The 139,804-nt window shown below is 46.6% G+C and overlaps 11 protein-coding genes, 1 long non-coding RNA gene, 2 other non-coding genes and 1 pseudogene across 18 annotated transcripts; 10 read left to right on the top strand and 5 right to left on the bottom strand.

Moving 5' to 3' along the window:
* Positions 1–20,948: 20,948 nt before the first annotated feature.
* On the top strand, positions 20,949–25,834 carry LOC136543710 (probable polyamine transporter At3g13620). Its single transcript, XM_066536087.1, has 2 exons — positions 20,949–21,995; positions 25,189–25,834. Exons 1-2 carry the CDS (start codon positions 21,032–21,034, stop codon positions 25,758–25,760), a joined length of 1,536 nt encoding a protein of 511 aa, XP_066392184.1. The 5' UTR covers positions 20,949–21,031; the 3' UTR covers positions 25,761–25,834.
* A 127-nt stretch (positions 25,835–25,961) lies between these two features.
* LOC136543718 (glucan endo-1,3-beta-glucosidase 4-like) lies at positions 25,962–30,125 on the bottom strand. Of its 2 annotated transcripts, none has more exons than XM_066536100.1 (5): positions 29,856–30,125; positions 28,170–28,366; positions 26,708–27,631; positions 26,595–26,622; positions 25,962–26,460 (listed from the first exon to the last, which is right to left on the bottom strand). In XM_066536100.1, exons 2-5 carry the CDS (start codon positions 28,237–28,239, stop codon positions 26,127–26,129), a joined length of 1,356 nt encoding a protein of 451 aa, XP_066392197.1. In that variant the 5' UTR covers positions 28,240–28,366; positions 29,856–30,125; the 3' UTR covers positions 25,962–26,126. The 2 variants fall into 2 exon arrangements, with proteins under 2 accessions (XP_066392197.1, XP_066392191.1); XM_066536094.1 differs by having other exon boundaries at positions 28,170–28,301; positions 29,856–30,122.
* Positions 30,126–34,078: 3,953 nt separating this feature from the next.
* Positions 34,079–35,736, top strand: LOC136497579 (uncharacterized). Its single transcript, XR_010769347.1, has 3 exons — positions 34,079–34,443; positions 34,551–34,619; positions 35,313–35,736. It is a non-coding gene; the product is annotated as an uncharacterized lncRNA (long non-coding RNA).
* A 50-nt stretch (positions 35,737–35,786) lies between these two features.
* LOC136465191 (uncharacterized) lies at positions 35,787–36,386 on the top strand. Its single transcript, XM_066464029.1, has 2 exons — positions 35,787–35,981; positions 36,075–36,386. Exons 1-2 carry the CDS (start codon positions 35,787–35,789, stop codon positions 36,384–36,386), a joined length of 507 nt encoding a protein of 168 aa, XP_066320126.1.
* A 5,294-nt stretch (positions 36,387–41,680) lies between these two features.
* Positions 41,681–44,909, top strand: LOC136497571 (serine/arginine-rich SC35-like splicing factor SCL33). 2 transcript variants are annotated; one of them, XM_066493411.1, is made up of 6 exons: positions 41,681–41,823; positions 42,699–42,850; positions 43,358–43,435; positions 43,996–44,160; positions 44,281–44,409; positions 44,508–44,909. In XM_066493411.1, exons 2-6 carry the CDS (start codon positions 42,705–42,707, stop codon positions 44,632–44,634), a joined length of 645 nt encoding a protein of 214 aa, XP_066349508.1. In that variant the 5' UTR covers positions 41,681–41,823; positions 42,699–42,704; the 3' UTR covers positions 44,635–44,909. The 2 variants fall into 2 exon arrangements, with proteins under 2 accessions (XP_066349508.1, XP_066349519.1); XM_066493422.1 differs by lacking the exons at positions 41,681–41,823; positions 42,699–42,850 and adding an exon at positions 43,694–43,801 and having other exon boundaries at positions 43,405–43,435.
* A 17,687-nt stretch (positions 44,910–62,596) lies between these two features.
* On the top strand, positions 62,597–65,403 carry LOC136497562 (IQ domain-containing protein IQM2-like). Its single transcript, XM_066493402.1, has 8 exons — positions 62,597–62,714; positions 62,871–63,489; positions 63,629–63,717; positions 63,812–63,902; positions 63,987–64,133; positions 64,235–64,327; positions 64,438–64,539; positions 64,637–65,403. Exons 2-8 carry the CDS (start codon positions 62,911–62,913, stop codon positions 65,204–65,206), a joined length of 1,671 nt encoding a protein of 556 aa, XP_066349499.1. The 5' UTR covers positions 62,597–62,714; positions 62,871–62,910; the 3' UTR covers positions 65,207–65,403.
* A 731-nt stretch (positions 65,404–66,134) lies between these two features.
* LOC136512490 (U5 spliceosomal RNA) lies at positions 66,135–66,254 on the bottom strand. The gene has a single exon (XR_010773103.1). It is a non-coding gene; the product is annotated as a U5 spliceosomal RNA (small nuclear RNA).
* A 10,943-nt stretch (positions 66,255–77,197) lies between these two features.
* Positions 77,198–79,021, top strand: LOC136465180 (protein phosphatase 2C 32-like). Its single transcript, XM_066464023.1, has 4 exons — positions 77,198–77,209; positions 77,491–77,625; positions 78,317–78,581; positions 78,720–79,021. The coding sequence occupies exons 1-4, from the start codon at positions 77,198–77,200 to the stop codon at positions 78,833–78,835; spliced, it is 528 nt and encodes a 175-aa protein (XP_066320120.1). The 3' UTR covers positions 78,836–79,021.
* Positions 79,022–80,918: 1,897 nt separating this feature from the next.
* Positions 80,919–96,606, top strand: LOC136465171 (uncharacterized). The gene is made up of 4 exons (XM_066464019.1): positions 80,919–80,976; positions 81,142–81,272; positions 82,221–82,228; positions 96,066–96,606. The coding sequence occupies exons 1-4, from the start codon at positions 80,919–80,921 to the stop codon at positions 96,604–96,606; spliced, it is 738 nt and encodes a 245-aa protein (XP_066320116.1).
* Positions 96,607–97,099: 493 nt separating this feature from the next.
* On the top strand, positions 97,100–98,406 carry LOC136465163 (protein ALP1-like; annotated as a pseudogene).
* A 654-nt stretch (positions 98,407–99,060) lies between these two features.
* Positions 99,061–99,180, bottom strand: LOC136512513 (U5 spliceosomal RNA). The gene has a single exon (XR_010773109.1). It is a non-coding gene; the product is annotated as a U5 spliceosomal RNA (small nuclear RNA).
* A 548-nt stretch (positions 99,181–99,728) lies between these two features.
* Positions 99,729–103,750, bottom strand: LOC136497546 (uncharacterized). Of its 2 annotated transcripts, XM_066493385.1 has the most exons (6): positions 103,557–103,750; positions 103,374–103,397; positions 102,162–102,435; positions 101,261–101,497; positions 100,928–101,145; positions 99,729–100,518 (listed from the first exon to the last, which is right to left on the bottom strand). In XM_066493385.1, exons 1-6 carry the CDS (start codon positions 103,601–103,603, stop codon positions 100,254–100,256), a joined length of 1,065 nt encoding a protein of 354 aa, XP_066349482.1. In that variant the 5' UTR covers positions 103,604–103,750; the 3' UTR covers positions 99,729–100,253. The 2 variants fall into 2 exon arrangements, with proteins under 2 accessions (XP_066349482.1, XP_066349490.1); XM_066493393.1 differs by lacking the exon at positions 103,374–103,397 and having other exon boundaries at positions 99,731–100,518.
* Positions 103,751–111,263: 7,513 nt separating this feature from the next.
* LOC136465155 (uncharacterized) lies at positions 111,264–111,923 on the top strand. The gene is made up of 2 exons (XM_066464010.1): positions 111,264–111,304; positions 111,389–111,923. The coding sequence occupies exons 1-2, from the start codon at positions 111,264–111,266 to the stop codon at positions 111,921–111,923; spliced, it is 576 nt and encodes a 191-aa protein (XP_066320107.1).
* Positions 111,924–127,128: 15,205 nt separating this feature from the next.
* On the top strand, positions 127,129–132,107 carry LOC136497538 (protein COP1 SUPPRESSOR 2-like). The gene is made up of 6 exons (XM_066493377.1): positions 127,129–127,350; positions 127,480–127,692; positions 127,777–127,891; positions 127,984–128,057; positions 128,549–128,706; positions 131,537–132,107. Exons 1-6 carry the CDS (start codon positions 127,277–127,279, stop codon positions 131,710–131,712), a joined length of 810 nt encoding a protein of 269 aa, XP_066349474.1. The 5' UTR covers positions 127,129–127,276; the 3' UTR covers positions 131,713–132,107.
* Positions 132,108–134,140: 2,033 nt separating this feature from the next.
* Positions 134,141–138,266, bottom strand: LOC136497522 (uncharacterized). Of its 2 annotated transcripts, XM_066493359.1 has the most exons (5): positions 137,811–138,266; positions 137,361–137,723; positions 135,849–136,448; positions 134,742–134,869; positions 134,141–134,436 (listed from the first exon to the last, which is right to left on the bottom strand). In XM_066493359.1, exons 1-5 carry the CDS (start codon positions 138,192–138,194, stop codon positions 134,433–134,435), a joined length of 1,479 nt encoding a protein of 492 aa, XP_066349456.1. In that variant the 5' UTR covers positions 138,195–138,266; the 3' UTR covers positions 134,141–134,432. The 2 variants fall into 2 exon arrangements, with proteins under 2 accessions (XP_066349456.1, XP_066349464.1); XM_066493367.1 differs by lacking the exon at positions 134,141–134,436 and having other exon boundaries at positions 134,738–134,869.
* Between the last annotated feature and the right edge of the window lie 1,538 nt (positions 138,267–139,804).

Below are 139,804 nucleotides of genomic sequence, written 5' to 3'. Positions count from 1 at the left end.
GAGTGGCAATTCTGTAAATTCGGTGAACAGTACCACGGAAGCCACGCCAAGTCCACCTATCGGTGTGGCCGAGTCTGGCGATGATCTTGCGCCATCTCTACTGCCTTGATCGGCCGGCAACATCGCCGCCGTGTTTCCTTGCGCCGCTCGGCTCGGGGAGGAAGACGATCGAACTGTGGTGGATGTTGAATGAAAAGTCAATGATTATTTTAAATAGTGCTATGATTTGTTATTTTTGTGTAGAATTAAATAGAGCTCCAAAAATTATAAAATTTTTTGTGTGACCTCTCTGAGATGTAAACTATTTATGAAAAATATGAAACCATGAAAATCAATAGTTTTGGATGCTTAAAAATTAGCTCTTTTAATTAATAAATGCTTGTTGTGTGATTTTTATAGGCCAAAATAAATATCCAGTAACCATGAAACTTTTATTGTATCTGTTTATTGTTAAAGCCTGCCTCCACAAAAAGTTTGGGATTAATTTGATGATGTTTAATTATACTCTTATTTATATGCCTTAATTATTAGTTAATAAGTGTCAAAATGATAAACATAGATCATGAGATGTCCTGAATGATTTTTGAAGTTGATTATAGATCATGAAACACCCCACCCCTACTGTGTCATGGCCAAGTGATTACCTTCTTGATATGCTTATGTTCACCCTTTAGTTAATAATTCTAAATGACTTAATTAAGAATTTCATTAGTAAATGCATGTTAATAAACTTGATTGCTTCTTAGATGCAACCTCTTGGGTAAAAAGTAAAAGTTATACATTTCCTTGTATATTGTTTATACATGTCTTTTCATGATGAGACTTTAGTTGGTAAGCATGTATGATAAGTGAACCTTTGACTTGTTAGAAGAACGACTAAAAATGCTTTATGATAATGGTTTGTAACTATACCGCGAAGGAAAGTTGTATTCAAGTTAATAATTTTTGTATCCGTCATCAAGCATCATGTTTTATATCTCGCATCAATTTAAACATGGCATTGTTATTACGTGTAGTGAACGAAAGTGAAAGCGTGGTAGTCAATCAAGTTGTGGAGGAAGTTAATCCGTCTGTTGAGGTCGGGTTGGATAATTGTGGTGCGACTCCTGAACCGGACTTTTCCGTCAACGAAGTCAAGCCCCAGATGCATACAACCCTACCTTGTGTTTTACTAATTGATTTCGCTTTTGCTTTTCTTTACTGCATTAAGTGATTAGGAGTTAAGTAAAAACCTAATTGATGCATTACCAACCTTGTTTTTCCATATCTACCTCATTACCAGTTAAATTCGTATATGCCTAGTTATGCTTAGCTATGCTTAGATCGATGAAAGTCAGGTGATTACCTATCACCTGCAAGTTTTAAATGGAACTTTGGTTACTTATGTTATCATGTGATATGGAAATGTGGAGTAATAAATCTAGACCAGGCGGACTCAGTGTGTGCGAGCCACAAGACATGGATGTCTTGTGAGGGGGTTCTTCCCGCCTGTGTCGATTAAGGTCCGTATCGTTGTTGAACTGTGTGCGGTGAGACTTTGTAGTACTAACCACATACTCCGGTAAGCCTTAACTTGGTGATTCTATTACGAGAATGGCTACTCGCGCACTAGGAGTGGAGAGATGGCGGGAATAGCATGTACCCACGTGGCAATGGGCTGGATTGGTGGAGTACTGTATTCTCGAGTGGAGCGGACCTGTTCTTGTTTTATAGGATCTGAGGGTAGGTTGGTATATGTAGGTCGGGGACCTACATATGTCGTGTGGTCTAGAATCCCCAGCTGGGTTATAATCGGTTCGAATCGTCGTTGCTCCTCGGTTATGGAGACTCACTTCTCTGTTCATCATCATAGTTTAATAACTGGAACTCAAATAAGGTTTGTGAAGGTGTTGGATATGAAGTTTCATCATCTCATTACGGATCGTGTCAGCTTTGTAAATGATCTTATGAAATTTTTAAATGTTGATATAAGTAATTTTGTTAAAGAGCTTTTACGCAAAAGAACTTTGATTATTGCTAAAGCCATACCTTGAATCCCTGAGCCTGCATTCCTGAGTATTCTCAGTTTTAATTTCGGTTAAGTCTTGTTGAGTACTTTTGTACTTAGGGTTCGTTGACCCTTGTTGCAGGTGAGCCTCATGAGCAGGTCTGCTTTGGACCGTGCTGCATGACTATTGTTCAGGTCGATGACGATAATTAAATGTGTGATCCTTGGGCAGGATACTTATCTTGTGTGTTTTTATTATCTTATAATGCCACTCCACTACTACTATAGTTTGTAATAACTATCGAACTTAGTTTGTAAGGTTTGAAACAACTAGTTTGTAAATTAAGTTATCATAAGACTTCCGCTATTTTACTCTGATGTATATATTTGAATAAATGTTGTAATACTGCAATGACTCTGTAATGTGATCCTGCTCAGAAATCGTGGATGATTCGGGGTTCCCTGAGGACACCCGACAGACTTCTTAAGTTACCAGGAATATATGCATAGTTGTCAAAGGTCGTTGGAAAGTGACAAGTGCATGTGGGTCCTATAATTTAGGAGGTTCTACCACACTGTCGTAGCATCCGCCATGATGAGGGTGATAGACGTAGCTAGCTCCCTCTCTTGGGTCATCATGGGTACGTCTGTGGGCATCAAGGGTGTCACGTGCATCATGGTTGCGGCCGAGACGCTGATGCACCGGGACAGCGGTGCGCTGCCTACCGCCTTGTGGCGCCTGGTGGTCTGACGCATCCTTGTCGAGGCACTCTGAGGGCATGCATTGGCTGGCGTCGAGCTTGCTTCACCGAGACAATGAGCTCTTGGCCTGCTGCATCGCCACACGCTCGAGTAGCGTGCGAATCTCATGGTGGGCCCAATGATCCTTGGGTGTCGTGGGCCCTGGAAGCCCATGGAGCAAAGTCACCATAGCAACGATGTTCTGGCTCACCTGGGCGAAGTGTGGGAGGGCTTCATCATCCACGATGATCCTTCGGTTCACATCACAATCCATGGCGCGCGCGCCCACCGTCTTTGTGGAGCTCGATCTCCCGATCGATCTCCGCGCATTCCTGCTCGAGCTAGAGTCATGCTTCCTCGAGCTCTTGGTGCTGGGCCTTCAACTGCTCCACCCACAGGTGGGGTGGGGCCCTTGTCTCCCCCTCGACCTCATCATTGAGGTCGTTAGTCGGGGTAGCCTCCTCCTTGTGGATGCTTTCGACGTGTCCTTCGGGGTTACCTGTCATAAAACACTCATGAGAAGGGTGATGGCTCCCCCTGCTAGAGTCAGAGGTGGAGGGCGACTCTGTTTCCTCCATGAGGAGGTTGTGGAGATACTCCATGACATGTTCGGTCATCCCCATGAACTCGTCATTCACGGGGGATGAAGGCGTGCATTGCGCCATAGGGTGGCCATCAGTCTCCATGGCATTGTGGAGAATAAATGGGAGCACTGTCGGGATGCTCCAAACAAGGTATGCCAGAGAGAGTGGCTCCCCTCTGGCAAGCTACGCCATGATCTTCCATTGACTCGTGCGTCTCCTGGCTATTATTTTGACCTTTGTACACTTTGCCGAGCAAGTAGGAAATACTGATGTGTTGGATCATCAGAATTTTCTAGATCGGCTGGAAGTCGCTGGATGCTATGTGTCGACGATGACATGGCCTACAGTTCTTTCAACAATTGATGCGGACACAGCTGTAATCAGTGCTCTAGTTTCCTAGGCCCACACGAATAGAGGATGATGACGAAACTGTAGCCCCATGTTCCCTTGGTGATGGCGAGGCAACACCTGGTGTCCTCAGTGCCGTCGTGGCAGCAACTGCATAACACAAACCATCATGCGTCGGCAACATGTCAACTTCTGCTATATCATTAGGACATGCTAACACGTATGTGACAGGAACCGAATTTCCCAAAAACGGCAATCTGGTGTACCAGCCGGCTTATTATGTTGGTATCATGCAAATTTTCATCCGTACTTGCTCCAACTCCTCCATGTTCCTTCATTGGCTCGATGGCCTAGCCGATCAGCTGCAAAGTCCATTGATTTTTAAACAATTTTCACCGATCATTCTATCTATCCTACCATGGGTTACATGTGTAACTTTCAGAGTCATCGGCTACCCACGCTAATTGTTGTTTGCTAGGATTTTTTAGTAACTCGCTGAGCCATGTCTCTTAGCCTTATAGCATACGTATTTGGGCACCTCCTACTGATCAATCTGGCTCCTTCTTGCTTCACAATAAGCTAACTTCATCAGATCTATTGGTCCATCGCTTTCCAACTCATCATTAGCTTCTAATAAAATCAGTCGATTTAACTTCAAGAGCTCCATCGGCTTGCCATCACAATGGAAAAAATAGACCCAGCATGCAGCTACTTGTCGCGTCATAATCTAGACTCTTCCATGTCCTTTGCTTGTCTATCGGCTATGCCTCACATTGAAAAGAAAATCGAGGACCGATGAACCAAGGGTCAATGAAGAAATTCAACTTTGTTCACGTGATGACTCTGGAAACCTTTCCTTATTTAGTTTCAGCAACAAATTTAGCCGATTGTGGTTGCATCGGCTGTACATAGTCGATTGTGCATTCAGAACACCATCGGTATATCTAGGCTCTCCATGTTGCACACGGTCGTCCACTGCTGAAGCACCTTTGTTAGCGGCAGCTCTACATGAACCGGCCACGTCGTGTTTGCTAGGCCAAATGGCTCCATCACCTGATGCATCAGCTGAAGTGGAAACTAAGCCAGTACTGGCCTCCCCAACCGATCTTTGTATATCTGTTCTTGGAGACGATGAAGGTGAGCAACAGATGGAGTTCAATTCAACGTGATGCATCTAGACTCTTGATTCCTCTTGAACATGTGCAGCTCCCTGAACCTGATTACCTCAGTGTACTTTGCAACCTGCATGGCAAGTTCTGATAGTTCATGGCAGTCCTGGTTGTCACCAAAGAAATCGGAATTGGCGGTGGCCTGGTTGGGGCCATGCAGCATCATCCTTTGCACCGTGGCCAGCGCTTCTCGCTCACCCTCGCCGTAGCCAGTGTTGTTGGCTATCACGGTGCCTATGATCACGCTCAGTCTGGGTTCATCAGTACGATGATGGACGCACTCTGGTGAAAGGTCCTTATGTAGTTTTGGTAATTGAGTGACAACCTAGGTGGACTAATTGTGTTTATGTGAGATACACAGGTGATTAGTCCATAGGTACATGTGTGTGAGCAACATATGCCATAAAGGTGAAAATGGCACGGAGATGTTGCAAAGCTCACACATGTGATGATGAAGGAGCTCATTGCACATGAGACATGACATTGAGTCATGTGATCAAGGTGGAGAAAATCAAGACAAGACTTGGCTTGATGGACCGGTTGCAAGCGTGAATGGCAAGTTGGAGGCTTTGGAGCGATGGACTGCGTGGCGGTGAAGCTTGAGCAAGACTTGGCGTCGATGGACGATGGCAACGGTGAAAAGCAAGTGAAGTCAAGATCGATGAACCAATATGATCACATGATGATATGAAGTGGATCATATCATTATTGATCGTGTTGGTGCATGTGTTGCATCGACATTGGAGGAGATGGAATGGAATGCGCAAGGCAAAGGTATAACCTAGAACATTTCATTTCACCGGTCATAGGCGTGTAGAGAAGTAGATGATCGGGTTTAGGATAGATGGTCGTACTATCAAGAGGGGCAAACTTGTTTGCATATCAGTCATCTAGTGCCACTGGAGTGATTTAACTTTGCATCGTCGCTAGGATTGAGTGGCATGGCAAGTTGAGTGGCTAATCCTTTGGAAAATATTTGTGAAAAGCTAACACACATACACATGGTGGTGTACACTTGGTGGAGTTGGCACATTTGCAAAGGAGAAGAAGTTGGTGAAGAAAAGGAGTTAGTCGCGCTGGTCACAGAGTGACCGGACACGTCCGGTGTGGATACCGGACGTGTCCGATATTCTATCTAAACTTCGGTTTTAGATGGACATGACCGGACACGTCCGGTATGTCGACCAGACACGTCCGATATTTCAACCCGAGGTGAGCGACTAGGTGTAAGCGACTAGATGCATCCGGTCGCCATACCGAACACATCCGGTATGAATCAGCGAGTGTCGATGTTTAGTGAAATAGTTGATCGAACGCTGGGAGCGTCTGGTCCGAAGTGACTGGATGTGTCTGGTCGAGCCTAGGTGCTTACTGGACTCGATCGAACGCTGAGGCTCAGCGTCCGGTCATTTTCTAGCGACGTGTCCGGTCAGCCCTGGGAGCTTACTAGACTCGACCGGACATTGCGGCTCAGCATCCGGTCATTTTCTAATAGTGCGTCAGATCAGACATGTCAAAGAGCCATTGGAGGCAACGGCTAGTTTGAATGGGACATGTGATGGTCAGGCAGATACCAGACGTGTCCAGTATGGCGACCGAACACGTCCGGTATACACGAACGGTGCGTCCGGTGCTGCGTCCAGTGCAAATGACCTTGGCGTCTGGTCATCCCAAAATTTGCCTAGTGAAGGGGTAATGGCTAGTTTAGCCCATGGGGCTATAAATAGAAGGGTGTCTCAGGCATGGCTGGTGTTGAGCACCTCGGGGGACTTTGTGTCCATGCTTGAGAGTGCTTGGGAGCCCTCTAACTCACATATGCTTGATAGTGATCATTCAATTGTGTTAGAGAGCGGTTCTAGTGCAATTGCATCGTGAGGTTGCATCGAGTGGCACTAGGTGGTCGTCTTGCAAGGCAGTGGTGCTTGTTACTCTTGGATGTTGCCACCTCCTAGATGGCTTGGTGGTGGTCTCCATCGAAGCCCGCAAGAAGCTTGTGCGGTTCTCCAGAGAAGAGCTTTGTGAGGGGCATTGTGCTCGCCCCGTGGGAGCCACGAAGAGCAACTTTAGTAAAGCGTGTCATTGAGATGCCCTCACTTTTGGGGTAGGTTCTTGCAGTGCCCGACGTGCGTGCTTGGTGAGTGATGCCAATTAGCCGCCGAACCACCAAGTGAGCGGTCGACACAATGGGGACTAGCGTGTTGGCAAGCACGTGAAGCTTGGGAGAAAAATCACCATGTCAACCCTGTTCTTCCTGTTGGTTTGCATCCTCGTTACACAAGCTTGTAATTACTTTCATATACATTGTGCTTGTGTAGTTGCTCTTGTAATTAGTTAGCTTGTGTAGCTCACTAGTTACCTTCTTGCTGGTGTAGCATAGAAGTAGCTCATTTGCGTGGCTAATTTGGTTTGTGTAACCTTGTTAGTCACATTGCTTAGTTTGTGTAGCTAAGTATTTGTGCTCTCTAATTTGGCATTGGTTGCCTTGTTATTGAGCATTGCTAGTGAGCTTAGTTGGCTTTGTGCTTTTGCTTACTAGCATGTCTAGGAGCTCCCCGTTGCTTAAAGTACTAGTGGCATATATTTGTGTGACCTTGCTTCTAGAATTAATTAGGTGAGCTCTAGCTAGCCCGGCACCTTTGTTGCTTAATTATAATCTTTGGAAGGTGCTAGAGAACATAGAAAGAGGGGTGTAGTCTTGGCTAGACCTATAGTTTTAATTCCGCACTTATTTCAGTTAGCCGATGCAATTAAGTTTTAGAAACAACTATTCACCCCCCCCCCCCCTCTAGTCACCATCTCGACCTTAAAAGTGGTATCAGAGCCAGGTCTCTTATTTGTGGTCTTCACTGACCCGAGAGGATGGCGTCTAATGGGCTAGATGTTTGTGAGACACATTTTTTATGGCACAAACTTTGCACTTTGGAAAAATCGCATGCTTAATCATTTTCGTGCAAAGGGATCTAAATTTTGGTGGGTTGTCACTAGTGGTCTCACCCATGTTTTGGATCATAGAAATCTCACCAAAGCTCAAAGAGTTCTCTATGAACTTGATGCACATGCTTGTTGTTTTCTAATGGATGATTTGAGTTTTGATTTGATGAAACAAGTAAACATCATGGGAACCGCTCGTGAGATATGGGAGTCCATCAAGCGCACCTTCGGTGATTCCTCCACATGGGATGATGGCAAGTTCAAGGAGGATGAGCCCAAGAAAGTGGCGCATGAGGATGTTGAGCATGACCACAACTTGGTGATTGTGGAAGATTGCTCCACATCATGGTCAAGTGATGATGATGATCGATCTACTACAAGTTCACTTGACAAGATTGATGGTGATGGCTCAAGTGATGTACATGATGATCCTACCCCATGCACACTTGATGGTGATGATGGTTCATGCTCAAGCCATGATTGTGATGCTACTACAAGCCCATCCACTACACCGCATTGCTTCATGTCATAAGGTGACACCAAGGTATCAAATGATAATGTGGTTGATCATGTTGAATCATATGATGAGCTTGTGAGTAGACTTGCTAGCATGACCATGTCTTTAGAAAATAAGAAAGCTAAAACATTGAAATTGGAAAATGAAAACTCATTTCTAAAGAACTCTTGTGAAGAACATAAGAAATTACTTGATGCTTTTAAATCTTCACATGATGAGCTAAAATTGAATTATGAGACACTACTTGCATCTCATGATGAATTACTAGAACAACATGCTTCTCTCATTAAAGTGTTTACAAAGAAACTTAAAAATAATGAGAGCTCATCACATGGATCAAATGATAAATTGCAAAATGTTGCTAACCCTTGTGATGTAGGCAAGAAGCATGTATCCACCTCTTGTGATGATTTATTAGATATGCCATGCTCTTCACATATAGATGCTTGTTCTACTTCTATGTCTTGTGAGACTAACCTTTTAAAGGAGAACAATGAGCTCAAAAATAAAGTGAAGAATTTGAGCAACAAGTTAGAGAGGTGCTACAACTCAAAAGTCACCTTTGAGCACCTGTTGAAGACTCAAAGAAACTATGGTGACAAGTGTGGCCTTGGCTTCAAGAAGAAGATGACAAAGGATGAAATAAAGAGAAAGAAAGATGAAGAAACTACAACAAAGAAAGCTCTCTCATACCATGTGCTACCGATGTCATAAAGCGGGACACCTTGCAAATGGTTGCCCTAACATTGAGAAGCTCAAGAAGATAAAAGAAGAAGAGAGGCTCAAGCATGTGAAGTGCTTCAAGTGCCGCACTTGGGGTCACCTTACCTCAACGTGCCCAACCAAGCAATTGGTGAAGCAACTAGAAGAGTCTCAACCAAAGCCACAAGTTGAGCAAGAGAATACACCCCAAGAGCAAATCAAGATCAACCATGAAGATGGTGGTGATTTGATGATAAAGAAGAAGAAAACAAGAAGGGGTGGAAAGGCAAGGCATCTAATGCAAACTCAAGATGCTAAGATGATGAGCAAGAATAAAGATGAGAAGAAAGATTATGCTCACATCAAGTGCTTCAAGTGTGGAAGTACGGGACACTTTGCCTCTAAGTGTCCTACCAAGCTTGAGAAGAAAGCTCAAGCAATCCATGAGAGGCAAGGCAATGAGAAGCAACACATGAGCAAGGAAGAGAAGGCTCAATTAAAGAGAGTTTGTTACTCATGCCGGGAAAGGGGACACATGGCACATTCATGTCCCCTAGGTAACACTTCTAAGCCTATTTCAATTGATGATGATTCTATGCTTAGGAAGGATGGTAATGGTACCTCTATGATTACTATTGCAATACACCCTGCTACTCATACTAAGGCTATGCCTAAGTATGTTGCTCCTAACTTGAGAGGACCCAAAATTATTTGGGTGCCATTAAAAAGTGAATGATTGTTTATAGGTACCATCGGCATTGGAGGCTTGATTCAATTGATTTCATATTGATCATCATATGTTGAATCAAGATATGAAGCCTAGTGCATATCCAAACCCAATGTCATGATAATTGAGTGAAGTCCAAATATGCTACATCATACAAGTGCTATAATTCAAGTTGTTGGTAATTCATTGGATAAATTAGATGGCTTGCAAAATATTTGAGTTGAAGCTTGCTAGTTAGATGATCATGAGCTAACCAAGGTATATCTCTTGTTGGTCATTTTATTTGGGTGCATATGAGTTGATTGAATTGGATAAATATGCAATGTTGCTTGCTATAAGTGGATTGAATGGATTTATGTCTTATAAAAGTATTCAAACAAGTTGGTTTCAAGTTTGATTCATATTTGATGAAGTATAGCTCAAGTGAATGAAATATGTCCTATATTGAAAAATCTGAGCTAGCTGTTATCTTAGCCATGTTTGAGTAACCAAAACTTATTTGATTGCATAAAAATTGGAGCACATGCTCTAAACTTATGGTATAAGTTTCTGTACAAATTTCATGAGAATTGGATAAGAAATGCTTTGGTTTTGGAGTGGATCTTGTCAGCTATAGTGCAACAGTTTTCAGCATGTAGTAGTGGTGGAATGATTGAAATCTGGTAGCAATCTAGAAGTCAAATGAAGCTCAAATTTTTACAGCTGTAAGATAACTTAGTGAAGCACATCTCCACCAAATTTTGTAGTATTTGGATTTGTACTTTGGGAGATATTCATTTTTCTTTGAAGAGTACAAAATCTGCCAGAAAAATGATAAATGTTGGATTGATCTAGAGTCACTTTGATTGAAAGATCCTCAAGTTGGAAACATGTTTATAAGTAATTGAGGCACCCAAGTTTGGTTTTGAGATAATCTAAAAGCTTGACAAGCAAAGAGTATAAGGCCATTTGATTGTGGAGTGTACCTTGCACACTTTTGGTACTCAAGATGAAGATCAAGATCAAACTCAAGAATGGTTCTTGGAGAGAGGTCACTTCTCCCTAGTGTAGGGGCTTGCCGCCTATGTGTTGGTAAACCAAGTGTGGTACTTGGAAGGCTAACATGGAAGTGGTGATGCAAGGGACATTTGAGATGCTTAGTTGAAGCTATCAAAAGGATTAATCAAGAAAACCAAGCAACACCCAAAAGAGAGCTATTTATGATATTTCAAGTGGTATTCTCACATTAATGATCTCATGCAAGCATTGATCAAAATATAAAACAAACCAACTACAACATGAAAGTGCACTTGATCATAAGTGGTATTTATTTCATATGGGTGAAGAATGGAATTAAAAATTGTATCTATTGGTCTTCACCAAGCTTATAATTGGACTTCACATTGCTATTGGAGTAATAAATTGGAATCTATGTGACTATCCTCTACTCCAACATAGCAAAGGTATCATTGTAATGTGCATGATCATTTCATCCCTTACTAGTATGCGGTTAGTGCATATAGTTCATACTTCATAGGATCATGCATAACAAATTAAATGTTTAAATTCATAGCCTACCACTATTGCTTGAATGATTAATTGATCTAGTGGTTAGTACATGAATTTGTTCATGAGCTAAGTAAATCCAAGTACTTGATTTAATTTAGATTGCCAACAAGTGACAAGTACAATATTGGTAAGATAACCCTTGCAAGAGGTGTGAAGAAGCTTGTCATTGGTTCAAACCGGACTTGGAAGCTTAGGCAAATCAATTTAGTTCAAGTCAACTATAGAAGCTCATGATAGTGATAAGAGTACAAGCACAAGACAATAATGCAAATGGATATCTAGTTTGTTTGTTTCAAGTGGTATCTAGACTCAAGTATTTCATCAAGAATTCACAAGTGATGTCTAGATCAACTCACAACTGATATCCTATAAGTGGTACTCATAAAGATAACAAAGGTTCAAGAAATGGTTTTTATTGATAAATCCAACAAGTGGTTCCATAACTAGAAAATTCTTTCAAGTGGTATCACATCTACATGTGGTATCAATCATACAAGACGATAGTTCCACAAGTGATCCTCAACTTTAAGTGATCATCAAATGAAGAATGCATCCCTCACCTACAAGAGCTCAAGTGTATCAAATGGATAACCCATGCTATCACATAGGGGGAGGTGTCCCACAAATTGATATCAAGATCAAAGATCCTATGTGTGGTATCTCAAGAAGCCCTACACAAGATACAAGTGGTATCTACAAGTGGTGTCATTCCAACAATCAAGTGATGTCCATAAAAAATGCAAGATTCAAGCATCAACCATCTACCCCAAATGCATACCTTTGCATCAATGAGAAGCACACCTTTTATGGAAATTGATTACAAAGGGGGAGAAATTTTACAAATATATGAAAGCTTTGAGATTAAGATTGTACAAGAGGGAGAGATAAGATATGAAAACTTTGGGAGATATTGAGACAAAGAAGTAGAAGTTGGACATGGACATGGATCAAGAGGGAGCAACATTGAAGAAAAGAGATGGATCAAAATTCTTGGACAAGAGAAGCACACAAGTAGGGGGAGCAAGCTCATGAACTTTGATTGATTGCATTTGATATGTGCATATTCATGTGCTTGCTTGCATTGCATAAGTTCTTAAATTCAATATGCATGCTTGTGTGATGTATGCTAGTTGTAGAATTTGATTGATGAAATGAAAACTAGCATGCAAATGATGATAGCTAGACACTTGGTATGCTTTTCAAGTAATGCTAGTACCTTGCTTTTAATGTTGATCTCATGAGGTATCTAGTGCTTTTCATTTCTAAGTGTTATCTAGCTAACCATGGTGCTAAGGATGAACTTAAAGGTGCAACTCCGATTGGTATCACACTTCAAAGGTTTGCTCTATACACCTTAGCATCATTTGGTAGTAATTAATTACTCTCCCACATTTCCAATCTATGCATATGTGTGAACTTCAAACCAAACACTCTAGCACATATGTAGGGGGAGCTAATACTACCATTTTAGGTCTGTGGTACTTGTCCAAAATCATTTACATATGGTAAAATTGCTTGGGCAAGCAACATGAATCCAAAAGAGCATAATTTCCATATCTTTGCAGAGTTGTCATCAATTACCAAAAAGGGGGAGATTGAAAGGTCCTTGTATAGTTTTGATAATTGAGTGACAACCTAGGTGGACTAATTATGTTTATGTGAGATACACAGGTGATTAGTCCACAGGTACATGTGTGTGAACAACATATGCCATAAAGGTGAAAATAGCACGGAGATGTTGCAAAGCTCACACATGTGATGATGAAGGAGCTCATTGCACATGAGACATGACATTGAGCCATGTGATCAAGGTGGAGAAGATCAAGACAAGACTTGGCTTGATGGACTGGTTGTAAGCGTGAAGGGCAAGTCAGAGGCTTTGGAGCGATGGACCGCGTGGCGGTGAAGCTTGAGCAAGACTTGGCGCCGATGGATGATGGCAACGGTGAAAAGCAAGTGAAGTCAAGATCGATGAACCAATATGATCATGTGATGATATGAAGTGGATCATATCATTGTTGATCGTGTTGGTGCATGTGTTGCATCGACATTGGAGGAGATGAAATAGAATGCGCAAGGCAAAGGAATAACCTAGGGCATTTCATTTCACCGGTCATAGGCGTGTAGAGAAGTTGATGACCGGGTTTAGGATAGATGTCCGTACTATCAAGAGGGGCAAACTTGTTTGCATATCAGTCATCTAGTGCCACCCGAGTGATCTAACTTTGCATCATCGCTAGGATTGAGTGGTGTGGCAAGTTGAGTGGCTAATCCTTTGGAAAATATTTGTGAAAAGCTAACACACATACACATGGTGGTGTACACTTGGTGGTGTTGGCACATTTGCAAAGGAGAAGTTGGTGAAGAAAAGGAGTTAGTCGCACCGGTCACAGAGTGACCGGACACGTCTGGTGTGGATACCGGACGTGTCCAGTATTCTATCTTGACTTTGGTTTTAGACGAAAGTGACCGGACACGTTGGTATGTCGAACGGATGCGTCTGATATTTGAACCCGAGGTGAGCGACTAAGTGTAAGCGACCGGACGGTCGCCATATCAGACGCGTCCGGTATGAATCAGTGAGTGTCGATGTTCAGTGAAACAGTTGATCGGACGCGTTCGGTCGAGCCTAGGTGCTTACTGAAGTCAACCGGACGCTGAGGCTCAGCGTCTGGTCATTTTCTAGTGACACGTTCGATCGGCCCTAGGAGCTTACTGGACTCGACCGGACACTGCGGCTCAGCGTCCGGTTGTTTTCTAACAGTGCATTTGATCAGACATGTCAGAGAGTCGTTGGAGACAACGGCTAGTTTGAATGGGATACGTGGCGGTCAGGCAGATACCGGACTCGTCCGGTATGGTGACTGGACACGTCCGGTATACACGAACGGTGTGTCCGGTGCTACGTCCGGTGCAAACGACCTACGCGTCTAGTCGTCTCGAAATTTGCCCAGTGAAGGGGTAATGGCTAGTTTAGCCCATGGGGCTATAAATAGAAGGGTGTCTCGGCCATGGTTGGTGTTGAGCACCTCGAGGGACTTTGTGTCCATGCTTGAGAGTGCTTGGGAGCCCTCTAACTCACATATGCTTGATATTGATCATTCGATTATGTGAGAGAGTGATTCTAGTGCTATTGTATCGTGAGGTTGTATCGAGTGGCACTAGGTGGTCGTCTTGCAAGCCAATGGTGCTTATTACTCTTGGAGGTTGCCATCTCCTAGACGGCTTGGTGGTGCTCTCCATCGAAGCCTGCAAGAAGCTTGTGCGGTTCTCCGGAGAAGAGCTTTGTGAGGAGCATTGTGCTCGCCCCGTGGGAGCCACGAAGAGCAACTCTAGTAAAGTGTGTCATTGAGCTACCCTCACTTTTGGGGTAGGTTCTTGCGGTGCCCGACGTGCGGGCTTGACGGGTGATGCCAATTAGCCGCCGAACCACCAAGTGAGCGGTCAACACAACGGGGACTATCGTGTTGGCAAGCACATGAACCTCAGGAGAAAAATCACCGTGTCAACCTTGTTCTTCCCGTTGGTTTGCATCCTTGTTACACAAGCTTGTAATTACTTTCATATATATTGTGCTTGTGTAGTTGCTCTCGTAATTAGTTAGCTTGTGTAGCTCACTAGTTACCTTCTTGCTTGTGTAGCATAGAAGTAGCTCCTTTGCGTGGCTAATTTGGTTTGTGTAACCTTGTTAGTCACATTGCTTAGTTTGTGTAGCTAAGTATTTGCGCTCTCTAATTTGGCATTGGTTGCCTTGTTATTGAGCATTGCTAGTGAGCTTAGTTGGCTTTGTGCTTTTGCTTACTAGCATGTGTAGGAGCTCCCCGTTGCTTAAAGTACTAGTGGCATAGGTTTGTGTGACCTTGCTTCTAGAATTGGTTAGGTGAGCTCTAGCTAGCCCGGCACCTTTGTTGCTTAATTAGTATCTTTGGAAGGTGCTAGAGAACATAGAAAGAGGGGTGTAGTCTTGGCTAGACTGGTAGTTTTAATTCCGCACTTGTTTCGGTTAGCCGATACGATTAAGTTTTAGAAACGACTATTCACCCCCCCCCCCCCCCTCCCCTCTAGTCGCCATCTCGACCTTAAATCTGGGTAGTATCCATCGTATCGTTTACTGTGATGTCGATGTCCGTCTTCTTCAGTGCCGACCTTTTGTTCACGCCATCGCCGGCATGCCGTAGATGTGTCTAGCCACTTCTCGTACTTGCACTCTAGGAACATCCCAGCGGATACGCCCACCTTGTTGATCGGACCGTCCATCGTCGGCCTTGTTTTCCATGTTGTCGTGTCGCAGTGGATCGAACAGCGGCAGGAGGCCGATGAATTGCCATGGTTCGTCGACGCTTTCCTTTTCTCAGGGACCTGTTGGTATGATATGCCCAGAGAGTGAAAGTCGCAGTTGGTGTAGCTTGCCGATCAGTGTGTGGATTTTTCTTGGCACCCTTGCTCTCCCGGCAGAGCTGATGATCTGTTCGGGGTCCACATCATCCTTCTTTCGAACTTGTTCTTCATTACGTGATCATGCTCCACCGGCTATTAGCTTCTCAATAAAATAACTCCATTAAACTAATACTCCATCAGCTATTAGCTTCTCAGTAAAATAACTCCATTCAACTAATACTCCATCGGCTATTTAGATTTTACAGCCGATGAGCTATATTTATTTTGGTAGGCAACCTGGAGGCCACTTAGGATTTCATGCAAGCTGATGAGTAGATAGAATTTATTCATGATCTTCCAAGCGGATATCATTATTTTGAAATATAATTATTGGCTGTTTAATCTTGTTACATGAACCTTCAAAAATATCTCTACTAAGGATGTGTTCATAGCCAATGAATATATTAATCTCATTAGTGTTTTCTTAGGCCAACCCGGCAGAGCCACCACCAATCAAGTGAGATTTTGCAAGCTTCTTCCGCATACAGTAGCCCTATCAATAGTATCTGATCATCTTGCCTTCGGCTGTACTTATTTATCTCAAAATCAAATTAGCCGATGGAAGGGAAGGATTAGCCGATACAGATGAAGGGAGCAGCCGATTCTTATTTATACATGAATACACTACGGTCTTTAACAATCTGAAACAGGAATCCTTTGTATGTGCATGACTTTCTTCTGAGCAACTAATCATCCTCATGTATTTTGAGAAGCATGCATGGACGTATACACACTTGCTATCTTCTTCCATTATATGTCAGAACGTGTATATATGCATGCATGACACTGTACCATGAAGAGATTTGCTAATTTCACAGCCAATCTTTTTTAGGAAGTGATCGGCTAGACATTTGTTGCGACTTGCATATGTACCTTAGCCGATTCGTGAATAACTCCAGTTGGCCCGTCAGTATCATTAGCCTAGTCTCCTGCTCAATAGGGCCAGCAATTGGCTCAGTAGCAGTAATAGTAGGAAAATTCAGGGTCGATGGAGATGACCTTCTTCTCTACTTATAGAAATCTTAGATTTGCACCTTCTTTAGTCAATAAGAAAGCCCGAGTGGATACCGACTCGGCTGTGGTTGCTCTCTAGATGATATATACTACATATTTTCCTTCTGTAGAAGCTAATCATGATGCACACTTTGGCAGTGCAGATGATGAGGTCTGATGAGACGATTACCAATGGCGTTGAAGTGGACCTCCTATACTAGTCAAGAATTTTTCTTTCTATTGTTTGGCCTGATTGCACTATGTCTAGTCAATAAGGATGCTCTGTTTGTATATTTCTTCTTGACATGTTGCCTTTTAGCCGAACACATATATGTTCAGCTGTATTATAAATTATGCTCAATAGATTTTTGATTTAGTGCAGCACGCAGCACTCTGGTAACATTCCATGGGATGCTTCTTGATCATTCGTCCAGCTATCTCTGTACTCCTTAGCCAAACAGCATAATAATTCTCCGAGCGGCGGGGTGCAGGAGCAGCAGAGTGTCAACGTGTTGACACATGCCACAACCAGCCCTACGCAGATGACACATACAGCAAGATTGGCTTCCAAGCTTCGTGCAGTGGTAAATCTTAGCGATATAGATGATGTCCTCAGAACAGTCCTTGAGATTCAGCATAATGATCAATTTCGGCCAACTTCTAATTAAACAATTGTGGTTCCATCGGGCGTGCTAAAAAGCGTGTTGACACAAAAATATGGCGATGTGATCAACACATAGTAAGCCAGAAGATCTGAGTGAAACAATACCAGAGATCTGCTTGGCTTCAACACAGAACCGGTCGATTCTGAAAACCCAACGACGTACCAGTCAATTTAACCTGCAATTGACAAGAAGAGAAAATCTTATGAGTAAATTAAGGTGGAACATGTCGGCGTTGCACCAGACAGTTCCAAATGTACGGCTACATAGCCGATTCAATAAGGCTATCGACTAAATAGTCGATATCCGGCGTATCCATAAGAAGCGATATAAGAAAACATCATCGGCTAAATGGAACATGATCAATATAAAGCGTGGAGCCGATAAGTTTGATGAAAAGAGTATAACATGCGAACAAATCAACTGTCTAATATAAATGAATCTACAAATAGTTTGGATCTAATCTATTATCATCAACAGTGAGGTTTGATCGGATCGATGCAGCTTTGATAATGATAACAAACTAAAGCCAAAGAATCTATAAAAACATCTATATGTTGACAAATTCATGAAAACATGCTATATGCGTGAGAGTATAGGCAAATCGGCTAAAATAGTCGATGCAATCATAGCACACAAACAGAGTACATATCTCAATCATGAACAAGACCACTAATCGATAATCTCTAATCTAAAGTCTTACCAGTGAGGTTCGACCGGATCCATGCAGCTTTGGTGATGTCATTAGATTAGATCTCATTAACTAGCGAGTTTATTAAAGATTGAAACATATCTTTGGATGCATACTATGTTTGATTGGAATAGAGATAAAACAACCGATCTAGCGTAATTAAGTCATCGATTTTAAGATTTAAAGTGTGACCAAATCAAAGGACGACCAATTAAGATGATATGACGACGATCTATCTATATCTCAATCAGATAATTTGTTATAATTAATAAAACATTAATTATAACAAGATCGATAACTGATGAATCAACCAAAAACAGCAAGAAAAATCTTATTAATCTTAGCAGATTCAATAACTGATGATATTGTATTAAACAACAAGTTATTTAACACAGGATCGACAACTGTGATCTATATTATGATTCGTAAGAGATCAATCAACTGATGCAGCCTTACAAACTACGATACAGATCGATAACTAACTTATATTATGGCTCATAAAAGATCAATCAGCTGATGCAACTTTACAAGCACAATACAAGTCGTGATGGTACTCACAAGCAAGCTAGAGGTCGATCAGTCGATGCAGACATGTTTGCTGAAGAACTCATCTAGATCTGCAGTGCTCCTGCTCCTAATACGATGGTGAAAACCGACAAGATTGTATTGATTGAGTGTCCGTTTCTTTTTTTACAATGGTGGGGGTTTATATTTATTCTTTGGGCAGATAAGAGTCCTGAAGGGACTTGCCTAAAAATATATATATAAATAAAGGAAAAAAAATTAAGATATAATGACTCCACATGCATGCACATTAATCCTCCGAACTCTATCTTGTTTGTAACCACGCCATGGTGCCATGTATTTTAACACAGGTCTGATTTGACTTCCCTTCCTTCCTCCTCACGTAAGTAAATATAATCATGTGGCATCTGACGTTGATAAAATAATATTCCTTTCGCCTCTACGTATATGTGTATATTTTCAATTGGACTTATCTTGCATCGTCATCACGTCAGCAGTTAGGAGTTAGGAAGCTTCGTGTCTCCATCCAAAGATATGTCGATTTATTTCCTTATGCAGCCCCGCCAAACAATATTAAAATATTCCTTCTTTATTAGTTGATCTGTTTAGTCTTGCACGTGAGTCTTACCATATATAACTGGCCAAATATATTAATTGGCCACACTTGCATGAATACGCATAATAGCCAAACATGCAAGTCTGATGGTCACGTATACATGTATATCTCCTCTGCTTTAATCTTGCTGGTATCCAAGTCAAGCATAGCTCGTATAGCACTTGGGCTTTCATCCTTTTCTATTTGCCTTGCCGGTTGCCCACTCCAATATGTACAGGTGACGCTAGCAGTTTGATATTTTGCTGAAATCCAACTTCCTGCCAATGATATCTCCTTCATTGCTTCACGTGAAGAGGTCTCGTACATGAGGCTTCTCCGAAAATGTACTAGAGAATATTTCTTGGCCGGCTCGTAAATATACATCAATTAGAAGATCTTTCTTGCTTTCAATATCATCGGCCGATCTCTTTCTTTCTAGAGAAAGCTTACCAAATTTTGGTGTAAACAGTTTAGCATTAGCGATTTAGTTTCTCCCTCTATATCCATTTCACATGTTGAATTATTTTAATCATTTACTTTCATATATTCATATTCCCAATCTCAGTTAGCATCTGGATAATATTTGACAAACTAGATCAAGCAAAGGATTATTGCCACCGGTTAAAATCCAGGCATGTGCTTGTAGTCTTAAATAACCACGTCTATGACTGTTGTTGCCCATTTTCAAAATTTCAAATAAACTATATGAAACTTGGAGATTCTGGAGTTTATATGAAAATTGTTTATATGACTAACACAATACCATGGAATTACCTTGCCTTTCTGCTGATTGTATACTCATGTTAATTTTTATTTGCAACATACGAAAGCTTTGCTAAATCATCACTTTCACTATATGCCGTCTCATGTTTTATTGGGTCACATTTGTATGTTCCTATAGTACTAATGCTGAGATCAATACTGTTGTGTTTCTCTAGAAGAATATCTTAAATTTCATCAAATTATGATGGTGTTTACATTTTTGTTATTTCCCAATTTTGACTATGCATGTAGTTCTGTTGATTGTTCCAGACTCCAGAGGCACAGTAAAATTAAAACTGGGTTTTGATGGCCTAAATTACAATATGACTACTACAATGATATTAATTATTAGAACACGGTACTGGCCCCGTTCGGCTTGCTGAAAATTGACTGAAAACACTGTTCTGGCTGAAATGTTGTGAGAGAAAAACACTGTTCCGACTGAAAAAAGAAGTCGAACAAGCCGAATTTAAGGTAAGCTGATCAGGCCTTTGCTGAATATATTCTCTAATTGTTAGAACATAGTAATATCTTTGCTCAATATATCCTCCTGCCTTTTTTTCCGTGATTTTTCTTGGGCCAATAGTTGTTTTACAAGGAGACTATGTTTCACATGTGATTTCTCATATTATAACTTCATGTTTTGTGGACCTTCTTTTGTTTGAATGATGATCTGTGAATGGCTAGCAACCTAGCTAAGGCCATAAGTTTGCTTTTACATAGAAATTACTCAGCGTTGATAATGGAAAATGATTTAACTATGCCTGAATATGAGTAATTAATGTAAATGAATCTTATATCTTCTTATTATTGAACAAACTGCTATCATACTTTCGATCTTGGTTTCATGTAAGTATGTGTCAAATAAGACATCGTCAACTTATTTCAAACGTGACAAATATCTATGGGTCAGTTTGCTCCAACTCGTTGAGGCACGAGGCTAGGCAACACACTGATCATCTTCGGATGGACTCACATATCACACGCTGGCATGACACAGGGAGGCGCGCGGCAACGCCACGCCTGTTTCCTAGTACGCCCTATGCCCGCATGAACGCTCAGCACACTTGCTCCGCTAGCTCTCTAGAGTACCGAGGCTCTCACCAGTCACCATGAACCAGGAGATCCAAATAACAAAGCTGCCGTCGCAACGCCAACAGCAACAAGAACTACCACTGCCACCAGAAGATGGCACCATCGTGAAAGATCACACGTCGCAAGACGAGCAGCAACAGGCGGCGCAAGGTCGCCACGGCGCCGTGCAAGGCGGCGGCCACCATCACCACCGCCACCGGAGCAGCAGCAAACTGACGGTGCTCCCGCTCATCTTCCTCATCTACTTCGAGGTGGCCGGCGGTCCGTACGGCTCCGAGCGGGCGTTCCGCGCAGCGGGCCCGCTCTTCACGCTCCTCGGCTTCCTCGTCTTCCCCTTCGCGTGGGGCGTCCCGGAGTCGCTCGTCACGGCCGAGCTCTCCGCCGCGCTCCCCGGCAACGGCGGCTTCGTCCGGTGGGCGGACCTCGCCTTCGGCCCGTTCGCCGGCTCGCTGCTCGGCACGTGGAAGTACCTCAGCTGCGTCATCAACATCGCCGCCTACCCGGCGCTCGTCGCCGACTACCTGGGCCGCGTCATCCCCGCCGTGGCCGCCGGCACGGGCGGCAGGACGCGCACGGGCACGGTGGTCGGCATGACCCTGTTCCTGTCCTTCGTCAACTACACCGGCCTGAGCATCGTTGGGTGGGGCGCCGTCGTGCTGGGGCTCGTGTCCCTGGCGCCGTTCGTGCTCATGACCGGGATAGCCGTGCCCAAGATGCAGCCGCGGCGGTGGACGGTGCAGGTGGAGGGCAGCAAGGACTGGCGCCTCTTCTTCAACACGCTCTTCTGGAACCTCAACTACTGGGACAGCGCCAGCACCATGGCCGGCGAGGTGGAGCGGCCGGAGCGCACGTTTCCCCGGGCGCTGGCCGTGGCAGTCGTGCTCATCGCTGCCAGCTACCTGCTGCCGCTCATGGCAGCGACCGGCGCCACGGACGCGCCGCCGGACACGTGGGCGAACGGCTACCTGGCCGATGCTGCCGGTACGTATAAACTGAAGGAGTTGATATACTTTGTGTGCCTAAATTTTTTGAAATTTTCAAGCAACAATCTTACACAATAAACTATTACAATTAAAAAGAAACAACTCACAAGGTACAACTTATAATTTTTTTTCTATAGCCAAACAATAACAAAATTGCATGTTCTCTGAACAATAAAAAAATCAGACATGCAAAATATAGGATAAGTGCTCATATATGTATGTGCAATCAGAGTCTTCGTATATACTCTCCTGTTTGGTCGTTTATTGGAGACAAAAAATGATTCCTTGTGTTCAGTTCTTGTTTGTTGTCAACTATGGATTGGACCAATGCAATTTGTTGGCTCTAGGTGACCTCATCGGTTCTTCGGATCAAATAATAATGGCCGTCGTTCCCTAATTTTTTACAATTTGGTACTTTTTTTAAGAAAATTTACGTTTGACCCCCTAGAGACGTAAACTCATCTTTGGACCCTGAGGGTCGGCGCCGAGGTAACACGTCTCGGCGTCACAGATCTTAGCTCCGAGGTGCCTGGCCGAGCACAGCAGGTGGCGTTGACGTGACCGGTACCTCGGCGCCAGAATACATGGCGCCGAGGTCGGCACCACATATCTTGGCACCGAGCTCGGCGCCACGCACTCTGGCGCCGAGTATGGATTCAAAATTCACAGCCAAGTTTCCCTTGCCGAGGCTGCTTTCATTTCTTCCTCCAATCTCTCGGGTTCTTCCTCTCCCTAACCCGTCCAATCTCTTGAATCGACGAATTTGACCTTGGATACTTGGATTTGATCCATACATCTTCGCGAGCAAGGTATCCTCTCTCTCCTTATCATTTTTACGCATTGATTTGGTATATATTACGTCTATTTTGCAACCCTAGATTAGGTAATAGGGTTATAAAATAGACGTAATATATACCAAATCAGTGCATAAAAATGATAAGGGGAGAGAGGATACCTTACTCGCGAAGATGTATGGATCAAATCCAAGTATCCAAGGTCAAATTCGTCGATTCAAGAGATTGGGCGGGTTAGGGAGAGGAAGAACCCGAGAGGTAGGAGAAAGAAATGAAAGCAGCCTCGGCAAGGGAAACTTGGCCATGGGTTTTGAATCCATGCTCGGCGCCATGTATTCTGGTGCCGAGGTACCAGCCACGTCAACGCCACCTAGGATGACCTGTTGTGCTCGGCCAGGCACCTCGGAGCCAAGATCTGTGGCGCCGAGACGTGTTACCTCGGCGCCATGAGTCCTGGCGCCGACCCCCATGATCAAAAGATGAGTTTACGTCTCCCAGGGAGCTAAACGTAAATTTTCTTCAAAAAAAAAGGATCAAATTGTAAAAAAATTGGGCCGGCGTTCAAACAACGTTGACACCATTTTATTAGAAATTACTACTAATCATTTCACTGTCAACGTGCATATAGCGTAACGGTAGTGGACCTGTTATGTCACGTGTGACCTACAGGTAGGAGTTTTGACTTCCCATTGTATAAGTTAAAAAAAAAGGTTCACTTTGTGTGTTGGTTCGTGAACTTTTTTCTTGACCATGTGGTTTAGATTTATTCTAATATAAAATATCTTGTGGGAGGCAAACGTAAGATCATGTTTTTATTCGTAACTAGATATAGGCCATGTTTGGTTCCGACCTCCTAAAACTTTAGTTCCTAAAAGTTTTAGGCAGCCTTCTAAAACTTCCTAAAAGAGTATTTGGTTGCATCTCCTAAAACTGACTAAAAGCAGTAAATGTTGTTGAACAAAGACACTTTTACCCTTCTTTAGGAGAGAGAGAGGGGGGGAGGGGGCAATAAATGAGGGGTAGTGGGGGTCCAGGAAGGACTTTAGGAGGTTTTAGGAGAGGGTGGAGCTTCTAAAGAAAAACCAACATCCTAAAACTTTTAGGAGGTTTTATGATGGGGTGTTTGGTTCTTTAGACAGATTCTATCCAGATTTTAGCTCCTAAAGCATTTAGGAGGGGGAACCAAACAGGGCCATATATATGCCCATGCGTTGTTAATGTGTACGGTGATGCATGTAGTTTGCGGCTTAGATAAACATATTAAAAAATCATTTTTGTGGTGTTGGTTCCTGAACTTTTTTCTTGGCCATGTGGTTGAGATTTCTTCTAATAAAATATCTTGTGGGAGGCAATGGTGGGATCTAGTTTTTACTTGTAATTGCATCGATAAATCATACTAGGTGCACGAATAAATTTCATAAAACTAGCACTACTTAGTCATAGTACCCTCAAACGTAACCTACAACTATTTTAACAAGTATCATAGAAGCACATCTATTTTTGACGCTTAGCTACAATACTGCTACAACTTTATCGCATAACTAGTTTTGCATCTACTCCGTTGAAAATTACATATCTAGATACATAGTAAAATTTATGAATTTAGAAAAGTCAAAACGACTTAGAACGGAGGGGATATATAGCAAAGTGGAGTTCTATTGTAATATAAGGCATTATACATGGATCTAATTGGAACGTGTCGAGTGACCCCAACCGGGAATATATGTGTACCCTGTATTTGAAAGGCGTTGGGCCGAGTAACTACAAAGGAAAGTATTAGTGGCCCCAGCTAATACTTATGAGTTACTAAAACATGTCTCCCGTGCTCTATACAAGGAAAACTTATTGGTCAACAATTTTGTACTACGGAATATTAAAGATACCTTTTAACTAAGGCCTTAAGGCCTTGTTTAGTTCACCAAAACTCCCAACTTTGGCACTATGCAAAAAGAAGATTCCCCGTCATATCAAACTTGCGGTACATGCATGGAGTACTAAATGTAGATGAAATCAAAAACTAATTGCACAGTTTGCTTTAACTTTATGAGACGAATCTTTTGAGCCTAATTAGTCAATGTTTGGACAATAATTCACAAATACAAACAAAATGCTACAGTGGGGAATCTTTTACTATGCAAAGTTTGGCCATCCAAAATTGGCCGAACTAATCGCACCCTAACTGAGACATCGAGATGATAGAGATTCTCCTGAAAAGCACTCAAAAAACAAACAGGGGAAAAAAAGAACGCAATGAACAGTGTATGACCTGTGACCGCTATTTCAATCAATCTGAAAATGTCGGCAAATCAAGAGTTGCATGACCGGCGATGGAGGCCCATGTAGTAGGCCCGCTATCATACACAAGGCCTGAAACTTGGGTGCGTGCGCGTGTTGCAGGCATCATCGGAGGCCCATGGCTCAAGTACTGGACCGAGGCCGGCGCTGTTCTATCGTCCGTGGGCATGTTCGAGGCCCAGCTGAGCAGCGGCCCGTTCCAGCTGCTGGGCATGGCGGAGCTGGGCCTGCTCCCGGCGGTGTTCGCGCGCCGCGCCACCCTGTCGCGCACCCCGTGGGTGGCCATCGCCGCCTCCACGGCCGTGACGCTCGCCGTCTCCTTCCTCAGCTTCGACGACGTGGTCTCCACGGCCAACTTCCTCTACAGCCTGGGCACGCTGCTGGAGTTCGCGGCGTTCCTCTGGCTGCGCGCCAGGCAGCCCGACCTGAAGCGCCCCTACCGCGTGCCGCTCCCGCTGCCCGCGCTGGCGGCCATGTGCGCGGTGCCGTCCGCGTTCCTGGCGTACGTGTGCGTCGTGGCCGGGTGGAGGGTGTTCGCGCTCGCCGGCGGGCTCACGGCGCTCGGCGTTGGCTTGCACGGCGCCATGAGGCTGTGCAGGGCCAAGAGGTGGCTCAGGTTTGAAGGCCAGCAGGGACAAGGAGATCATGCTGTCGCACCTGCACACACGGTTTGAATTTGAACTTTGAAGTTTGAACTGTCACGGGTAAGCAGATCGATGCGAAAAACAGGATGCTACATCCTACATTTCTGATTCCAAACCTGTAAAAATGTAATTCATCATTGTACTAAAGATTTGTGTCGTGTCATACATACATATATCCATGCGCTCATCTCATCAGAACCAAGGCACCCTGACTGTCCCAACTCACATACATACAGATATTCGCTTCATATTTACTTCTATACATAATAGAAATCTGATCTGACACAGGCATCTACATGACCAGTAGCTCAATAATCAAGAACATGTTGTGACACGAGAGAAAAGGGATGTCTAGTCTCTGCTAGAGGTAATAATCCAGGTATCTGCATCGGTAATTCACATCGCATCCAAGGACACAAGAAGAACGGCGACGGCAGCGGCGGACAGAGCCGTCAAGCCGGCGCGCGACAACCCACGGGACACGCCGTTGTAAGGGTTGAGCGTGCCGCTCGGCCCGAACGACCCGGTGCCATTGAAGGAACCCGGCGGGGTGCCGAATCCGGGTCCAAAGCCGCCTCCAGCTGGCGGGGTGAAGCCGGACGGAGGGGTGAACTCCGACGACGACGGGGGGGTAGAGCCGACTGGAGGCGTGAAGCCCGTCGGAGGGGAGAGGCTGGTCGGCGGGCTCGCGCCCACCGGCACGCTCGAGTTGGAGCCTCCCGCCGTGGAGCTGAAACAGCAACGCGTGCCAAGAAAACGAGATCACGTCAGACTGTCAGTCTAGCAAGCGTTCCGAGTGGTTGGCAGAACATAACAGAACTGGTGCGTGCAGAAATTGCAGTTTTTGAAATAAACCGTGCTCACCTTCCCGCGAAAACGCAAGAGCCTGAACCTGAAACGAGCAGTCACACGAAGGCGTTAATCAGTGCTCACGAACACTGCTCGATCTCTTGAGGTAAAAAGGAAAAGAAAAATACTTGGGTCATTGGTGGTGGTGGTGGCGGTGCCGTTGAAGGAGCAGGTGGCGCCGGTGCTGGCCATCTTCTGGTAGTAGTCGTTGTAGGCGTAGGACGCGAGCGCCGGCAGGTTGTTCTGCTGGTAGCAGGCGCCGCCGGGCTGGATGGCGGAGCAGTCGGCGTGGCCCGGCCCGCACGCAAAGTTGAGCCCGGCCTGCAGCGCCGCCGGGTCCGCGTTCTGCAGCGCCACGCAGAACGTCCCCGTCGCCAGCGACCGCCGCTGACCACCCGCACCCGGGTAGCCGTAGCCGTATCCGTAGTAGTAGTACGGCACCACCGCCACGCCGCCGGCGGCCGCGAGGTCCGCCGCGATCACGGGGACGCGCGAGACGCCCAGCGCGCGCATCGCGGCGTACGCGGAGTCGACCTTGGCGTCGCTGGCCTCCGACGGGCGCGACTTGAGGAACAGCGGCGAGCCGGACGACTCGAGGAAACGCAGGACGTGGGCCACGACGCCCGACCACGCCGGGTCGGCCAGCGCCTCGCCGGACAGCGCGCTGGACACCTTGACGCGGCCGCCGAGGCCCGCGGCGGCGAGGGCCGAACGGAGGTTGACCATCGCCGGAACCAGGAAGTAGGCGCTGCTGCCCGGGGAGCTCGCCAGCAGCACGTCGTCGCCCGCCAGGACGTGCGTGATCCTGGTCGCAGGGAGGAACCGCGCGACGTTGGCGGCGACCCAGAGGTCGGCCTCCTCCTGGAACTCGGCCACGTGCTCCAGCTGTTCGTTGGGGATGGTGACCATCACCTCTGCGTCGTCGATGCCTGCCAGGGAGCTCAGCAGCTGAGGGTCGGCTCCGCACACGCGAGCTTGCCTTGTCTGCTTAGACTGAACGATCTTGGCGAACTCCGACGGAGAGTTTTCTGAAGCCATCATCAGTACTACACCTGCGGGTTTGTGAAAAATAGAAATTTGTACTGTAATATAAGTAAATCCGGCTTTAGCCCAAATAGCAATGCATCCCAATACACTGTAATTCAGACTTCAGTATTTCAGAGCAGAATTTTAGACGAAATTAATTACTGGTTACACGTGCCAAACAGCATCATTGATTTTATAAAACGAGATAATAGTGAGAAGATCGTTCAGATAAACTTGGGCATGGCACAAGTGTCCTTACGCCTTTGTTGACTCGAGATAAGGCATGGAAAGGGTGTAAAAGGCACAAGCATATCCCTACCCCTTTGTAGCTTATGAAAAAAAAGGCCCCTTGCAATCCTCTACACTTTATTCAGTTATCGGCATACATGACATGCATGCATTTCTAGCGAAGTAAAGCATCTTTGGGGACACAAAAGAAAGTCGTTTTTAGGGATGACAGAAAAGGATAAAGAAAGAAAAGTGAGGAAGGAACTAGGAACCCGGTGCCACTGAAGACTCGGGGGGAAAAGGCGTGTAAACCTGCGTAGAACGTAACATACATACCTGATGCGTTGCAGAGAAGGAAGGCGAGGGAGAAGAAGAAGATGCATCCCTTCCATCTTTTCTGCAACATCCTCGCACCCCCCAAGATGTGCAAGCGAAGGCCTTGTGTTGTGCTAGCGACTCCTCCGATAACTGAAATTGTCAGCTCGACGGTTTTCAGAGTTCAATGCTGAGATAACTGAAAAATATATATTCCTCTGTTGAAGAATATACAATATTTTAATTTTAACTCAAAATTTAACCAAGTAATAAGAGAATACATCAATATCTATTACAGAATGAAATGAGTTTTGTTGAATTTAACATGAAACATGTACTAATAGTGTATATATTTCATATTGCAGATATTAATATATTTTTCTAAAAAATTGATCAAATTAGAAGAGTCTGACCTAAAACAAAATTAAAATGGCATGTACCTTGGAACTTAAGGAATAGTATTTACTTTCTGATGACAACCACATAAAAGCAGCCATTTGACTTACGTGTGTATCCTATGAAATTTTATACTTTCTCCGATTACAGTTTATTTTTTAGAATCAACTTATGTAAAAAATCTTGAAATCTTGTTAAAAATAAAAAAAAATTAACATCTACAAGTTCAAATACATGAACTTGGAAAACATATTTAATAGAGAATTTGATATTATCCGCAGTGATGTACGTTTGTAGACTGTTTCAAAAGCTAGGAAAGTTCTACTCCCTCCATCCAAGAAAAATGCAATTCTAGATTTGGAGCAAGTCAAAAAAAAAAAGTTTGTGAACAATTTTATAGAAAATAACTTCGACATTTATGGATTTGAATTTGAAACGAAGAGAGCAGGGCAGTTGTGTAGAGAGTCGTGTGACACCAAAACATGCTACTATTAAAGACTAATTAAGCTAGTGAGACAGCGCGTGTCAAGATCATAGGCAGGTTAGGTTGCAGATGTTTCGAGTTCCATGCTGAGGTGGAAGTGGAAGCAACCACAATCCAACAGCAACGTGTATGTATCACTGTCAGCGCACGGCGCAGTATGTGCGACGTCACAGGGGAAGCGAAAGAAGGAAGGAAATAATTGAGATGCGAATACGGACCGGAACTCGCTGCTGATATGCTATGCAGACTCTTCTGGTGTCAGTGTCTGGCCAAGAGCATCGCCCAAGTGTCAACAAACTGTGGGAGCGCAGTGTCACTCAGGCTGAGTGAAGGTGAGGACCCATGCGTCCGTCTATTCCAGATGGTTGGTGAACTAAAACACCTAATCGAAGTAGTTTGTGAGCAGTGACTGTTGCCTTGCCTATGGAATGAAGAAGATAAGTAAAGTGATGGAAGTAGCCTTGCCAGCATGGTGGTTGTTACCGGGCCAGAGAAGATCAGGAAAAATTCATCTGATTTGATTTGCGGTTCGGCAAGGCAGCAGCCAGTGTGGTGTGATCAGTGCTGGCAGTGCATGGATTGCAGCACCAGGAGATCGAACGATAAACGAAGAAGGCGCAGTGCAAGAACCTAAGAGCTGCTGAATGGAAACAGAGTAGGTTGCAAGCGAGGGGAAGGAAACATGCGGCATGCCCAGAACTAAACTAGAGAAGAGGAGGAGGAATTACACAGACGAGAAATAAATAAGAGAGGAAAGGAGAAGCTAGAAAGCAAATAGCAGGCAGGCGATGAGGATCGCAAGAAATGGGGGGAAGCCATGGGCGTACCTCGGGCTGAAGCTCCCGTTTCCCGATGGGCTCCGATCCTATCGCCTTCCTTTAGCTTGCTTCTCCCGGACGAAACGAAAGCCTCGATCGGAATGCTTATTAATTTGGTGAAGCGAGCAGGTGGCTGGCAACCGCGGAGAGGAGCAGGGGCGTGTGGGTATGTTGTGTGTACCAGCACTAGGGGCCGGGGAGGGAAGCTTGGAAGCTGAGGCTCCTCTGGCTTTATACGCACAGCAGCGCCAGGTGCAGGCAAATGAGCAGAGCAGGATCGAGCGCGCGATTAGGACGTTGGAGATGAGGCGGTGGGTGCAGCGGCCAAAGAAAACGAAAACGGCATTGGCTTTCTCTTGCGATACGATATGTTGGCGGTAGTCCTGCGGGTAGGATCACGGCGGCCACTCCTGGCACGCACATATCAACTGAGCCGCCGGTGTCGCCGAAAGATGGACGAGCCACAAATTCTTTTCAATTTCAATTCCTTGCGGGCTGCGGCAGAATGGAATGCCAGATGCAGAATCCCTTTTTAGGCAGCTTTCTTTACCGAGTAGGACTATTCAGCGTGTTCGTTGGTATAGTATTTTCCTTTCACAACGAACCAGTACTAGTCGGGCTTATCAGCCTAGAAACTTACTAGCGAACAGGCTAGTTGCGAGGAATCAATCCGGCTAGTGAAAGCTATACTATAAATTAAAGTAACGAGTCCGGCCGGAATTCTTGCTTGGCTTCATCCCGGAGAAACGAAACGGGGCCTAAGTGGGAAGCAAGAACTGGCTGATAGCTAACGGAAGCTCCCCGAGCTAAAGTCGACGATTACAGGCACGCGGCACAAACTGCTCCAAAGAAAGAATAGGGCGCGGCGGCCGTTCCGAGCAGGTGGCCATCCACGCATCAGCTTCCTTTCCTCTTCCAACCAAACTTCGTTTCCCCGTCTCACGAGCTACATACACATCGCCCTCCCGCTCTGCTTTTAGCTTCTGTCTGCTCCAGAGCGAAACAAAAGCAGCAACAGGCCAACAGCATCCACGCCAGATCATCCGCCCTTGTTTGCGTGCGTCCACTCAGGTGACGGCGCGCCGCTAGCCACGGATGGGATGTTCATCCACCCATCCATCATCCGGGCTAATAACTTTAGAATTGCATCAATCATCATAAGTGGAATCCAAAGGCTAGTTTTCCAATGAATTATGGATAAGTCTCAGCCTCAAGTAGAGCGCCACGAGTGCTTGCTGCGTCCTGCCTTTCGATTGCCGACGGGGTTCTCACATGCAGGCACACAGCAAAGATACACCCACTCTGTCGGCCCCTACTTTACATTAATACCATCCTTTGTTCTGTACTACATATACTGGCCCTGCTTCTCTTATAATTCGTCTTTGTCAGCTTGTTTTTTCAGCGAAAATCGTGTTTTCTCTCACAGCAAATCAGCCGAAACAATGTTTTAGCTTGTTTTTTCAACGAAGCAATAAAGGCCACTATCAGAGATAGATCCTACCGGCAACCTGCCTCTGTCTCCATATCCGCACCAAGCAAACCATCTTATCTTACTATTATAATTAATCTTACTATGATTACTTAGGGTCCTTGTTCATTAGAGCGTGATCTTACCTTAAACTATCCCAATCTTCACATCTCCACATCCATCTTAATTACTCCCTCCGTCCTATAATATAGTGCATTCTAGCATTCAAAATTTGTCCTCAGATATAATGTGTTCTAGAGGACAAAAACCAGTTTTACATTAAATACTTTTCATTTATCAACCCATCACCATTAATCAAGTTGATGATAGCATCTGATTAGGAAATAAAATGAGGGTACATGCTTCTTTTATGTTCTCTCTTAATCTGTCTTAAAATTCCTAAAATACACTATATTACATGACAGAGGGAGTATCTTACAGTTACTAATTGATGCTTTTCAACAGAAATCTCGCCTTAATCCTTATGAAACATGCTAGAAAAAGAAAAGAATGGTCGGAAACATTTGGCCATAAATTCAACTAGCTTTAATCCGCGTTGGATCTATTCTGTTTTCTAAAAAGTACCCACGTGTAAGCCTATAAACTAGCATCGAAACTACCCACCTATAGCTTTACGAATGATAATCTAAAGCAACCCCTTCGATTACTACGTATCTAATGTATCCACCTTTGCCATTATTAAAAGGCTTTAAGCAACCTTGTAAAGTTTGAAACCATATACACGGTTACTTAAGAGGTATTTTCCGTAATAGTAATTTTGAGTAATTTGAATATAAATTTAGAAGTTTATTTAAACTTTTAATAGCAATGACAAAGATGGATAATTAATGTAGATTAGAGAATTTTTAATTTACTTTTGTATTGATAGCATACGTGGATAACTTAGATGTGTATGTAGGGGGTTTAATTATTTTATGTATTTTTTATATAATGGAAGAGGTGAGTGGTTTAGAAGCAAATAAAATCACTTTCCTATTCTATGATCACTTACAGAGTGTTTGGTTTAGGGAATTAACCCATTTTAAATGGGATGATACATCATGAGGCAATTTCTAAATTCAATGAAATGATTATATTTCTCATACTAATACTAGTTAATAGCTTGTGAGGATTGAGATGGTAATGAATAAACCCATTATATTCCACAAACCAAACAGAAAAACTAGAGAACGAGATGATAGACTACTTCATTCCATAAACCAAACGAACCTTTTTTTAAGGGAAACCAAACGGACCATTAATTTACGAAACCCATGGTTCGACAAAGGAATTCTAACTTGACACGTAAACTCGTGAAAATTAACGAAGATGCTCAATTATCATTCAAAAACCATCTACTTATATACGAATAATATCTCTGCTATTGCAGTGTACAGGTATTTTCTAGTAAGAAAAGATATCTAACATCTCGCGGATGATCGACCAGCCTAACTTTTGTGGTACTAAAAAAAAGAGTATTCCTAATACTACGCGGTACGCATCCAGTCGCCGTCAAGGCATGCGTCGAAGACGTAAGAACATTGTCGTGCCAAACAAAAAGGCAGCGACGCAAGCCTTCGGGATCGCGAGATGCTTGCGATCAAAGGAAACTTTGCGCCTCCGAGAGCGGACAAGAGAGAAAAGAACCTTTGGTTCCTCCTCCTCCCATGCTCCCGCACACGTACACTATCGGCTTCGCAAATCGCAATGGCTGGTGACAAATTGGCAATCTGAACATGGTAGTCTCCTCTAGACTCTGGAACCTGCGTTGCTGTGCTGCACCTCCTCTTTTGTCGAACTTTATTTATGAAATGAACAGGTGTACGTAAGCATATGCGTTATGTTCGTTGGGCCTGATTTGGCTTATAAGCCATGGCTGAAAGTACTGTTGGCTGGTTTGGTATGAGAGAAAAATATTATTCATTGGTTGATAAGTCATAGTTTATAAGCCAAATACGACCAAGCGAACGTGCTGATGGCTTGAGCTCTTTTCAAGTTTTGTCTTCTTGCCCGGATACCAAACAGATTGCTTTTCATTCGTTCGCCTTTACAATATACTATATATATATACCAAACTTAATAAAAGGGAAAACAAGGATAAATCTGTTAAAAAAAGCAAGGATAAAAAATGAGAGAAACGGAGTTCGGACTATGCCACACCTCCTTTGTGGGGGAAACCCGTAGAAGAAATATATGAAAAACTCGCTGCCATGAGAAAAAAAATGTGGGAAAGATTTTGTCTAACCCTCTTTTAGGTTTTTGGTCCCGTTCTTCAGCACTACTTCAGCAGTGTTTTTAGCGAACAAACAGTATTTTTCGACGAAGCAGAATTTCAGCCAAACGAATTGTTTTGATGATTTGTAGCCGCCAGCTTATCTTCATCCTCTTCATATCGGGAGATGTTAAAACCCACTTGAGCCCGCTGCCACCAGAGAATTTGGGACTCCGTGGCTCGCTCCCGTGCTGGCACATACGCCTCTGACAGTTTTACAGAGAAGCCCTCTATTTGTTTGAAAACTAACCCGCCGTCCAGCTCATCATCCATAAACAGTATCCACGTTGAGATACTTTTCACGTAAACCCCTAATGTAAATTTTATTCTGACATGAAGAAGAGGAAATTCGAGACTTGTTCCTTTTTTGCAGAACCCCATGATGTTTTGCAGGAAGCCCCCAGCGCGCGCGCCGCGGCAGCCCTGGTCTCATCCGGCACCCCTGCGTTGTCCCTCTCTCTTCGTACTCTCCTCTCCCCGCCGCCATCGCTGCACCTCCGCCCCTCCCTGCCCTTCCTCCCGCCCACCCTCCACACCGCCGTCGCTCGAGCATTGAAACCGCACTACCTCTCCAGCATAGGGAAGCGCTGGCGCCATTTGAGATCTAGCGTCACGCAGATCGGGCGGACCTCGCCGGTTCCCACGGCGGCCATGGTCAGCGCCAGATAAGGAAGCACTAGCTCATCCCTGCCCTCTCCTCCCCGCGCCCTCTTCTTCCCGGCATGAGTGCCATCATGGCTCGAGCATGGGAAGCCATGCGGCCTCTGTGGCATGTGGGAGCTTGTGAGATCCGCCAGTGCGCAGATCAGGCGAAAGTCCCATTGCCATCCCCCTTCTCTCCCCCGAAGAGGCTCAAGGTGAGAAATGTGGGGGCTTTTAGGTCCTAGGGTTTGGTGGGGAGGGATTTGGACTTGATCTCATGGATTTTTTATGCTTTGGTGCTTCATGGCTGCCGACACGGCAGATCCGGCAGCTGGAGCCTGGCGTTGGGTCGGATCTAGCACCACGGCATGCTTGCCGCGGTTCTTGGCAGGTGAGCTCACGATTGGTTAGTTTGATTCGAATCCTGCCGAATGTTGATTGATTTACCTGTGAATTTGTGATGCATCTTCAAAGTCACGGTGTTGAGCTTCACAACGACCAAGCGGCCAGGGCACACTATTTCTAATCAACTTGCGTCTATCAAAAGTATAATCTAGATCTTTGGTTGTAGAAGAGCTTGAAACACATTTCACCAATGTACACTAACATAGGAGTACCATTTTGCCCTTATCTGCATTTGGTCAGGCTAATCTTTGGACTACCATTGAACATTTCATTTCTACAATCACTCTACAGGTGGAACTTCTGCATCTTTCTAATCTCTCTGGTAGTCTGGTCCAAATATGAATGTTAATGTTTCTTCTTTAGGGGTCAGGCATGCTTCTGCTAATTTTTTTCATATGCATATATAACTTTGGCTAGGTAATATTTATGATCTAAATCGTGTATCGTGTTGTACTGAAATTAGAAATTTCCTCTGTATAGTATTGGTTTAAAAGTTTAAAATCATATGCATTAATAAAACAAATAGTTCAAATGGCACAAAATGATTATGTACAAAGTAGCCACCTGTATTTTAAAGCTTCACACATTGAACAAGATATGATGGTATTGATATGAAGTGGTGATGAAGGATCCGCTTCTTGTCCTGACTTATGTGTTAATATTTTCGCATCGATTGCAGGATTTTTTTCCCCTCTAGGCTTACCTGAATTAGATGGCGGTGACGTGCTATCTGATGGTGCTTTCTGGTCGTTAGCTAAGACACTTGTGGAAGAAATGCTGACGAGTCCTGTTGTGATATTGTCAGCGGAAGCAGCTCTGCAACGGCTAAAGCCAGACCGGGTCGTTCGGATCACAACGCCCAGCGCACACTCGTCGCGTCTCCGCGCGCACTCGCCGCGCCCACAACTGGATCACCGCGTCCACGCGAGCCCGGTCTCCACGGCGCCCATGCTCTCGCTCTGTGCGCTCGCCCGCTCTTGCATGTAACGCTCTCGCATGTACAGGCTTGGCCAAAGGCCACGATTGTAATCTATATATGTACACGCCATATGATCAATAGAAGTTGTCCAGTTGATCAATACAACTCTACATTGTATCATCGTCCAAGGTTCTATCAGAGCATCCCTTCGCCGCATCTTCTTCCGCTGCTCCAATGGCGCCCTCCTCCCACCACTCCGACTCCTCTTCGGATGACGACCTCTTCGTCGCCCTCGCCGCCGCCTCTGTGATCCAGGGCATCTCCATCCGCCACCACGTCCCTGTCATCCTCGACATGGACGAGGGGAACTACGGGCAGTGGCGCCACTTCTTCGATCCCACCCTCGGCAAATTTGAGCTCGAGGGCCACGTTCGTTCCCCCACCCCGTCCTAGGAACGCGATGGCGAGTGGTGTAGGGTTGATTCCTGTGTCGTCAACTGGATCCTCGCCACCGTCTCCAAGGGTGTCTTCGACATCGTTCGCCGCGATCGCCACAACGCTTTCTTCCTATGGCACGCCGTCGAAGGTTTGTTCCAGGACAACAAGCTGCAGCGCGCCGTGTACCTAGAGATCGTGCTGCGCATCCTGCAGCAAGGCGACATGTCCATGAACGACTACTGCACCAAGCTGAAACGGATCGCGGATCAGCTGCGCGACATTGGCCATCCCGTCTCCGAGCCGAGTCAGGTGCTCAACCTCCTCCGCGGCCTCAATCCCCGGTACCGCTACGTCAAGCCGGTGATCACATCCAAGTACCTGTCGTACTCCTTCTAGAGCGCCCGCTCCTTCCTCATCCTCGAGGAGCTCAGCGCTCAGCACGACGCCAACGCCGAAGCTGGCCAGGCCGTCGCCGTGACTCACGGCGACAACTCCAGCGGCTCCTCCAACTCGGCGTCCACCGGCCACAAGGACAGGTCTTCTTCCTCCACCGCGCCCCGATCCAACAACGGCGGCAACAACCGTTCCAACAACCACCAAGATCGGCGCCGTGGCCGAGGTCGCGACAACGGTGGCGCGCCGTGATCCAACAACTCCACCGTGTAGTCCGCGCCATGGGCCGCAAGCTACAATCCCTGGCAAGGCATGGTGCAGGCCTGGCCCATGCCTTTTCGCTCCCCCGGAGCCGACGTTCTGGGACCCCGTCTGCCGTTCCAGCCACAGCAGGCCATGGCGGCCACGCATTCGTCCGCACCTCCGCCTGGCGGCCCCTTCAACACCAGCGCCCTCTACGCCACACTCCAGTCCGCCGGCGTCCCGCACCACCCACTGAGCATGTCTGAGTGGTATTTCGATACTGGTGCGTCGTCACACATGTCGTCATCTCCTGGTAACTTCTCTCCCTCCTCCCTCCAATCATCATCGTCTACTATCACAGTAGGCAATGGTGCTCGTATGCCGGTCACACATCAAGCACAAACATTCATTCCTACTGCCACCTCCCCCTCTCCGATTAAATGATGTTCTTATTTCTCCTAACCTCATTAAGAATTTGATCAGTGTTCGCCGCTTAACTCGTGACAACAATGTTTCTATCGAGTTTGACCCCTCTGGTTTCTCTATCAAGGATCTTCCTACCAGGGTGGAGATGCTCCGATGTGAAAGCAACAGCGACCTCTACCCCCTCCGCCTTCCACACCACCAAGCCCTCACTGCTTCATCGGCAACATCTCTGTGGCATCGGCGGCTGGGACACCCTGGACACCCCATCACTTCTCAAAATTTACATACTTTTCCTTTTCAATGTAATAAATCTGATGATCATTCATGTTCTTCTTGCCGGCTGGGGAAACATGTTCGTCTTCCCTTCGCTGAATCTGCATCACATACATTTTTTTCCTTTTCAACTAGTTCATTCAGACGTATGGACATCTCCAGTTCTTAGTCATTCTGGTTATAAGTACTATGTCGTTTTTTATGATTATAGTCATTACTTATGGACAATTCCACTTCGAAATAAATCCGATGTTCTTCCCACTATCTGTTCCTTTATTTCCTATGTCCACACTCAATCCCGTCTGCCCATCGTCGCCTTCCAGACAGACAATGGCCGAGAGTATGACTCTACCGCCATGCGTTTGCTCCTCTCCTCTCTCGTCACGCAACTGCGTCTATCCTGCCCCTATACTTCACAGCAGAACGGGAAGGCCGAGAGAATTCTACGAACTGTTAACGATTGTATTCGCACTATGTTAATTCACAGTGCAACACCACTGGTGTTCTGGGCCGAAGCGCTGGCCACGGCGACCTACCTGATCAACCGTCGTCCACGCCTACAGCGACGCCGACTGGGCCAGTTGTCTAGACACGTGACATTCGACTTTAGGGTTTTGCGTCTTCCTCGATAATTCACTCATCTCGTGGTCATCCAAGCGACAAACCACGGTGTCAAGGTCGAGCGTCGAAGCTGAGTACCGCGCCATCGCCAACGCTGTCTCCGAGTGCTCTTGGCTCCGACATCTTCTTGGCGAGCTCCTCTGCAAGGTTCCGTCAGCGGCTGTGGCTTTTCTGCGACAACATATCTTCAGTTTACATGTCCAGGAACCCTGTCCACCACCGGCGAACCAAGTACATTGAGCTAGACATCCACTTCGTCCGGGAAAAAGTGGCCATTGGAGAGCGTCGCATCACGCACGTTCCCAGTGCGCGGCAACTCGCTGATGTGTTCACCAAAGGGTTGCCTTCAGCGTTGTTCTTCGACTTCAGAGACAGCCTCTCCGTCACCGCGCCTGACGTCGAGACTGCGGGGGGGGGGGGGGGTCAGCGGAAGCAGCTCTGCAGGCTAAAGCCAGACCGGGTCGTTCGGATCACAATGCGCGCGCACTCGTCGCGTCTCCGCATGCACTCGCCGCGCCCACAATTGGATCACCGTGTCCACGCGAGCCCGGTCTCCACGGCGCCCACGCTTCCGCTCTGTGCGCTCGCCCGCTCTCGCATGTACAGGCTTGGCCAGAGGCCACGATTATAATCTATATATGTACACGCCATATGATCAATAGAAGCTGTCCAGTTGATCAATACAACTCTACAGATATGCTGTTAGTTCAAGAAGTAAGGAAACATATTGCTTCGTCTCTCAAAAAAGAGCAGGCACATGAAAGACCATTCTTTAAGGCAATCAATGTGAAGAAAGGTATTACTGATAACAGAAGGGGGAACACATCCTAAAGCACACCAGGGAAAAAATGATGCCTTTGATCATGTGAGTTCCCTTCATGGTCTACTAAATCAAAGTAGTTCTACATGCAGGCTATTTATGGTGGTTGCCCATGTCAATATTTTTGCAGGTACAAATTCATACGATGTGAAATAGAAATTTCTCTAGCAAGGATATTTTTTGTGTGCTTCGATTGCCTCTCTAGAATGTCAAACAACTTCAGCTCAGACTCGACAGGTAGAGTCTTCTAATTGAAAAGTTTTGTGACTGTAGCTCCCTCCTTCCTATATTCATGTAGATTTTCTGTTTGACAATATATGTGAAGGTGTCAGGAGGGATAAGTAGCGGTTCAGATACTGAAGGTGTGGACTTTAAACAATGTAAATAGTTCCTCTTGCATTGATTGATTATTGTGATTGTTTATTAGATTTGATAATTGCTGTACAATCTGCAGTGGCTAGAAAGCAAAGTACTGGTCTTTTGGAAAAAGATCTTGCTGCTACAACCAACAGGATCTGTCAAGGAACAATGTAGATTCGTGCTGAGCTGCTACAACTAACAGGACACTGCTGCTAACAAACTGACAAAAACAACTCTCTTACTTATCCTAATCTTAGGTGTTGACTCCACGCTGATATTGAGAGTTACTATATTAATGTCTGCTTAGATATTGACATTATCATTTAGTTATAAAGCAATGACTATCAAACTTTGATAATAGCTTTCATTCTTTAGGTCATTGTAGAGCTCCCGAAGGGCGCCTAATGTTCTAGTATACGTTTGAAGTGGCTAGCACTAGGAAAATCATAAACTCTCTCCATTTCTGAATGTAATTTTTTTTATAAGATAAGATTTTAGTTTGTCATTCTTTTTAACTTAACCTGTCAATATATACAACACAGACTGATAACCTATGGCTGACATTACTAGAGTAATAGTAGAAAAAGATTCCATAATACATAACTTTCACTATATGAAATAGTATAATTTTTTTTAAAAAAATTCAGGACAATCATATATTGAACACAATTCCAGAGACCTTGAACCTGTTTTGGGCCTAATCCCATGATCTATAGGCCCACGCCGAGTCCAAACGAGTATATAGCCCAACAATGTGGCCCTCCACATACGCAGCCCAACTGTTGTACCGACCCGAATCCAACAACTCCATGTCGTTTCCCCTTCTCTAATAAAAACCGCACGGCCCGAGGACTGAGACTCAGCTCGGATGGTGAGCTCTCCCGGTGTGGAAGCCACCGGTCCTCGGTTCGAGCCCTGATCAGCTCACTGATTTTTCACCGTGAGATTTATTTCCAAAAAAAAACTTGCAGGTTATGGACGCTCGCGTGGCGCTACCATGAAACTACGTGTGTGGTTCGTGTGACTTTGGTGATTTTTAAAAGAATGCTTGAGGTGTATAGGTTACACTTTCTAGAGGTGTACGTGTGTGGTGGTGTAAGGGTGTTGTGTTGAGTACAGATAATGCAGGAGTTTAGGCTAAAAAACGCACGGCCCGTCCACCCCACTCTCCTTGTCTTTCACACACCTGTCGCGGTCGCGTTCGGACCTCAAAAGCTTTAGTTTTATAATGGACACTCATCCGAATATCACTCTTAGAATGACACTTACAACTTTACCAGATGAGAGAAGTTTTAGTTTTAGATTTACCATATTTGCACATGTGGCATGCCACGCCAGCTCAACACGATGTCGTCTAGTCAACCTGAGCATGTGAAATGTCGTTGCTACCCCTGCCTTGCTCCTCTCTCTCCATCCCGACAGCTGGGTCCCGCGGCTCCTCTCACTTCCAGGTGGACCCCACTCGTCAGCTTCGTCTTCCAGCTCCCGCACCTGGATGGGAGCGCGCATTGTCGACCGCCGCCGCCAGGGCGCATCTCACCGGGGCACGACCACTGGGGGCGCGGCACGCCGGAGTCACGGCCGCCGGGGCGCGGCACGCCGGAGTCACGGCCGCCGGGGCGCGGCTCGCCGGGGCACGACCGCTGGGGCGCAGGCCACCGAGGCAAGCTCGCGGCCACCAGGGGATGCGTGGGGAGGACCGACGCGTGCGAGTGGTTCGCCGGGGCGCGGGCAGCGTGGCCGCCGACAGCTGTTGGGCGCGTCCGGGAGGCGCAGTCGTGGACGGAGGGGAAGGCGAGCCGTGGTCGTTGGAGCTCGCGAGCGCGGCCGGTGCCCGCGGTTACCAGTGTGGTCACCGCTCGAGCATGAGCTGTCGTGGTCGCGGGGGGCACGAGGCAAGCACGGCCACCGAGGAAGCTGTTGGCGCGGCTGCCGGGAGCGCTCGCAGGCGCTGTCCAGCAGGGCGACGTCAGCCTCGGGAGCGTCCCGCTCAGGCAGAACCTCTCCAACCTCCTCCGCCTCGAGCTGCTCTATAGGTACGGCGGCATCTACCTCGACGCTGACGTCGTCGTCCTCAGGCCGCTCTCCGACCTCCGCAACGCCATTGGAGCGTAGGCCGTGGACAACGCCACGGGCGACTGGAGGCGACTGAACAACGCCGTGATGGTGTTCGACAGGGCGCACCCATGCTACACGAGTTCATCACCGATTGGCTGTCTCCCATCTAGGTGCTGGAGCTGGAAGGCGAAACTGACAAGTGGGGTCCACCTGGAAGTGATGGGTGCCGTGGGACCCAGCTGTCGGGATGGAGAGAGAGGAGCAAGGCAGGGGTAGCAACGACATTTCACGTGGTCAAGCTGACTAGGCGACAGCGTGTCGAGCTGACGTGGCATGCCACATACATAAATGTGGTAAATCTAAAACTAAAACTTCCACATGCGTAAATGTGGTAAATCTAAAACTAAAATTTTTCTTATCCGGTAAAATTGCAAGTGTCATTATAATAGTGATATTTGGATGATTGTCCATCCTTGTACTGGTAAAAATGTAAAAGGCCAGGAAGCTTCCGGAGACAGGAGACCACCCGTGCCCTAGACAAAAAGAGGTACGCCTCCTATTCCAGAGGGGAGAGAGATTACGCCGCCCTGATTGCTGATAGTTTGCTGCCAGGAGCCCCGTCTGATTTGCTCCGCCGAGGTGAGCGCTGCCGTGCACTCCCCCGTGGTCTTCCCCGCTTCGAATCTGACGCGGCTGGATGATGTTCGGCGTGTAGTCGATTCGGTCGTTTTCCCTAGTCGAGGAACCCTAGTTCGTTATCGCGTTGCGGGAGGTGGAGCGTCGGCCTGTTGCCTTGGACTGAGGCCTGAGGGCGTGTTCCGCTCACAATTTTGAAAGTGGCGAGCGGATTGAGTGGTTTTATTGCGCAGAGAGGGAGGGGGAGCTCTTTAGATTCTTTTGGGATTGGTCGTTTGCGCCTTGGAGGAGGGCCGTGCGCGTGTTGAAGCTGTTATTTCCCCGGGGAGGGTGGGATGGACGGCAGTCGGCAGTAGATGCGTGCTGGTAGAATCCCCCAGTAGAATTGTGAGAAGAAAAAGATAGGAAAACTTCGTTTTCTTGGCTTCAATCAAACAAAATATGCACAACACTTAAAAGATATTATTAGTTGTATTTGGTCATACAGATCTACAGCTACCTGTTTCTTCCTATGTTTATGGTTTGTAATATTGCTTAAGTTTATGATAGATGACATGTACGCATGATCGCTTCTTAAGCAACAGTTTCTAAAACTGATTCTTTTGGTCAGATGATTCTAGATAGAGGATGGAGTTGGATTCCTTGCATATAATAAACAACTAAAGAACCAAGCTGTTTATAACATGTCTTTTGTTTCGGCGGTTGTCCAGAGTGAAGAACTTTATACTTTGGTGCCTGTTTGGGTAGATATATTTTCTTCATGGCCTCGATTCTTTTTGTTTGAAGATGGTCTGATATGTAAATGCATGATATTGTTGAAACGGAATTGCTATTGTGGCGTTTCTAATGAATCTTATTATTTTCTCTTGGTTTCTTAGAAAAACATGGGAAGAAGCTATGATTACAGTCCATCGCCGCCAAGAGGTTACAGGAGAAGAACTCGCAGCCCAAGTCCTCGTGGTCGTTATGGAGGCCGTGGTAGGGACCTCCCAACTAGTCTTTTGGTGAGGAATCTTCGTCGGGATTGTAGGTAAGATTCTCCCTGCTCCTGGATCAGTAGTAGATTGACTTTTCTTTGGTGCTGCTGTCAATAGTTATTGAATTGGTAAAGATAAAATAGGTAATTCGTTATAATATAATATTGGAATTTGTCAAAGGGAATAGAATTAGCAGGCTTGTGAGGACTGAATTCTTAATTTTGCTTAAGACTTCTAGTATATTTTTTTTGCAAATAAAAAAAGCATGTTGATCTTTTTTATTTTTCAAATTAGTCCCATGTAATATAGCTCCCGTGCAGGATAGATAGAAAAATTGTAAATATACAGTTCTGCTACTCTGAAGATTTATAATGCATTCTGCTTCGTAATTTATGTCTTAATGAAGCGTACCCCTCCCTTCCCTGATTTGACTGAGTTTTTGGTTGCAAAGTCCTTTTTGTTTTCTATGTTTATGAGGTGCTTCCTAATGCATATAACGATGAGAATGGATTATTCTTTGACATTACACAACTGTAACTTGGCTGTTATCACGACTGCAGGCCTGATGACCTTCGTAGACCATTTGGAAAATTTGGCCGCCTTAAAGACATATATCTGCCAAAGGATTACTACACTCGGTAAGGCACATTGTCTTAGTTATTGTGAGTGGGCGTTTGCCCATGGACTCCTAGGTGCAACTTGGCGATCTCTACCTGAGCTGTATATAATAAAGTATATTTGCTCCAGAACAGGCTTATGATTGGTGTTGCTTGTTTTTAACATATTAAATATGTTCTTTACAGATTTTTAAAATTATTATGCTCTGTTTCCTTTGGTTTACACTGGATTGCTTTACCCACCCCCTGAGATTAACAGTGAAAGTAACTTTTTTGAAGACGCAAGTCTTAAGAGTACTATTGAAGAAAAGGAAGAAATAGAGGTTTAAAGAGATATGCAAGTTATGAAGAGTTTCAAGTGTATCACTAAACACTGATGAGTGCAAGGTCAGCAGCTTAGTGCCTGCTTTACCTTTGAGATTGATTTGTGTATCAATTGAAATTGATTTGTGTGTATCACCATTCTTGGAAGGAAGAGTTCGCAGCATCTTAATTTGATTGTCTATGCAGGGGTTTTCTCCTTAATGGTTCTGAAGCATTGCTATTTTTGGTAAAATACTAAAATTTGCTTTCTGTTTTAGGGAACCTAAAGGATTTGGGTTCATCCAATACTTTGATCCTGAGGATGCTTCTGATGCAAAGTACCATATGGATGGGCAGATGCTGCTTGGAAGGGAAATTACTGTTGTTTTTGCAGAGGAAAACAGGAAGAAGCCTTCTGACATGAGGGCCAGGGAAAGAATGAGGTACTAGTCTTCCCTTATGGTACCATTATATAACTGTGCATTTGTGCATAAGCTATCTATCTGCCATAGCATTTTACGAGGTAAAAGTTAATTTACTCCTGCATTTTGTTACTTCTGTAGTGGCAGAGGCCGTTCTTATGATCGGAGGTTGCGCTCAAGGTCACCTGGTTACATCGATTCTCCTAGGGGTAGATCAAGGTCCCACAGCCCAAGCTACTCGCCAGCACCTAAGCGAAAGCACTATTCAAGGTACGACTTGCTTCCATCCCCCTCCTATGTGCTGATGAAAACTCCATGTGCTTGTAATGTCCCAGTTCAATTGATTGGCTCACCTGCCTTCTTGACAGATCCCCGTCTCCTCGACCTCGAGAGAGATCTGTGTCGCGTTCACCTGCTGACAGCAGATCAAGGAGTGCAAGCCCCAGTGTTAGCAGGTCTCGCAGCAGGCAGAGATCTCTCTCTGTTAGCGAGTGAGGTACCTCAGGGCTCTATGTGACTATCTAGTCACTGTTATGCTGAACCGCATATGTTCCAAGATTATTTTTGTCAGCACCCTCGTGTACTCTAGGAGTTTTGAACATGTATGATGTATTTTGTATTCTGAAATCTCTGATGAGTGAAGTGGATTGTGGAACCAACGAACCTTGATGTTCGACCTGTTGACCACTGCACAGGTGCCCATATGATATGAAGGGTTTTTTTTTTCTTTTCTGCAATTGATATGGCAGTGTTCAGGTATTCATGGTTCATCCAATCGCCTCTCTTTGGAGCAGGTGAGCTTCTCTGAGAATGTGTATTTGGTTCCTCATTTCCCTTTTCTGAATTGCAGTGAACTTATTACTCAAATGTCTCTATGAGGTTTGTAGTTGCATGTTAGCTTTTGTATGGTTTATTTATCCTTGTGATCTATTGTTACATGCGATGGTGCCAGCCCACTGAGCCCAGAAGTATGGAACGGAAGGCGCAGGGCTGAGAACCTATCACTGGGACTGACAACAACTTCATCACAGATACTAGTAGTTGAGACTTGAGAGCCACTTCGCAGATACTAGTAGTACGGTAGAAGTGCAATTCCGGGAGTATCTTGAGTTCCTCTCGTTTTTGCTATTTATTCAGTAGCAACTGTTTCTTTGAAAACATTTTTGCAGTTTACTCAGCGGCAACTGTTTCTTTGAAAACGTGAATATTATGTAGGTACTCCCACGGTTTTGGAATTGTAGCCGGACAAGTAGAGTCTTGAACTCATCTTCTCTCTATAGAGTCTGGGACAATGTGAAGAGCGGATTGTGTGATGAGAAAAAAAAATAGCCCGGCAATGACGGGGTGAATTGCTTCAACATGACGCGTCGTTGCCCTGCAGCCATGTCAGAGGGAGCAAAACTGAAGACGACTGCAAATTGGGCTTGCTTGGACGTCAAGAACCATGCGGTTTTTCGTTGTGGAAAATCGAACGACAGCTGCAAAAATTGTACTGGAGTATGTACTATATATGCAAAGAAATGCATGGGAAGAGTTTGGCCCGTCGTTAGTCTAGTTCAGACCAGACTCGTGGACTGTGAGTCACTTTGACCCTTTGGATAGGTATACAGAAGTAATTAAGGAAGCATTGGTTCCCCTTGTTAATCCAAGAGGAGAGGAGACCTGCTGGTGGAGGCATTGCTCTTGGATCGGGCCCTGCCCAGGTCTTCCGTCTTGTGAGGTCAAGGAGTAAATGTTATTTATACACCGCTGCACTGCATACAAACCGTGTTGACCTACATGTTTTATGGGTATGGGATCGAGAGCGAGGGAAATGCCACTACTACTGGTACTTGACAAAGAATGGAATTTTTTATGGTAGTTTGGCTGGTAGGACGACGAGTCTTGCTGTCTCACTGGCTGGTTAATTCTAGTCTGAGCTAGTAGCTTTGAACTCGTAAAGCAGCTTGAGTTAGCTGGGCCATCAGCATCTGCATCGATGTTTATCCAAAAGCTCAACTGCTCCAGCGTGTATGGAGTACTTTGTTTTTGGGTCTGTTTCATGTATGCTAGTTTGATTCTGATGAACGATGGAGGTCTGATATGAACATGCAGGCATTGTGCTAGGCACAGGAAAACAGATGCATCTGTTGCACACACACCCTGCCCTTTTGGTTTCAGTCAATCGAAAATCTCAATGTCAGCGGACAGAACAGGAACTGATCGATATAGTGATACGATTAGGACGGTGCATCGATCAGCCTATTCGGGAGGTCGTAAATGATCGTGGATTATTTACTGCTGGCTGGTTTGGTGTGAGAGAAAAGTACCGTTCCTGGCTGGAAATTTACGATCGAGCAAGCGAACCGCGGCGGGTCCCATGCATGGTTTATATCCATCTTACAACGTGGATCGCTCCATCCGGTCGGCGCACGGCGAGTGTGTCTGTGTGTGTGCCGTAGGAGCCGAGAACTGTACGTGTTAGGCAGGCGTAGGCCTACGGGAAGGCCCAGGGCCGGCCACGATTTGTTTTCAGTACGAGGTCACTATCAAATCTACCAGGTGTACATCGTCATCACGTCTATCGGAAGGCACTGGTCAGTGAAGTGGGGTCTGAAATAGTAGTAATGGTGTACTGGTACTGCAGTTCTTAGTATTAACGCGTTGTTCACTCTGCTTATAAACAGTATATTTTCAATTAATAAATAATATTTTTCTCTCGCAATAAATTAATCAATCATACTTTTAACCATGGAGCACAACGAACGGGGCATAGATCACGAGCATGCAGCTGGTTCATGCTCTCCGATGGACCGCTGGCCGCAGAGTCCTCCACGACAAGTCTAAGTTTACTTTCTTCGTATACCCTGTCATCCCAGAATACAAGGCGTATACCCTGTCAATATTACAAAACAATATAGGATGTGCACGAAATTTAAATTCATTTTTTAATGTAACTAACAACTAGTCTAACCATACGAAATTAGTTATATTAGATTTGTATTTAGAAATGTTTTCTAATAGCCAATTTTATGTTGCCATAAATAATTAGTTATATTAGATTCTTTTTTTATTGCAGACAAACGCATGAATGAACGCATGCGCATACTCCGTACCGTATATATAGAGTTGAAGTAGATGCGCAGCGCGACCAGTAGTCGCTCTTCCGAAAGTAGTAGATGGGCCCAACAAAACAAGGAGACCCGGCCTGCCGCCTGCCGGCCCGGAGGGACCTCGGATTGCTGACCGCACAGCCGGCCGGGTTCGGGCTTCCTCTACGTACTTCAACTGTATGGCAGTCAAACTTATAGTGTACGTTATATTTTTATACAGTATAGTACCTTAAGAAATGACGAAGCTGTATGGCAGCAGGTAAGAGACCGGAACATCAGTTCACACTCGGTCCAACTACCAGTCACGCTATGCTGACCATGTACTCCCTCCGTCCACGAAAAAATACAATTCTTATTTTTTTTTATAAGTTAAGCCATTTGAACTTTGACTAAGTTTATATAAAAAAATATTATCATTCATGATATAAAATAAGTATCGTTAGATTAATTATAGAATGTATTTTTATAATAAATTTATTTAAAGATATAAATATTAATACTATTTATTATAAATTTGATCTTGAACAAGTTTACCCCCACGATTGTATTCTTTTGTGGAATTATATATATGGAAACCTAATGCTAGTTGTCTGACTGGATATGAAAGTAGAGTAGTGGCGAAAACCAGGCGAGAACCACCGGCGGTCAACCAAAGGAGGGCCAAAAACCAGGCGAGAACCACCGGCGGTCAACCAAAGGAGGGCCACCTGAAATAGGAGAGGTAGTACTAGTAGTAGTAAGAGCATTTTCAAGAGTTTCCTAAACATCCTTCTAATCCTTATTTTTTAGAAAGATAGGAAAAAAATCATCTTCAACAACTCCTAATATTTACTCCTAATCTTTTAGGACTTAGAAATTTCTCCCCCTTTCGCATAACTTTACGCGGACGAAACCACGCACGGAGACGCCGTTCCCACGGAGTCCTTCTTCCCGCCGGCCTCTGATAGGGAAATGTAACACCCTCGGTGTTACATTGTATAGTTGTTGCTAAAACACTGCATGAGCATCATACTTGAGAGTAAATATGTGTTATAGAGTATAAATCGATATTCGAAAATTGAAACGTTCAGTTGAAACATGAAACGAAGGTTATATTTCGTGTCGCATATCATCACTTAGGCTTCTAAATGGATTTTTATCGGACGGAAATGCTACGGGACGCATTGGAGGAACGTAGTAAAGTTGGTAGCCCGAACTTCGTAGGCGACGATGAAATATGTGCGGTCGAGGACGAGGTTCGCTAGCTAGTATATCAAGTAGGTCGGAATTAGAATTCGACGCGAAACCATTTGAGGTTTAGCCATTCCGCGTAAGTCTGTAAATAGGTCGACGAAGCCATGTTTGACAATTTTTGTAGAGTGATCGGCTTAAGAAGTGGCGAGATGTCGTGGCTTAGGTCGATAGCCCTACGTACCCTCTTGAGTATATAAGAATTGATTTGGCGTTTGGACCATCGAGTAGGATTTTTCAACAGCTTTAAAAAGCGTGCAAGTCACAGTTTAAACAAAGCCAGCGCTGGTCGCGATCACCGCCTCTGCTCGGCCTGGCACCGCTACTTGCCGCCAGCGAGCACTGCCGCGCCGGCCGTGTCGCCACCGTCGCGCCGGCCGTGTCGCCACCGTCGCACCTGTGCAGCCATGTCCGCACGCGTGGCTCCCTGTGCTGCTGGCCACGGCCTCATGCCGCCACGCTCTGGCACAACTCGCGTACGCCACTGCCCGCCATTGTCGCAGCGCGCTGGCCATGCGGCCGTCACTGTCGCCGGGTCATCACCGCTGTGCGCTCCTAGCTCGCGACACGCGCACACACGCGTGCACTGGGACCCGATGGGCCTGGATGCTCTGCCCTCTAGCACGTCCGCCTACGCCACTGCTCGTCGTCGCGTCTGTCGTCGCGTTCGGCCATCCGAACTAGTGTTTATACAGGAACGCGTTTATACATTCGTAATATTTGTAGGGATATTTGTGGAAGATTGGTGATAGCTATAGATATGAAAATTTTGCAGTAGGCTCACTAGATTATTAGTTACTTGCTGTAAATTTTATAGCCCTAGAGTAAGTTGATAAGTAGAGTAGCTATTATCCTTGCTTTATCATATATAGCGTAAATTAGCAATTGGAGTAAGAATACCTGCTATAATAATGAATACCATACTTCACACTTGTTATGGATAACAATAGATAACTTAGTGTCGTGGTCGGTAGCACTAGCTTAGTAGTAAGCAGATGTACTTTTATTTTAAGAGTTGCTGTTGCTATATTACTAAGCATTGCATCATCATTTCATGCATAGATCATGAGCTGGTAGAATTCATAACCGTCGACAAATAGGAGTACGACGAAGTTATTGAGGAGTACGCAGAGGAGATCCTTGTATAGGAGGAAGCCCCAGAGCCATTTGGTGCTAACCTTACTGACCCGTCGCCTGCCCAAGTGTAAGGTCGAGATGGCGGACTAGAGGGGGGTGAATAGTCCTTTCTAAAATTAATCGTGTCGGCTAACCTAAACAAGTGTGAAATTAAAACTATCGGTCTAGCCAAGACTACACCCCTATATCTATGTTCTCTGGCACCTTCCAAAGATACTAATTAAGCAATAAAGGTGTCAGGCTAGCTAGAGCTCACATAACCAATTCTAGAAGCAAGGTCACACAAACATATGCCACTAGTACTATAAGCAACAAGAGAGTTCCTACACATGCTAATAAGCAAAAGCACAAAGCTACCTAATGCTCACTAACAATGCTCAATAACAAGGCAACCAATGCCGAATTATAGAGCGTAATTACTTAGCTACACAAACTAAGCAATGTGACTAACAAAGTCACACAAACCAAATTAGCCACGCAAGGGAGCTACTTCTATGCTACATAAGTAAGAAGGTAACTAGTAAGCTACACAAGCTAACTAATTATAAGAGCAACTACACAAGCATAATGTATGCAAAAGTAATTACAAGCTTGTATAACGAGGATACAAACCAACGGGAAGAACAAGGTTAACATGGTGATTTTTCTCCCGAGGTTCATGTGTTTGCCAACACGCTAGTCCCCGTTGTGTCGACCGCTCACTTCATGGTTCGGCGGCTAATTGGCATCACCCGCCAAGCCCGCACATCGGGCACCGCAAGAACCTACCCCAAAAGTGAGGGTAGCTCAATGACACGCTCAACTAGAGTTGCCCTTCACGGCTTCCGCGGGGCAAGCACAATGCCCCTCACAAAGCTCTTCTTCGGAGCCCCACACAAGCTTCTTTGCGGGCTTCGACGGAGACCACCACCAAGCCGTCTAGGAGGTGGCAACCTCCAAGAGTAACAAGCACCATTGGCTTGTAACTCGATCACCTAGTGCCAATCAATGCAACCTCATGATGCAATCGCACTAGAATCGCTCTCTCACACAATCGAATGATCACTATCAAGTTTATGTGAGATGGAGGGCTCCCAAGCACTCACAAGCATGGACACAAAGTCCCTCAAGGTGCTCAGCTATAGCCATGGTCGAGGCCACCTTCTATTTATAGCTCCACGGGCTAAACTAGTCGTTACCCCTTCACTGGGCAAAACTCGGGACGACCGGACGCTCCGGTCGTATTGACCGGACGCAGGACCTCAGCATCCGGTCAATGGATGCTCGCCATGTGTCGCCTCCATTCAACCTCAGTCACTTGATCTCAACGGTCAAGTGATGACTGGATGCAGCTGCTCAAACTAACCGGACACAGCAACCCCAGTGTCCAGTCATTTCTAGTAAGGTACCAGTCACGACCGGACGCGTCCGGTCGGTCACGATTGGATGCAGCATGAGCGTCCGGTTCTACTCCAACTTCTCTGTGTCGCCTACATCACCATATGTTAGCCTAACCAGACACACCCTGCCAGCGTCCGGTCACTTCCAGCACTAGTGTTCAGTCAAAGACCGACGCCTGCACGCTCTCGGCCGCCACTGACCGGACGCAGGACCCCAGCGTCCGATCACCACATGATCAGTGTCCGGTCCACTCTGTGAGACCCTATCTTCTCTGAATATGGCGCCGGTGGCACCGTCGGACTGTTCGCACTCTACGAGCGGACACTCTGCCGGTGGAGTTTCAAACCCTTCTCGCCTCTGTTTCATCGCCGAGTTCATCCACATCAACTCCAACTTCATCTCCTTTGTAAATGTGCCGACACCACCAAGTGTACACCATCATGTGTATGTGTGTTAGCATTTTCACAATCATTTCCCAAAGGATTATCTACACAACTTGCCACGCCACTCAATCCTAGCGACGATGCAAAGTTAGATCACTCAAGTGACACTAGATGACCGATATGCAAACAAGTTTGCCCCTCTTGATAGTACGGCCATCTATCCTAAACCTAGTCATCAACTTCTCTACACACCTATGACCGATGAAATAAAATGCCCTAAGTTATACCTTTGCCTTGCGCATTCTATTCTATCTCCTCCAATGTCGATGCAACACATGCACCAACATGATCAACAATGATATGATCCACTTCATATCATCACGTGATCATATTGGTTCATCGATCTTGACTTCACTTGCTTTTCATTGTTGCCTTCGTCCATCGGCGCTAAGTCTTGCTTAAGCTTCACCGCCACGTGGTCCATCGCTCCAAAGCCTCCGACTTGCCCTTCACGCTTGCAACCAGTCCATCAAGCCAAGTCTTGTCTTGATCTTCTCCACCTTGATCACATGACTCAATGTCATGTCTCATATGCAATGAGCTCCTTTATCATCACATGTGTGAGCTTTGTAACATTTCTAAGCCATTTTCACCTTCATGGCATATGTTGCTCACACATATGTATCTATGAACTAATCACCTGTGTATTTCACATAAACACAATTAGTCCACCTAGGTTGTCACTCAATTACCAAAACCACACAGGAACCTTTCACCAAAGCAAGCCCTGATGCATGACCCCTATTTTATGATCACTGAATATATATATATATATGATTGCATTTAAGTTACATGTATTTTATTAAAACTACATGCATAAATATATCTACCCATGAGTCCTACTAGTATAGGACGAGTAGTTGCTATGCTCAGGATATCGGTAGCGTGAGTAACCTGCCGTTACTCACAAATAGGTGATAAAATATGATCACTCATGATAAAATGGTGGAAAAGAAATTGGTGACCGGGCAGGGATATAGTTTGGGTACTGGTGGGTGTAAGGGGTTGTGTCCTACGGCCAACAGGGCATAGTTCGGTTACACTTTTTCCCTGTCTGTGTTGATGAAGGACCGGTCGTTGCATATGGCTCTAGGCAAGTCATAGACTTATTGTCCCGAGCACATACTTGTGTATAGGCACAGGGAAGACTCGTTGCTCTCTTGTCGTGGATCCGGCTCTTTCCGGACCGACTGATTGGAGGCGGGGTGGTGGAGGTCCTTGCACCGCACTAAGTCCGGGACTCAGGAGTGGGGGCTTGGAGTCCAAGTTTGGACGAGGACCTGGACACCCAGGATAGGGGGATGATGGGTTAGTCCTGCTTGTGCCTGGGGTACAAGCGAGGCATGTGTTTTCAGGGTACCCAGCTGGGGGCATTGATTCACGAATCATCGGGAAATCCGGTACGGCTTGTCTATGGTTTAGCACCGTAGTAAGAACTAAAAGATAAAAGGTGATGAAATGGAACTGATTGCTCAACTCTTGCTTGAAAGTAGAACATGTGCTTATATAGATCGGATAGATAATAACTTAATATGACTGATAATAATAACATAAATAAGGACTCACTATTAGTATTGCTTTCTGTTAAAAGAAAACCAGCAAACCATAAAGCTTATCATATTCCTTAGAGTCGGGAAAGTATTCCCATTAGTCGAATAAGTCTTGCGAGTACATTGTGTACTAAGTGTTCATTTACCCCTGTTGCAGGTGATGCATGAGAAGTACCTTTGTGTGGATGATTCTTCTGGTGGGCTCAGACAGAATCATCGTTCTTATTGCTAGATGTGTATTTAAAATTCCACTGTTTATTATTCCGCACTCTGACATTTGATAATATAATAATGTACTTTTTAAGAACTTCTGATGTATGAAATGGACCTATATTGTAACTCGTTCTTATTATTGGATCCTTGGAAAAAAAATATGGATCTTTCGGGTTCTCCCTTGGGGTGTGCCCGACGGATACCGCTCGTTGTAGCCTATTTTCGGGGTGCTTAGTGTCTGGTGGGAGACGAGCACCTCCGTAAACGTACTATTTTGGGCGGTTCTGCCACAGAAAATGCGCCAATCTCCCCCTCGATCCTACCCCTGATGTCGATGAGCAGGCAGCGGAGCCTAGCCACCTCGGCCTCGAGCGCGGCGTGGCTCTAGAGCTTCTTCATGAGCTGTTGGTTGAGCGCCCTGAGGTGGACCACCTCCTCCTCCAGCAACATGGTGTGGGCCTTCTTCTTCTCACGGTACTTCCTGACGGCGGCGCGGTTCCCCGAGGGGCGCTTCTTGGAGGCAGCGTTGCTGTTGCCAGTGGTGTTGTTGTTCTTAGACGGCGACTCGACGGTCTCGGGTTGGAGAAATCTAGGTCCTCGTCGTCCATTGCTGCTGCAGGCGCGTCGGTGTGCGGGCGGGCGGGCGGACGTCGGGCAGTCAAGGACACATCCACCCACCTGAGAACATGACAAACCATTAGAAAATTGTGCTGGTATTAGTACTCTGTCGCTGCTCCGGAGACAAACGGATTCAAGGCAGCGGGGAATAGATTCTACCAGAGACACACGGAACGAGCAAAATCAAATCCGTCGGAGCGTGGAAAAAAGAAGACTACAAAAAAATGTCAAATGGGACCAGCATTTGATTTTTTAGAAGTCAAATATTAGGAACTATCGGATATGAACTTCTTTTTTTCTCCTAAAACCTTTTTAGGAGTTGGTAAATATAGACTTTTTAGGAGGAATATTTAGGGAACTCTTGGAGATGCTCTAAGGAGCCAGTTGGATCGGTGGTGGGTACGGTGGGCAGCTGGCGGAACCCGATTTTAAATCTTATCTCTATATGCATGCATGGCTACACTATAATGAAGCAAATTCAGATCAAATCAAACCGCACGCAATTGGTGATCGCAAATAGACTAGTAGCGCGCGCAAAACGGTCCAGGAGTTCTAAATTTGTAGACTTATTTTAAGTCAAACTTTTAAACTTGAGGGGAGAGTTCATTGGATCAAACAATAATAAGTGATTTGTTTTTTTTCAAAAAAGTCGAGGGAAGATGTGTATCCCATAAAGACATGGTAAAGATCTAGGGTGTGTTTGGTTTGAGGACGAAGTTGGATGTGATATGACGATCCATGGATATTGGGATAAGGATATCCATGATGCATGTTTGGTTGGATGGATGGGATGAACTATTTTTCTGTTTGGTTGGATGGATGAAAGTGGATGAGATAAGAATAGTTGACTAATTATATCTATTATTTTAAAATAATAACAACTAATTAGACACCGATAAATATGCACTAATACTAATTTTGCCATGATAATCACTAATTTAAGATCAAATATGTTAATTACCACCACTGATATCCTAATTAGCACACGAAATATGCACTAAACAACGTATTAGCACTTATCAAAACTAATCCTACCATCATAATTAATAACTAATAATATAACATACTAATAATCTTTAATTAATTTACTAATGATAGAGATTAGAAGACATGGATTAGCTGGTCCGTGAGATTTTTACCAACCCAGAAATCCAGCATCTCGTGGCATATTCCATGTCCAGTGATTTCCTCGTCCTAACCATCCAGCAAACCAAACACCGGACGGATGGTAGCAACCAAACACACCCGCTACTGTACCGTGCCACGGATCCAAGGGCAGCTAGGAATCTAGTCCATGGCGGCATGGCCACCGCCCACCGTCCGCGCTCGATCCATTCCACTGCTGGCTCTACCTTGGACTCCACGAGTGACGACCCTGTATTAATGTTGTGTACGTACACTCGCCGTACGACGAGTACGAGTGACTCGCACCCTGTGCCTGCCTGCCTGTGCGGTGGCACTGCAGCAAGTTTTGACCACCGCCACCCGCCGTCATCTATGTCTTCACGTGGCCGCGTCGGCACGTACCCACGTACGGGTACGCGCCGCCGCGCCGGTATTGGCGTTTTGTTGCTGGACTGCCCCTGCCGACTCCGGCTGCCCGGCCGCTGCACCCATCACCGTCTTACGAGCCGCATTTTTTTCACCGTCGTCTTGCCGGAAACCGCGAATAGCCGAATACTCAACCAGTAATTTAGGCTCACTCTCTGTCATTCACGAATGACCGTCCGGCAACATGCATGCTATGCTACTGCCATACTACACAGTCAACTTTTATCAACGGTCAAACCAGACTTCTAGCTATATGCTACGATCTTCAGAAATCAAGCATTTTACAAAAATCTATTCAGTTGAAATAATAGCAATACCTTCAAATATACACGAACGTATAAACGCGTTCCTGTATGTAGAAAACTATTTTCTCAAATGATTGCTAAAAGAATAGACGCACACAATTAATTACTGTGTACTCCCTCCATATTGGTAATTCAAGTCGTTTTGGACAGCGACACGGTTTCCAAAGCATAACTTTGACTTCTTATTTTCATAAAAATATTTACTGGAAAGTGATATATGTATATTTTTATGAAAGTACTGTTCAAGACAAGTCTGTTCATATGGTTTCCACGTTTCAAAACTCAACAATTTAAAAGTTATTCATGATTTATATTCTCAATGTTTCACCAAAGCTTTGTACAAAACGATTTGAATTACCAGTACGGAGGGAATATATATAATAGTGAAGTTGCCAATTAGAGGAACATTGATAATGATGACCTTTTTGGCGTTACAAATACAATGTATATGATCACTGACTATCAAATTGGCCATGGACCATCTCATCACCAGCCTCACAACAATGTATTCTAATCATTTGCACCACAAACTTTTTTTTTCAGACAAGCATATATTTCTCCAGCCGTACCAACTGGTCGACGTGGACACTTGGGGAGAGTTTCTCCCTCATATATTTATATAGAGACACTCAGACACACACACTCCACCCATAGTCATGTTGCAATCCCTCCAGATCGATACAATCATTATTAGTCCTAAAAGTGCAGCTTTAGCTTATCCCAGCTCCTGTTCATTAAGCCACACACGAAAGTGACACACTCCATTAATTTCCAGCGTAAAGTTTCATTCATACATTAGTATCATAGTATTATATATGTTCCAAATGCATAAACGTATGTACTAATGGCAATACACTCACCGGCACCGGCACCGCTAAGGGAGGCGTATGTACAAGTTTAGTTTGCTCTCTCCATCTGTACTTTTGGCACTTTTAATAAGATTTGCACATATTAGAATATTTCAATAAGACGCGGATCTACTACAGTATAGAAAATTGTTCATTGTAATCTGCTTTAAGATATTAGTCATCTCATTTAAACAATTTTTAGAGTGTATTGCTCATTTTAAGGGTATGTTTGGAGGAGTTCCAGCTTCACAACTATAGCACTACTATGAGGAGTCGTCGAAGCCCCAAACCTATAGCTCATCTATTTTCTTAGTGTATTTGAACAGGAGCCGGAGCCATTTTTGTTGTGCTGCAGTGCGCAACAATGTTCAACAGTATTTTATTGTACAATAGCTGGAGAGCTCCTAGGAGCCGCGCCAAGCGAGCTCTAAGACGTTAGTAAGACTTTTTTTTCAATCTATTTGTATTTTGTTTTAATAAATTATATATATTTGCATGTGGAGATATGTTACATTCATATTACTATGTACTAATAAAAATTTATATTAACTTGGACCACTTTAATTAATGTTAAATCCTGGCTACTACCGAGTGAGCCTGTACGTCGTTTTGAAAGCACAAGCACGTACCTGGCGTTCCCTATATCATGACAACCATGAATAACTTACTAACTTTTTAGTAAGATAAAGAAGATACTAAGATACGTATACGTTCCCTAGTGTATAAAGAAAAACCCGAAAAAGGCAGTTGACGGTGCTGAAGACCATCACGTACACTACAGGTGGAGCGGGATCTTTCGTGTGTGGTTCCATCGTTCCCCAGATTCAGAGCCCTAGCGCGGCCGCCGCTAGTGGAAAGCTGCAGCCCAAACTCTAAAGTGCATCACCGTACTACTATGATTGATAATTCTAGTAATAAACAGACAAAATTACATGTCGGAGCCCACAAATCCGGCTGTCGTTCTCGCCATGATCCAAAGGACATGTCTCATCCATCTTAGATTTGCCACCTAGCTGTGCACCGTCATGTATATCGATCGGTCCATCCAAATTAACAATGATCCTATCCTACCAACTTCTTTTACTACTACTAACAGGATGTTCGTTTCGGCTGGATTGACTTATAAGTCATGGCTGAAAGTACTGCCAACTGGTTTAATGTGAGAGAAAAATATTATTCAAAAGTCATGGATTATAAATCAAATACAAGCAATTCAGCCGAAATGAACAGTCCGTAGAATTGATGAAGCTTCCATGGAAGGTGAGTCTCTTCACTCCGGGCCAGCAGAAAAAGCTAGCTGTAGCCTGATAGGAGCTAGTGCACGTACGCAGCGGTTTCGCCAGCAGCCACGTCAGACATGACCCATCCTCTCGTGTAATGATGCAAGCTTGCCTACTAAATAATCGCACGGATGTACGATTAGCGTCAGAAACACCCTGGCGTTCCAGGTTTGCCATAAAAGCATGTTGTGGATTGATTAAGGTATCATCTGTGCTCCTGACGAGGGTGTTTAGTGCGTGGAACGTATTGGCCCTGTTCGGCTCGCTGAAATTTGACTGCATTGGCTGAAAAATACTGTTCTGGCTAAATTGTTGTGAAAGAAAAATACTGTTTTAGCTAAAAAAATGAGCTAAATAGTGCGGATTATAAGGTAAGCCGAACGGAGCCATTATTACTATGAGGCATATATATGCATCATGCTTGGAACTCTTCTCATAAGTACACGAGTACTCTACTTGTTTTGGATTAATTCCTTGCTTGCATGGCATCTTCTTATACTACCATTATTTATACATTTATATATGTGTGTACGTATATGTCCGTGGTTTTGCTGATTGGATTCGTCTCTTTGCGGTTGTGTGGCTACGCACTGCCCAGCATTTTGCGTTGAGGGGTCAACGTACGTACGTCTAGCCGGTTTCTCATTTATGTGAGTGTCTAAATATTCCAATTCTTTCTGCCTTGTGCTTGTTCTCATTTAAGGAACACCGATCGATATAATCGACACCGATATGATTCCTTTTTTTTAAAATCAATTCTTCTAAATAAATGTACCCCATTATTATATATGATTGATATATTTTATATAAAAAGGAATAATTCCTGCAGCCTCTACAACATACGGAGCGAACTCTTACAAGGTTTTAGTTTCGGCACAATTTTGGATTATCAAATTAAAGGAAAGAACACACTTCAAAGGAAGCAAGAAATGTGTTCCTATACATGTCAAAAAAGAAAATGCAGTCTCTTTTTTCTAGCACGGAAGGAGTACCATTTATCTCTGCTTCCTCGTAAAAATGATAGAGTAGGGGCTACTCTACGTCTCTACCTATAGGAAACTTAGGCGCAACTCCACTTAAGCCTTAGACCTTATTTGGATGTGCATGTATTCATATCAATCCACGTGTGTTGAAGTGGATTGAACATTGGAGTGGGATTAAACTAAGTTCTATTCTATTCTACTCCAACACATGTGGATTGAAGTGAATACACGTGCATCAAACAAGGTCTTAAGGAGCTACGAGCGTGTTCGGCTGGTCAGCTTCGGCTGGCTGGCTGGCCTTTTTTTCAGCCGGAACAGTGTTTTTCTCTCACTAAATTCCAATATGAACAGTGTTTTCTAGCTGCTACGGTAGAAATTTAATGCCAGTCGAACACTCTCTTCGAAGGAACACATTTGTTGTCCGAGTGTGGCTACACGTGAGGGTTTAATTTTCCGCCGTAACTCGTCTTCATTTATGTGAATGTGGGGTGAATCAAAATGTAGCTAAAAACCCTTGAATGTGCTTGTTCACCTCAATTCGGAGTATCGCCATCTTGTACTACTAACAAGTTGGTTCCATCTTAGAAAAAGAAAAGTTTGAAGGACACGAGTCCATCCATTATTATATCATTTTCTTCTTCTTTCGCAAACAATAAAGTCTTGGCTGATACCGCGCGTGGTTAGCCATCTTTCAAAACTTAAAAAAAAACAGACTTAACGTCTATTCGGATATACATAGCCAGTTATTAGTCGAGGCTAAGAATTTGTTCAAATTAGCTAAGGTTAGATAGCTAGTTACCGGTTTAAGACTTAACTGAAAATTAGTTCACTTATTAACTCTCCTATTTAGATGAATTAGAATTAATTTTAGCTAATTTTTAGTTAACTAGCAATTAGCCCTTTATCAAACAAGCACTTAGCTGATACTGTCCCCAGAAAGCTCACCGTCCAATTTTATCGGGAGATTCGTGGCCCAATCCTATTTTGACACGACACACATGACAGAGCCGACCGACCAGTTTTGTTCGAGGTCAAAATTCAGCTAAAACAAGAGCAATTGTAACTACCAGTGTCCAGGCCAAATGACGCAGGAACTAGAATATCGTTGACATACGAATACGCTGACGTGTTCTTACGCTATTTTCTTAGGATTAGGAAATTACGGTGACGTGTCTAAAGCCGAATAAATTAAACGGTGACGTGGTGAGAGGAGCATGCAAAGATCTCGTATATCCAGCGGTTTGCACTAATATATACTGGAAAGTAACTTACGTGTACGGCCCATGAAAGTGAGTTCAAATTTGGGAGTGAGTGAGTAGGGTGGGGAGAGAGTTGAACCAGCTACCTGGAAGATCTCATTTCAAGCTGACAGGTGGGGCCAAGAGAAATGAGAGGGGAACAACTCATCTAAATGATTGTGCTGAGTAAATGATATGTAGCCTGTTCGTTTGGCTGGGCTTGTTCGTTGCTGGATCGTGAAGAAGTACTGCTGGCTGGTTTGGTGTAAGAGAAAAATACTGTTCCGGCTAGAAATTTACGATCATTTACGAGGGAATAATCCCAGCCGGTCCGATAGGACATAAAGTTTGGGATTTGTGTTTAGAGAGAAGAGATTGATATTGGGGCCTCTAGTACACCCTATAGAGTTTGTAGAAACCATTCTAGGTCCAGAGATCATTTCTCGGCGATAACCTTGAGGATATTATTAAGTCAACCATTGACTTGATCAAGATTGGCCCTGGTTGACTTGGTTCAATAGATGGAGATCATGAGAACTGAGAGCTGAATTTGGAGTCCTTATCCTTTAAGAACTAGATTCAAAGGTTTCCATTGAATCAATAAGGTCATCCATTGCCAAGAAGAGCTAAGAAAGGTTTGGGGTTTTGTGCCATGGTTGGTGTCGTGATACAAACATATTGTGGTGTGTATCAAAGAAGCGGGTCATGATCTAGGGGAAATTGGTGAGAGCTTCGGGCTTCAAGGGGTGTTGTTGAAAAGTTCAAGTTGGAAGTTGGAACGGCCGTTGGGTCGTGCCATCCCTCATGTTCCTATCCAACCAGGATTCCTATAATTGTTGCATAATATATTCAATGGATTGTTAGCTCTCTCTTTTTTTACGAAGGAACGATCCTACTTTTATAGAAAGCAAAATGAAGTTTACAAAGTGTTAAAAACACACAAACTCCACCGCTGGGGATACCGGCTTACAAACTATGCGCAAGTTCAAGAAGGCCCCAAGATAGAGCGAGGTAGAAACCAACTACACCTAATTCTAGTGCAAAAGAAACAACAGGTATTCACATCAGTCTTTCCACTTCCATGTCTTCAGTTTGCATCCAGATGGTTTCCAGCTAAATTTTCATGCTATCAGGCACACAAGCACAATTTTTTTTTTGTTTCCCTTCCGGTGTCTTTTCTTTAAATTCTCACCGGCTTGTAATCTATCTTAAATTGCCAGCGAACCACATGAAGATTCTCACCTTCATGGGAGTCTTGTTTTTCCATAATTTCATCATTCTCTTGATAGAAATTCCTCGGAAAGTTAGATTTCTATACATGGATCTGGTGGAATACAGTCTCGATTTTTACATAATCCAATCATCATATGTTTCCTCCTCTTCACTCAACTATTGGTGGTGCCATATTGAGCAAAGGATTTTTTTTAAGTATTTATTTCTCAACAGGTTGAAATACATGTCCTCTTTATTTCCTTTCTCTAAAAAAATGATGGTTGGCGCGATATGGCGGATTTCACCGCGTTCCAAGTAATTAAATAAATTAAATTAAACAGGCATCCTGGACGGACCGTCGGATCGACAATAAAAAATAAAAAACTAGTAGTAGGGTGTCCCTCTCCCTCCTCTGGAGCGTCGGCATGGTGGTCACTCCAATCCGTAATCTGCACTCCCCTATACTATAACACAGACAACAAGGTTAGGGCCTCGTTTAGATTACAAAAAAAAATCAAACCGGTAAATAGTACCACTTTCGTTTTATTTGACAAATATTGTCCAATCGTGGACTAACTAGGCTCAAAAGATTCATCTCGTGATTTCCAACTAAACTGTGTAATTAGTTATTTTTTTACCTACATTTAATACTCCATGCAAGCGGCTAAAAATTAATGTGATGGAGAGAGAGTGAAAAAACTTGGAATTTGGATGGCATCTAAACAGGCCTGGTTCATGGAAACTGCAAAGCTCATATAGTCTTGATGAGGTAAACCGTCGCGTCAGCTCTGGTAAATTGAGGGAGAAATCAGGGCTTCAAGTCTCCTCGTTTCACTCGAGACTTCGTCTAGATACGCGAATACAGTAGTAACTGGGGCTAGGGTTGCTGTACCTAGCCACGTGTGAATTGCCGGCGCCGGCGCCGGCGCGTCCGAGGACGAGGAGAACATACACGGCGGAGGCGGAGACCGGCACCGGCACCACCTGCTGCAGTACTGCTACTGACGCCTGACGGACACGGTTGCTAGCCAAGCCACTGACCGCGGCAGCCAGCCTAGCGCCCCTCCACGGTTCTGATTTCGAGTGAGACCAATCGGACATGACATCCCATCCCCGACAACACGTGGAACCGCCACAAAACTAATCGCCATTTTTGTTTTGTGTAGGACACAAATCTAATCACCCGTTGCCCTGCTGGGTTCTTCTTCTCTCTCGCGCGCGCGCCCGCCCGGCCAGAAAGTCCACACCGCCAGCGACCTTCCTCCAGGGCCCCAGCTCATCAGCTGCTCGCCTGCTCCCGCTCTGTCTATATATTGGTCTTGTCTCACACTGATCCTCTCACATAATTAGCCACCACCACCACCACCACCAGTGCTCATCAGCCAGCCCAGCCCTCTGTTCTGTTTGACAAGGTGGAGAAGGAAGAAGGAACCAATAAGATAAGAAGAGGAACTCAGCTCCAGCCACCAACAAGCCCGTACGTACATTGTGACAGGTGAGAGAGCTAGGGAGGCGCTGCTTCTTTCTTGCATCTTGCATTTTCTTTTCTCGATCGCGCTCCAATCTTCTTGCTTGGTACTACTAGTTGTCCTTCTCTGCCTGGCGACATTTCCTGGCATTTCAATCGGTTGCTGCACGCGGTCTCTTGCAGTCGCTACAACAAGGAAGGGAAACAAGGCCGCCGCGTCGCCATGGGAGTCCTCTTCTCGTGCCCCGCCGACGACTACGACCCGCTGGACCTGCAGGAGGAAGCGCCGGCGACGTCCTCCACCGCGGGCGCAGGGGAGCCAGCGCCGGCCATCCTCAGGGCGTCGCTGGGCTCCGGCAAGCTGCGCATCGAGGGGTCGCTGAGCTTCAAGCGCGCGCAGGCCGCGCTGCTGCAGGTGGAGACCGAGATCTCCATCCGGACCGCCGACGCCGCCGCCATGCCCGCGCCGGGGCCCCTGCTGCCCAGGGCGAGGTTCGCCGAGCCGGCGGCCGCGGACAGCCCCAAGCACGAGGCGGCGGCGCTGAGGCTGCAGAAGGTGTACAAGAGCTTCCGCACGCGCCGCCAGCTCGCCGACTGCGCCGTGCTCGTGGAGCAGAGCTGGTGGAAGCTGCTGGACTTCGCGCTGCTCAAGCGCAGCTCCGTCTCCTTCTTCGACATCGAGAAGCAGGAGACCGCCATGTCCAAGTGGTCAAGGGCGAGGACGCGCGTCGCCAAGGTTGGCAAGGGGTTGCTCAAGGACGAGAACGCTCAGAAGCTTGCGTTGCAGCACTGGCTCGAAGCGGTGAGTGAGCATCTCAGCTGCCTGTACATGCTGCGAATCTGAACAGTTTTGTACTAGTTTCTACTCATCTTTTTGCAGCCAATATAATATATGCAGTACTAACTTTTCATCAAACTGAAAATTGTTTTATGATGAACAGATTGACCCGCGGCACCGGTACGGCCATAACCTTCACTACTACTATGATTGCTGGCTCCACTCCGAAAGCAAGCAGCCTTTCTTCTACTGGTTAGCACTAACTCTGCTACTATCTCGGATTTCATAGTTTCAGCCGCTGGCTGCAATGATAACTTAAGCTGATGATCTTGGTTTGGCGATGCAGGCTTGATGTGGGAGAAGGCAGAGAGATCAATCTTGAAGGCAAGTGCTCAAGATCAAAGCTTCTCAGCCAGTGCATCAAGTACCTTGGTCCAGTAAGTATTTACTGAACAAAGGAGATCGACTGAGCAAAGTGAAAAAAATACGATGGCTAATGTACCATGCTTATATTTGCGCAGAAAGAAAGAGAGGACTATGAAGTCGTAATCGAGGACGGCAAGTTCTTGTACAAGAAAAGTGGTCAGATCCTTGACACTTCTTGCGGACCGCGAGACGCAAAGTGGATCTTTGTTCTTAGCACGTCTAAGAACTTGTACGTTGGCCAGGTAAATATTCTGATGCCGTCGTATATTGGAAAAGGTTCACTAAAGCCTAGAATTATATGTTCATCGTGTAACATTGTCCTGTAACTTCAAATCAAATGCAGAAGAAAAAGGGAACGTTTCAACACTCTAGCTTCCTTGCTGGAGGGGCCACTTCTGCTGCTGGGCGATTGGTGGTTGAGAATGGAACTCTGAAGGTACCTATCAATCTAGTACCATTCTAGCATGCGCAGATTTTCAGTTGCACTTTCAGTGACCACTTTGTTAGATGTCATGCTGAGGCAAATGTGCTATGTTTGTGTGACAGGCTATCTGGCCTCACAGCGGGCACTACCGGCCGACAGAGGAGAACTTCCAAGAGTTCAAGAGCTTCCTCAGGGACAACTTGGTTGATCTAACCGATGTTAAGGTTCGCACATCACAACCCTGATCATTCAGAAAGTTAACTGAACATCAGTGAAGTTCATGTGAGGTTAATTCTTTTTCTGTGAACTCGCTTGCTGCAGATGAGCCCAGATGAGGAGGATGAGGAGTTCTGGGGCAGTCTCAGGAGAATCACTTCAGAGACCGAGAAAACGCAAGACCAAACAACGGCTGCGCCTGATGAAACCGGTCCTGAAGCTGCTGGCAGTGGTAGCACAGATTCCCAGAAATGCGAGGAAGAAACTGCAACGGCACGGCCAGAACCACCAGAAGACGTCGTCGATCAGGCGGCGGGCGAAGAGCAGCAGGCGCCGGTGCCGCGGGAGAAGATCCTGCAGCGGATCAACTCCAAGAAGGAGATGAAGTCGTACCAGCTGGGCAAGCAGCTGTCGTTCAAGTGGACCACGGGGGCGGGGCCCCGGATCGGGTGCGTCCGCGACTACCCGTCGGAGCTCCAGCTGCAGGCGCTGGAGCAGGTGAACCTCTCGCCGAGGTGCAGCGCCGCCGTCGCCGCCTCCCGGTTCGCCTCGCCCCTTAGGCGCAGCTTCAACCAGCCAGCGTCAGCGAGGGGGTGCGAGGCGTCCACGCCGAGGGAGGCGTTCCGATCGCCTCTGCAGCACGGAGCACTTGCGGTTGCAGCCGTAGCTGACTGACGCAACGCACAAAAGTTGCAGGCTTGCAGCTGAAAATTTTCTTGAAGAATCCTCAGACAATTCGATGAATGTAGATGTGAAAAGTTTTGAAGAATCCTCAGACAATCCGATGGATGAAGGTGTGTATAGTAGGTAGGTAGGGGCCAGGGAAAATAATGGAATATATACTGAATTGAGTAGATTTCGTTCTCATTCATAGGGCAGGTAGTAGTATACAGTGTACTATATACATATACTAATAAATACACATTGTTCACCGAAGGATGTGATGCTAGTAGTTAACCACAAAGGTTTTATACAAATTCTTTCATTCCTTATTACATGTATAAAAAAAACTGTACTGAAGCAAGCATGGTTTGACATGTATTGCGTGGAATTTTGTACAAGTTTATGTTGGCATTAAGTCAGGCTCTCTCTACGCAGCTCGTGTCAAACGAACCTCTCAACTACTGAAGCATACAGTTGCAGCTGAAATTTTCTTGAACGTTGCTCAGGCATGGTTTCGCTTGTGTTTCACTGACAGTTGAAGTATAAACTACCCGAAAGAGTTTTAAAAAGACAGTCTCTTCAGACGGACTAACAAATGCATAGCCCTATGAAGCTCTTGCTTTTGTTAATTTTGTTCCTGCTGCAAGCACTGATCAAAGGGAAGATTACTGCAGAGAAGTTCATTGGTTGCTGAACTGAAAAACAACAAAACTTCCAATTGGATTGTTGGGCTCCACCTCAAAAATGGAGAAAGAACCCAACAAAATGCGGCTTATGCAGCAGGGGCACACGGTATTCCTTAGGCTGACACAAAACTTAAATTGAATTGTTGGGCTAAGGGAGAAAGAACCCTCCCAAAACATATATTTAGAGATGGGATGATTATATTTCTTTAGATGGGCTGCCACAAAACTCAATACTTTGTATTGAATTGTTGGGCTCCTCCTCACAGAGAGGAAGAACCCTCCAAAAATAGGCGTATGCTGCTTGGTGCAGCGGGCACACGGTATTCTTTAGTAAAAGGCGAAAGAATAGTTCGCTCTGTGCCCACTGCGCAGCTGCGTGCTCTTCCTTCAGTGCTGTGAGCCCTAGTAAATAGCAGCGCTCCCTGCTGCCACTGCCTTCAGCAAGCGGTTTGGCACTAAAAGGACAAGCGCTGGCCGCGCCGCGCGCACTCTGGCCGCGGTCTACGCGAACGGGCCAGTGGCCGACTGCAAAAAGGCCTACGCTGTGGATTTGCATTTCCTGCAGGCAGAGCCAGACGCAGTGATGAATCATGATGCCCACTGGCCCAGAGGACTGAACAGCCGCTTGCTGTCCGGCCCAAACAAATGCTGTGAAGTGAAGCGCAGGGGCGCAGGGGCTTGCCGGGCTCGCCCGCCTCCCCAATTTCAATTGTCCACTAGTGAAGGCCGCGCGCCTTCGCGCCTGACTATAAGAGAATAAGCTCAGGTTTTTCACTGTAGAATTCTCATGTCATATATGATTTATTGTACATATTTGCGGCCGATGTAATAAGCTGGAATCTGTAGGATACTTATATTACATGCAAAAGTTATGGTAAAGCCCATACGTTAGATAGTTACATTTAAAAAAGCTAGGAATGTCTTAGTTGTACAATTCTAGGCTGCATATGTTAGGCAACGATATGTGTAGTGGTACTGGTGTGTACATAAGCACGCATATTATACATAATAAGTATCAGATAACAGCTACGCAGATGCTGATGTCAATCTTATTATTTGGCGGTACCTTGTTGCTCTGTTCCGAGGGTCGGGGCCGCTCAACACCTTCCTGTCGGGGCCGCTGGAGAGAGGATACGCGTCCGGCCCGCTGGACAAAGGCTCCGGCTTCATGTCTGGGCCGTTGAACAAGGGAGCCTTCATGTCAGGTCCAATCGATGCGGGCAGCAGAAGCAACTTCTCAGCACCTCTTTCCTATGGCCGGAGGAAGGCTCGTCTGGGGCTTCTTGTACATAGGATTAGCAGACCCATGAAAACCGCATTGTCCAGAACATTCAGCAGGAGCTCACAGAATCCAGGCTGGTTCAGAAGTTTCTGATGCATCCTATGGCTCAACTGCCCTGGGCAAGGGACGCAAAGTCCAGATCAGAAGGCTCGCAGAATGGGTTGGAACCTGGGATACCTGAACCTGAGTATAGTGTGACAAGGAACCTTCAGTGGGCTCATCGAAAGGCAGGGGAAGATCGGGTTCATGTTGTTCTATCCGAAGAGCAAGGATGGATGTTCATTGGAATTTATGATGGTTTTAGTGGCCCTGATGCACCTGACTTTCTAATGAGCAATCTATACAAGGCCATTGATAAAGAACTGGAAGGACTGCTCTGGGTTTACGAAGACAGCTCTGAAAGGTGTGACCATGTATCTAATCTTGAAGAGGGTGAATCAGTTGCTGCTTCTGTGAATGCTCCTCATGATGATACTGGCCACTTCCAGAGTGACAATGGGAAACAAGAACAACTTGGTAATTTTGGAAAACAAAATGTCTTGCCTGGAAAGGGTGGTGATGAAAGTGCCTTGCAAGTTCAACCAAACTGTACCAGCTGTGAAGAGAAAGATTTGGCTGCACAGGATTCAAGTAGTGAGAAGTTGGGCAGGGATGAGATAGTTGAGGAAATGGCTGGAGCTGATCTGGGAAATGATCTCCAAAGTAGAGAATCACACAACTCGAACAGAGGTCTTTCAGGTACAGATCTAAACACCAGCTGTAGCTGTGCAACAGAAACCAGTGCGGCAGTGCCTATTGTGATCAGCATGCCAAGTTCTTGAAAGAAAACAGAAAGAGCAAGCGTCTTTTTGAGCTTCTTGAGATGGAATTGCTACAAGATTATAACAAAAGGTTATCTAAGGCGTCACCAGAGGAAAGGGAAATACCGAGCTTGCATGTTGCACAGGCAGGCACTGCAGAAGGGAGCTCAAGAAACACAGCTGAGATCTCCAGGTGTTCATTGGCAGCAACTGGAGAATGTTTCGATGATTCTGAAGATCTTGGAAGTTCAAGACATGCTGATAGTGTACTTGGCACAGATCTTAAAGAGTGTACAGGGTGTTCAGTATCTACATCTTCATCAGGGCACAAGCAAGTTACGAGAAGATTTGTATTCGGATCAAAGTTGAGGAAGATGTACAAAAAGCAATACAGCGATGCTAAAATATGCATGTTATAAACCTGGAATCATCTAGCAGTCGGTCTAGAGGGTAGACATCAAGTGCAGTAGACAACGGTAACGATGTAGACCTAGAAAGCTATCTAGAGAAAGGAGAAGGTGTCGAACCTGAGATCCCAGAGGGAGTGGATCCAGAGGCCTCCATCAGCTTCGTCGGTGAAGTCTGCTCACGGGCAGCGATGGTTGGAGTAGAGGTTGCACGGACGTCGATGCAGAGCAGACGGGGCGTAGCAGTGACGACGGCGAGGGTCAGCGGAGCTTCCCGTCGCTGGCTGCGCGCCCTCTTAGATCGGTCTAGGGTTTGTCAGTGGGGTTTGCGGCTCACGGCGAACCTCGTGCTTTGAGCCGCCGGCCCCCACCTCTTTATATAGCGCAGTGCGACGGGGGCCCATCAACTATGTAGGGTTGGGCGCCCCCGATCAGGGCGCGTGACCAAGGCCCAATAGGCCGTTGGGCTTATTGGTTAGGAGATCAATCTAACATTCTCCCCCTTGATCTCACTATTACTTTTATCTTTAAACTTTAAACTTCAATTCTTTTATCCTTACTCATTTCTTCACAGATGATGCATAGAGCATGTCTCATCGTCACGGTCAATCGCCGATAGATTTAACAGCTACAATGCACGTCTCTGATCTGAAAAAGTTACTTTAACTTTTGGGCCCTTTATAGTCCAGGAATCATAGGCTTTCCCTTAAACCCATGCCAGCTACATGTTCTCTGAACACGTTGGATGGTAAGCCTTTTGTAAGCGAATCCGCGAGCATCTTTTCGGTACTTATATGCTCAAGACTTATCATTTGATCCCGGACTTTATCCTTCACAACATAATACTTTATGTCAATATGTTTGGCAGCACCACTTGACCTATTGTTGTGAGCATACTGTACTGCTGGATTATTATCGCAGTATAACTTCAGTGGTCTATTGATGTCGTCAACCACCTTTAAACCGGGTATGAACTTCTTTAGCCAGTTCACCTGCCCCGTTGCCTCATAACATGCTACAAACTCGGCATACATTGTGGACGATGTAGTGACGGTTTGCTTTGAGCTTTTCCATGAAATAGCTCCCCCTGCGAGAGTAAACACATATCCAGACGTGGATTTTCTATTATCTCCCGCATAATCAGAATCTGAATATCCCACTATATGGAGTGAATCAGATCTTCTATACGTCATCATGAGGCCTTTCGTTCCTTGCAAATAACGCAAGACTTTCTTTACCAATTTTCAGTGTTCTATTCCAGGATTGCTCTAAAATCTGCCAAGTAACCCGGTAACAAATGCCAAGTCAGGGCGCGTACACACTTGAGCATATTGCAAGCTTCCGACAGCTGAAGCATATGGAACCACTTTTATTTGATCGATCTCATATTGGTTCCTGGGGCATTGAAAATCCCCATATCTGTCGCCCTTGACTATGGGAGCAGGTGAGGGACTACATTTGTGCATACTGAATTTCTTTAAGACTTTTTCTATGTATACCTTTTGTGACAGTCCTAATACCCCTTTACTTCTATCTCGGTGAATCTCGATCCCTAGAACGAACGAAGCTTCACCAAGATCTTTCATATCAAATTTTGAGGACAAAAACTTCTTTGTCTCCAGTAGTAGACTGACATCACTACTAGCAAGTAAGATATCATCCACATATAGGACAAGGAAGATAAACTTTCCATTCTTAAACTTTGCGTAGACACAATTGTCCTCAACATTATCTTTAAACCCAAAATTCTTTATTGTCTGATCAAACTTCAAGTACCACTGTTTTGAAGCTTGTTTTAATCCATAAATAGATTTCTTTAGGCGACATTCCAAACGTTCTTTTCCTTCCATGACAAAACCTTTCGGTTGTGCCATGTAAACATTTTTCTCTAAGTCTCCGTTGAGAAATGCCGTCTTTACATCCATCTGATGTAATTCTAAATCGTAATGTGCCACTAATGCCATTATGATTCTGAAGGAATCCTTACATGAGACTGGAGAAAAGGTCTCATTGTAATCAATCCCTTCTCTTTGTGTAAAGCCTTTTGCCACAAGTCGGGCTTTATATCTTTCTATATTCCCTTGAGAGTCAAGTTTTGTTTTGTAGACCCATTTACAGCCTACTGTTTTGGCTCCTTTAGGAATTATCTCCAAATCCCAAACTTTATTTGCATTCATTGATCTCATCTCATCTTCCATGGCCTCAAGCCACTTTGATGAATGATCACTTTTCATGGCTTCTTCAAATGAGGTGGGATCATCCTCCATTTGAAATTCTTCAGTATTGTACACTTCATAATCAGCAGGGATAGCTGATTTTCTAATTCTTTGAGACCTTCTAGGGGCCTCCTCTATTGGCATATTTTCTGTCTGAGGCTGTTGCTGCTCCCCCTCATGTGTGGCAATAGGTTCTATAGGATCCTGAGGCACAGGTGCCTCATCATCATTCATTGTTGCCACAGGCGGGATAACAACAGGTGCTGGCACCACAGTGTCTTGTACTGTTGGTGCAGCAACAGCAGATAGTGAGAAAAATGGCTCATGAATGATCGGAGTGGGTGCATACACCCGCTTCTCTTCAAGGTCAATTTCTCGAGCTACCATGCTCCCCCTAATCATTTCATCCTCTAGGAAGACAGCGTGTCTCGTTTCCACAAACTTTGTATGTCTGTTAGGACAGTAGAAACGAAAACCTTTTGACTTTTCTGGGTAGCCAATGAAATGGCAACTCACTATTTTGGGATCTAGCTTCCCAATGTTTGGGTTGAAAACTTTAGCCTCAGCAGGGCTCCCCCACACACGCAAGTGGTTAAGTGAGGGTACTCTTCCTGTCCACAACTCATACGGTGTTTTGGGCACCGACTTACTTGGTACTCTATTGAGAATATGAATGGCGGTTTTTAACGCCTCCATCCACAGACTCGTGGGTAAAGTGGAGTAACTTATCATACTACGCACCATATCCATCAGGGTACGGTTACGCCTTTTAGCTACTCCATTCTGCTGAGGTTCGCCCGGTGTTGAATACTGGGCGACTATACCATTCTCCTGTAAGAACCTTGCAAAAGGTCCAGGAACTTGTCCATATGGGGTATGCCGACCGTAGTACTCTCCTCCACGGTCAGACCTGACTATCTTAATCTTTAAATCATGCTGATTTTCAACTTCTACTTTAAATATTTTAAATTTATCCAACGCTTCTATTCTTTCTTTAATTGGATAAATGTAGCCAAACCGAGAGTAATCGTCTGTGAATGTTATGAATGAATCATAACCATCCACACTTTTCACAGGAAAAGGACCACATATGTCTGTGTGAATAATCTGTAGAATTCATGCGCTTCGTTTGGCATCTTTCTTAATTTTCTTTACATACTTTCCTTTTATGCAATCTCTACATTGTTCTAACTCTGAGAGCTCTAATGGAGGAAGAATATCAATTTTAACTAGTCTTTCTATTCTCCCCCTCGAAATATGGCCTAAACGACAGTGCCATAATTTCGACAACGCATCGTGAGCTCTCTTTCGTTTTCTGTTTCCATTGTTCGATGAGGATACATTTTCATTCACATCACATACGGAATTCACATTTTCATGAAGTGATAACAAATAAAGCTCGTCTTGTCGGAAGGCAAGACCAACACATTTATTATTAAACAATATCCGACATTTGCCATTTCTAAAATGGCAATCATAACCATCATGGTCCAACTTTGATACACTAATCAGGTTTTTTTGCAACGAAGGTACATAAAGAACATCTCTAAGAAAAAGTATGAAGCCATCTGGAAGCTCTAGAGGAAGATCTCCAACGGCCTCAACATCTGCTTGTACTCCATTTGCGACTTTAATGAAACTTTCGCTTCTTTGCAAAGTTCTCATCGAACGGAATCCCTGTAATGAATTAGCAACATGAATAGTTGCACCTGAATCAATCCATCAAGTAGATTTTGAAAACTTTACATACAAGGATTCATTTACGAACGAAATAATATTCACACCTTTATTCTTCATAATCATCTTTAAGAAATCAGGACAATTCTTTTTATAATGTCCCGTCTTCTTGCAGTGGAGACACTGGTCTTTAGCCACTGGGAATTGCTGGTTCTGAGACTGTTGCATGGGACTTTTTCCAGATGATTTGGAGGAAGAGCTGTTATTATAGTTCTTTTTCTTATCTTTTAGGTAGTTGACAGAACCACCTTGTGAAACTTTTATTCTTTCCTCCTCCTGCACACACATGGCTATGAGCTTTTCTAAATTCCATTTTTCAGGCTGTATGTTGTAATTAACAACAAAGGTGTCAAATTCTTTGGGCAAAGAAGCAAAAATCAAATGAATAAGAAACTCATCCTTGAGTGCCAAATCCATTGGTTTGAGCTTAGATTCCAGATTGCTCATTCTCAGTATGTGCTCTCTAATACCACTGCCGCCACCAGAGTACCTCTCTGTAACCAGCTGCTTGATCAGCTGGGTTGCATATGTCTTTGAAGAGCCAGTGAACTGACTCTTTATTCTATCTAGGTACTCTGTGACCGTGTCACAGTCTGGAATTGAGCCCACAATAGCAGGCTCAATGGTGTTCTTTATCACTGCCAAACACTTCTTGTTGGCAGTGACCCATTTCCTATGCTCAAGGTCATAGGACATCTTTACGGGAGCAAAATCCCGCTCTCTATTCTGCCATGCAGCATCAGTCTCATCAGCCTCTCTCACCGGTGCCACAGGTTCTCTGGGGCACGGTGTGGTAACAACCCAGTCCACCTCAGCGAGGATGAAAGCCAGGTCTATCTTTTTCTTCCACTCATTATAGTTATCACCTTTTAGAGTGGGGATCTCTTTGATACAACTCATCAAGTTGTATCCTCCTGAAAACACAATTCAAATAGTGTGAGAACAGAAATAACAACAATAATTGCATGCCTTAGTTTAACGTTGGTCAAAATTAAAACATACAATTATTTTCTACACTAATTCTACATCACCGTTGGGCAGAAATAGAATTAATGTATGACAAAAACATTATAATATTGCCATTAATCAACGTTGGTCAGAATAACAACAATATTATAATCAATTTAAAACATATCCATTTTCAAAATTAAATTCTCCCGTTGGTTCGAATTTAATAATGAAAATTACATCTTTAAATACGCAGCGGAAACTTTAACATTTAATAATCATTTTCCTATTTTCCCGAAGCAACTTTACTATTTACTGAACAAAAAATATCGTTGGATAAATTTTGTACAGAAAATTATCATAAAAATTCAATTCAAATTGATCAAACTGTTTTCTGGAAAATAAGAAAAACAAAAACTGTGACTGTACTATTTTATTTGGCCATTTCAGCCCGACCAGCACACGCGCGGCCCAGCAAAATGCGGCCCATAGCCTGTTCTCGCGCGCGCGCGCCAGCGCACCCGGCCCAGCACCCCGCGGCCCAGCCGCGCGCACCTGCTGACCCGGCCCAGCTGCGCGTGCCAGCGCACCCCCGCGCCCAGGCCGCAACCTGGGCCTGGGCCGGGAATCCGGCCTCGCGCCCTTTCCCGCCTGGGCTGCGGCGCTGGCCCACTCGCTCGTGGTCGTCCGTCTCCATCCGACGGCTGCCCACGCGTATCGCAGGATCAAAACCCCAGCGACCGCCGCGGCTCCCTTGACCTAGCGTCATTCGGCTTCGCTCTCTCTCTCTCTTCGCCCCTCGCTGCTCTCTCCTCTCCACTCAGTCCCGCCGCAGCAGACACCGAGCGAGGAGCTTCGACGGCGAGAGAGATCAGCAAGCCCCGGCGCCGTCTCCGGCCCCCTCGCCGGCGTGCGCGCTCCCCTAGTGGCTGTTCCGGCGAGCAGATCACCCCCGGCCGGCCCTTTCTTTTCCCCGCGCGGCGGCGTGCACGACGGCGAGGTGAGCCGAGCCACCCTCTTCCCCTTCTTTCCCCTTTCGGTTTCTTTGATTCGGATTTGGCCTGATTTTCTAATTAGGGTTAGGGTTTGCTTTTCCGATTTGAAATCGGTTCTTTTCCCTTCTCAGTCAATCACCGAGCGGGGTAGGGTTAGGGTTGGGGACGACACTGTTTTCCCTGAGCCACGGCCGAGCCGGGCCTCTGTCCGCGCGCCAACCATGGCGGCGGTGATAGCTTTCCGCACGACGACGGTGTCGGGAGGACCGGGTAGGTTCCCCTCTTCATACTTTTCCTTCCCTAAAACCCGATCTAGGGTTAGGGTTTCATCAGATCCGATCCGAGATCGTGATCTCATTCTTTCTCTACCCCTATCTAGATCTACATGCTAGCAGGCTCTGGTACCATTGTTATAAACCTTGAATCATCTAGCAGTCGGTCTAGAGGGTAGACATCAAGTGCAGTAGACAACGGTAACGATGTAGACCTAGAAAGCTATCTAGAGAAAGGAGAAGGTGTCGAACCTGAGATCCTAGAGGGAGTGGATCCAGAGGCCTCCATCAGCTTCGTCGGTGAAGTCTGCTCACGGGCAGCGATGGTTGGAGTAGAGGTTGCACGGACGTCGATGCAGAGCAGACGGGGCGTAGCAGTGACGACGGCGAGGGTCAGCGGAGCTTCCCGTCGCTGGCTGCGCGCCCTCTTAGATCGGTCTAGGGTTTGTCGGTGGGGTTTGCGGCTCACGGCGAACCTCGTGCTTTGAGCCGCCGGCCCCCACCTCTTTATATAGCGCAGTGCGACGGGGGCCCACCAACCATGTAGGGTTGGACGCCCCCGATCAGGGCGCATGACCAAGGCCCAATAGGCCGTTGGGCTTATTGGTTAGGAGATCAATCTAACAATGCAGTCTCCTGATTCGAGTTGATTGTGGCACAGAATTTGATAGAATTGATTGTATTAGAGTCTACATCTCTTCATATATCCAAATATTTTACTTGATACTGTAAAATCACGATATTGTGGTTTTACAAGGTATTGGTAAGTAGTTCAGTTAAGTTAACAGGAAATTAGCAATCGGAAAAGTTATTTAGAAAATAAACATTATGCTCTAGCTCTTATATGTGCTTCTGTGATTTTTTAGATACTATTCCTTTCAGTTGGTCAAAAATATTCAAACTCACCAGCTACCTTGAACTTTTTGAACTACTGGTTTGGCCCATCATCATCATGTGTCCAAATGAATTGACCATAGACTTCTTGCTCAAAACTTGTGCCAGTGAATACATGCAAATCACTGTGCCCTTGTGTCCTGAACTGCAGCTAGATAGTCTTTTTTTTTCTCGAACATGCAGGAGAGCTGTCTATCATTGCATTAATAGAAGAAGAGAGTTACAGCACGCACGCACCCACCCCACTGTCATGATAAGCTATAACTGCCGCTTTGAAGACAAAGAACGACCCAACCCAACGAACTTAGGCCCTGTTTAGATCCCACCCAAAAACCAAAAATTTTCAAGATTCTCCGTCACATCAAATCTTGCGGCACATGCATGGAGCATTAAATGTAGGTAAAAAGAATAACTAATTGCACAGTTTGCCTGTAATTGGCGAGACGAATCTTTTAAGCCTAAATAGTCCATAATTGGACAATTTTTGCCGAATACAAACGAAAGTGCTACAGTAGCCAAAAGCCAAAAAATTTCGGAACTAAACGCGCCCTTAAAAACCCAAGCTAGGAGCAGTAAGGAAAGAGAGCACCTTAGCTCATGCCGTGCACCAAAGCTGAGATTCCTCCCCAGCAAGACAAAGGGCTGTAACTAGGCTTGAAGAAACGCCATTGAACACACAGTCGTTTCTGTGTTTCCACAGCATGAAATTAGCAATTGGAAAAGTTATTTAGAAAATAAACATTATGCTCTAGCTCTTATATGTGCTTCTGTGTTTTTTTTATGTACTATTCCTTTCAGTTGGTCAAAAATATTCAAACTCACCGGTCACCAGCTACCGAACTTTTTGAAGTACTGGTTTAGCCCATCATCATCACGACCATAGATTTCTTGCTCAAAACTTGTGCCAGTGAATACATGCAAATCACTGTGCCCTTTTGTCCTCAACTGCAGCCAGATAGTCTTTTTTTTCTCTTGAACATGCTGGAGAGCTGTGTATCATTGCATTAATAGAAGAAGAGAGTTACAACACGCACGCACACACCCTACTGTCATGATAAAGCTATAATTGCCGCTTTGAAGAGAAAGAAGAACGACCCGACCCAACGAACTTAAAAACCCGAGCTAGGAGCAGTAAGGAAAGAGAGCCCCTTAGCTCATGCTGTGCACCAAAGCTGAGATTCCTCCCCAGCAAGACAAAGGGCTGTAACTAAGCTTGGAGAAACGCCATTGACCACACAGTCGTTTCTGTGTTTCCACAGCAACCAGCTAGATAACAGTCTCAGCCTGACTTCTTGAGTTATCTAAGATGATCAGTTGAGCTTACTCTCTAATTTAGCTATGCAGGAACTGCTAAATAAGTTCTGCAAAACAAAAATGTTGACTCTAATATTTCTGTTTGTCCAATATACCAAATTCCATATCTAAAATAATTTTTGAAATATAAGGATTGCTATATTGAAGGGCGGGCCTGGTGCAAGCGGTAGAGTCTTACCGCCTATGACCGGAAGGTCCCGGGTTTGAGTCGTGGTCTCCTCGCATTGCACAGGCGAGGGTATATTGCCCGATCTTTAGATTGTAAGTGCCGTTTTTATGTTCTTTCGTCCAGTGTTTTACACCTGCAGACATTAATTTGGAAGGGTGTCTAATTGGCGCTGTTTATTACGTCCTGATGTAAATGAAATCAGGCATATCTTTCATCTTCTAGAGATGCCTTTGAATGAATCAGTCTAGTTTCTGTAGCTAGGTTATGGTTTTTGAGGCGTCCTATGGCACTGGGGGTACGCCTGGATGCCTAGGCGATGTGGCGTGACTAAAACCTTGTGGCGCCTGGGCTGGGGTACACCTCAACACCTAGGCGGCGCCTCAAAAACCATAGAAGAGGATATAAGACTATTAGTTTTTTTCTTCATTCCTGCTCAGAACAAATCCTCCAGTTGGTTCATCCAGTCTGTTAAAGCATTTAACTTACTCTTTCAAATTTCATTGTTAAATCTGGTTAGCGTTCTACCTTGAACTATTACAATGGTGACTACTGGCTACAATTTGTTTAACCATTCAGTTTTGTGATGATGCACTTCAGGAAGTCTTGAGGATTAAAGTAGAACATCCTGATGATCCCCAAGCTGTCTTTAATGATCGAGTAAAGGGACAGCTGAAGGTTACTAGAGTATTTGGTGCTGGTTTTCTAAAGAAGGTAAGTTCATATGACCTTGCATGCCTATGACTGATAATTTGTCCTACCTTAGTATGTCAAACAATTATGTGACTATGTCAGTAGTCTTTCATTTTTTTTATCATGCTGAGGTGTGATGCGCCTCTCATGCCAGAACCACATCCTTCAATTGTTTCTGTGCTGCTTGTGTTAAATAATGGAAACTAGGTATGTATTTGTCTGGGTTTTGATCAAGGCTAGTGTACAGAGCAGACTAACAGAGGGCTCCATGTCCACTAAAACACCAGGAAAGAGTGAGCTAAGATGCTATAGTCATTGATGCATATCATCTCCAATAGTTGTCATAATGAAATATCTTCCTATCTTATTTCATTATGCATTAAACTGCTACATGCTGGTTCATATGACATTAGCACACGCACACCTACAGTGCCTAGATTTCAAGGTGGCGGTTAGAATGTAGCCATCCCTTATTGCCTTGATAACCATGCGAAGGGCAGAAGAGGCTAGGTCTGGTGGTCACATAACTGAAGATGAACAGATTTTATGGACAATTGGCAGTAGTTTTTTCTTAATTTGTTTAACTAAACTTCAAATGAAAATTCCATTGGTCTAGGATGATCTCAGTACTTTCAAGAGGCAAAACATGTTTATTTTGTTGCAACATAATCTTGTGTTCAATTGGTTGAGTTGTCTTTTTTGCCTGTTGCAGCCAAAATTTAACGAGGCACTACTTGAGATGTTCCGCATCGACTATGTTGGAACATCACCATATATCAGCTGCAACCCTGCTGTACTTCACCATCGTCTCTGCGCAAATGATCGGTTTCTTGTACTGTCGTCAGATGGATTGTATCAATATTTCAGCAATGACGAGGTAGTTTCACATGTGTTGTGGTTCATGGAAAATGTACCAGAGGGAGACCCAGCGCAATACCTTGTAGCTGAACTTCTTTGTCGTGCAGCCAAGAAGAATGGTCAGTTCTGCCTCTGCCTTAATTATTGATGGCAATAAGACTATGAAAGTACTTTTGAAATCTAATTGTTGATGGCAATAGAAAAGAAATTTGTATTTTAGCTAAGTCATTTTTCTGGGTGTTGAATGACACATGCAGGAATGAATTTTCACGAGTTACTGGATATCCCCCAGGGTGACCGCCGGAAATACCATGATGATGTTTCTGTTATGGTAATCTCACTTGAAGGAAGAATCTGGCGATCTTCTGGATGAGTGTTGAAACATGACCTAGTCTGTTCCTTGCAGCCTTGCTTAGTGTAGTAAATCTCAACTAGGAAAGGCACCAATGTCTTGCTCTGTCTTTATTTTTCAACCATGTTCAAATTCTGGCAATCCATGTGCCTTTTCTGTCTTCTACATTTTGGATTTGCGCTGCATCCTTGGGCAGTCCGAGTCCGAATTGACATACAGGTTTTTCTCTTTTGTTATTAGGAAAAAAAAAGGTTCTTTTGAGGGCAGATATGTTTTCCCGGTGTTGTGGGGTTGTTATTTTCTGTTTGCCAAAAAGGACCGTTCTTTTCTAAGTTGGGGCACAGGTGGCGGGTGTTCAGGTTGCTGCGAAGCGATGCTGACTTGCTGAGCAAATATGCATTATACAGTTGCTTGTGTAATAGTATAAATTGTTTTGGGGCATAGGGGTTGGAAGTTGCATCAAAGAGCAGCTTGTGCCGGTGACTTATGCAGTGCCTGTCGTCCTACTTTGTCAATTTGATCTGTAGCAGGCTTGTCCGTGCTCAGCAGCGTTTGATCCTTTTTTGACGCTGGGTGAAAATGGACCCAGGCACAGTGAGTAGCTGACTGACTTCCTCGAAGTTTGTCGGTGCACCAGTCATGAAATTCAGCTGATCAGACAGACCATGACCTCCTTGCCTTTTGTTTAGATTCCTATTCTCGTTGAGGACCTGTTAGTTACAACCAGGAAGTTCAACAGGAACAAAAGATTCTAGAGGAATGTGGTGGACTGGTGGTTATCGGCCCATGATGAATCAACCTCAACTATGAGATAATGACAGTGTGATTCTGAACTTGGAATATATGCTATGACCGAACTTTGACCCAGCATTTTTCTCTGGAGCCTCTCACTGCTGGATTCCCCATTGGGATATGCTAGAGAGATGCTGGCTTGCTTGCATTCGGGGTTGAAAATTCTGGTATGGTACCATTGTTGTGTAGTTGGGGTTTGGCAGGTTTGATAAGTGCATAGAGTGTGAAATGATGTGGTCAATTCTGAAATAACTGCATGAAGTGGGGGAGTATGTTGAGAGGACTTTTGAGGCGTTGAGCTTTAGGAAAGGGAGAGACCACAAAACTAGTTTTATAAACCCGAAAAACAACTGAAATATGGGCCCTGTTTGGATCCAGGGGTTAGAGCTAGTTTGTGCTAGTTTGAGCTCAACTAGCCCAAAAGTATCCAAACAGGAGGGCTAGAGTGGGTTATTTGCAACTAGCCCACCCCAAAAAACTATCCCCCAAAAGAGGTGATTATTTGGGCTAGTTCCGGTGCGGCCCACTGAAAACTATTATTTTTTTTATTACTCCACCGGTCCACCCGCACCGGATCCTCGGCACTCCCATCCCCCATCGCGAGTAGCTTCCCCCCTTCGCGACTCGCGCCGCCGCCGGTCCCAGCCGCGCCGCCGCCGCTTCAATCCGCCAAAGGAGCAGCGCCGGCGGCCCCCCGGAGGCGGATCTCTGTCGCCCGCGCCGCCTCCCTCCCTCCCGTCGCGCCCTTCCCCTCCGTCGGCGAGCGATGGACGGAGACGGATTCGACTTCTGGAGCTCGCAGCCGTCGGCGAGCGGCCTTGCCCGCGCCGGTCTCGACCTCAACTCGCAAGCGCCGGCGGCGGAGGGGTTCCCGGGGATTCGGCTGTACGAAGACTTCCTCCAGGCCGACGACGTCGAGGTCCTTCCTGGACGCGGCAGGGGCTCCTGCCTCCCTCCCTATCGCCCACCGCGTGCCGGAGCAGGAGACGCGTGGGCGACTCCGGCGCCCCAGCATGCCCGACAACTACTCTTTGGCGGCTCCTCCTCGGCGGCAGCCGGTCGCGGAGGAGGAAACGGTGGCGGCTACACCGGCAGGTCGTCGTCGGGGGCAGGCGCTGGTGTTCGGCAGCGCGCGAACTCGGCCGCCGCAGCAGCCGGCCGACGTCCCCAGCGCACCAACACGGCTTCTCGTGGCAGCGGTGGCCAGGGCGTACCGCTTCCCCGAGCACCGAGGGCACCGAGGGCACCGAGGAGTGGCGTCCGTGGGCAAGCATCCGGCTCCGGCGGTACCTTCGACATTGACGATGAAGCAATGGAGGATAACGTGGAGGAGTTAGCGAGCTCCGGCGGTCCCCCGGTGAGCCATTCCAGTCGAGCCCAATGGAATGATGCAAATAATGCTTGCTTGTTAGAATTGTGCATAGAGCAACGTAGAGCAGGAACGTATAATGGTTCACAAATGAGTGGTGAAGGGTATCAAGCCGTTGTCGATGGCTTACTTGCCAGAAGAAGGTTGGTGTACACCCGTGGACAAGTGAAGAACCAAATAGGCGTACTCAAACACACCCACGCTTTCTGGCGCTACTTGCAAACGCACACAGGGTTGGGGAGGAGACCAGATGGATCCATTGATGCAGATCATGATTTATGGCTAACTCATACAGAGGTACAATATTACTTAGCATATTTTTGTGCTCTCATATGCTTGGTTACTCTATGCTTGCTTCAAATTTGATCTTACATGTTTGGTTCTGCAAAATGTGCACTTTCATCTTAGATGCCTGTAAATGCTTGGTTCTGGTTCTTACATGTTTGTGTTATCAACGAATAAAATGGATTACATCTTGGTACTGATGCACTAAGGACAATAGCTGGTGATTTTTTAGATGTCACAGGTCATTCGATTAGTTCCCGTCATTTGACAGTGTGCGTATTGAAACAAAAGTTCTTATTTCCAGGTAGCCATGTCCTGTTCTTCATGGCTGCTGCTATCTATTTGCTGGTCACAAAGCCAGTTTTATACTTTTATACATCTATATATAATTATTAAAAGAATCAAAATTTGAACCAACACTGTCAATGAATAATTTGCAGTGCCAGCCACTGCCTGAACCAACACTGTTATTATTTCTGCATGTTTATTTCTTGATCGATTCAGCATATGAACTTTGGCCGCAGGCCAGGTTTCTTGAGGCTTGTCAGGAACGAAACGTCAATTGCTTCTGAGTTGAGCTGTCCGTTCTGACTTTGTTTGGGTGATCGGCAGATTCGGATCAGACCAGACACTCTAGAGGCCAATCTTTAGTCATCTTTCGTCTATGAGGGAGAACGTCCTTCTCATGTAGTAGTAGAAAAGATCAATTCAAATGGTTCAGCGATCGGATTAGTGTTTAGATATACTCTTTAGAACTGGTCATTATTGCCACCAACTGTGGTTGGGCTGTCAGTTTTCATCATATGTGGAGTCAATATAAACAGCTGATAACTATTTTGCTGTGCTCTCATAACTAGTTTCTCATAACTAGCTGATATTTTTCATCTTTATTGTAAACAGCTGATATTCTCCTGTCATAACTAGTTTCTAATCAACTTTTGTGCTCTCATATCTTAACAGAAAAAACCATACTGTCGATGCGGGACCCATAGGATACCCCGCAAGGGAGAGAGAAGATCTAGTCCAACTAAGATTCTTCTCATGTAATTTTAGTAGTATAACTATTAAATAATCCTACTAGGAAATCTCATTATAAACCGACTAGGACTCTGGCCTCCTGACTATATAAAGGAGGGCAGGGCTCCTGAGACAGACGACAATTGTACAACACGACTCTTGACAATCAATCTAACGCAAAGGCTAACGCCGACTGGACGTAAGGTTATTACTCGATCCACGATCGAGGGCCTGAACCAGGATAAATCGACTGTGTCTTGCGTTAACCATCGAGTTCGTCATACGCCGAAGCCCGAACATACTGCCCCGGGTACCCCCGTGGCAGGCTATCGGTGGTAAAACATCGACAGCTGGCGCGCCAGGTAGGGGACTTCGGCGACTTTGCATCCGAGAACTCGATGGACCTCAACAACATAATCTTCCCGACGGGATCAACCTTCGTCTTCGGCTCATGGATCTGCGAGGCAGACAACAACGGCAAGCTTCAGAGCCATCTCCTCAAAGATCCAGATCATCATAAAGAACTTCATATTTCACCAAATACAACGGATCAGCTCACCAGAAGATTCGCACAGCTCACAGTATCCGATTCAAATCAGATTTCACGGCCACTCGTATCCGATTCGAATTCAAACATCAAGGCGAAGTTTTATCCGAGTGCTTTCAAGAAACCGAGTTCTTTTTTGGCAAGATTCCGGAGCACATCCCAAAACAACTCGGATTACCCTCAGAGTTCTTCTAAGAAGTCGAGTTCTTTTTTATTTGGGCTCGATAACATGGCAAAATCCTATCAAGGACAGTTCGAAAGACCTTTCAATCCAAGATGCGGGATACCACTGACAGGAGCTCAGGAGGGTCTCGTGCTAACAATAACATCCCAAGACTGCATCATCCACTGGCCAGGTTCTGTTCCTGAAGACAGCAGTACCCAACTAGTCGGCACGACGACGACAGCAATTCTACCCTACCAAGAAGGAGACTCGATCTACGACACCGAGGCATCCACTAAAGTTATTAGCAACTCCGACAGCGTGAAAGCTAACGCCAATAACAAAGCGACTCATGCGCGAGAAGTGCTCATGGTTCGACGACCGCGGTCACCATTAAATCCCCCAGAAGCACCCGATGTCAGATCATCAGATGAATCTGAATCCAACATATCACCTTTTGCCCAAGGCTACGACGGAGAAACAGATAGTCAGAAACAAGCTAGAGAAAGAAAAAACAAGTTGAAGCAAGGGCGTCAACACCGTGCTAGGCAGCGCAGGGAAGCTTGGATCAGATACGAGTCAGAATTGGCTGAGTACGACAAAAGAAAATCGCAACGAGAAGTCGAAGGGAGACGCACAGCGAATACACCTTACGATAAGATTCGAGAAGCACTAGAAGAACTCGGAAAAACTCCACACCCCAGTGAGAAGTATGAACAGCTCCAGGACTTGCTCCGATCGACGATCTCGAAAACACACGAAGAGAGAGCTCGATCAAGACTACCCGCAAGATCAACAACCCACAGACAAGAAGATCAAAATCAAAGGAAATCCGCTTTCGAAAGACTTGGGCTAGGTGGAAGCCATGACGAAGGAAGTAGGAAGGAACATAATCAGGGCCACCGATTTGAACAACCCAGGAAGACTAGGAGTAGGGTACCTACCCAGACAATCTCGCAAGATTATCTCCATCAGAACGACAGCTGGCCAGAAGAAGGTGTCGAATCCGAATTCAAAGAAACCAAGACACACGACAGATTCCCCTGTTTCGCGAACAGGCTTGCATTAGTACGATTACCTCACAAATTCAAACCGTCTAACCACTCCAAGTATGATGGCAAAACCGAACCAAGGCAATGGCTCAGAATATATTCACAATCAATTGAACTAGCCGGAGGAGATGACGATATCAAAACCCTTTTCTTTCCCATGGCACTGGAAGCCATGCCTCTCCAATGGTTCGACAAACTGAACCCAGGATCTATCAGAAATTGGGAAGATTTGCAAAGAGTTTTTTGTGAGAATTTTGCAGGAATCATTACACATCCAATCACCCATGCAGAATTAAAAGGACTCAAGCAAAAGGGAGGTGAAAGTCTCAGAGATTACTATCGACGATTCGGCGAACTACGAGCTCAAGTGCATGACATAACCGAACGAGAAGTAATTGAAGCTTTCTCTCACGGAATCATGGCTAGGTGGCAATTTCAAGATTTCTGCAAAGAAAATCCGAGAAACAATGAAGAATTCAGACGAATAGTAGAAAAGATGATTACTGCAGAAGAAAAAACACGGGAAAGGTTCCCGGACAGAAACAACCAGGACAACTCGGACAAGCAAAATCATCGAAATAGCAGACATCAAGAAAGAAAACGTAGACCAAACAATACTGTGGCAATGGCCGACAAATCAAAGAAGTTTACCAAACCTAGAAGATATGATGACATTGAAAACATACGTTGCCCATTGCACCCTAGTGGGAGGCACACCATCGGAAATTGCTATACTTTCAAAGATCGATACACAAGAAAAAATAGTAAGGAAGACACCAAGGAGGACAATCAGAAAAGAGAAGAAGACAACCACGAGGACAAAGGATTCCAAAAACCTAGAGGAACGGTAGCAGTGATTTTCTCAGGGGCTCCGGATTGCAGAAGCAAACATCAAGAAAAACTAGCACTACGGACCATTATGACAGCAGAACCGGCTACACCAAGATACCTCAATTGGTCACAGTATCCTATCCAATTCACCAGAGAAGACCAATGGACTAGCGTGGGAAACGCAGGCCATTATCCATTGGTTCTGGATCCAACTATAGCTGGTATGACCGTCACCAAAGTACTAATCGATGGAGGGGCTGGGCTTAACATCATCTTTTCAGAAACTCTAAGGAAAATGGGACTACAACTCGCCGGGATGATTACACCAACAAGCACACCTTTTTACGGAATAGTACCCGGCAAAGCAGCCATACCACTCGGACAAATTACTTTACCTGTTACCTTTGGAACTCCTTCAAACTACCGAACAGAGTTTATCAAATTCGAAGTCGCCGACTTCGATTCATCATATCATGCAATCCTGGGACGTCCGGCACTAGCCAAATTCATGGCAATACCACATTATCCGTACTTACTGCTTAAGATGCCAGGACCCCACGGTATCCTTTCTCTTCGAAGCGATTTAAAGCGCGCTTTTGACTGCGACGTTCAGGCGATCCAAATTGCAGCCAAAGCACAAGCTGACAATGGAAGAAAAGAAATAGCCACAATCGCGGCGGAAACAAGCCAAGAAGAATTAGAAATACCAGCTAAAAAACCCAGTATCATCGCACCACCAAAAGAAGCCGACGTCAAGCAAATCGACTTAGGCACGGGCGACACCTCCAAGACAGCAACTATCAGTGCTCACCTCTCGGAAAAATAGGAACTCGCGCTCACCAACTTTCTTCGGGACAACAAAGATATCTTCGCTTGGAAGCCAGCCGACATGCCAGGAGTCCCAAGAGAGTTGGCTGAGCACAGAATTGATGTTAACAAAAGCTCTAAACCTGTAAAACAACGGCTACGACGATTCTCACCCGACAAGAAGGCAGCAATTAAAAAGGAAATAACAAAACTGATGGCAGCCGGATTCATCAAGGAGATCCTACATCCAGACTGGCTAGCAAACCCGGTCCTTGTACAGAAGAAAAACACGGACGAGTGGCGCATGTGCGTCGATTACACAGATCTCAACAAACATTGCCCAAAAGATCCGTTCGGACTACCACGCATTGACCAGATAGTTGACTCGACAGCAGGATCTGCGTTATTATCTTTTCTCGATTGCTATTCAGGGTATCACCAGATCGCACTAAAAGAAGAAGACCAGAGCAAGACATCTTTCATCACCCCGTTTGGTGCCTACTGCTACAAGACCATGTCGTTTGGACTAAAAAACGCTGGCGCCACGTACCAAAGAGCTATCTAGACTTGCCTTGGGAATCAAATCGGTGAAAATATGGAGGCATACGTGGACGATGTGGTGGTGAAAACAAAAGACCCAGACACTCTAATTGAAGATTTAAAGCAAACGTTCGAAAACTTGAAGAAGTGGAGATGGAAATTGAATCCAAATAAATGCGTATTTGGAGTTCCCTCAGGGCAACTACTCGGATTTTTGGTCAGTCAGCGCGGGATTGAAGCCAGCACCAAGCAAATTCGAGCTATAACAGAAATGGGCCCACCTAGAAGTGTCAAAGATGTGCAGAAACTAACAGGATGCATGGCGGCCCTCAACCGTTTCATATCAAGACTCGGCGAAAAGGGGTTACCTTTCTTTAAACTACTAAAGAAGACAGACAAGTTCGAGTGGACAATAGAAGCCGACGAAGCTTTCAAAAAACTTAAAGAATACCTCACTTCACCGCCTATCCTGACACCTCCAAAGAAAGATGAAGATATGATACTATATATCGCGGCAACTCCCACAGTAATCAGCACAGCAATAGTCATAGAAAGAGAAGAACAAGGGCGTCCGTATAAAGTGCAACGTCCAGTATACTACATCAGCGAAGTACTGTCAGAATCCAAAATCCGGTACCCACATGTACAAAAACTACTCTACGCTTTACTCATTACCTCTCGGAAGCTTCGCCACTATTTCGAAAGCCACAAGATTACCGTAGCGACAGATTTTCCACTCGGAGACATCCTACACAACAAAGACGCCACAGGGCGCATATCCAAATGGGCAGTTGAAATCGGAGCTCTGGACATCAATTTCACCCCACGGAAAGCAATCAAATCTCAAGCCCTCGCCGATTTCGTGGCCGAATGGACAGAGATTCAACAGCCCTTATCAGATACAATCCTCGACCATTGGAAGATGTACTTTGATGGATCACTCAAACTAGGCGGGGCCGGAGCAGGCGTTCTCCTCATTTCTCCAGAAGGAAAACAACTCAAGTACGTCCTTCAGATATTATGGCAAGCTACAAATAACGAAGCAGAATATGAAGCCCTCATCCACGGGCTACGAGTCACGATTACCCTCGGAATAAAAAGATTACTCGTATACGGCGACTCAGCAGTGGTCATCAACCAAGTCAACAAAGATTGGGACTGCACCAAAGAAAACATGGGTGCTTATTGTGCCGAAATACGGAAACTTGAAAAACACTTCCAAGGATTAGAAATTTTACACGTTCTACGCGATTCCAACATTGCAGCAGATGTCCTTGCCAAGCTCGGATCAGACAGAGCAAAGGTTCCACCCGGCGTGTTCATAGAAGAGCTATCAGTTCCCTCTATCAAACAACCCGGTGAAACAACACATGAAATTCAGGCTAAAGGCGTTCAGATCTTGATAATCAACACTTCATGGACTCAAGTTTTCATCGACTATATCAAAGAAAACAAATTACCAGCAGATAAGGCGGAAGCCACCCAAGTCATTCGCAGAAGCAAAAACTACGTTCTAGTAGGAGATAAACTTTACAGAAGAGCAGCATCATCAGGAGTACTCCTAAAATGTGTTTCGTTTCAAGAAGGTAAAGAGATCCTAGACGAAATACACTCAGGTTGCTGTGGAAATCATGCCGCTTCAAGGACACTAGTTGGCAAAGCATTTCGCACCGGATTCTACTGGCCAACCGCTTTGAAAGACGCAGAAGAGCTTGTCAGAAAATGCAAAGGTTGCCAAATGTTTGCAAGACAAGCCCATGTACCAGCTCACAATCTTATCTGCATCCCACCCGCTTGGCCTTTTTCCTGCTGGGGGCTGGATCAAGTAGGACCCCTGAAAAAAGCAAAAGGCGGCTTCGAGTACATCTTTGTGGCAATCGACAAGTTTACCAAGTGGATTGAATACAAACCACTCGCGAAATACAGCGCGACCAAAGCAGTCGAGTTCATCCAAGACATTATGCACCGCTTCGGCATGCCAAATCGAATCATCACAGACCTAGGCTCACCCTTCACAGCTACAGAATTCAAAAGCTGGGCTCAAGACTGTGGTTTCAGTATAGACTATGCGTCCGTTGCACATCCAGAAGCCAACGGACAAGTAGAAAGAGCTAATGGACTCATACTAGCCGGATTAAAACCAAGGTTATACGAAGAACTAGTGGACTATGGGTCCAAATGGATTGAAGAACTACCGAAAGTAGTGTGGGGGCTACGAACTCAAATAAGCAGAGCAACAGGCCACTCACCTTTCTTCCTAGTTTACGGGTCAGAGGCCGTACTACCCGCCGACTTGATCTGGACATCCCCGAAAATAGAACAATATGATGAAGGAGAAGCAGAACACACAAGAAGATTAGAACTCGACAGCTCAGAAGAAGTCAGAATAAACGCTACCCTCCAATCAGCTAGATACCTACAAGGTTTAAGACGGCACTACAACAAGAGTACCCAATCTCGATCACTACAAGTTGGAGACTTAGTGCTAAGAAGGATACAAAAGACTGATGGACGACATAAGCTACTCAGTCCTTGGGAAGGCCCGTTCATTGTCACAAAAGTCACTGGACCCGGCACATACAAGTTAATGACCGAAGATGGAAAAGAAATCAGCAATACATGGCACATCAGCCAGTTAAGAAGATTCCATGCGTAAAAACAACTCAGGAAAAAACAGACATGCAAGCCACAAGGGACCTACGTTCACAATCAACGAAAGACAATACTCTTCAACAACATATGTATTAGTTTATACTCATGATCAATAAAGATGATATTCATCCACAGCATGTCTTATCACGAACTCCAACGAGTTGTTTTCACGAAAAAGCAAAATGGCTGAAAACATGCCTGAGCATTCCGGCCGAGAGCAAAATAGCTGAAAAGATGCTTGAGCTCGCCGATGAGGGTAGCTAAAAGCTAACACCCGAAACAAAAAGCAAAATGGCTGAAAATATGCCTGAGCATTCCAGCCGAGAGCAAAATAGCTGAAAAGATGCTTGAGCCCACCGATGAGGGTAGCTAAAAGCTAACACCCGAAACAAAAAGCAAAATGGCTGAAAACATGCCTGAGCATTCCGGCCGAGAGCAAAATAGCTGAAAAGATGCTTGAGCTCGCCGATGAGGGTAGCTAAAAGCTAACACCCGAAACAAAAAGCAAAATGGCTGAAAACATGCCTGAGCATTCCGGCCGAGAGCAAAATAGCTGAAAAGATGCTTGAGCTCGCCGATGAGGGTAGCTAAAAGCTAACACCCGAAACAAAAAGCAAAATGGCTGAAAACATGCCTGAGCATTCCGGCCGAGAGCAAAATAGCTGAAAAGATGCTTGAGCTCGCCGATGAGGGTAGCTAAAAGCTAACACCCGAAACAAAAAGCAAAATGGCTGAAAACATGCCTGAGCATTCCGACCGAGAGCAAAATAGCTGAAAAGATGCTTGAGCCCGCCGATGGGGGTAGCTAAAAGCTAACACCCGAAACAAAAAGCAAAATGGCTGAAAACATGCCTGAGCATTCCGGCCGAGAGCAAAATAGCTGAAAAGATGCTTGAGCCCGCCGATGGGGGTAGCTAAAAGCTAACACCCGAAACAAAAAGCAAAATGGCTGAAAACATGCCTGAGCATTCCGGCTGAGAGCAAAATAGCTGAAAAGATGCTTGAGCCCGCCGATGAGGGTAGCTAAAAGCTAACACCCGAAACAAAAAGCAAAATGGCTGAAAACATGCCTGAGCATTCCGGCCGAGAGCAAAATAGCTGAAAAGATGCTTGAGCCCGCCGATGAGGGTAGCTAAAAAGCTAACACCCGAAACAAAAAGCAAATGGGCCAAGTCGACCGAAGTCTAACTTCAAAAGACCCTCCAGCACTTCGTTCCGAAAAGCAAGAGGCTCGGGGGCTATATCCAGATAGGAATACTTTTTTCCTCACAAAAGCACAAGCGCCACTCAAGAAAGCACTCGGACAACGAAGTTTGTCGAAGCAACTTTCTATACCGAGTCGTTTTCTATACCGAGTCGTTTTACACAGCGCAGGCGAAAGGTTGTTAACACAAAAGATCTACATCTAACAAGTCATAGCACGGACAAAGCACTCGACGAATCACAAAGGAAAGAAGAAAATAAAAGTACTCGACAAATCGAGGGGCCTCGTCAGAATAACACAGAGTTATCTTACGAAGCAGAGACGGGAACAAGACAAGGTACTCAGCAAGTCAAGTAACTTCAACCACACTCATGCAAAGAATACATCAACAAAGATAAAGAATCTTCATTTAAAAAGAAGTGTAATATTACAAGAGGACGCTCAACCGAGTCAGGCGTTGTCATCAGAAAGAGAAATATCAATATTTAGACTATCTACAACCCTACTGGCTAGATCTTCAACCTCAGGTTCCATCCTTTCAACGGCGTCAAGATATTCTTGGCTTTCAGCTTCTTCTGCTATTTTGGAGAGGGGCGCTTCTGGAGCAAGGACCCGGACCTGGGCCAGCACATTCTTGGTACATACTTGGGCACACCTCTTCGCGAACTCTTGGAAACGAGTCGGAATCCGGGGAATGAACTGCGCCCAAGATTGCCCGTCATCCGCTGGAGTCCGAAGGACATCGGCCACCGAGCGAAAAGATTTCCACAAGGCATTCCAATTCTCGGTAGCCGTCGCCAGTTTCCCGGACAAGCCTTCAATGGTTTTTTGGGCCTGCACAAGATCTCTGTCAGCTCCACGCCTAATCAGCCTAGCAAGGGCGAGTTCTTCCTCAGCATGAGTGTTTACCTCCTCAGCTCTATTATGACTAGAACGGACAAGGGCCTTCATTTCATCGATACTCTCCGAGAGCTTTTGTTTCTCAACTCGGAGAGCTAGACAGAACATCAAAGAACAAGTCAGCGGAAAAAGAAGTCAAAATACAAGAAGAAACAGGCAGAACCCGCGGCACCTTTGCATTCATTCTTCACAGACTCCACCGCAGCATCTCTCTGTTTCTCCGTCTCCACTACCCGGGCGCGAAGGGCTTTCTCCTCCTTTTGGTGCAATTGACGCTCCGTCTCCAACTCAACCCGGAGAAGGTCAAGATCGGCTTTCAGAGCGTCCACCTCCGAAGACAACTTCCTCTCATTTTCAGATGAGAAAAAGAAGCCAGAATGATCACGAGAAAAAGACTGAGCAGAAAGAGGCAAAGAGAAACAAGGCGTAAGGATAGAAGAAAAACAAGCATGCGAAAGAGAAGTGGCAGTAAAATTTACCTGGAGCTTTTCACCAAAAGAAGTCGCGAGGGTCGACAAGCTCCCCCAGGCTGCGGTCAGCTCCGATAACCGATGAGTGGCATCGAACTGTTGCACCACGTCATCGGACAGGGAGGGGCCGCCGGAGGCAAAAGAAGGGGAAAAAGAAGCCGGCTGAGGCGAAGCAGGAGCGACCAGAGCAACCTCCAGGGAAGCCGGAGCCAAACCCCCAGAAGAACCCGGCGCGACGGCCACAGTTACCTCCGGAGCGACCAAGTCCGCGACTCTGCCAGGTAGCTCTGAAGCCCCCGCCGCGACTTCATCAACAGAATGTTGTGAGTCTCGAAGCTCAGAACTCGTTGGCATGGCGGGAGGCAGAGAAGAAGTCGATGAAGAAATTAGAGAAGACGAAGCACTGAAAAGTGATAAAAGGAAGCACCAATAAGAACCAGAGGAAGGAAGATAAAAGCCAAAAAGATGAAGCAAGAATCTACTCACCCGACTACTTTTTTCTTTGCAAAGCCAAGAGAAGGCCTCGCAGGGGGAACCACAACGGCGAAGACGTCCCCGCCACCCAGCGACGGGAGCGGGACAGCCGACAGCAGAGCCGCGGAAGAAGTCGGAGCTGGAGCCGTGGAAGAAATCCGCACCGGAGGAGCAGTACAGCTCGGGGCAGAAGCAACCAAAGAACTCGACCCCGGAGCTTCGGAAGAAGTCGGCGCGAGAGCCTCGGGAGAACTCACACCCGACCTCCGATTACTTCAAAAAGTTCAAGACTAAAATTAAAAACAAAGAGGAAAAATTCAATGCGACAAGAATATGAAAAACAACTCACTGCCGCATGATGAGGGGAACTTCATCATCCTCTTCTTCCTCAGCCAGCGAAACCAGAGCACCTGCTGAAAAAGAGATGAAAAGTACTCGGTTCAAGAGAGAAACATGAAAATAAAAGAACAAAGAATACTAAATGTGCTCACCTAAGAGCATGCTAGCAACAACTGGAGTACCTAAGGGAGTACTTGGTTTGCGAGGCTTCTTGGAGACAGGCAAGCCAGATGAGGACCCGTCCATTCGCCCCCTCTTCGGGACACTGCGAGGACCGCGAGGGACTAGACGAGGAACATACTCTTCATATACATCATCAAATCTGAAAGAAACCCCAGGAAGGGCTGTAAAAGTTTGAGACTTACTAATTGCAGAAGTACCGGCTGAACGATCCCCAGTCTCCGCCACAGCAGGGAGAACATCAAGGGGGATCGGATCAACAAAGTTCCGCCCAAGAACCTACGAAAAAAGACAAAACACCAAGACAAGGAAAAACTAAGCAAGAACGGACGCAGAAAGAGTACATAAAGAACTCAAATAAAAAGAAAAAGGAGGATAGGCAACTCACAGCTGGGGGCGGGTTGTTGGCCGAGTACTCAGGGACGGCAGGAGGAATGACGCTCACTCCTTTCAGCATTTTTTGGAGACGCTCGAGTACCTCCTCATCGGTCAGCTCAAGAGCTGGGACCATACGTGAAGAATCCTCGGCCCCAGAATACTCAAAGCCGAGATGTCCCCGCTCTTTCAAGGGCTGAACCCGACGACGAAGAAAACTTGAGACAATACCAAAGCCGGTCAATCCTTGCTGTTTCAGCGTGCTAATCCTATCAAGGAGTGGTTGGATCGCTTGAATCTCAGCAGGAGACTCAAGCTTCTTGTCCCACCGGTCGTTCGCCACAGGACCAGACCCGGAATGAACAACAAGAGAAGGGATCAAATTGGTAGCATAAAACCACTCGGCGCGCCAATCCTTGACAGAATCGACCAGGTCATAATCAAAAAACTTGATTTTGAGACCTTGGCGAAACTGAATCCCGCAGCCGCCAAGGACACTGGTTTCCTCGCGGCGGGGTTGAGGTTTCAGGCGAAAGAAAAAACAAAAAAGAGATAGAGAAGGAGGGATCCCAAGGAAGGCTTCACAAAGATGAACAAAAACAGAAAGATGGAGAACGGCATTGGGGGTTAGATGGTTCAAACTAACCCCGAAATACCCAAGAAACTGATGAAGGAAGACGGAAGCAGGAAGACAGAGACCAGCGCGGACAAAAGAAACAAAAAGGACAATCTCACCAGGACCCAGGGCCGGAACCCGATGCTCGCCCGGAACTCTCCATTCAGCGATGACTTTGTTCTGGATCAAGCCATCACTAACGAGCTCGCGCAGCTGGTCTTCACTGGTTGTTGGAGCCGGCCAAACCTTCTGAGCTGCCCTCATGGCCACAAACTCCTGGTTTTCAATCAAAGACAGCGACGATTCCTCGTCCACGAAGGTCGCCTGAGATTTGCTTGCGGTCTTCTTCTTTCCCATGAATTGGCGGAAGCAACAAAGGAGCTAAGGAGGATGAAGCTAGAATGATGGTGCTAGGGCGATAACGACAATGACGGCGGCGGTTTTCTGAGAACTAGGGTTTAAAGGAAAGAGCTAGGTGACAAGGAAAAGGAAGATAAAAGGTCTTTAAATAGATTTCTCAGTGATACAAACGGCCCATAAGGCCCGTTAAAGCACATCGTGGGAAAGCAACGGTCCATTTACCGACGCAGCTAAAACGACGGAGGGCACGAATCCACACAACAGTACGAACCAACGGGCAGATTTCAGACTTATCCGCAACAACGCAGCAGGGTTATCAGATGACCATAGGAACAACTCGTTGAACCAAGAAGAAAGAAAGGGCTACCTCACGAGTAACAAAAGAACCCGGTTATATAAGAAAGAACTCGGTAGTCTCATGAATGACAGGAATCACAACAGAAGAGTCAAAGACAACTCAGAAGACAAGATTCGTTACATTACAATCGACTTCAAAAATAGAAGATTACAAACCCTACAAGACCCAACGAACTCGGCACCACGAAAAGCAAAGTAGCAAAGAGGAACACGGGCACGACTAGGCTCTGGAACGACTACGTGTCCCAAATTGCTACTCGGAAGGACAGACCGCCATCAGCTACACTGTTTTCTTCAAAGGACGAACGCAGTGCATCCAAGGCGGAAATCGGCAGCACGACAAGGCAACATGGAGCAGAGAAGGCCGGTGGGCATCTGTCTACCCAAGACCGATGTGATGCTGGATATGGTGTTGATCTGCACCGGACGGTCTCAAGACAGGCGACGAGGATCAACCCAGAACTGCCGGATGAAGGAACGAAGCCCACATCACAAGACTTCCTCCAACTACCACCACGTACATCCTGGCACAATGCTGTCGCGGGATTAGCCTACCTCTAATCCCTATCACAAGACTTCCTCCAGCTACGACAAGACACATAGGAACTACAAAATACACCCGGGGGCTGCTCTACTTCACAAACTACCATGTTCACAACCAAGAAAGTTTCAACAGAATGTCCAATGGATGAAAGCAAGCACTCTGGGACAGTATTTATAGGCCAAAGGATCGGCGCACATAGACCAAGAGTACCAACGAAATAAGCCCAATGAAGGACATAGTGAAAAGACAGGACTCAATAATAGATGACTCAGGCGAGAAGAAACAGTACTCGAAGACGGGCATATTCGGAAGAATATACCAGCACAGTACAACCCGTGAACAAAAGGCATTTACGCTCAACCACCACCATACAACTACATCTGGCAACAGCAGACTACCAAAGAATACGCCAAGACCTCGCATCCGAGTTCTTCCCGAACAAAACAACCCGGACATAAGCTCGGAGGCTGCATGCCGCGAAACTACTCGGATAACGAAATAATCCAAGTCTCGGAGACTACTTCAGAACACAAATTCTTCAAACAACATAAAGGATCAAGACCCTCCAACTTTTTGTTCCAAATAGCAAGAGGCTCGGGGGCTACACTCAGTGAGTGCACTTTTTCTTCGAAAAAGCGCACGTCACTAAAAGACTTCCTCAACGCAGACCACTTCAAGACATTACGACAAAAGAACCCGGAACGATCCATATTCGAGTTCTTTTTAATACAACTTCAGCGAACAATCAGAGCAACTTCAAGACAAGATCCTCCAGCTCCTTGTTCCAAATAGCAAGAGGCTCGGGGGCTACAACCAGATGGATGTATTTTTTCTTAAAAAAGCACTCGCGACTCAAAGATCCCAAGAAGCGCTACAAGGTTTCACTCCAGAAAGCACTCGGATGACATTTTGTTCCTACCCAACAAGACTTGAAGGAGCAAAGCGAGACTTTCGGAGCTCAACCATGAAGTGCTCGGGGGCTTGTCGATGCGGGACCCATAGGATACCCCGCAAGGGAGAGAGAAGATCTAGTCCAACTAAGATTCTTCCCATGTAATTTTAGTAGTATAACTATTAAATAATCCTACTAGGAAATCTCATTATAAACCGACTAGGACTCTGGCCTCCTGACTATATAAAGGAGGGCAGGGCTCCTGAGACAGACGACAATTGTACAACACGACTCTTGACAATCAATCTAACGCAAAGGCTAACGCCGACTGGATGTAAGGTTATTACTCGATCCACGATCGAGGGCCTGAACCAGGATAAATCGACTGTGTCTTGCGTTAACCATCGAGTTCGTCATACGCCGAAGCCCGAACATACTGCCCCGGGTACCCCCGTGGCAGGCTATTGGTGGTAAAACATCGACACATACTTAAAGAAGCTTCTGACGAGTCCTCCAGCAAACGAGGACTTGCTCGATGAACTGTTCAGAGGGTACACTGTGGATGGCACCACAGCCTTTGTGCCTGGTGATGATTATGGTGACAATGAGGGGCAAGATGCAAGGACAGAAGATGATGAAGAAGAAGAGTTTGCACAAACACCTACAAGTAGAAGCAGCCAGAGGAGTCAGAGGGGCAAGAGGGCATTGAACAGCACTACAAGCACTTTGACCAGTCCAGTGAAGAGGAGCAAGAGCCCAATGGTGAAGATTGTGAAGGACATAGCCAGTACCTTCAAAGAATCTGTCGCAGCCAACACTAAGCAAATCCAGAAACGTGCAAATGACAAGGCTGCATTTTCTGTCAAGAGGTGTCAGGAGCTGGCATTTGAGTGTGGCGTTGAGAAAACCGTTGACTCTGTCTATGCTATGTCCAAGATGTTCGAAACAGAGTACCAAAGGGAGTTCTTCTCTGAGCTTAGGTTGGGTTACTTCAAGAAATGGTGCAGGGACAAGAATTTGGAGTAGTTAGGATCTTTTCGGTCCATGTGTGTTGAACCTATCATATACTCCCTCCATCCCAAATTATAAGACGTTTGACTTTTTTGGCTCCAAGTTTGACCACTCGTCTTATTCAAAAAATTTGTGCAAATATAGTCAAATTTAAGTCATTCTTGAAGAACTTTTATTAATAAACCAAGCCATGACAAAGGAAGTGATATTTTGCACAAATTTTTGAATAAGACGAGTGGTCAAACTTGATATCAAAAAAGTCAAACGTCTTATAATTTGGGATGGATTGAGTATGTGTGAACTATTATATGTGCATGTGAACTATTATCTGTGTGGTGTAATGATACTTTATGCTATGTGTTGAACCTATTTAAATTAATCTATGAGCTGTGATGTCAAGTGTTGAAGTATTAATTTATTGAATTAATTTGCTTACCCTGGTTCAAGTTTTATGCTATGTGCTGATAGTTTGTTACATGTGTTGAAGCAGGAAGTTGATCATGGCCCCATGATTGAGGAAGAAGAAGATGATGGAGGTAGCTCAAGTGAGGATGAAATTATATCCATGTGCCGCAACAATTTGGTGCAGCAACAAAATTTGATTCTGCAGTTGGTACCTATCTTGGGTATGTACTCTGATAACTACTTCCTGAAACTACCTAAGAGGGTAACTGGAGATTCTGGTTTGGATTGGGTGCATGAGACACTAGCCCGAGAAACCCAATGTTACAACATGTTTAGGGTTGAGAGACCTTTATTTTACAGGTTGCATAATACTTTGGTCCAGAGGTATGGGTTGAAGTCCACTAAAAAATGACATCTGTAGAGGCTCTTGCTATGTTTTTATGGATTGTTGGTGCACCACAGTCAGTTAGACAGGCTGATAATCGTTTTAGGAGGTCTCTGGAGACAGTAAGCAGGACATTTAACATAGTTTTGAGGTGCCTCCTTAGGTTAGCACATAACAACATTAAACCCAAGGACCCAACATTTCCAGAAGTGCACCCAAACTTAGAAAATCCAGCATTCTGGCCACACTTCAACGAGTGCATAGGAGCTATAGATGGGACACATGTGAAGGTTGTGGTGGATAAGAGTAAGAGAGTTCCATACTTGAACAGGCACAATGAGACCAGTCAGAATGTGCTTGTTGTTTGTGATTTCGACATGAGATTTACCTTTGTCTTGTCGGGATGGCCTGGTTCAGCACATGACATGAGAGTTTTCAAAGATGCCATAACTACTCATCATCACAAATTTTCACATCCACCGCCAGGTTTGCTACTTGAACTTTCTTGCAAAATTTTTTATCCAATTACACTTGTTCATCTAAGTCTCATTGTGTGCCTTTGAAAATATGTAGGGAAGTATTATGTGGTTGATGCGGGGTACCCAAACCGGCCGGGCTACCTTTCACCATACAGATGTACAAGGTACCATGTGGAGCAATGGCTAAACGGCCCGCCGCCACAAGGTATGAAAGAAACCTTCAACCATGCACATACCAAAGTTAGGAATGTCATAGAGCGAACTTTTGGAGTGTTGAAGATGAAGTTTAGGATTTTGTTGAACATGCCAAGATTTCCAGAGGAGAAGCAAACTAGAATTATTGTTGCTTGTATGGCTCTTCATAATTTTATTCGAGAGAGCAGAATTGCGGATAGAGAATTTGATGCCTGTGATGCGGATAAAAATTATAACCCAATGCCTAGTTCTTCGGCATCAGCATGGCCAGAAGATGAACCTCTTATTGAAGATGTGAACATGAATGCCTTCCGTGATGAATTAGCTCATGCTTTGTTTCATGGAGTGTAATTTTTTTTGTTTAGCTTGATTGAGGACTTGTAAGTTTGAGTGACACATCTCATATGTATGGAGAAATTAAAATTTATTGTGATTTCGATACTTGATTTGTACAAATAATGTATTTGTATCATCCGTGTGCGGGAGGCCACACAAGAGCCTGCCACACCAAATCCGGCTGAAAGATGGTTTAAATGAGTCAAATGATTAGAAAAATACATTTATTGTTAATCTAACTCTTGCATCCAAATATCTCTTGGGCTAGAGTTAGTTCAGGGCTAGTCTAGAGCTAGAAACTAGCTCTAACCTCTAGCCGAGCTAGTATCCAAACAGGGGCCATGGTTTGGTTCACATGATCACTTCCTTCTTGCCAAATGCACATTGTTCAGCATAGGATATAATCATATATTAAAATCAAGAAAAAATAACTCACAGACACTTCCATGAATTGCACACTAAGAGATATACTCTTATTTTTTCTTTCAGAAATATGTAAAATCTGTTTAGCTTCAGATCATAAATGTTGTAATAATGGATTAGCTACAATCTAAAAATAGATTAGATGTACCCACAAAACTAATATTGAATTGTTGGGCTCCTCAAGAACAACCCAATCTTAGCCCATTTTTTAGACAGACCCACAAACTTTGCATTGAATTGTTGGGCTCCTCCTCACAGAGAGGAAGAACCCTCCAAAAATAGGCGTATGCTGCTAGCTGCAGCGGGCACACGGTATTCTTTAGTAAAAGGCGAAAGAATAGTTCGCTCTGTGCCCACTGCGCAGCTGCGTGCTCTTTCTTCAGTGCTGTGAGCCCCTGTAAATAGCAGCGCCCCCTGCTGCCACTGGCTTCAGCAAGCGGTTTGGCACTAAAACGACAAGCGCTGTCCGCGCCGCGCGCACTGCGCCCGCGGTCTACGCGAACGGGGCAGTGGCCGACTGCAAAAAGGCCTACGCTGTGGATTTGCATTTCCTGCAGGCAGAGCCAGACGCAGTGATGAATCATGATGCCCACTGGCCCAGAGGACTGAGCAGCCTAGGCAGCCGCTTGCTATCCGGCCCAAATGCTGTGAAGCGGAGGGGATGGACACTCGCGTGCCTCACGGGGTTTTCCCCCCAATAATAAATTTGCAGGTCCATGTATCTGTAGCCTACGCGTGGATGCACCTCACGTGCGTGTGAGTTGATACATGAGTTCAGATGTACTCGAATGCTGTGAAGCGTAGCGGCGGCGTGGAGCTGCCGGGCTCGCCCACTGTGATTTTATCATTCCGGCAAAACAAAAAGGCTCAACGAATTGGGGAAAGTTGTATTCTGCATATACGATTCAAGATCCCAAATATGAAATACCGAACATCGCTGAACGGACCTCATGAGTTCCTGTTTGAAATTAGATCATATATATGCTAACTATATCAGCAGTTGTATATGTTATTATATACAAATGTACTACTCCAATGTATGCTTCAACAAACATGAAGCTCCAGTGTAAGCTTCAGACCAAGGACAAGGTTGATCGATATGCTTGGAATGTCCGCCCGCTGTGGTAGGTCGTTGCAAAGGCGGTGCTTCTCACTCTACATAATCTCGATGTCTCCATCACAAACAGCACAATGGTCACAGAAACATCGCTGAGAGCAGCATCGCTCGGTCAGTAACTCAGTGGTCATGCACCTTCAGATTCAGTATGGCCGTGTGCAGGCAAAGCACGCGAATCCACGTCTGCTGGTGGGTGTGTATATTATTTAACCTCCTCTTCTAACCTATAGCTACCTATCTGGCCATGCACCCACTGACCTGCCCGCCATGCACCCACTGACCTGCCTGCCTCCTTCCAAGTAACCTCCCGGTCAACACACCATCATACAACATCTAGTTCTATGGAACGTGCATCGACACGCTCCTGACGACTCCTCATACGCGGCCCTGAGCCATTTGGGCCGTGATCTTCTTTACCGATACCGTCCGAACTTTTCATGTCATTCAGAGCTCTCTTGGCGTACACCGTGAAGGCGACTGTCAGGACGATAGCAATGACGAAGGAAATGGCGTTGTATGCTATTTCCACTGGTGTCATTTTATAGTTGCCGTACTTCATGTCAGCCAATGTCCGTATTAAACGCCCACTGCACCAAACACATAGCGAAAATAAGCAAATCACAAAGTACCTATTAAGATAAAGCATATGAGCGCATTCAGTAACTTAAGAAGTAAGTATGTTGGGTAAGCTGTCGAATTTACTGGCAACCAAAAAAACTACATAAAACTTTTCAAATAAACTAACTTCTACATGGTCAGATTATAGCTTATAAGAAGAGTACAGCAAAATGTCCTTCAACTGGTGAACTCGTATAAGAAAAAAATGATTAACTAGATTCATGGTCAGAAACTCAGCATGCTAGTTTTTGAGTATGTGAATCATGTGCAAAGAATTACAGCACACAAGTAGAGGTTAGAGATTTAGATGGTGGATGAACAAACCATGCTAAGTTGAATGGATCAATAATCTGCAATGTGATAGAGATCATATCTAACCTGTAGATATAGATGAAGGCCTCAGGTACCATTCCAGCAACAGAACCACACAGATAAGGGTTGAACTTAATTTCTGTCACAGTCACGGCATAATTAAAAATTGTATATGGGAATGGCGAGATTCTGAAAAGTGCAACAACCCGAAACTGCTGGAACCAATTCCCTTCACCCGCAAGTTTTATTAATGCTATCTGCTGAGGCCATTTTGTTAACCATACCTGCATTTAAAAAAAAAAGGAAGTAGAGAAAAAAAAATGAATTAGGGAATAATCCTGTCATAGAAAAGATCTACCTCTTAAATTACAAATCACACATAAGGCTGAGAAATTTTACATGCAGACGTTCACGGAATAATGAGCCAATCCAATACGGTACCACCATGCCAATAGTAGTCCCGACCATTATAATCAAGAAACCCCAACCATATCCAAATATCATTCCTGCTAACCACATAGAAGGTCCAGAAGGGACTAGAATAACTGGAAAGAGAGCCAAAGATGCAACGAGAACAACAGCTAATACTGGACGCCCAAAAGCACTTGCTTCCCATTGCATGATTGGCAAGAGAACCTACAGCAAATAGACAAAGTACCTTCTGTGTCAACATTGGAGAAATGCTGAGAGCAAGCATGGAACAGACACAAATAGCATGAAGAAGAATGGCACAATTGATACATAGACCAAAAATTACATTTCACTTAAACTACAACATATCAACTGCTTGTTACAAAATGATAAGAGTGTGCTAGGATGTTTGTCAATTAAAAGTACAACATATCCGCTGCTTTTTAAGAGAAAAATTACAAGTTCTATATGATACAATGAGACATGGGCCCTGGTACCATGTGTTTGTTACTGAGTGACAATTTCTGAACTACAAGCTTTAGGGCATATATATACATCTAAAATCTAATTGTTTTTAATTCAAAATAGTAAAGACATCTTGCATATTGTTTATCATGATAGTTTGAAGTAACTAGCAAGCATAAGAAACATATATTCTTGTAAATTTGATCCCCAGGGACCAGATTGATCAAATAAGCCATCAGACAAAAAAATTGTAACTATCCTTTAAGAGCTTTCCAAGTAGCATATTTCAGTTTATCTCTGAAACCTAATTGTTGTTGTCCTAGCATTACCCAAAGAATCTGATTCATCTACGCAGATGACAAGATCTTTCAGGTTACAGAAAAGAATGCCTGCAAAAGTGGTGAGAAAGAGTACCAGTGTTTACCTTCTCGAAGGCAAAGGGGACTCCCCATTTCACGAAGACATAACCCACTAATATAAGAAGGAAGCAGCCAAGCAGAACTTTCATCCACCAAATGAAAGATCTTGACTTTGGTTGCTCAGATAAAATTGCCGTGCCAACATCAGATGTTGCATGTTGAGCCCGTGTAACCAGCCTCGCATATTCGTCATCCTTTGTGTTCTGCTCAGAATGGTCAACTGTTGTGCATGACGCCCCAGCTGAAGACCTTGGCATGTCTGCCACTGCCCCTTCGCCTCTGTTTATCAACGAAAGGCAACATTATGAAAATTAATTATTAACATGTCAATGTAAGGCTGTGGCATACTTGTAGCATGTATCCAAGAAGGGAAACTAAGGAACCTCATATGGCTCACGTGTTACTGTAATGACTAATGAGATCTCATTTTGCAGTATATACAATACCAGGGTATTACGCATGCACAATAGAATCCCTGGCCCCGGAATGAGGGGAACATAGGCTCTAGATTGTAGTCTCTATGGAAGTTGAAGTGCTGGTACTCTCTGGCTAAAATTAGTAGCAAAACAGGACCTGCATTTCCTGTCCTCTTTATTTCAAACTCATATTTGACGACCCTAGTGAAACAAAGTCGAATTACCCGCACAAAAGTTTCCATTTTGTCTTCTTTATTTGACGTAATATTCCAACTATATCAGTGCAAACATTACGCCTAGCAAGATTGTCAAAGGCATCCACTTGCACTTGTCCATCAGTTCATGTTCATCCACATCCACCACACTAGTCTTTGAAACCAGCCACCGGATGGTGCAGTGCAACGGCCAGTGGTTCAATCGAGATAATTAGGAAAGAGACTAAGAAATTGGATATGATTGTAGTAACTTGGAAGTTGGAACATCGTTAATAATTATGCTCCCCAATTCGACCAAGCTTACGACCGTACAGTACGTTTTATAAGATAAGATCCACGCGTGGCGTGCACCCGTGGTGACCACACGGCGACGCGTGGCGTGGCACAAACGCTCGGCAGCTCCGGTGGCTGGTCGGCGGCGGCGGCGGCCGTTGCTCCGAAGACACCACCTACCGCCATTCTTGGAAACTTCAACGCACCGAGCAAGGCAAAGGTGGGGCCACGGGACATTCCCGACCAAGCGGAAGGGAGCAAGAAGAACATCTTGGGACGGATGAACGAAACCTCCTAAACAAGCGAAATCCACCTGTGCCGGCGGGCGGCAGCTACACTACACCTCAAAAAGACAAAAGGAAATTGTAAATAAAACAACAGAAATACCGACCAGAATCTCTCAAGCCTACCGCTGAAGCAAAATCTCCAGGGGGAATAAAGGAGAGAGGTAATCTGAAGTTGATGAAAAAACTGAAGCACCCCGCTGCGCGCGTACCTGGCCATCTCCCCCGCCTCGATGCTGAGCGGGAGGACGCGCGCCATGGAGGAGGGATCAAAGCATTTGGAGCGACTTGGCTCCTTGGTCTCCGGTTCCCTTATTTCTGGAAGCTTGCCGCAGTGGAAGGAGAAGAGAGGGAGAAAGGAAGAAGGAGAAGAAAACAGCGCACAGCCGCACACGGAACCAGAAAAAGGGCGTACGCTGCTGGCCTGCTGCTGCTGCGCCTGCGCGTAGTGGGGAGGGGAGGGAGGTGGGAGGGGGAATGACCGAACCGCCCCCCGCGTTAATTGCACCCTGGGGCATCCTGCGACGCGTCGGACGGAACTACCCCTGCCCGCGGCCGCGGCGGATGAGAATATTAGGGCGCGTTTGCGAGGGTGTACCTCGCCGGCCTGGCCGGCTGGCCATGGCCTGGCCACCCTTAGTCCGGTCCAAATGGTGCAAGTGCTCGTGTTTGTCATCGTGGCTCAACAGAGCCGAGCTCGATTGAGATCGTATTTGTTATGCTTGTAAAATTGAATGCAATCTGTCAAGGTGAGAGGCAGGAGGTGATCCAAATCGCCCCCAATGACTCGCCCGTCGCTCCATCGGGCCAGGCTCCCAAAAAACGACCGATTTCACCGTTTCCTGAGGGCCATGAGAGAGAGTAGAATTTGCACCGCGTGGGCCAGGCTGAGGGAGGAGAAAACGCCACCAAACACCAGAATGAGCTCCCGGGGACGCAGCCAGGCCCACGGGCCACCCTTGCAAACACGCCCTTAATGACGCGCGGGGGCGCGGGGCGGAGGTCTCTCGTCTCCGTGGCGCTTTTGCTTTGCTCTGCCGCGTGGTGGACTGGCTGGTGGTGGCAGCGGCGGACGGGACGGGTGTCGTGGGAGTGGGATTCGAATCGTCGAATGTCGCGAGAGGCTTGCGAGTTGCGACTTTGCGAGGAAAGCTCGTCGGCCGCCGGACGCTGCCACGTGGGCCCGCCGGCCCGTTCAGATGCAGCGAGCTCCACCGTCCGCAACAACGGCCCCGTTCGCTTCGAAAAACGAGTTGAAATATGGCTCCGACTGATTTGTCGTGATAGAAAAATACTGTTTTAACTTAAAAAATAAGTCGAAAAGTATGGATTATAAGACAAACGAACAGAGTCGTAGCAAGCACAAAAGTTGGTTGCCACCTGATGGATCCGTGTTTAGGGTGTGTTTGGTTGAGCTGTGGCTGTGGGAAAAAGCTGCTGTGGGCTGTGAGCTATGGAAAAGCTGCTGTGGGCTGTGAGCTGTAGAAAAGCTGAAAGCTGTTTGGTTAAACAAGTATAAAATATACCTTTTATCTTTATCTCTCTTGAAACAACTATGGAAGAGCTTTTTATTCCACCAATTTCGAAAAGCAGAAAGCCAAAAGCCAAAAACAGAGTCAAACCAGCTTTCAAAACTGTACTACGGAAAAACAGCTGCTTCTGAAAAAGCCACCTGAAAAAGCAGCCCCTTTAGTTGGGCTTTTGACTTTTAGGGCTAAAAGTTAAAGTCAAAAGCACAACCAAACGGACCCTTAGTTATAGAAGTAGCTATGATCTGTGCTTTGCTTGCTTCAAAGGGAAGCAAGTAATCTGCACTCCTGCAGGCGTGTCTTGTGGTCGGTCAAAACCCGAACCCCTTGTGGCTTGTGAGTTCTCCACTGATGACTGTTTTTGTTTGAAAAGTTGAAACGGTGTACTCGGTAACTGTTCAGCTCTAGAGGATTACTGCATTTGACTCCATCTCCATCCCGTCACTCCTGGTTAAGTATTCTTTGCACAGCGTCGTCATGCCTGGCTATGGCGAGCAGCCACACGGCTTGAGAATTGACCATTGCCGTGTTTTGACTTTGGGAGCCATGGAATGTTAAGTCGAACGCGTCTACTTCCTCCGTCCCTAAATATACGTCATTTTCGCTTTCCAAGAAACAATTTTAATTAAATATATATTAAAAACTATTAATATTTATAGTACTACATAATTAGTATCATTGAAAAGACCTTTGAATCTAGTTTTTTAATAAATTTATTTAAAAATAAAAATATTACACGTATTTTTTATAAATCGAGTTAAACCTGTGGCACGTACACCACCGGACGATAGTTATTTAGGGACGGAGGGAGTAGTTTATTTGGCTACACCTTGAAATCTTCCTGTTGCGCTGAAACAAATTGCACGTGTGGCCCCAAAAATGAGTGTAATCGAAGCACGCTCTCGTTGTTGCCTAAGTATATGACTATAATTCATCTTGAGTGGATATGATTCGAGCATACAAGTGCAATAGAAAAGGTTACGCCAAATAAAGTTACTCACTCAATTGATTTGCATCCACTAGGGGCGAAGCCACGTTGGCATTCCCTTTTCGGTTTCCCCCGGTGCATGTGCACCATGGTAAACACAAAAGTTTGTTAATACCTGCCTCTAATTTTCCATGTATTTGAGTATCTCCTTTATATTTGTATACACTTCTTTATATTCGATAAGTGTGCACCAGGGTCCGTTTTGTGCTAGCTTCGCCCCTAACTGTACCCACAGGTGTGAATTGTGAGTCAAACAACAATGAACAATACTGTCGGTGTTTCAGACCGAGGGGTCCTCAACCAACTAGTAAATTTGTACTGCGTGTTCCCAATCCCGGATGGTGATGCAAAGAAACGCAAGGCTTATACTAGTTCAGGCGATCGGTGCCCTACATCCAGTCTGAGAGATTGATCTTGTATTCCTTACACCGAGGTGCTTGTAGTAGGGGGTTACAAGCTGGGTGAGAGAGGGAGCTAATCCCAGGTCTCGGCACGGAGTGATGGGGGCTGCTTGAGACGTTGCTCTCAGACAGCGGATGAGTATGTGTGTTACAGGGTGTTGTTTTTGCGTGTGCCTGTGTTCCTCTCCTAGAATCGACCCAAATCCTCTCCTTTTATAGTTGAAGGGAGGACCAGGGTAGTACGTGTGCTAACTATACGGCGTCGTGCGAACGGAGGCGACGTGTCCGAGCCCTGTAGCCCGTTCCTATGGTGGCGTGGTCGTCGGAGTGGTCCGTCCTTGAAGCGCTGGGGCGACGTGCTGGTCACATCCGATCCTGTGCGTCATGGGAGCTCCAGGGCTACCTCGAAGCGGGCGCGGCGGTCATCGTGCGGGTCACTGTAGGTTGTCTACGCGCGAGGCCGAGGCTCGGTTGGTGCCGAGGCCGAACCATGGTGGGGGTCTCGGCAGACGTGAATCTCGAGATGGCCGAGGCCCTGATGCAGGGTGCCGAGGCTTGGAGGGAGCGGTCGGTCTGGTACGCTAGTTCGGAGGTGATGATGACCCGGGCCAGACCTCCCATGCCGCGTTGTCTTCGGGGAGGGTGTTATGGGACACAGCGTAGCGCCGGCGCTGATCGTGGGTACAGCACCGGAACACAGTGGCCGGTAATCCTCGCCGTGCCTTATCTTAGCCGGTATGGTGTTGATGCGACTCTTTGTCTCGTCGGCCACTCCGTGGTGTCGAGCCGTCGTCCGGCTAAAATTGCAGGAGTGATTGACGCATTAATAGGACGTGACATGCTGTCGGGAAGACTGGTCAAGGCGGAAGCGACGGGTAATTGCCAAGCCAGCCTTGGAGAATAGCTGTCTCATCCGAGGCTGTACTCATGGGGCCTCGGGCGAGACAGAAATTGGGCTCCTTGCCGAGGCCTCTCGTGAGAGGCCTTGGGCGAGGCGGAAGTTTCGTCAGGGTGTCGAGACCTCCCACGCGAGGCCTCGGGCGAGGCGGAGAGCCGGTGGGCTCGGACGGGGTTGGTGGTGAACCCACGACTTACCTTCTGGCTTTGTTTGTTGATGAGATTTAAGTGACTCTTTTAGTGTACGCTCGGGGTACCTCGATTTATGGTACCCGACAGTAGCCCCCGAGCCTTAGGGGGAGTGCATGCACTCTCCCTAAGGATTTGTCGAGACTTGGCTTGCAGCCGTTCCTGTAGGGATTGTGATTTTTGTATTTTGAGGCCTCGGTGGGTGCACGCGAGCGCACCCGCCGGGTGTAGCCCCCGAGGCCCTGGGGGAGTGGATTCATTCCCCCAGGGTCTTTTTTCTCACGTTGAGCGAGAGATTTTGCATTTGCTGAGCCCACGAGTGCGAGTTTGGGTCGCGGGGTTTAGGCAAGGTCGCAGGAAGAGCCCCCGAGCCTCTGCATAGAGCGAGAAGGCGATCGGGAGCATCCCTGACTTTTTGTACGACCCTCGTGTTTTCTTTTCGCTCGGAAGGAGGGGTGGGATATGCCAGGCTACCCTCGGTGGGCGCGAGCGGTGACATTCCCGATGAGCTGTTATCGGGTAGTCCGAGTGGAGGCCCGAGCCTCGTTCGCTAAGGGTCGGCTAGCGGTCCAGAGACACACTCCAAGAGTACCGAAGGGTTTCTCTAGTGGGTGCCGAGGCCGTTCGCTAGGCCCCGGTGGCTCGCTACCTCCCTACGGTGGGATCCCATTCGGAGACCTCCCTGTCGGTCTCGGACACGACTTGGGATGTCCCGAGCGATCGTTCGCTCGGGCCTTGGCCATACTTGGGCTGGCCCACAGTCGTCCCTGACTTTGTTGCCCTGGGGCGGCTGTCAAAACCCTAGGGGGCCCAGCCTTCGAACCCCTAGATCGTAACGGGCTCGATGCCCTTTGTCGTATTTTTAACGAAACTTCCAGCGCGGGCTTTGGTTGTTTGTTTTTGTCTTGGGTGTAGGAGAAGCCCCTGAGCCTCCGCGCGGAGCGAGAGGGCGGTCAGGGGTCCTCCTAACTTTTTTGTTCGATCCTCACATATCCTTTTCGTTCGGACGGAGGGGTTGTTTGCTGAGCCCATTCGGGTGCGAGCCTGGGTCACTGGGTCTCGGCAAGGTTGTAGGAAGAACCCCCTAGCCTCTGCATGGAGTGAGAGGGCCGTCAGGAGTTCTCTTGGCTTTTTATACGCCCCTCGCGCATGAGGGTTTGTTTTGCCGAGGCCCCCTTGGGTACGAGCCTGGGTCGCGGGGTCTCGGCATATCTACAGGAAGAGCCCACTAGCCTCTGCATAGAGCGAGAGGGCCGTCAGGAGCTCCCCTGTCTTTTTGTACGACCCTCACGCTTCCTTTTTGCTCGGAAGGAGGGTTTGTTTTGCCGAGCCCCCTCGAGTCCGAGCCGGGGTCGCTGGGTCTCGGCAAGGTTGCAGGAAGAGCCCCTTAGCCTCTGCATAGAGCAAGAAGGCCATCAGGGGTTCCCCTAACTTTTTGTACGACCCTCATGCTTCCTTTTCGCTCGGAAGGAGGGGTGGAATGTGCCACGTTACCCTCGGTGGGTACGAGCGGTGGCACTTTCGGTGAGCTGTTATCGGGTAGTCCGAGTGGAGGCCCATACCCCATTCGCTAGGGGTCGGCTAGCGGTCTAGAGACGCGCTCTAAGAGTACCAGAGGGTTTCTCTAGTGGGTGCTGGGGCCGTTCGCTGGGCCCTAGTGGCTCGGTGCCTCCCTACGGTGGGATCCCATTCGGAGACCTCCCTGCCGGTCTCGGACACGACTTTGGGCGTCCTAAGCGTTTCGCTTGCTTGGGTCTCAGCCCCGTATGGGCTCGCCCGCAGTCATCCCTAACTCTGTTGCCCTGGGGTGGCTGTCGAAACCCCTAGGGGCCCAGCCTTCGAACCCCTGGACCATAATAGGCTCAGCGCCCGGTTCCTTCATCTGAAAGGAGTAGGACGGGGGAATATCTTCCCTATCGGCTCGGCAACGGCTGGCGCGCCTTTTGAGGCAGTTTTCTGGGGAGACGGAACATCGCCTGCTGCCGCAGTGGTCGTGCGCGACGTGGTGTCAGTGGATGGGACGTAACTGTTCCCGCAATTAATGAGAAAAAGGTGGGCACGCGGGCAGTGAAATCGGATTGGGGTTAACCGCGCCGAATTTGGGGGAAACTTCCCCGATTTCATCGCCCGTCCGTTTCATCTTTACCCTGCATAAATACGCAATGAGCCTCGCCCCTCCTCACCTTACCTTGCCTACGCTAGTTCTGCCCCCATTGAGCCGTCGCTAGAGCAGTGGACGTCGGGAAGAAGAAGGGAGGAAGGCGAGCTAGGGAGAGAGAGAGAGAGACAAACTCACCACTGCATTCGAACCCTCCACCGCACTTATGGCCGGCGACATCATTGTCATCGAGGCAGACCCCTGGGATCCGTCTGACGTCACCGTGGAGACGCTTCAATCGCTCGTCGACGGCGGACTCCTTCGTCCGGTGACGGACCCCAGCAGGCCAGAGTGGATCGCTCCGTCGGGCGAGCTGGAGCCGAGGCCTCGCGACGGCTACGTCGTGAGCTTCGTCTCCCTTCATGAGCGTGGCCTTGGCGTTCCGGCGGATCGGTTCATACGGGCGCTCCCGCATTACTATAGCGTGGAGCTCCACAACTTCAACCCCAACTCCATCGCGCAGGCGGCCATCTTCGTCGATGTCTGCAAGGGGTACTTGGGGATTGCTCCCCATTGGGAGTTGTGGCTCCACCTCTTCCGAGCGGTGCACACCACTAAGCCGATGGGCATGTCGGGCACGAGGAAAGCGGTGAGGGCCGGTGGCTGCACTCTCCAAGTGCGTCAGGACCGCCAGCACCTCTACATCCCGGCCTAGCTCACGTCATCCAATCGTCGATGGTACACGAGCTGGTTCTATCTTCACAATGATGACGGAGGACTTCCCCCCTACACTGGGCAGATCGTGGGGAGCTGCCTAGAAAGGTGGAAGTACGGCGTCCCAAGGGAGGATCAGCCCAAGCTGAAGCCGCTTCTAGAGGGGCTAGAGAGGCTATGGAGCCATGGCCTTACTGTGGCCGTGGTCGTGGCTGCCTTCCATCACCGAAGGGTGCTGCCGCTGATGGCTCGGCGGTGGCGCCTGTTCGAGATGAGGCATGGTGAGCCAAATGAGGGCCTCCGGATGTCCTCCTCCGCCCTTCCCGATGAGGAAATTCTTCGCCGGGTGGGGGAGATGGTGGAGGCGAAGCTGAGAGGCGGCAACCTGACCTCCATCGCGATGCGCCTGTCGCGGGGGTTCCTCTCGCTGGTAAGTCGCACGCCACTGCAGCCCTCGAGCCCTCTCTGTTTTCCACTATTTCTCATTCCCTTATGCGCGATCACTGTTCCTGTAGGGGATGAGGGATGTGCGAGCCTCTCCGCCGCTCGTTCCCAAGGATGCGAGGCGGCGGGCGGTCAACCGGGCGCACGTCGAGGCGCAGAAAAAGAGGAAGGACGCCAAGGCGGCGAAGCGTACGAGGCAGATTCTCATGCGTGAGAAACTGGATGAGCGTCACCGGCAGCAAAGGAAGGATGGCCTCCCATTGGAGGAGTCCCCGTCGCTATCATTATCGACGGATGCCTTGGACGAGGATGACGAGGGCAAGCTGGGGTGGGGTCCATTGGACCATCTCCCTGATGTGGGGGAGATGGTGCCTGGGGTGTTGGCAAGCAGCCTAGCGCTCCCAGGAGGAGGAGGAGGAGGAGCTGCCCCGAGGTCGGCGGTTGCCCGCCTCGGGGCTGAGGCCGACACGCCCGAGGAGCGGGCGTTGGGCAAATGCGTCGTCAGCCCGACGGGCTCGGCGGCAGTGGTGGAGCAAGTGGCGGCGGGTGCAACGCTACCGCCCTCATAGGGGATCAAGGGAGCGCCGAGGCCCGTCGGGGACCGGTCGACGCCGGCAGATGTGGAGGCCGCGCCCCTGCTGCCGCCACTGCCCTTGCAGATGAGGGTTGCAGTGCCAAAGCGGTTGCAGCCTCGCTCGTGGTAAGCGCATTTTTTGGGTAGAGCCGTAGCGTTTTCTGTTCGCTCTTTGGTCTCGTGCTGACCCTATAGGTGATTTTTCCTTAGTCAGAAGCGACCTGCGGACGAGCTTCCCTTGGCACCCCTCAAGGCGCTCAAGGTGAGCCCCGGCTCCTCCACCCACTGGGTGGCAGAGGCGCAAGCCGCTATACAACACGGCACGGCATCGGCGAGGGCCGACCCGAAGGAGCCGGCCACCCAAGGAGGGGCTGCCGAGGCGACCCCGACACAGACGAGGGAGGGAGTGCTTCCGCCCCGCGAGGGCGAGGCTCATGAGTCAGATGGGGCTGGGGTGCCCTTAGTTGCTGAGGCCCCCGGGGTCTCCGAGGCTGAGGCGACGGAGGCCGGGGCACCCAAGACCGCTGAGACCGCAGCGGCGGGGGTCGGTGTTTCTGCGACCACCGAGGCCACGATGGCGGAGGCCGGAGCCCCCGAGACCATCGAGGCCATGATTGCGGAGGCTGGAGCCCCCGAGATCACTGAGGCTGACATGATGGCGGCGAGGTCGTCTGCCCAGGAGGCGGAGATGAAGGCGGCGGAGGCCTTGGTGGCGCCCTTGGTTCAGGGCCCGCCGTTGTTATGAGGTAGCGCCCAGGAGGCGGAGGTCTATTCGATCTCCTCCGATGATACTTCTCGGGCACAGGAGGTGGTCGACGCTGAGGAGACCAGCGCCGTGGAATAGCCGGCTCCGACCTTGGGTGAGGGAAGCTCGGCCCTCATGCGGGTGCGACCCGAGCCTTGCGGGTGGGATCACCCGCGTGTACTGTGGCGGAGCTGGGACAACCCTGAGGGGGAGCCTCTGTTTGCCCTCAAGGACGCAGCCGAGGGCAGGCGCTAGGACACCTTCGAGCAATACCGCCAGCTGGAGGAGCGGTCGCTACGGACGGCGCTGTTCGTGGTGGCCGACGAACTACCCGAAGTCGCCTAGGTTCGTGTTTTCTTTTCTCGTGCGACGTTGTCTTTTTCTGAGTTTTGTTGCAATGAATGACCCCTGTTCCACTTCCCTAGGAGCTCGAGACCCGGTCCCTTAGGAAGTCGGTCTTTCTCCGGTGGGAGAGGGACATCTGGGACCAGCTCCAGCGGCAAAAGGGTCTGCTTGCGGGTGCCAACGAGCTTCTAGCGGCGCGGAGCACGGAGGTGGAGGACCTTTAGCTTCGTTGTACCGATGCAAAGGTCGAGGTGGTCATGGCCTAGGGGCAGGTTGCCCCTTTAGCGGCGCGGGTCAAGGAGTCGGAGGAGGAGCTTACCCGCGTCACCGGTGATCGGGATGTCCTCAGGTCCTGGGCTGAAGAAGCGACGGCCTTGGGCAAGGCCCTTGCTAGGCAGCTGGGGGCAGAGCAGAGTGCGCACCAGCTGACGAAAGGCGCCTTGGACGAGGCCCTTACGGCGGTTGAGGCCTCCCAGACCGATGCTGTGGTCTGGAGGGGAAAGGCCGAGGGTGAGTACTGTCCCCCTCGTTTTCTTTGTTTTTCTTGTGTTCGCCTCCTAACTCCCTGATGTGATGCAGAGCTAGGGAGAGAGGTCTCCAGGGCTGCCGAGGCTTCTCGGATTGAGGCCCCGCGCCTGAAGGAAAAGGCCGAGGCCTCCATGGGCGAGGCCCAATGCTAGGGAGAGAAGGCCGAGGCCTCTCGGGTTGAGGCCCGTCGATGGGAGCAGAAGGCCAGAGGTGAGTTCCGTAGGCTTCTGTCCCTTTTTTGGCTCGCTTTTTCTTCGCACTCAATCTCACTCCGTTTCCTTGGGCGCAGAGTTGGAGGCGGAGGTCACCCGAGCGGCCGAGGCTTCCAGCGCGGTGTAAACGGTGCTCGAGACTGAGATCGGGGAGCACGAGGCATTGAAAAGTGCTGCCCTTTCCGCCTGCGAGGCCTTGGAAGTCGAAGGGGTTCAGTCAGGCAGCTCCCTTGGGAGCCATTTGATTACGCTGAGCAGCCAGATGCGTGAGCGGCTCCGAGGAGCACTGCACATGGGTATCAAGCGCGCGTTGGCCATCATCTCCTCTCACTATATTAGCGTCGACCTCTCGGCCATCAGTGATGGCTATGTCCTGCCTGATGATGACGAGGAGGCCGACGCGGCGGTCACGAAGCTGATGGAGGCGGCGAAAGGCTCAGGCACGGTGCTGGCAATGCTGTTCGAAGAGGAGGTGGTCCCTCCCCTACCGTCTGCCGATGCTGGAAGCCCTGAGCCTTGACCTGGGCCCAAGGGGCCATGTAAAAATAGAGTAGGAATTATCTTTGTATCGTAATGCTTGTGGCCGTCGAGGCCTTTCTTTTTGAAGTATTCGTGTTTCTTAGTTGTTTTTCTCATGTTTCCGAGCCTCTGCCCTCTGTTGCTTCTGATCAGATTTCTTTTGCAAAAAACCTCCTGAAGGGTCGAGATGGCGACTAGAGGGAGGGTAAATAGTCTTTTCTAAAACTTAATCGTGTCGGCTAACCGATACAAATGCGGAATTAAAACTATCGGACTAGCCAAGACTATACCCCACTATATATGTTTACTAGCACCTTGCAAAGATAACAATTATGCAACAAAGGTGCCGGGCTAGTTAGAGCTCTCCTAAACAATTCTAGGAGCAAGGTTACACAAACCTATGACACTAGTACTTTAAGCAACAAGGGAGCTCCTACACATACTAGTAAGCAAAAGTACAAAGCTAACTAAGCTCACTAGCAATGCTCAATAACAAGGTAAACAATGCCTAATTAGAGAGCGCAAATACTTAGCTACACAAACTAAGCAATGTGACTAATAAGGTTACTAAAACCAAATTAGCCACGCAAGGGAGCTACTTCTATGCTACACAAGCAAGAAGGTAATTAGCAAGCTACACAAGCTATCTAATTACAAGAGCAACTACACAAGCTTAATATGTATAAAAGTAATTGCAAGCTTGTATAATGGGGATGCAAACCAACGGGAAGAACAAGGTTGACACGATGATTTTTCTCCCGAGGTTCACGTGTTTGCCAACACGCTAGTCCCCGTTGTGTCGACCGCTCACTTGGTGGTTCGGCGGCTAATTAGCATCACCCGCTAAGCCCGCACGTCGGGCGCCGCAAGAACCTACCTCTTGAGTGAGGGTAGCTCAATGACACACTTTACTAAAGTTGCTCTTCGCGACTCCCGTGGGGCGAGCACAAGTGCCCCTCACAAGCACTTCTTTGGAGCACCACACAAGCTTCTTGCGCGCTTCGATGGAGACCACCACCAAGCCGTCTAGGAGGTGGCAACCTCCAAGAGTAACAAGCACCACTGGCTTACAACTCGATCACCTAGTGCCACTCAATGCAACCTCACGATGCAATCGCACTAGAATCGTTCACTCACACAATCGAATGATCACTATCAAGTATGTGTGAGATGGAGGGCTCCCAAGCACTCTCAAGCATGGACACAAAGTCCCCTTAGGTGCTCTACACCAGCCATGGCCGAAGGCCACTTCTATTTATAGCCCCAAGGGCTAAACTAGCCGTTACCCCTTCACTGGGCAAAAATCGGGCCGACCGGACGCTCCGGTCGTGTTGACCGGACGCTAGACCTCAGCGTCCGGTTGTCCGTAGACGGCCACGTGTCCTGATTCCAACGGTCACTTGACCTAACCGGACGCAGCAGCTAAAACTGACCGAACGCTGAACCCCCAGCGTCCGGTCGTTTCTAGTAAGGTACCGACCTCGACCGGACGCGTCCGGTCACACTTGATCGGACGCAGCCAGCGTCCGGTCACACTCCAGCTTCTGCGTCATTGTACGTCAGCCTGACCGGACGTAGCCTGCCAGCGTTCGGTGCTTTCAGACCCAGCGTCCGGTCAGTTGACCGATGCTAGCGTCTTCGCGACCAACGCATTTTCACTTCTAACTTCTTCACCCTTGCTCCAATGTGCTAACCACCAAGAATTTGCATCCGGCACAATAGAAAATAGGCATTCCATTGTAAATGTGCCAACACCACCAAGTGTACACCACCATGTGTATGTGTGTTAGCATTTTCACAATCATTTCCCAAATGATGTTAGCCACTCAACTTGCCATGCCACTCGATCCTAGCGACAATGCAAAGTTAGATCACTCGAGTGGTACTAGATGACCAATATGCAAACAAGTTTGCCCCTCTTGATAGTACGGCCATCTATCCTAAACCCGGTCATAAACTTCTCTACACACCTATGACTGGTGAAATAAAATGCCCTAGGTTATACCTTTGCCTTGCGCATTCCATTCCATCTCCTTCAATGTCGATGCAACACATGCACCAACACGATCAACAATGATATGATCCACTTCATATCATCACGTGATCATATTGGTTCATCGATCTTGACTTCACTTGCTCTTCACCGTTGCCATCGTCCATCGGTGCCAAGTCTTGCTCAAGCTTCACCACCACACGGTCCATCACTCCAAAGCCTTTAACTTGCCCTTCATGCTTGCAACCGGTCCATCAAGCCAAGTCTTGTCTTGATCTTCTCCACCTTGATCACATGACTCAATGTCATGTCTCATGTGCAATAAGCTCCTTCATCATCACATGTGTGAGCTTTGCAACATCTCCAAGCCATTTTCACCTCCATGGCATATGTTGCTCACACACATGTATCTGTGGACTAATTACCTGTGTATCTCACATAAACACAATTAGTCCACCTAAGTTGTCACTCAATTACCAAAACCAAACAAGGACCTTTCACCTCCTTGGAGCTTAAGTCGTCCCTTGGGCGAGAGGTGGTGAGGGAGTGCCGTAGCCTAGAGGCATAGGCCGTCTCGCGACTCTACCGACCTCTGGCTTAGGAAACAGACTTTGGTTCGTGGGCTTTTTACAACCGATTCGTCAGAGCGTGCTAGAGACTTGGCGTAGGAATTTTTTTCCGAAAAACGACTGAAGAACGGTGCTTGAAAAATGGTGCGTGGGACTCAGGGGGAGTCCCCCATCTAGCCCCCGAGGGAGGCTTGGTTCTGCAGAGGCAGAGCCAAGTCTCCCTTACAGTGTTATCGTATTGCCGAGACCCACGATGGGCTCAGGGGGGTTTTCTCAAAAAATTAGAACAACTAAAGAACGCTTCTTAATTGTATTCCGAGAAACAATATATACAATGCTTGGAAATTTAAGGGTAAAAGCAACATAGCTGTTCTATGTTCTAAGCGTTGGTGAAGATTTCGCCCTTCTCGTTGGCTAGCTTGTAGGTCCCGGGCTTTAGTACTTGGGCGACGATGTACGGCCCTTCCTATGGTGGGGTCAGCTTGTGGCGGCCCTTGTTGCTCTGTGTTAGTCTCAACACCAGGTCGCCTACCTTCAAGTCTCTGCTTTGAATGCGCCGAGCCTGATAGCACCGTAGGGCTTGCTGGTACTTGGCCGAATGTAGCAGCGCAACGTCTCGGGCTTCTTCTAGTTGGTCGAGGGCGTCTTTGCGGGCGGTGCGGTTGCTTTGCTCGTTATAGGCCTGTAGCCTCGGGGAACCATATTCCAAATCAGTGGGGAGGATGGCCTCGGCACCATAGACTAGGAAGAAAGGTGTGAACCCCGTGGCTCGGCTTGGAGTGTTCCTCAGGCTCTAGGTGACCGATGGGAGTTCGGTGAGCCATTTCTTGCCAAACTTCTTCAACCGGTTGTGAATTCTTGGCTTGAGGCCTTGTAGGATCATGCCGTTGGCACGCTCTACTTGGCCATTAGTCCTTGGGTGTCCTACAGCCAACCAGGCCACACGGATGTGGTGGTCATCGCAGAATGCCAAGAATTTTTTGTCGGTGAACTGCGTCCCGTTGTCGGTGATGATGGTGTTTGGGACCCCGAACCTGTGGATAATGTCGATGAAGAATAGCACTGCTTGCTCGGATTTGATTTGATTGATCGGACGAGCCTCGATCCACTTGGAAAATTTATCGATTGCTACCAAGAGGTGGGTATAGCCCCCGGGCGCCTTCTATAGAGGCCCGACCATGTTGAGCCCCCATACGGCAAATGGCTAAGTGATGGGGATGGTTTGGAGGGCTTGGGTCGGGAGGTGCGTCTACCATGCATAGTACTGGCATCCTTCGTAGGAGCGTACTAACTTGGTGGTGTCGGCAACCGCCATCGGCCAATAGAACCCTTGGTGGAAGGCGTTTCCGATGAGCGTTCGAGGCGTCACGTGGTGCTCGTAGGCCCCTGCATGCAAGTCCCAAAGTGGGCTTGGCCTGCTTTGGTGGTGATGCACCATTGGAGGATGCCAGAGGGACTTCGTCTATACAATTCGTGATTGCAGAGGACGTAAGTCTTGGCTTGTCACGCCAACCGTCGGGCGTTGGTCCTATCGCTAGGAAGCTCTCCCTAAGCGAGCCAATCAAGGAACGAGACTCGCCAGTCCATGTTCTGGTCGGTCTGGGGAGGCCCCATGTCCACTTCCATGACCTCGGGCTCGGCCGAAGGAGTCTTGGCAACCGAGGAGGCATCGAGCCCCGCGGTGGGTTTAGCCGGTGGGCCCTCTTCTGCTGCCGAGGCATAGTCAACGGAAGGCTTGTGGAGGTCCCTAGCAAAGACATTCGGGGGGACCGGAGCCCATGTCGAGACCATCTTTGCCAGTTCATCCGTGGCCTCGTTGTATTTACGGGCGATGTGATTGAGTTTGAGACCGTCGAACTTATCTTCTAGGCGACGTACCACCTTGTAGTACGCCTCCATTTTGGGGTCGAGGCAGTTTGACTCCTTCATGACTTGATCAATGATGAGCTATGAGTCACTCCGGATGTCGAGACGCCGAACTCCAAGCTCGATGGCGATCTGCAAGCCGTTGATGAGGGCTTCATATTCGACTGCGTTGTTGGAGGCGGTGAAGTGGAGCCAAACCATGTATCGCATATGTACTCCAAGGGGCGAGATGAAGAGCAGACCCACGCCTGCCCCAGTCTTCATCAGGGACCCGTCGAAGTACATGGTCTAACACTCCGTCTGAATTTGAGCAGGTGGCAGTTGGGTGTCGGTCCACTCAGCCACAAAATCGGCTAGGGCCTGAGACTTGATTGCTTTCCGAGGCACAAAGGTTAGGGCTTCCCCCATAAGTTCGATGACCCATTTGGCTATCCTACCTGAGGCCTCCTGGTTATGGATTATCTCTCCTAGGGGGAAAGACGATATTATCATTACCGGGTGGGACTCGAAGTAGTGGCGCAGCTTGCGTCGAGCCAAGACTACGGCGTAGATAAGCTTTTGGATGTGGGGGTAGCGTGCTTTGGTCTCGGAGAGCACTTTGCTGATGAAGTAGATAGGTCGTTGGATGGGTAGAGCATGCCCCTCTTCCTGCCTCTCTACCACTATGGCCGCGCTGACCACTTGGGTTGTTGCGGCGACGTATAGTAAGAGGGCCTCGTCCCTCGCCGGTGGTACCAGGACGGGAGGATTGGTGAGCAGCGCTTTGAGCTTGGTGAGGGCCTCCTCGGCCTCGGGGGTCCAAGAGAAGCGTTCGGATTTTCTCAAGAGGCGGTACAGAGGCAAGCCTTTTTCACCGAGGCGCGAGATGAAGCGGCTCAAGGCCGCAAGGCATCCCATGACCCTCTGTACTCCTTTGAGGTCTCTGATTGGTCCCATGCTGGTTATGACTAAGACCTTTTTCGGGTTGGCTTCGATGCCGCGTACTGAGACTATGAATCCCAAGAGCAAGCCTCGGGGGACCCCGAACACACACTTCTTGGGATTGAGCTTGATGCCCTTCTCTCTAAGGCATTTGAAGGCTATCTTCAAGTCATCGATGAGATCCTCGGCCTTTCTGGACTTGACTACGATGTTGTCCACATAGGCCTCGACGGTTCGCCCGATGTGGTCACCAAAGACCTGGGTCATGCACCGCTGGTAAGTGGCCCCTACGTTTCTGAGGCTGAAAGGCATAGTCACATAGCAGTACATGCCGAATGGGGTGATGAAAGAAGTCACGAGCTAGTCGGACTCTTTCATCTTGATCTGATGGTAACTAGAATATGCGTCAAGGAAAGACAAAGTCTCGCATCCCGCAGTGGAGTCAATGATTTGATCGATTCGAGGTAATGGGAAGGGGACTTTTGGACAGGCTTTGTTCAAACCGGTGTAGTCTACACACATCCTCCATTTCCCATTTTTCTTTTTGACCAACACAGGGTTAGCTAACCACTCTGGATGGGATACTTCCCTGATGAACCCGGCCGTCAAAAGTTTCTGCACCTCCTCGCTGATGGTCCTGCGCTTTTCCTCGTCGAATCGGCATAGGCGCTGCTTCACCGGTCCAGAGTTGGCCCGGATGTCTAAGGCGTGCTCGGCGACCTTCCTTGGTATGCCCGGCATATCCGAGGGACTCCACGCGAACATGTCGGCATTTGCGCGGAGAAAGTCGACGAGCACGGCCTCCTATTTGATGTCGAGGGTGGCGCTTATCCTCAGCGCCCGGTCGTCGGGGCAGGCAGGGTCGACTGGGACAAGTTTGATGGCCTCTGTGGGCTCGAACATCCTGGCTCGATGCTTGGGCTCGGGCAGCTGGCTGCCGAGCCGGTCGAGGTCGACGATGAGGGTCTCGGCTTCCACGAGAGCCTCGGCGTATTCGATGCACTCGACGTCGCAGTCGTATGCATGCTCGTATGTGGACTCGATCGTGATGACGCCGTTGGGACCCGGCATCTTAAGCTTGAGATAGGTGTAGTTGGGGACCACCATGAACTTGGCGTAGCACGGCCGCCCCAGGATGGCATGGTAGGTTCCCCTTGTAACATCCCGGTCCAGGGCTTAATAGGATTAATAGGATACTCATACCAATAAGTTGCAACTTCTTTTCCGGAAGCCCATCTACAAATAACTCTGAGGTTAAGCGTGCTTGGCCTGGAGCGATGGGTGACCGACCGGGAAGTTCTTCCCGGGTGCGCACGAGTGAGGACAAAGTGCGCAGAAAAGACCTGTGTTGGTCTGTGAGGGCAGTCTATATCCTAGAGAAGCTGTCAGATGTAAGCGGGCCCGGCCTCGGAGAGGCGGGACGTTATAGAATGGTATCAGAGCCGACTCTCGCGGTTTCACGGGCGCGTGTGTCGCAGTTGCGCAGGCATGGTGCGCATGGCTGGTGTGGATCCGGCGTGGTCACACAGCATGGCACATGCGCTGGCTCTGGACACATGGACGTGGCCAAGAGAGGACGCTCCTGGCTTGGGATTGATCGACGAGGACGTCGATCTCTTAAGGGGGTGAGGATGTAACATCCCGGTCTAGGGCTTAATAGGATTAATAGGATACTCATACCAATAAGTTGCAACTTCTTTTCCGGAAGCCCATCTACAAATAACTCTGAGGTTAAGCGTGCTTGGCCTGGAGCGATGGGTGACCGACCGGGAAGTTCTTCCCGGGTGCGCACGAGTGAGGACAAAGTGTGCAGAAAAGACCTGTGTTGGTCTGTGAGGGCAGTCTATATCCTAGAGAAGCTGTCAGATGTAAGCGGGCCCGGCCTCGGAGAGGCGGGACGTTATACCCCTGAATCCGACCACCTCGAAGGTAAGTACCTCCTTGCGGTAGTTGGACGGGGTGCCGAAGCAGACGGGAAGGTCGATACGCCTGAGGGGTCGCGTGCGTTTCCCTGGCACGATGCCATGGAAGGGCGCGGCATTGCCCTGGAGCCGTGAATGGTCGATCTCTAAAAGCTCTAGGGTGCTGGCGTAGAGGATGTTGAGGCTGCTACCTCCGTCCATCAATACCTTGGTGAGCCGGGTGTTGCCGACGATTGGGTCGACAACAAGCGGGTACTGCTCAGGATTCGGGACATGGTCGGGGTGGTCATCTCGATCAAAGGTGATCGCTTCCCGAGACTAGTCGAGGTATCGGGGAGTGGCCACCTTGACCGAGAAGACCTCTCGGCGCTCCCTCTTCCGCTGGCGCACTGTGAGGCACGCCGAGGGTCCGCCAAAGATCATGAAGGTGTTGTGAATCTCGGGGAACCCCTCGTCCTTGTCATCGTCCCGGTCGTCGACCCCTTTTGGCTTGGTGTCGTCGTCGGGGGGCCCGAGCTTGGCGTAGTAACACCGGAGCATGGAGCAATCCTCAAGGGCGTGCTTTACCGAGCCCTAATGGTATGGGCAAGGTTTCCTAAGCATGTTGTCGAAGGGCATAGGGCCCTTGAGGCCTCGGGGATTCTTGCGTTCTGCGGCCGTGACTAGATCGGCCTCAAGGACCTCCTGCTTCCCCAGGCGGCCCTTTTTCTTACTCTTGGGGAGGTGGGAGGCTGAGGCCTCGGGGGCCTCGTCCCTCCGCTTCCCCTTGGCGTCGCTGTCGGGGAAGATGGCTCCAACAGCCTCTTCACCTGAGGCGAAGTTGGTGGTGATGTCGAGGAGCGCGGCAACTGAGCGCGGCACATTTCGACCTAACTCTCGGACCAAGTCTCGGCAGGTGGTGCCGGAGAGGAAAGCTTGGACGATCTCCGAGTCGCCGACGCTGGGCAACTCGGTGCACTATTTGGAGAAGCACTAGATGAAGTCTCGGAGAGACTCGTCTAGTTTCTGGCGACAACTCTTAAGATCCCAGGAGTTCCTAGGGCGCACGTATGTGCCCTGGAAGTTCCCGATGAAGATCCTAACCAAGTCACGCCAGTCATGGATTTGTGAGGGAGGAAGGTGCTCGAGCCAGGCTCACGTCGAGTCTGACAAGAGCAAGGGGAGGTTGCGGATGATGAGCAGGTCATCGTCCATGCCACCTAGCTGGCAGGCCAGGTGGTAATCGACAAGCCAGAGTTCGGGGTTGGTCTCGCCGCTATACTTCGCGAGATTGGCTGGTTGCCGAAACCGGGCTGGGAAATGAGCAGCGCGGATGGCTCTGCTGAAGACCTGAGGGCTTGGTGGTTCAGGAGAAGGACTGCGGTCCTCCTCGCTGTCATAACGGCCACCTCGGTGTGGGTGGTAGCCCCGAGCGGGCCCCTCGTTGTCGTGGCGTCGTCGCCTGCTGACTACCTCATGGTCTCCCTGCGCCTCGCGTCGATTGCCAAGGCGGTCAAGCAGTAAGGGGACCCTATGGGCTATCGGTGCTCGAGCGGGCTCAGGATGAACCGAGGCTTCCCTATCCTACCGAGGTGGTGCCGCGGGTAGGTTCGAGACGCCCCCGTGTCGTCGGGAGGCAGAACTCTCGGCCTGTTGCACCGCGGCAGTCTCTAGGAGATCTCGGAGCTCGCCGCGGACCCACCGCCCCTTCATGGTAGAAGGCTCGGGCATCATGCGGACCAGCATTACTGTAGCCGTGACGTTCTGGCTAGCGCGATTGAAGACTAGGGTTGCTCGCTCCCTTTGTCATTGTGGATGCGGTGATGCACATCGCGGGCCCTCCGTCGGGCTCCTCCGCCGTCGCCACGACCTCGCTGCTCCTATTCGAGAGAGTCTCGAAGCTGCTGTAGAAGGAGTCGGTCTTGTTCGACCTTGGCCTGGAGCTCACGGAGTTGTTCTGGGTCTGGGCGTTGAGGTCGTGCAAGGGCGAGGTTCTCATTCCATGCTGCTGGTAGGACAACGCGTGGAGTTGTGGCGGCGCCTATACCCGGGTGAGGTGGGGAACGACCACCCGCCCCCTCGTCTTCCTCGTCCGCCCTCGGCATCCCGAGCCCTACGTGGAAACACTCGCGAGTGGGGTCGTAGGTGCCCTCGTCGTTGGAGTCGGAGTAGCCGAAGCAGTAGTTGCTTGCGGCCAAGAAGCGACGCATGGCTTCAGGGTCATGGAGTCCGGAGAAATCCACTCCGGGCCATGCCTCGTCCTCCTCCAAGGAGTCGGCGCGGGTGTCTAGGTCGAGAGCGAAGCGCTGGCGGCGTCCTAAGGGATCCTCGTGAGTGGTAGTGTAAGCGTAAGCATAAGAGGCGGTGGCATTTCTCAACCCAAAGGGGTATGGGGATGGTGCCGTCGCCGGGCTCTGCTCCGCCGGAGTTGGCTTCTTAGGGAGTGGTGGAGCGGAGCTTGATGACTGGGCGTCGCCGCGTGCCACCGGCGTTTTTCCCTTGTCCAAGCTCAGGCTAGACAGGTCCCCAACCAGGGACCTTGCGCCAACAGCTGGTCATAGGATATCGACGGGGAGCGGCGTGTCGCCCTAGATTCGCGTAGCGTCGGGGTGATCCTGCTCGCGTCGTGCCTGGCGAGCGCGGCGAGAGCGGCCGCCCGGGCGCCGCCTACGCGTGGGCTGCCGGTGCGTGACTTCATCGTTGGTTGGTGGGGCTCGGGGTGTGAGGAGTACCATGTCATACTCATGCCCTAGAGACATGAACTCTAGGCTCCCAAACCAAACCACCGTGGCGAGATGCAATGGTCGTACGGGGTCTGCCATCCGGAACTTGTTGGGATGACGAAACTGACACGCAGAGGCCCCTACCTGGCGCGCCAACTGTCGGTGTTTTAGACCGAGGGGTCCTCAACCAACTAGTAAATTTGTACTGCGTGTTCCCAATCCCAGATGGTGATGCAAAGAGACGCAAGGCTTATACTGGTTTAGGCGATCGGTGCCCTACATCCAGTCTGAGAGATTGATCTTGTATTCCTTGCACCGAGGTGCTTGTAGTAGGGGGTTACAAGCTGGGTAAGAGAGGGAGCTAATCCCAGGTCTCGGCACGGAGTGATGGGGGCTGCTTGAGACGTTGCTCTTAGACAGCAGATGAGTATGTGTGTTACATGGTGTTGTTTTTGCGTGTGCCTGTGTTCCTCTCCTAGAATCGGCCCAAATCCTCTCCTTTTATAGTTGAAGGGAGGACCAGGGTAGTACGTGTGCTAACTATACGGTGTCGTGCGAACGGAGGCGGCGTGTCCGAGCCCTGTAGCCCGTTCCTGTGGCGGCATGGTCATCGGAGTGGTCCGTCCTTGAAGCGCTGGGGCGACGTGCTGGTCACATCCGATCCTGTGCGTCATGGGAGCTCCAGGGCTACCTCGAAGCGGGTGCGGCGGTCATCGTGCGGGTCACTGTAGGTTGTCTGTGCGCGAGGCCGAAGCTCGGTTGGTGCCGAGGCCGAACCATGGTGGGGGTCTCGGCAGACGTGAATCTTGAGATGGCCGAGGCCTTGATGCAGGGTGCCAAGGCTCGGAGGGAGCGGTCGGTCTGGTACGCTAGTTCGGAGGTGATGATGACCCGGGCCAGACCTCCCATGCCGTGTTGTCTTCGGGGCGGGTGTTACGGGACACAGCGTAGCGCCGGCGCTGATCGTGGGTAGCACCGGAACACAGTGGCCGGTAATCCCCGCCATGCCTTATCTTAGCCGGTATGGTGTTGATGCGACTCCTTGTCCCGTCGGCCACTCCGTGGTGTCGAGCCGTCGTCCGACTGAAATTGCGGGAGTGGTTGACGCATTAATAGGACGTGACATGCTGTCGGGAAGACTGGTCGAGGCGGGAGCGATGGGTAATTACCAAGCCAGCCTCGGAGAATAGTTGTCTCATCCGAGGCTGTACTCACGGGGCCTCGGGCGAGACGGAAATTGGGCTCCTTGCCGAGGCCTCTCGTGGGAGGCCTCGGGCGAGGCGGAAGTTTCGTCAGGGTGTCGAGACCTCCCGCGCGAGGCCTCGGGTGAGGCGGAGAGCCGATGGGCTCGGACGGGGCTGGTGGTGAACCCACGACTTACCTTCTGGCTTTGTTTGTTGATGAGATTTAAGTGACTCTTTTGGTGTACGCTCGGGGTACCCCGATTTATGGTACCCGACAAATACTAATTTTACTGTTTTAACTAGTGAACAAATTACACTGCCAAAGGTGCCCATGGCCCACTTTGGCCTTAGCCAAGCTCCGTCCGTGAGTGCAAGTATGTCTATAAGATTCTTTGCATGGGAGTGAATGCAGGTACAACCCCCCACCTACCACCAAAGACACTATTTTGATTCTGTAACAAATTACGAACATAAACAAATTCAAAGCTCTGCAAAGGGGTATAAGTTTTCCCTACTAATGACAACTATCACAACCGTCGGTACGTAGGGAGTAACTCGAGCCTCAATCGTACCCAAGTCTACTTCTCTACTATTTAGCAACATGGGTTAGAAAACACACAAGATGTTCAATTATGGGGTTAGTGTCAGTGCTAAGTGGTATAAACATTTTCACGAAAAGACGAAATAATCAACTAATTTGGTATGAAAGTATCACAGTAAAATAGCACCAATAGTGACACCACCAACAACCCCGCCCCTGAGCTAGGTGAGTAGAATTGGTTGTTTGCAGTAGACAACTTGGTTGGATAACTATGCAATGGGGAGTGAGTCCTCATAATCATCCTATAGTCCGAGAACTAGTTGAGTCGCATTTCACGCCAGACAGATTTGACCAGCGGGATTAAATCTAGGACAACATTAGTGGTTCTTGTACCAGGCATGGAGAAAAAGCCTAATTGGGTTTCGATGCCTCAAGGCACAGGGATTAACCAAGAGTCCAAGAGGCAGCCCAAGATAACCCACACAAGGTACATTGGACTTGTAGCACTAGCACATGTCATAAGGGATTTAATTTTTTTAGTAGCATAGGAATTTCCTTATGTATGTGGTCGAGGGGTATGTAAATATTTTTGGACAGTCATCGGTGTGGTTACAAATTACATCAAGATCATTAGAACTTACATGGGATTGGGACTTTTTACAACATGTGGTAAGCTAGGGCTTCAATCGTCTACAACACTACTCTTCTCCATAGATTTAGGATGCTAGGCATATCTAGCTCCAAAAATTATTGGAGTTGGAGGTTAGCCAAGCAAGTCGATACAATGTAGATGAGAGCCATGTTAGACAAACAATGGGCATGCTTGGTTATGCTATGGTTGCGGTTGTTGTTGTTTGTTTTCTACAGTGCTACTACAATAACCACTTTCGAACATATCCATTTTTTGTCGGGATATGAAAACACACAAAAGTTTCCTTTGATATATTAAGATAATATTAGAAAAGCCCCTATTGCTTGTACCTAGAAAATTATTATTTTTTGCCAATTTTCGTAAGTGAGGTTTGTCTCACAGCATAAGAACATGAACTTAAACTCAGTCCATCGTTTCTCCTCTTCACGCACTTAGTAGAGATGCAAGTGGGCTTATCCACGGATACACAATAGTTTCTTAAATAAAAAGCTCACTTAAAAGTGTCCTGTTTGCGAGATCATGAACAAACCTGTTTAGATTCATAATATTAGTTTAAACTTATTTTTCCTTCATGTTCTTAACCCACGTGATTCTCGTGAAAATATTGTAAGCTCAAGATAATTCCACTTAAGATAAAACAAACTTTTTTGACATCGGCTCAGTTATTTGGCCCATGGCGGTACATGTGTATATTAATGTTAGATTATCGGGAGTTTAGTTCCACATTAGATGTTAGGGCACTCCTAACCATGAACCTAGATGGTTTCTATGTTCATTAATTAGGGCACCAATTACTTAAATAATATATTTTTAGACCAATTCTCATAAAAAGACTATGTAGAACGTTAATTATATAGCATAAGGGTGTGTTTCATTTGGTACCTAGGAGCCACTCACCTCGAAAAGCTGTCTAACAGTCACCTCTACCTGACTCTTCAACTATATACCCTAAATTGTAACACTTGATTATAGATTCAATGCAGGTAGATTTTTTATTAAAACTTGAGATTATCTATTGGATTTGGGGATTTGGTAAACCGAAATGAACTGCGCTTGAAACTCAAGCTTAAAACGGGCAAAGGACGGACGGCCCACATGGCAGTTACTGTAACTCAATCCCGTTCATGCTTTGTGGTTTGTGCAACCGAGTCGGGCTCACCTGGGCCTGGCCAGTGGCCACCGGAGGTCCGGAGACCTGGACCTGAAAAACTCGTTTTGGGATTCAACGCCTGCCATATCAGCCAAGCGAACGGGGCACAAACCCTCCAGTCCCAAATCTGCTCTACTCATCGGCACACCTAGCCGCCGGCCACACCCCCGGCGATCGTCGCCCTACCCGGTCGACCCTTCTCCCTACCTCAAATCCCGCCCGAGCCCAACACGGCAACACCTCCCCACCATGCCGAGAAACTTCCGCAAGCGGGGCATCGAGCCGGACACTGACGACCGCTCCGACGACGAGGACACTCGCCGGTACCCATCCCTCCAATCCACTCCTCTCTCTTGCTTTGTTAGACTGTCTCCAACGGGATAGCCATCACGGCACCCAAACCCAAATATAGGCCTTCTCGCTGATGCCTGCCTCCCTTCCTCCCACCGCAGCGTCGCCCTCGAGGAGATCAAGTACATGCAGAAGCTCCGGGAGAGGAAGCTGGGTATCCCCGCCGGCCCCGCCGCCGCATCCACTAACGGGTCCTCCGCCCGTGGTCGAGTGGGCAGCGGGGCAGCGGCCGCCGGCGAGGCTGAGAAGGAGGACCTCGTCCTCCAGGACACCTTCGCTCAGGAGACCGCCGTCACCATCGAGGACCCCAACATGTACTGTGCTGCACTTGTATACGCAGGTTGTTTCATCTAATAGATTGAGGAATTGACACGAGTACGTGTTGGCTTAACCTGAAGGTTGAGGTATGTGGAGACCGAGCTGGCGAAGAAGAGGGGTAAGATGGTTGATGTGGGACACAAGGAAGAGATGGACCATGTGGACGAGCTCTACACCGTGCCAGACCACCTCAAGGTTTGCTTGTGGCTCAACCGAGTTCCTCAACCTGAGAATTGCACGTTGTTCTGTGGACTGCAATGATGGTACCGTTGTATTGTTCCTTGCAGGTGAAGAAGAAGAACTCAGAGGAGAGCTCGACACAATGGACCACTGGCATTGCTGAAGTTCAGCTGCCCATTGAGTGCGTTACCCAACATTTTTTTTCTCTATTGCACTATTTGTTTTTGTTTGACAAAAGTCTGGTCCACACTTAACATTGTCTTTGATAATTTGGCTGGAAATCCTTACATATTGCAGCCAACAATTTCTTGAGAATATTGTGTGAAGAAGGAAACTAGCTAATGGTCTAGTTTATGATTAAGTGGACATACATTGATTGGTAGACACAGAACTTGATCTCAGTATGTATTCACTCACCATTAATTTATTGTGACTAAACTATACAACAATGATATGTTCAAATTAGGACTCCATTACAAAGATATGTCATGCATCACCACAGTTCTATGAGCATCATGGACCCAACAATGTAACCTAGGCAGAGCTTCTCGGTTTTTCTAATAATTTTATCTGTGTTGTAGTTTAAATTTTATTCTAGTAATAGACTTTCTTTTCAAAGGTAGATGCACAATTACATGCAATTCCATGTTATCATTTTTTGTATTTCCACAGGTACAAATTAAGAAATATCGAAGAAACTGAGGCAGCTAAAAAGGTGCTGCAAGAGAAAAGGCTTGCGAGTAAACCAAAATCAGATTCAAACATTCCTTCAAGTTACAGTGCTGATTATTTCCACCGTGGTAAAGAATATGATGAGAAACTGCGAAGAGGTTTGTTACATGCCCCTTTTCAAGATTATTTTGATGAGAAACTGGAGGGAACCCTAATATGATTTGATGTGGGAAATAAAAAATAAAAATGTAAGGCCAGAAATAAAAAAAAAGGAGACAAGACGTATACAACTGGACCAGATATAGCAATTGACATAGGTACTCTACAGTTTCTTCTGATATTGATATGTATTAGGATAATCTTGTTAGGTAGAACTGCCTTTAGAATTTTCAGGGCTTGACAGTTGGCTAGCTGCTTTTCTTTCAATCTAGGTTGCAAATAGAAACACTAATGCATTTTCAATTACACAACAAATGTGTGGGAAGCAATATCGTATTTGTATAGTACTTGCATAACATAGTGTCAGTTTATGTAAACCAAACTTGATTTACCAATTAAAATTTTCACGACTGCTTTCCTACAAGCTACAACTGCTTAAGACTGCACATGACAATAAAGCAAACACAAACTGCCCCTATATCGGCAAATAAAAGATTTTTCTATCTCTGTTTTTTGGAGGAATCATTTTGAAATTCACTTGCTCTTTTGAAGGCATCAAGGGAGCACAACGAGCGTGCTGACTGTTTCTGAGCCAGCTTAAGATTTTGCATCCAGATAAAATTTTGAAGAGACATATTACATATATCATACTCCAACATTCGCTGAACTAAATCCAGTGTGTTAGCAGGACAAGTATTTGATAACTCCAGCTTTTATTTACTATTTATCTAGCTTGCTGCTAGTTCGGTTTTTTTCGTTGTAGAAAAATATGAAATAATACTCCCATCAGGAATCAGGATTCCTGCTAAAGATGGATAGGCCTTTTAGTATCAGATTCTCCAGAACCCTGAATAAAAGACCAAGTATCCTTCTCAGCAGTTTTTGGAAAATTGTCAGGGAGCTCTCTCTAATACAAGGAAAGTTTTTTGTCATCTAGACCCTAGAACTTTGCAACCACGTCCTAGTATTTCCCAGTTTCCCATGACTATGACCTACACCACCCTCCAACATCCCTGCTTATGGCACAAACATTTTTGTTGATAATCCCTTTTGAGATTTATTTGACCACAAATTATTTTAGACCAGTATTCTCATTCAAGATTGTTTTCTTTCTTTTAAGTAAAAACTTCATTTTACTTTCCTGAAGTTTTTTCTGCATTCCAGATAACTTCTGTTTTAGTCTTGGGTGCCAAACTACAAAAACCACTTCACGTCACTCCGTATTGACATTTTGTTTTTACGAGTTATTTGTATACAAGCTGTAAATTGAAATTTTGTGGGATGATAGATGCCATTGTACAGTGAATATCATAATATTTATGAAATTATTATACCTATTGTAAAAGTTGGGTGTACCTAAGATATTAAATATTTGCAAATATTCATGAGAAATAGTGTGGATATTTCGCAACAAATTACAACTTGATGCACAAGAGTGTACAAAGAGGAAAAAAAAGGGGGCAAATGTCATTAGGGGGTAAAGTGAGATTTATATCATTATATGTTTGAGGGGATTGTCCGGAAACAAAAAATGGACCTTTTGAGTAAAACATAAAGATTAGTTTTAGATTTTCTCGTCATACATGACTACTGTGCTTTGTTCTGTGATTGAAGTTCATGTCTCTGGCATCAAGGTGCCATGGTAGCAACATGGTCAGTGGGCGTCTGTGGAGAATGGAGGAGAAAATAGTGCCAAACTTATCCAGCATAGATTGATATACGCAACAAATGTTGTGCCCTGTTTTGATTAATTATCCCGGCATCCAGGTGCCGTGGTGGCAACCTGTGGACAGTGGGCGTCTGGAGAAAATGGAGTTGGGGCAACAGATTTCTTGTTGATGTTTGAATTCTAATGATGACAGATGCTAAGCTATATAGAACCAACGAAACTAAACTAGTTCAATTCGAATAAGATATGTGATTAAAGAAAGTACAGTAACTATCAACTTGAGTCTGTTACTGCCCAGGCTGCCTAAGCCCTCATGTCCGATCTGTTAGCCCCAGAGTGGTCCTGTGTTGCCTCTGCTCTGGCTGACCATGACAAAAATGTCAGCTTTGCAATCCAGTTAAACATGCTCAGTACACTAAAGTATGGATATAATTCTTCCTGGAGAATTTGAATATTGTTGGTTTCTCTTGCTGTCCTCTGCTCTGACTGCGCTGGAAAGTGTCCTGTATTTATGTCGCTAGTGGCAAATTATAGAGCGACTTATTGTGCCCTATTGCTAGCTTTGACTAAAATCCGGTCAAACTTCTGAAACTTTGACAACTAATAGCTCTCAAAGTATTTAGTTTAAAGATATAATTATGATATGGATAGATTTGTTTTGAATAACACTTCCATAATGACATAATCACATATATTTATTAGGCATTATAACTATTTCTTAATACAAAGTTATAGTCAAAGTCACACCTTGAATGAAGAATGAAAAAAGTAAAAAAAAAACTTCATATACTTTTGACCGGAGGGAGTAGTACTTGTGGTTATTTACAAAAAGATTTAATCTGGCTGTTATAGTTGGAACCCACTAGATGGAACTAGACAATAAAATGAAAATTTCCGTACCCTACAATGAAAGTAGATACTCAATGGACCAGTAGCAGGAGTATTGACATAATGTTAGGGATATGGATGGTGAATGTTATTAGAATATAAAAAATAGATTATGTTCTGTGCACCGTTCTGCTGCAGCAGATTACTGCAATACACAGTGATAGTGATATTATTTCTGAGCTCTATCATTCAAGGGTGTCTAAGCATGTCATATCATCTGGATCCTTTCTGTTCTCATTTAAGTGTGCTAAATTTATTTCCTTATAATGCAGAGAATCCTGGGTTGTACAAAGATAATGATTCTCGGCCTAGTGGAAGTTCAGGAGGCAAATCAACAGATACTAAAAAAACAGATGGTGTTGGTGCAGGACGGAGAGAAGCTGCGAGTGATGAGATCATGCTTGAGCGTTTCCGCAAACGAGAAAAATTCCGTGCACTTCGAAGATAGCCAGAGCTGACAGGTTGCTAGATTGTGCCGGGTGCCTTTGAAGCTCAAAAATGTCATTGTGATCACATAAAGGCCCAAAATATCATGTCCTTTTTAGTGAGAAATTTACTGTAAAATGCATCTTTGGTTGTTGAATCTGCTTCTGCAGCTGCTAAGCGCAAGGAGCAGATTAAATCCTTATTACAGAGGCTATTTGGGGCAAAATATTTGAGCTGAGGGATATCTGAAATTTGTGTTGGCTTGGAGGCTCAGATGTCAGAGGGGTCTTAGTGGTTCAGGATATAGGAGCGCATAACTTGCCAGACTCTGCCAAGCCCCATGTAATCTGCACTGGAAGAAAGAAAGGTGTGCTCCCCATGACCAATATAAATGAACATCTTGAGCAAACGTCAAAGGGTAGCGTGATCTCATTTTCTTTGGAGTGGCAAAGCCTTCAAATTCATCTTTCTAGCCTGGAATATATTGTTTCTCTGAATTGTTCAGTCTGCTGCAGTAGCATCAGCTATCTATAAGGATTCTTGATTTCTAGGGACGAGTAATTTGTGAGTTAGGTTTTGTTGCCGTATTGATGCTTGCTTTGCCTTTCCTAGTTCCAGGATCAAATCCTTGGCCTTTAAATGGAGGATTTTCATATCAATTTTGAGTTTTTGCACCTTTTTTTTTGTTGAGTTGTCCTAATATGCTCTGACAATCGGTTTTACCGCTGCCTAGTACCAGTAGCATTGGAACTACCGATGGAGACATGGTTCTCAAGACTCAAGCTAAGCATACTACCTTTGGATAGTTAGGACAAGCTAATTAGTTTATTTTTATCCAAATGACCTGTCTTATGTGCCATATATATATATATATATATATATATATATATATATATATATATATATATTTAAAAACAGATACTCAAATCAAACTAAAGGAAGGGCAGTTAGGCTCCTCATTTGGTTTTGATGATTATTCTTGTCATTAACATGTGTTTGTTGGGTATTGTTTTGACTAGTCACAATGGTTATTTTGCCCCCTGTTGTCGGATTCTAACTTTCTAAGTATATCGGATGCATAAGATATTCACAAAGGCTAACAATTATATTACTCCAAGTGCCACTTGGTGTTGCAATGCAATTAAAAGTAGAATAGGCCTTTGTTTTCCTTTGTATGTACTTCAACAGAGGGGCTAAGATGAGTAGCTTGATCTAGGGTTTAACCAAAAGTATTCGGAGTGATGCACACTAGTGAAAGCTTGGACTATATAGCTCTAGAAGATGAGAAATTAGGGCGTCAAAGAAGTAGAATTGGTGGAGTTCTAAATTGAAATGGATTCAAAATTTGAAGTTCAGAGTGCAGCGAAGTGCTTGATGAAGACCATCCAGTGACACCATGTATCAGCGGAGTTGGCTCCTATTGATCATAGGATGATCTAGTGATACTCTCTCCGTCTCTAAATGATAATCATCGCATTATCTGGTGGATTATCCTATGACATTGTGTGAGGATGAAGATGAAGATGTGCACACCTATAGATATCACAGGATGATCCGATGAGAACTTGGTTGTTTTAGCATATCGGTTGGTGACACTGTGAAAGAGTTGATCAAGTTTAAATGCAAGTCTTTGGACTGCACGGGATGATCTGTTGTTAGGACTGTAAAAGAGCCAAGCTTGAATGAGCCTAACACCTCAAGCTCGAGCTTGGCAAAAGCTCAAGCCAAGCCTGAGATCCGGCCGAGCTTGTAGTAGGGCTCGGGCTCGGCTTGAGTAGGCTCTGTGAGTCTCGTTTGCAAGTAGCCATAATTATTTTACAACGGCGAAGATAAAAACAATTTAAATAAAGGAGGGCGTGTGTTTGCCTTTTGAGTGCATATATTTGTGCTCTTTTTTTTTGAAGGAAGAGATGCATATATGGTGAAATTTTAGTCACAATTATTGTTTTCTCATTTTTTAGGAGTGTGCATTTGTACCCCTAATTCCCATATAGCTTCACCCCTGATTTCACAAGATAATAAACAATAAACAATCGAGAAATTTTACAAATTTATTGAAATAAAGCAATATAAATAGTATCTTTCACATAAATCACATTGTATCAATTGTACAAGTGAAATATTACCATAATAGAAAAGTATTGATAATGAAAATAAAAAAATTAGAGATGCATGGGATAAGAGATGGCTGACGAGTCTTAGTGTGCTATTTGAGCTCACTGTTTAGGGCTCGCGAGCTGGGCTCGAGGTCGTCTCGAAATCAAAAGAGCTCGAGCATAGCTTGTAACCCTTGCCCGCTGGCTATATAAGGCGAGCATGGAGCTCCCTGATCGGTATCTCATCATTCGTCTCGCATACCAAGCACAAGTAATACAACCCCACATACAGGACATACAACATCACCTGTCTCCGAAGGATCTGACACGCTTTCGATAAGTGTTTTCGATAAGTGCGTATAAATTTCATATCTTCTCCAATTAACTGAATTAATATATAGTACAATGCCTCTGTTTTGGATAGCATAGCAACCGTCGTGTTTCAGAAGACACAAAAGCTCTATGATGCAACAGGATTATATAACTCAAAGGCAAGGACTATGCACTGGGTATGTTGTCAACAAAATCCACGAGCATGGCACAGAGATGACCGGGTATCATAAATCTTTCGTAGCTTTGATGCATTTGTCCAGGCGGTCTTTCGGATTTCAAGACTTCCATCAGTAAACGTGCCACAGATCAACCATCACCTGTTATAGTCATTACTCATTCATTTAAGAATCCGTAAAGGGGTATAAGTAGAACAAATTTAATTTCACGTCATGATCTGAAGCAGCCCAAAGTGTTTTCCACAGTATCTCCAAGCTAATTGTTTATGTATGACCCAAAATAAGTCCACATCAAACAGGGCATAAGATGACGGTTGAATTCATTATAAAGAGAGAACATGGCCATCAGGATCAAAGCGAGTTTGGTTGATTCTAGGGCAACGACTCAATGCCTATAAGTCTACTTAGCTGACAGGATGAAATTTACAATCAAAATGATGACTTACATTAATCGTATGGAAGATGGTCCAGTAACAGCAGCAACTTTCTGAGCCTTCTGTGTTTCTGATTTATACAGGCCTTTGAGCTCTTTCTTTGCTTTCCGGGCTTCTTTCTTTTCTTCTTTCACTGCTGCCTAAAGGTAGCAAAGGGCCAGAGGTAAAAAATGTCAGACTGGTGAAAATAATTTTCATCAGTTCCATAAAGATAAATGATATCTACTGCCGTGCAGGTTTTGCGAATCACCTTTTTTAAGAAGGTTTTGTGAATCACGTTTTTTTAAGAAAGTTTTGCGAAACACCTTTTTTTAAGAAGGTTTTGCGAATCACCTTTTCTTAAGAAAGTTTTGCAAAACACTTGACAAAGAGAGGCATTGAATCATTGCATGATAACTTTATTAACTATAAGCCATTTGGAAGATCAAAATGCAATACAAATAACCAAATCGTCATTCTGGTATGAGTGAATTTAAACCTTTGAAATCATCAGCTAGCGATATTTTTTTACTATATTGACATTAGAACAGTTGTGCAGAGTAGGATTGGCACAGGAAGTAACTACTCCCGTTATCTGTGAATCTAAGGCGTATTTTGTTTTGTTAGGACAAACCTTTGACCAATAATTACTATCATTTTTGTGATACAAACTTTTAACCATAAATAAGTACTTTTTGAATACAAATCGAATGACATCAACTTTGTATCACAAACTAATATATTAATAGAGTATTGTCTTAACAAAACAAAATACCATAACATTAAAAAAAACATGATCGAAAATATGCAATAGAGGAACGTAGCCAAAATTCTGTGTTAAATACTATGTCAAAATCTCCAACAGACAATTCCTTGTGACCAAAGGTTGACACTATTTATCACAAGTTAATGCATATTGTTCATCATGAACTAAATACTTCGTGTTGCTTATCTCTATTCTATAGAAGTGTTTACAAAATAAAATTAGGTCACATGCACAACTTGGAAAGCTAGGCCCACTGGCCCAATGAAGAACCAATTGATTAAACAATATAAACGTGCTTTACTTATTTTTCCACTTCTGCATTAGTCAATCAAGCATAATATATAGTCATAAGGTCCATCTAGAAACCTTTTTACCTTTCTTGCCTTCTTCTCCTCTTTTGTTTCGTTCTCAGCACCTTTTTTTAATTTATCAGTGACAGAAGCTTCTACAGGCTTTACTTTCTTCTTTTCACCATTTCTTCTCCTCTGTGGCAGGTATTCTACTGGCAGTTTCTCTTTCCCATGAAGCTTGATGATGTCATTTGTCGTAGTTGTTTCTCCAGGGAAAACTCTAGGGAGCCGCTTTCTAGGAATTCCTGGAGTTTCAATTTTCCCAGGATGATTATCAAGGTTAGAGAATGTGGAAACAATGGTCTCACAGTCCCAAATTTCAGATTCCTCACTGCTTTCCGAAACAAGTACAGCCACCTCTTCTTCTGCACTTTCATTCAAATATCTTTCAGCGTATTCAGCACATTTTTTTATCACACGAGCAGATTCATCCACATCATCTGCTGTGCTTGAGTCCTGTTTTTGATGAACAAAATCTGCTGGTGTTCTATATTCTTCATCAACACATACATTCTGACTTTGGAACAATTTTAGTTCATCTATAGCCTCACTTGGCAGTTCATATTCCCCATCTTTAACAACCCTGTCATCATCATCACTGTCTCCATATTCTTCCAATGCAAGCTGAAAGTTTATTCACAAGAAGTATTTTTTAGCACAGCATCTACAACATCTAAGTCAAAACTTTGAGCAAAGGAGTAATGGGCTATATTATAAATGTCATAAACATTAATGGCTGATGAGGCATCATGTATGTTAACTAAGAATTGGTTGTCTTTCCTGTCCAGAGGTTCTATATTACTGCTGATAGGTGCCTAACTCAACCCTGAAAAATCTTCTCCCTAAATGCCCACAGTTAGTTTTATACTTATATATAAATAAACAAAGATCAAGTAACACAGGGTAGATTCCAACATAATACAAGGGGAAATAGCTTTAGTTATATCTATAGTTAACATAACAATTTGCCTTGATATTACCATATAAAAAAAAACTACACCCCCACCCAAAAAAACTATAAAAGCAGAGGTACAGTTGACACAACAGAGATGTTTATGCCTACATATTAAGCTATGAGAACTTTCTTTTTTTTTTGCGTAAGAAATTGTATTACTTAATATTATGTGCATATAATCTCACAGCATTCCAAATAATCTTCCCAATTTATAACAGACATGTTGAAAGTTCAACATAATAACATGTAACACAAACTCACCATTTTTTTTTTCCAAATGTACAAAAGACCAAATGTTAAAAATTACTCCTCCGTGTCAAAACACAAGACTTATTAGGATTCAAAAAAGGAACTTAGTAGATTTTGACCAATAATTAGTCAAATTATATGCATACTTAGTACATTGAAGTTACATAAACAGGTTTGGATTCCACATATATTTTTAAAGAAACTGTTTGATGCAATTGATGAAGTATTGTAAGAGTAAATGATGGTCATAGGATGTTTCAAAAGACATCCCCAGATCCTATTATGCCTTATATAAAAAGAAACAGAGGGAGAATTAAGTTAAGTAGGCTCACCAGATCAAATTGTTCATCCAACAATCGTCTCACTCTTGGCTTTGGCTCATCCTCCTCAAAATCGAACTCCTCTTCCACATCACTCAAAACACCATTCCACTCTTCCATCTCTTCTATGTCTTCTTCCTCCAACTCCTCCCCCTCAGCCCGGTTAGCTATGATGACAAAATCTTCCTCCAGCCCCTCATCCTCAGACCCAACATGAGACACATCGCTCTCATCGAGCAACCTGGCGACATCTGGGTCGACAGCCTTCTCAATTCGCCTCACTGGTGCAGTCTTGGCAGCCACCTTACACATCGTCTTCCCCTCGTCCAGTTCACCGTCGCTGGGACCAACCCGTACCCTACTTGCATCATAAGCCTGCGCATAGAAAAGGGGGAAAAAAAACTAAAGCGTTCCGGTTCCAGTTGCTAAAAGGACGGGTGCTTTGGCCGGAAAAAGAGTGACCTTGACATCGAGCGGGAGGGGCTCCGGGCGAGCGGTGGAGCTGGGGACGAAGGATGAGGCGGCGGCGGCGGCGGGACGGAGCTCGCGGAGGTGGGAGAGGTAGTTGTAACCATCGTCGGGGAGGCCGAGCTCGAGGATCTCGCGGCGGACGTGTTCCGGGAGGGGACCGGAGGCGGAGTGGAAGTTGCCATCGCCGGCGGAGGGGTCGGACAGGGATGAGTCGAAGGAGTCCTCGTCGGCGAACCCGGGGACGGTGTAGTCGTTGTTGTCGACGCGGACGAAGACGCGGTCGTTGGGGTCGGCGGCGCCGGCGCGCGGGAAGAGGCGGAAGGTCGCGAAGTTGCGGGCCTTGCGGCCGCCGCCGCCTCCTCCTCTTCCTCCCATGTTGTCCGCGGTGATGGTGGCGGCGGCAGAGGAGGTGGATGGGTTAGGGTTTTGGGATTTGGAGAGCGGTGCGGACAGCTGTGGGTTTATAGAAAGAGTTAAAATTTGGTGAACCTGGACTGTTTAGATTGATACGGACGGCTAGGATCTCCAGCCAGCAATTTCGTTTTGCAAGCACGCCATCATCTATCTAAGCCAAATAGGGGAGGATGCACCGTAAATATTTCCAAAATCAACTGAGAAAAAATCGTTTTTGCTAACGATAGTGATTGGATATTGTGCAACCGTCCCGTCCAGATGCGCCTCCTGTGGGCCTACGGAGCTGCGCGGCTCGCTCCCCCCTCGTGGCCCATCTAAAACTACTCTCGATCGTTAAGAACTAACGTATTTCTCTTTCTCCCCGCCGACATTGCTCCTCTCCATCATGTGCGTCTGCTCCTCTCCATCGTGTGCATTGCTCGCTCCCTTCATGACCGGCAATGGCCCACTCCTCTCCATCGTGTGCGCCACCGGCTTCCTCCCTGGCCGGCGGCAGTGCCCTTCCCCACCGCGGCATCCTCCTCTTCTACCCTGGCGGTGCCTTTCTCCCACACTGATAGCTCCTTCACGACCCCGGTTTCCTCCTCCCCCACCCCGGCGGCTCTTTCCCCCACCCTGGTGTCCTCCCTCTCCCACCCGGCGGCGCCCCTCTCCTGACACCGACGTCCTCCCCCACAAGGAGCTCCCAACACCCTCAGATCCGACGGCCATGGCACTCCCGCGCCAGGCTCTTTCTTCCCCCTGTTGCAATTGTATGTTTCAATTGTTTCAGACATTTTAGAGGTATGTTGTAGTTGAATCATATAGATGTTGCAAAAGTAGATCAGGGGATGTTGCATATGTTACAAGTGTTTCAAAGGCATATTATAAGCATTTGTTCAAAATGTTTCACCTATTTCTAGACATATGTTGCAATCGTTCTGATCTGAATTTTCTATGCTTCACATAAATGTTGCAATAATATATTCCAAATGTTTCAGTTGCTTCAGTCTTATGTTGCAGCAATTGTTCCATGTTGTTTCAAGTGTTTTATTCGAGCGTTGTTTCATATGCTTCACACAAATATTGCAATAATATGTTCTAAATATTTCAGTTGCTTTAGTCTTTATGTTGCAGCGGTTGTTTCATGTTGTTGCAAGTATTTTATTTCGAGCGTTTTATGTTGGGGGGAGGCGGGCGAGCCAACGGACGTGGGCGCGTGGCTTGTCGAGGGCTAGCGGACAAAGGCGCTGGGGATCGACGGACGGGGGTGCTATGTTCAGGGGGCGCTGGGGCATGCTCGTCGCGCGCGTGGGGCAGTATGAAGGCGGACACGGCGGGCTGCTGGGCGAGCTAGGGGCGTGCGGCTCGCCGAAGGGCTAGCGGACTGGGTCAGGGGCGCGTTGGGGGCGTGCGCGTGGGATGGGGGCGAAAGCGGACGCGGGGTGTTGAGCACTTGAGCGGGCGTCCAGACGCGCGTGGTGCGCCGGACGTCTGAGCGCTAGATTAGCCAAAAAGCGAAACATCAACATTATTTTTCTCTAGGTATAAAAACATGTTAATATTGTACTGAAGCATCTAAAATGCATTAG

The sequence above is a fragment of the Miscanthus floridulus genome, chromosome 1, assembly GCF_019320115.1.
Source record: "Miscanthus floridulus cultivar M001 chromosome 1, ASM1932011v1, whole genome shotgun sequence".
Taxonomy (NCBI): Eukaryota; Viridiplantae; Streptophyta; class Magnoliopsida; order Poales; family Poaceae; genus Miscanthus; species Miscanthus floridulus.
The sequence above is the reverse complement of the archived record's forward strand: the minus strand, read 5'-3'. Positions and strand labels throughout refer to the sequence as shown.

What these genes read in the sequence shown, in the direction of transcription:
- LOC136543710 (XM_066536087.1), top strand. Translation starts at nt 21,032, where the DNA reads ATGAACCAGGAGATCCAAATAACAAAGCTGCCGTCGCAACGCCAACAG. An exon ending in CTACCTGGCCGATGCTGCCG is followed by an intron (nt 21,996 to 25,188) that starts GTACGTATAAAC and finishes CGCGTGTTGCAG; the next exon opens with GCATCATCGGAGGCCCATGG.
- LOC136543718 (XM_066536100.1), bottom strand. Translation starts at nt 28,239, where the DNA reads ATGTTGCAGAAAAGATGGAAGGGATGCATCTTCTTCTTCTCCCTCGCC. An exon ending in CCTTCTCTGCAACGCATCAG is followed by an intron (nt 27,632 to 28,169) that starts GTATGTATGTTA and finishes ACAAACCCGCAG; the next exon opens with GTGTAGTACTGATGATGGCT. An exon ending in CACCACCACCAATGACCCAA is followed by an intron (nt 26,623 to 26,707) that starts GTATTTTTCTTT and finishes TGCTCGTTTCAG; the next exon opens with GTTCAGGCTCTTGCGTTTTC.
- LOC136465191 (XM_066464029.1), top strand. Translation starts at nt 35,787, where the DNA reads ATGGCGCCCTCCTCCCACCACTCCGACTCCTCTTCGGATGACGACCTC. An exon ending in AATTTGAGCTCGAGGGCCAC is followed by an intron (nt 35,982 to 36,074) that starts GTTCGTTCCCCC and finishes ACCGTCTCCAAG; the next exon opens with GGTGTCTTCGACATCGTTCG.
- LOC136497571 (XM_066493411.1), top strand. Translation starts at nt 42,705, where the DNA reads ATGGGAAGAAGCTATGATTACAGTCCATCGCCGCCAAGAGGTTACAGG. An exon ending in CCAAAGGATTACTACACTCG is followed by an intron (nt 43,436 to 43,995) that starts GTAAGGCACATT and finishes TTTCTGTTTTAG; the next exon opens with GGAACCTAAAGGATTTGGGT. An exon ending in AGGGCCAGGGAAAGAATGAG is followed by an intron (nt 44,161 to 44,280) that starts GTACTAGTCTTC and finishes TTACTTCTGTAG; the next exon opens with TGGCAGAGGCCGTTCTTATG.
- LOC136497562 (XM_066493402.1), top strand. Translation starts at nt 62,911, where the DNA reads ATGGGAGTCCTCTTCTCGTGCCCCGCCGACGACTACGACCCGCTGGAC. An exon ending in TGCAGCACTGGCTCGAAGCG is followed by an intron (nt 63,490 to 63,628) that starts GTGAGTGAGCAT and finishes TATGATGAACAG; the next exon opens with ATTGACCCGCGGCACCGGTA. An exon ending in TTGATCTAACCGATGTTAAG is followed by an intron (nt 64,540 to 64,636) that starts GTTCGCACATCA and finishes CGCTTGCTGCAG; the next exon opens with ATGAGCCCAGATGAGGAGGA.
- LOC136465180 (XM_066464023.1), top strand. An exon ending in GTGCTGGTTTTCTAAAGAAG is followed by an intron (nt 77,626 to 78,316) that starts GTAAGTTCATAT and finishes TGCCTGTTGCAG; the next exon opens with CCAAAATTTAACGAGGCACT. An exon ending in TCGTGCAGCCAAGAAGAATG is followed by an intron (nt 78,582 to 78,719) that starts GTCAGTTCTGCC and finishes TGACACATGCAG; the next exon opens with GAATGAATTTTCACGAGTTA.
- LOC136465171 (XM_066464019.1), top strand. Translation starts at nt 80,919, where the DNA reads ATGGAGGATAACGTGGAGGAGTTAGCGAGCTCCGGCGGTCCCCCGGTG. An exon ending in TCCCCCGGTGAGCCATTCCA is followed by an intron (nt 80,977 to 81,141) that starts GTCGAGCCCAAT and finishes CCCGTGGACAAG; the next exon opens with TGAAGAACCAAATAGGCGTA.
- LOC136497546 (XM_066493385.1), bottom strand. Translation starts at nt 103,603, where the DNA reads ATGGCGCGCGTCCTCCCGCTCAGCATCGAGGCGGGGGAGATGGCCAG. An exon ending in GCTGCCGCCCGCCGGCACAG is followed by an intron (nt 102,436 to 103,373) that starts GTGGATTTCGCT and finishes GTTGATAAACAG; the next exon opens with AGGCGAAGGGGCAGTGGCAG. An exon ending in TCCCCTTTGCCTTCGAGAAG is followed by an intron (nt 101,498 to 102,161) that starts GTAAACACTGGT and finishes TATTTGCTGTAG; the next exon opens with GTTCTCTTGCCAATCATGCA.
- LOC136465155 (XM_066464010.1), top strand. Translation starts at nt 111,264, where the DNA reads ATGAGGGTTGCAGTGCCAAAGCGGTTGCAGCCTCGCTCGTG. An exon ending in CGGTTGCAGCCTCGCTCGTG is followed by an intron (nt 111,305 to 111,388) that starts GTAAGCGCATTT and finishes ATTTTTCCTTAG; the next exon opens with TCAGAAGCGACCTGCGGACG.
- LOC136497538 (XM_066493377.1), top strand. Translation starts at nt 127,277, where the DNA reads ATGCCGAGAAACTTCCGCAAGCGGGGCATCGAGCCGGACACTGACGAC. An exon ending in GAAGTTCAGCTGCCCATTGA is followed by an intron (nt 128,058 to 128,548) that starts GTGCGTTACCCA and finishes GTATTTCCACAG; the next exon opens with GTACAAATTAAGAAATATCG. An exon ending in TGATGAGAAACTGCGAAGAG is followed by an intron (nt 128,707 to 131,536) that starts GTTTGTTACATG and finishes CTTATAATGCAG; the next exon opens with AGAATCCTGGGTTGTACAAA.
- LOC136497522 (XM_066493359.1), bottom strand. Translation starts at nt 138,194, where the DNA reads ATGGGAGGAAGAGGAGGAGGCGGCGGCGGCCGCAAGGCCCGCAACTTC. An exon ending in CCCTCCCGCTCGATGTCAAG is followed by an intron (nt 137,724 to 137,810) that starts GTCACTCTTTTT and finishes TTCTATGCGCAG; the next exon opens with GCTTATGATGCAAGTAGGGT. An exon ending in TGGATGAACAATTTGATCTG is followed by an intron (nt 136,449 to 137,360) that starts GTGAGCCTACTT and finishes ATAAACTTTCAG; the next exon opens with CTTGCATTGGAAGAATATGG.